Source organism: Macaca fascicularis, chromosome 10 (assembly GCF_037993035.2).
Source record: "Macaca fascicularis isolate 582-1 chromosome 10, T2T-MFA8v1.1".
Classification (NCBI taxonomy): Eukaryota; Metazoa; Chordata; class Mammalia; order Primates; family Cercopithecidae; genus Macaca; species Macaca fascicularis.
In genome coordinates, this window is record NC_088384.1 from 64,031,424 (window position 1) to 64,175,602 (window position 144,179).

The 144,179-nt window shown below is 45.3% G+C and overlaps 1 protein-coding gene and 1 long non-coding RNA gene across 2 annotated transcripts; both read left to right on the forward strand.

Moving 5' to 3' along the window:
- The first annotated feature begins 287 nt into the window (after positions 1–287).
- LOC123567101 (uncharacterized) lies at positions 288–104,045 on the forward strand. The gene is made up of 3 exons (XR_010578546.2): positions 288–500; positions 2,454–2,655; positions 102,362–104,045. It is a non-coding gene; the product is annotated as an uncharacterized lncRNA (long non-coding RNA).
- LOC102123228 (peptidyl-prolyl cis-trans isomerase A) lies at positions 49,960–51,261 on the forward strand. The gene has a single exon (XM_045362398.3). The coding sequence runs from the start codon at positions 50,004–50,006 to the stop codon at positions 50,499–50,501; it is 498 nt and encodes a 165-aa protein (XP_045218333.2). The 5' UTR covers positions 49,960–50,003; the 3' UTR covers positions 50,502–51,261.
- Positions 104,046–144,179: the final 40,134 nt, after the last annotated feature.

A 144,179-nucleotide genomic window follows, 5' to 3' on the forward strand; every position in this document is an offset into this window, starting at 1 on the left:
TTATTTGCATAGTACAATGCTGCCTCCATAATTAAAGCCCTTGTTTTTACAAAATTCAACTCTGTTCTCTGGATATAAAAAGCATAAACACTAAGAATATCTAAATCTTAGAGAATTCGCTGATTTTTAAATTTATTTTTTTCCAATATGAATCCTCAGTGATAAAGTCCAAAGAGAGGAGTCAAATGCTTTTCCCTTCCCTTCCCTTCCCTCCCCTCCCCTCCCCTCCCCTCACCTCCCCTCCCCTTCCCTTCCCTTCCCTTCCCTTCCCTTCCCTCCCCTCCCTTGTTCCCTTCCTCCCTTCTTCCCTTCCTCCCTTCTTCTCTTTCTCCCTTCTTCCCTTCCTCCCTTTCTCCCTTCCTCCCTTCCTTCCCTGCCTCCCTCCCTCCTTCCTTCCTTTTCTTTCTTTCTGGTTATGGAGCTGTTTTCTAATGCTTTCTTCAGATCAATTTCAGTTTAGAATTGGTGGACGCAGCTGTATTTCTCTGGGCTCTAAGGAGGTGGGTGAGTCAGTTTCTTTCCCTAAATCCCTTGTGAACCCGTAACTCCTGAATTTTTTTGTTTTTGTTCGTTTGTTTGTTTGTTTTGAGACAGGGCTTTATTCTTGTTGTCCAGGCTGGGAAGCCTCGAACTCCCAGGCTCAAGCAATCTTTTCACTTGAACCTTCCAAAGCACTGGGACTAGAGATATGAGCCACCATGCCCAGACACTCCTGTGTGTTTTTTTGTTTTGTTTTGTTTTGTTTCTAAATAAAAAACTTCATGTTGTGGGCCATCCTTTTAAAAGGGCCACACTGGTGCAAACTCATTTTCTGACTAAACAAAGGTCTCACAACCAGTGCAAATGAAAGGAGCCATTTTCCTTTGTTAAGAAACTGAAGAATTTCATTTGGGAAATTGCCTTTTATTTCCATTTTAAGCATATACTTATTTGAACATTCCTTGTATTTCCCTAGGGGTTAGACCTGACTTGGAACTGTGGGAAACATTGAGGATTTTGTGAAATTTTGAAAGATTCCCTTTTAGCTCAATGGCTAATTAATGTAAGAGACAGTGACATCAGAATGAGAGGCATTCGTAAAGCTGCATTTGAATTGTCACAGCTCAATTTTTGTTTGAAATTTAATTTTTAAAAAATTAATTAATTTTACCCAGGAGGCAGAGATTGCAGTGAGCTGAAGTTGCCGCCACTGCACTCCAGCCTGGGCGACAGAGCAAAACTCCATCTCGAAATAATAATAATAATAAAAATAATTTATTTATATTTATTTTTTTGAGTCAAGGTCTCACTCTGTCACTCAGGCTGGAGGGTGACCATAGCTCACTGCAGCCTTGACCTCCTGTGCTCAAGTGATCCTCCTGCCTCAGCCTCCCGAATAGTTAAGACTGCAGGTGTGTGCCACTATGTCTGGCTAATTAAAAAATTCTTTTTTAGAGATGAGTTTTCTCTCTGTTGTCCAGGCTGGCCTCAAACTCCTGGTCTCAAGTGATCCTCTTCCTCAGCCTACCAAGGTGTTAAGATTAATGACATGAGCCACTGTGCCCAGCCTTTAAACTTAATTTTATCTCTTAGGTATATTTTGCTTGTGGAGTTTTTCCACTTGTTCTGATAAAACAAAGCAAAAAAAGTAAAACAAAATTTGACCCAGCCATCCCATTACTGGGCATATACCCAAAGGATTATAAATCATTCTTAAAGCATCAGCATTTGGGGAAACGTTTTACCCAACTGGACAATGGTGTTTGTTTTATGAGTGGTTTTATATATTTGCCCAGAGGCCCCTACAGAATAGATGACCTTAAAAGCCATTGATTACTGCTCTGGTACAGGCAGTGGTTTAGGTACTAAGGATGTAGCAGGGAGCAAAACAGATATGGTTGTGTGTCGCTTAGTGATGGGGTTACATTCTGAGAAATGCATCCATAGGTGATTTCATTCTTGTGCAGACATCATAGAGTATACTTCACAAACCTAGGTGACAGCTTGCTACACTCCTAGGCTGTATGGTATGGCCTTTTGCTCCTAGCTACAAACCTATACAGCAAATTATGGTGCTGAATGTGCACACAATAGTAACACAGTGGCATTTGTGTATCTTAACATAGAAAAGGTATAGTAAAAATATAGTATTATAATCTTACGGGACTACCATCATATATGTGATCTGTCGTTGACCAAAATGTTACATGGTGCATGACTGCATATTCTCTACCCTCCTGTGATGGTTACTTTTAGATGTGAGCTTGACTGGATTAAATATTACCCAGAGAACTGGTAAATAGGTGTGTGTCTGGGAGGGTCTTCTGGGTGTGTCTGGGAGGGTGTTTCTAGAGGGGATTGGCTTGAGAGTCAGTGGACTGAGTGGGGAAGACCCACCCGCAATGGACTAGAAAGGCAATGTCCTGTCTCCGAGAGCTGAGACACTCTCTTCTTCTCTTGTCTTTGGACATCAGAACTCCAAACTCTCAGGCTTTGGGATTCCAGGACTTACACACACAGGCTGCCTCAGTTTCCGAGGCCTTCAGCCTTGGACTGAGAGTTACACCATCACCTGGCTCTGGGACCTGTGGGCTTGAACTAAGCCATGTTACTGGCATCCCATGGTCTCCAGTTTGCGAACAGCCTGTCATGGGACTGCTTGACTTCCATAACTGGGTAAGCCAATTCCTCCAAATAAATCCCCTCTTATATATAAATATATACATGCACATATAAAGTCATACCTCAGTGATGTTGTGCATTTGGTTCCATACCACCCCAATAAAGTGACTATTGCAATAAAACGAGTCACACAAACTTTTTTGTTTCCCAGTGCATGTAACAGTTATGTTTACACTATACTGTAGTCTATTAAGAGTGCACTAGCATTATATCTAAAAAAAATGTTCATAGCTAAATTAAAAAATACTTTATTGCTAAAAATTGCTAATGATCATTTGAGCCTTCAGTGACTCATAATCTTTTTGCTGGTGGATGATCTGCCTCAGTATTGGTGGCTGCTGACTGGCCAGGATGGTGGTTGCTGAAGATTGGGGTGGCCGTTGCAATTTCTTAAAATACGACAGCAATAAAGTTTGCTGCAGCAATTGGCTCTCCCTTTCACAAAATATTTTTCTGTAGCATGTGATGTTGTTTGATAGCATTTTACCCACAATAGAACTTCTCTCAAAATTGGAGTCATCACTGCTACGCAACATATGCATGTAAGAAACCTGCACTAAATATATACATTAAAACATCCAGGGAAATAACTAGAAGACTAAACGGGAATACTAACAGCCTCTGAGTGGACTGTTACACATGATCTCATTTTCTCCTTTATACATATTTTAATTTTTATTTTCATATAGTGGTGTAATATCATGATAAAACCTAAACAGATAAATAGTTGCTTCTTATGAATGAGCAAAAAGATTGGTTTGTTGAGATGGAAACTATTCCTGATGAACATGCTGTGTATGACAGTTAAATTAAAAAAAAGGGACATATTTAGGAGCAAAGAGCTATAATGTTTACAACTTCGTCTCAAATGGTTACAAAATAATATGTGTGTGGCGTATGTATAAATGTGTATATACATATATATAGAGAGAGAGACAAAGAGAAAAAGAACGCATGCACACCCATAAATGATTAAGCAAATGAGGTAAAATGTTAACGATAGTGAATTTGCACAAAAGAAAATGAATGTTGTTTGTACTATTTTTGCAGTTTACTCTAAGTTTAATATTATTTCCAAAATTTAAAAAAAAGCACTATGATACAAGATTAAAACACAAAAATAAAAGGTCAAAAGTGGAGTCAGTCCTTCCAAACCCTGTCACTGGTTTATCAAGTAAGTTCATGTAATATTCTAAATCCTTTACTGTCATTTCAACAATCTTTAGTGGCATCTTCACCAGGAATAGAGTTCGTCTCAAGAAACGATTTTTTTTTTGGTCATTCATAAGAAGCAACTCTGTAGCTGTTTAGATTTTGTCACGAGATTGCAGCAATTCAGTTACATCTTCAGGCTCGACTTCAAATTCTAGTTTGTTGTTGTTGCTGTTGTTGTTGTTATTTCCACCACATCTGCAGTTACTTCCTCCACTGAAGCCCTGCATCCCTCAAAGTCATACATGAGGCTTAGAATCAACTTTCAACCTCCTGTGAATGTTGATATTCTGACCTTCTCTCATGAATCTCCCTTAATAACTTGCTGCATGAATGTTCTTAATGGCATCTAGAATAATGAATCCTTTACAGGTTTTCAATTTACTTTGCCCAGTTCCATAAGACCAATGCTATCTATGGCAGATATAGCCTTGTAAAATGTAGTTCCTAAATAATAAGACATGAAAATTGAAATTACTCCTTGATCTGTGGGCTGGAGAACAGATATTGTGCTAGCAGGTGTGAAAACAACATTAATCTCGAACATCTCTATCAGAGCATTTGTATGACCAGCTGCATTGTCAATGAGCAGTAATATTTTGAAATAAATCTTTTGTGTGTGTGTGTGTGTGTGTGTGTGCAGTATTTCTCAACAGTGGGCTTCAAATATTCAGGAAACCATGCTGTAAACAGATGAACTGTAACCTAGGCTTTGTTCCAATTATAGAGCACAGGCAGAGTAGATTTAGCATACTTCTTAAGGGCCCTAGGACTTTGAGAATGGAAGATAGGCATTGACTTTAATTTAAGAAAGTCACCAGCTGCATTAGTCCCTAAAAAAAGTCAGCTTGTCCTTTGAAGTTTTGAAGCCAGGCACTGACTTTTCCTCTCTAGCTATGAAAGTTCTAGCTGGCATCTTCTTGCGATAGAAGGCTGTTTTGTCTATGAAAATCTGTTTAGTTTAACGACTTTCATTAATTATCTTAGCTAGATCTTGATAACTTGCTGCAGTTTCTTGTGCTTTTACATTATGGCTTTTACAAATGGCTTCTTTCCTTAAACTTCATAAAGCAATCTCTGCTAGCTTCAAACTTTTCTTCTTCAGCTGCCTCACCTCTCTCAGCCTTCACTGAATTAAAGAGCAGAGGGCCTTGCTCTGGATTAGGCTTTGGCTTAAGAGAATGTTGTGGCTGGTTGGATCTTCTAACCCTACCACTGAAACTTTCTCAAATTCAGAAATAAGAATGTTTCACTTTCTTATTAGTCATGTGTTCACTGAAGTAGCACTTTTAATTTTCTTCAAGAACTTTTCCTTTGCATTCACAACTCGAATAACTGTTTGGCACAAGAAGCCTATCTTCTAAGCTTAATGATTTCTAGCTTTTGGTTTAAAGTGAGAAATGTGTGACTCTTCCTTTCACTTGAACACTTAGAGGTCCACCGTAGAGTTATTAGTTGTCTTAATTTCAATAGTGTTGTGCTTCAGGGAATAGAGAGGCCCAAGGTGAGACAGAGAGATGCGGGAACAGCTGGATAGTGGAATAGAATATATACAATACAGTGTTTATTGATTAAATTTACTGTATTATATGGGTGCAGTTTGTGGTGCCCCAAAACAATTACAATAGTAATATCAAAGATCACTGATCACAGACAACTGTAACAGATATAATAATGACAAAAAAACTTTAAATATTACAAGAATTACCAAATGTAACATCAAGACGTGAAGTGAACACATGCTGTTGGAAAAATGGCACCCATAGACTTGCCCAAGACAGGGTTTCCATAAAACTTCAATTTGTACAGAATGCAACGTCTGCAAAGCATAATAAAGCAAAAGCAATAAAATGAGATGTGCCTGTATATCCTACAGGTTCTGTCTCTCTGGAGACGCTGACTAATCCACTTTCTAAGACTCATTGGATGGTTGGATGGAATACATAACCAGCCGAGCACTACTTTAAACTTGTGAAACCTTATATAAGCACCTAAATAAATCAGCAGGTATTACTGATGTTTCCAGTGGGAACCTGAGAAAATCAGGACAACAGCAGAATTGGCCTGGCGAGTTTTCTCTCTCTCAACTTCCCAAGTCCTCTCATTGAGCAAGTTGTTCTTTGTCCCACGGACACACCCCAGCTATGTCTACTCATTCTCCTCCTTGAGATATTTCTCTGTGTTCTAAGATTTTTGTTCCTCATGTTTCTAGTATTTTTCCTTTCCCTTTAAAACCTCCTCTTTCCCATTCATCAGGAATTTGTTTAGAAAATGAAGTACTGTCATGAATTAAGTTATCCAAAGGCACAGTGGGCCATGTGGAAAGAGCTGCAGAGACCTGCATTCTCACTTCAGCTATTCCATTCACGATTATGTGACCCTGGTAAGAAATTAAACCTGTTAAGCCTCAGCCTCCTAGTCTGAAAAGACGGGATGATAGTGGTTAATTCTGTGTATGTGTAGACTAAGTACCTGGTCTGTGGCTGGAACGCAGAGTGAATTCCATTCTCCCCTCCTCTCCTTTGCTGTCTTTGCCTTTTTGTCAAAGGTGGTGATCTATGTTTCTGACGGAAGAGACCCCAGTGGTGGAAATAACTGGTGGACTGAGAGGTAAATGGGAGGGCATGGGGGTATCAGGGCAGCTGGAGGCCCTGAGCTCACAGCCCACAGGCAACATCACAGGGCCAGCTTCTGATGCCAAAACATGGGGAATGTGTCACAGGCAAAATCCACTTCATAAGCCCTTAAGCTTCATAAGCACCCCATCCACTTCACCATGGCGCAGACCCGGCACCTCAGGTTAGGCAGGCGTGGAGCCTGCTGAGCTGAGGCTGCTCTGCAGCAAATCTGCAGGGAGAGTGGGTTGGAGTTTCTGGCACACCCTGGGGCTCATGGGGCAGCGTTTTTCAAATTTGGAATTGTGCAAATTCCTTTCAAATGGCAAAAGAATTTTTGTTCTTTTTTGGTGTTGACTTATTTTATTGTAATTTATCTAAATCTGTACAGACCTCAAAGTAGATGTAAATCCTTGGTGCTTACGGGCCTTAGACCACTATGAAACCAACCCACATTTATAAATTAAATATAAATAAACCCGAAACAATTTAAATTCAGCGTTGACAGTTTCTTGCAGTGGGCGTGTTTTGCTGAAACAACTTTGCCTCTGACAACATGGAGGTTGCGTCACCACTGCTTTCAGAGTTAATGTGAGCATTTCCACTGCTGTTTGGTGGAGTCATATGATGAGGGTCAAAGTTCTGACACCAAGGGGTTATACTTAGAAACCCATCCTCAGACTCAGTCCTGAGACACTCCAGGCCATGAGGAGTGGATGTGCCCACAGGGTTTCAAAACTGTATAATGGAAACACTGCAGGCATAGCACTATGAGAATCCAAGGACTTCTTGACATTGAAGACAAAGCTTTTTATATTGTGAGTTACCTTCTAGGGTAAGAGATCCCATTGCTTTCATTGGAGTCTGTGCCCCAGTAACTTCTAAGAACCATAGGGCTATGCAGAACTTTGAAACTTTATGTCAAGATACACAAAGAAAAATATATTTATGGGACAAATATTTGTGATGACCTGGGGTAATCAATGGCTGTTGCTCTGGCCCCCTGAGGCTGGCTGCCCCGATGCCCCAAGGACCAATGGGGTCCATGCTTGGGCTCACTGTGCCCCATGCCTCACAGGCAGTTTTGGAAGAGGTGCTCCACATCCTTGCGGCTCAGAGTGGGGTCCCTGGACCAGTATGATTGACAGTACCTGGGAGCGTGTTGTCCACACATGGCCTGGCCTCATTTTCCCAGGGTTTGACAGGTCAGCAATGCAAAACCTCCACCCCACCAGACCCTCTGAATCAGAATTTGCATTTAGAATATCTCTGGGTAATCCCTGAGTTCATTATAGGGGGAGACTACTGGGGCATCGGATTGGCCTGTACAGACAGTTCCCAAAAATGTGGTGCAAAGTCTTATTACAATAGTTAAGTGGGTTCTATTTGCACTTGGAGCTATGGGGCACTATGAACATTTAATTATAATCTGTAGGATTTTAGACACTTTATGGTTGTGTTTTTCAAACTCATGTCATGGTAAGAATCACTCAAGGACATTCATTAAAAATCCAAGATGTCTGAGCCCTACTGAGAATTCGTGTGCAGAATTTCAAGAGAAGGTTAATTAAATCCCAGAATGGTCCAGTGACCTGCACAGGGTTATAGAGCTGGTTGGCAGATGGGTGAGTTTTAGGGGGCATGCATTTTCTCTTCTCTACTCTTCTTCTTGCTCACTCTTCTCTTTTTCTCTCTCTTTAGAGGATGTCCTTCATGGCACACAGAGGGGTCTCACACACACTGGACCCAGAAAGAGCTAGCTTTCATCCCAGCAACCTTACCATTTACCATGTGACTTTGGGCAAGTTAGGCTGAGCCTAGGTTTCAACACTTTTCAGTGAGATTTAGTGCCTCACACCTCACAGGTAGTTATAAAGCTCAGAGGTACCCTGATGGCCAGTACCTGGAGACTGTGCCATCCTCTGCCGTGTCCCTCATGAGGTGTGAGGGCACCTCCATGCCTTACAGCTTCTGGGCCAGATTTCTTGGATGAGGGCGGATGTGCTTCAGCCACCAGATCTGGTGTCCGAATCCAGCGCACCTAACTTCTGAGTGACAGCGCCTATTTATCATAGTCCTTCAACACTACCGACTGTGAATCTAGAAGAGTTACGGAAATAAAAGAAAATAGGATAATTGTGTTAACCACAGGAGGGTTTGCTCCCTGGTGACCTCATCTAAGGGAGGCCTTGGCGTTGGGGCTCTGGATTCTTACTTTTGTATCAGGGCCAGGGGCGGCCAATGCAGCACTTTGTAAACAGTCCACATCGCCAGGCGAAGTGAACTCCATGCTGTGCTGCAGCAGCCCACGCCCTTTGGAGAGTACTTCACACACATCCTGTCTGTCCAGTTCTCATTGCTTGTTCAGGGCAGTTCAGTGCCCTCCTTCTGCAGAGACCTGGCTGCCTTGGGATGACGGTGGGTTCATTCAGGAAACAGATGTGCCAGTCATTTTGGGCCAGTCTCAGCTTTGCTGTGTGCCCATAATCTAATCACCCATCCTTTCACCCAGCATGGCCCGGAAAGCCCTACCCACCAGGTTGGCCTGTATCAGGGGTGTCTGCAGCATGCTTTGACCTCCTGGGCAGGAGGTGTGGGAGAAGAGAGGAGACTATGACCTGCCAAGCCCTGCAGAAATGCAGCCATGCTGTGGGTTACTAGACATGCTGACCTGCACCCTGACTTTATGCACGTTTGTCGAGGTCCCTGGAGTTAAAGGCATTTGACTTTCTGCCCCAAGTTCCACTGGTCTCAAGATTGTGGATACACAGATGAGTTCACACTCTGAAATCACAGATCGCTCATGTCACCTGCCTGCTGTGGAGTCCTTCAGACACAATGGTGACAGGTGTTTTGAGTCCCTTGCTAGGTCACAATTGTGAAATCATTTACCTGAAGAAAGAATAGAGGAAACACTGCTCCCTGGCCTCACTGTTGGCTGGCAGTGTCACCTGGCCTGGGTTACAAACCATTGGTGGCTATTCTTTTGTACTGCATTATAGTACAAGAATAGGTTACAGCATCTTTTGAAAATGGGTACTTAGGAAACTTGTACCGCTCTGTGTTTTTAATTGTTAGAAATCAGTATTTGCTAAGTACCAAAATCATAAAACTCAGATAACCATTGAGGATATTCAGGAATCCACCTTTCTCTATGTTTGTGTCTCACACAATACCTACCCTTTCGAAACCTGACTTCCCCCTTTAATACTGAGAGGCTTGCTTTCCACATTGGTAATGGTCCAGGTGACATGATATTGAGATATTGAAGAATTATTTTTCCCTCCCTTTCTTGGTTCTCCAGCTGGAGTCTTGCAAATTACATTGAAAAGACACAGACTAACAAGATAAAAACAAAGAGAAGTTTATTAATATGTGCATTGCACATACATATGGGAAATTCAATGACGAATAAGGCTAAGGAGTGGTTAGAACTTGGGCTCATATAGCACCTTAACAAAAAATCAGTAATTGTACAGAAGAGGGGTAAGACAAAAGAAAAACTTTCAGGCTTCTGAGGATGACAAACTCGGGGAAGAAAAAACATTGAGGGAAACTGATGGAGTAAGGTTCGTCTGGGCAGGTCCATTTTGACACTGACTTTCCAGCTCCTTCATGGCACAAACCTGCCCCAGGATAGGGATCTATGACCATCTTCAATTCTCAGAAGTGTCTGCTTTTAGTCAGATAAGGGAAGCTCTGGGAAGGCTTCTTTCTGCATCTGCTGAATCTCAAATACCTTTAGCTCCAAATAATCTTTGTGTTCACGTGGCAAGTTTGGGGTGGCATACTCTGAACCTCTTCAGTTTGCCATTCAAAACTTCAAGAAGTTTCATGTATCAAAAGAGAGATGCACATTAGAAGTTGTGAGAGAGCTATAAAGGGGGAAACAGAGATTGGAACAAGCAGAAAAGAACAAACCTAAGCACATGGCCCTCTATTTATTGAATCAGCCTCTGAGTCTTGGGAATAAGTCAGTCCAGCTAAGCAGTTGTGTCTCATTTTGAGGGGTTACCCTGAATGCTTCATGGTACCTCCACGGAGATGCTGTATCAGGTAAAGCTGGTGGCACCGAGGGCTTGCGGCCCTAACAGCAAACATTTTCAGAGTGCATGTGTGCATCCTGAGAGCATGAACCTGGGCTGCATCCCCAGTAGGGGCTCAGGAGCAACACCTCAGCTCTTTGGAATGAAGGCATGATGTCACTCAACCATGCTGTCATTGCAGCAATGTTTTAGTACTGACGTTAAGTGTTATTCATTCTCGATACCAGAAAAGCGCATGGTGCTTCAAAGCAACCCATGAATGAACCTCTTATGTGTTCCCGCTTACCTCACCGTCCCTTCTCCAAACAGTTGTTGCAAGGCAGGACTGTTTAGGAAATGCCAGGGAAAGATAACGGGCTTTTCAGGACAGAGGCCCCAGGGCCCAGAGCTATTTATCTCTGGATGTGTGGGGCTCTGTTTTTGTACACATTTTTAGGTTGGTGAGTTTTGTTTTCCTAAATTTCTCGACTGCACTGGCACAAGGTTTGTAGGCCAGGAAATGGCTCAGAGCTGAGAAGAATAAACACTGTCCGTGTTCCTGCTCTCCCTCCACCCACCATAACCCCACAGTGGGAGACTGAGGAAATGTTTTCCCAATGCTCTCTTAGGAAGAAAATGTAAACACAGAAAGAAAATACAAAAAGCTTTTCTTCCACTCAAACACCACCTCCTAAGTGGCCTCCTAAAGCACAAGGCAGGATGTTAGCGCCACACGAGGCCTCGCTTTACCAGCCTTTGTGGGGCGCCATCCCCCCATTCCCAGACACTTCTGTCCATCCTAGACCCCTTCTGACTCCCAGAGCGACAGGCCCTTCTGCTCTCCTCAGGCTCCAACCCCTCCCTCCTAATGAATGCTTCCCTAGCTCTGAAAGGATTTCCTTTGCTGAAACAGGCTCCCCTAACTTGTTTTCACATACACTGCTTGCTTAAAAGGCTTCTGCCCCATCCTCTTATAAATACTTTGGAATGTATTTTGAGCAAAACTGATTTTAAACACAATTGCACAGTGGCCTCCTCTGGGCTGTTTTGCTTCTTGTTTATAGTGTGGCCAGCCGAGGGGGCCCACCTGAGTGGCCTGAGGGTGTGCCACAGGGGAACGTTTGCCTGGGACCCCACAGCTGTGGGCTTCCCCAGACAGTTATAGATCAGATAACCAGAATTCAGTGGGGAAAACACAGGACATCCCAGCACAGGAGAAGTTCACCTCCCAACCCTCATTCCTCACTTCCCTGCTGAGCAGAACCCCTACCTCCTGTCTGCAGACCTCCACATCTCGATTGTGTCTTTAGTTTTCATAGCAGAGCCTTGATGATGAATGTGGCTGCTCTCCGAAGGCTGTACATGAGGAAACTGAGTCTCAGAAAGGCAATGTATGCTGATCTGCCTGTGGAATAGTCATTCTTTATTCTTTTACTTTCCTAATAAATTTACTTTCACTAAAAAAAAAGAAAAACAAAGAAAGTCAGTGTAGTGCCCAGGCTAAGAGCAAGACTTCAAACTTACTAATGAGGTGTGGGTTTGGGAGTTAAATGCAGTTGTTATTGTTGTTTTAAGAAGGACCTTCCCTTTGGGAAGCCACTTTCCACTACTGCCTTGCAGTGGTTGCAGCCCCATCACCAGCCCAGTGTGAATTTCCTATGTTGTACTCTGTAGGGGATCAGTCAGGGTGGTGGGAGAAATTATAAACATAAAGTTATAGGAAATAGACACAAACCTTCTTGGAAGACTAGGAGATTTGCATAGCTTCAGTAAGAGATTTGGCTGAAGGCACCTGAATTCTCTTAAAAGCTTAGGGCATAGATACATAGGAATGTAGAGGAGCTTATCTAAATAGTTTGTTTACTCATGTGGTCGTAAGACCAACCTTTGATCATTTGTAGGACTGTTCTCTCTGGGGGAGGGTGACCAGATTAATTACCCACAGGTGTGTTGACTCAAAGCCTTTGTCCTTAAATCTGTGCTGAATAAATGCCTGCAGAGTCAGCTAGTCAGGGCGTGCAGCTGCCACACTCTTTCTGTGAGAGGCCGGCCACCCTAGCTGCTCTTTCACTGAATATCAGTGTCTGAGTATGGTATTCATCCGTCGTGCAGCCTGGGTCTGTGGGTCAGACCCCAGCAGTACTCATCACTACCTGTTGCTTTTTTTGGTTGATTTGTCTATTTGCTAGTGGTGATTGTCTCCCCTTGCAAGAGGGCAAGTTCATGGAAACAGGAGGCTTGTCCTTTCTCCCTGCTGTGTCCTGGTGCCCACAACAGTGCCCTGCACAGCGTATGTGCCTGTAGTTATATTCAAAGAAGTGGACATGTAGACAGAGCCACTGGCCTAAGGTCACTGGGCTGGTGGATGACTGGAGGTGAGGTTGCAGTGCTGTATTTTTCAGGCCAATGTCTCTGCTTTTCTGTGCAACACACCTGCCTGCTGGGTGTCCAGGGCTGTGCTGGGCCATCCTCACCTTTCTTTAAAGTAGAAAGATTTCTTTTAGTTCAGGTAGGTTTCAAGGCCAAAGTTGCTAAGAAAGCCACAGTCTAAGCTCAGTGAGTTTCTGGCAACAGACTTGCTGTGGCTGATCATGTGTAACACGTTCCCTTTGACTGAAAAGAAGCCGTCGAGGTTAGATCAATGGTCTCGGGTGACCTACCACTGGCTTATACACTGGGTCCCTCCATGGAACCACAAGTGCATGACATCAAGGGATAGGAAGCTTCCTGCTGGGCTGCTCCTGCTATCAGAATATTACAGAGAAACCAATTATAGCTAACAAACCTCTAGAAAATGTGCTTGGCTTAATATGATTGGAAGCACAGGTAATCATACACCTATTTGGAGGCCTGGCTTTGAAGTGAGCCTGCCGCTTTAAACCTCCCTAATGACAATGCAGGCCCCATCCCATCCCATCCCATCCTGTCCTATCTGCAGACCATGGGCAACTGGCAGTGATCTCCTGGGCTCACTTGCTGCCTGGGAGTTGGGGAGGCTGCTGTTGACTGTTCCCAGAGGAAGCTGCCCCGACTCAGAGACATCTCTGGACATCAAGAGGGCCAGTCTGTGTTTGAGCAGGATTCATCCCACTGTTACGGAGTGAGAGCTGCCCTGAGGAGGGCAAAGGCTGGAGTCTCTGGGTAAGAATTGCTTCCTCAAATATGAGAGACTGGACTCTAGAAGTAGGAGGATCAACAAAGAGGATGTGGGCCCTAGCCTCAGCCCCTTCCTCAGGGTATGGCCATTGGTGGGTTCAGCTGGAGCCTCACTTCACCTGTTTTCCACAGAGATGCTGAGGCGAATTCATCCAGGCACTGTGACAGCTGATCATTCCAACCCTGGCCCTCCAGGTGTTGGCCACCACGTTCCATCTGCAACACTACCTTGAAGGCTGAAAGCCAGGCCTATTGTAATCACTGTCCTGGGGTTTCAGCAGGCTGCCTGTGGCAGGAGTTCTTTCCAGAAATGATGGCCACACTAGCAACCTCAGACTGGGCAGCAATCAGCCCAGAGAGAAACCCTGTAAATGCAGGTGCATAATAAAGAAAACACACACGCAGCCAAACGCCCACCCAGGAAGCTTAGGCAGTGGGAGGTGGAGTTTCATTGTGTAAACTAAGCCCAGGGAAGATACTGCACTTTAGAAAAAAAAGCATCTGTGATTTTACCCACAGGAACAAAGGGCATCAGGGTGGGGGCCACAGGATGTCTCCAGGAAACTGATCCAAGTGTGAGGTGTGCACTAACTGGGGTCAAAGACTCAGAAAAGCAGAATTCATGTCCTGGCTTTCTCACTCCCAGGCTTGGTGCACTTGATGAATCATTTAGCATCTTAAAAGGCAGGAGTGGACTACCAGCCCTACGTCCCACCGGCCCTTCCTCCCACTGGATCTTCCTTTCACCAGTTCTTATTCCAACTTATCCTTCCACCTGCCCTGCCTCCTGCACGCTCTGCCTCCCACCTGCCCTTCCTCCTACCCATCCTACCTCCCGCCTGCTCTGTCTCCTACCTCCCAACCCCCTTCCTCCCACCCACTCTTCCTACTACCTGGCTCATAGGTAGGGATGTGACAAGAAAGAGGTGATGCCTGTGAGGCTCCTTCTAGAGCTGACATGTCATGCAGACTGTGCAGTGTTTGGCTGTTGAGCAGCCACTGTTTGCCTTCCCACGGCTCCTGACCCACTCTGGAGCAGCTGGGTGGCCCAGTTGGCCAGTTCTCTCACCCTGAGTCTAGGTTTCCTGCCCAAGACTTTCCTGTACCACAGCCTACAAGAGCACTAAGCCAACAGAGTGGTGGATGCACGCTTGGCTTGGCTTCCCATCCTTGGGGCAGACATCTACAGCCTTGTCAGCGCTCACTGGATGACACTTCTCTTTCCCTATCTCGCTTTCTTTCCCAAATGCCTCACTTGTGCCTCCCAGATTACCTCCTGGATAGATTCCTTGCAATCAAGTCCCTGTCTTGAGGTCTGCTTTTTGAGGAAACCAAATAAAAATCTTATTATAATACAGAAATTCAAACTAGCCTAAGGGCAAGTAGGCAAGTGCACAACCACTGCTCTTGAGGGCTGCAGCCAGTAGCATGGGCCTCCCATGCGAGCTGGCCCGGCACAAAAAACCTCAGACCCAGCCAGAACTACTGCATCAAAATCTGCACATTAGCAAGTTCCTCAGGCGTGGGTGTGCTTTAGAGTTTGGGGCATGCTGCTCCCCACCAAACAGCAGAGCAGGAGAAGCTTGGGGTTTGGCCTCCCTCCTTCTGGATTCAGGCCTCCTCAGGTGTGGCCTTGGGCAAATGAACTCAGTTCTTGGCATTGCAGGGGCCTAATAGTACCAGCTCCTGCATGGTTACTGTTAGAAATAAAGAAAAATAGGCTAGGCGCGGTGGGTCACTCCTGTAAGCACTTTAGGAGGCTGAGGTGGGCGGATCACGTGAGGTCAGGAGATTGAGACCAGCCTGGCTAACATGATGGAACCCTGTCTTTACCTAAAACGTACAAAAATAGCTGGGTATGATGGTGTGCACTTGTAATCCCAGCTACTCAGGAGGCTGAGGAAGGAGAATCACTTGAATCTGGGTGGCAGAGGTTGCAGTGAGCTGAGATTTCGCCACTGCCCTCCAGCCTGGGTAACCGGCTGTCTCAAAAGAAAATAAAAAAATAAATAAATTGAATACTGTCTTTCTGTGCTTTGTAAGCAGGAAAACCCTGCACACTTCTTTTTTGCCCGGTATGTGCTTAGAGTTGAAGTTTCACCATGAAGGCATCCACGGCTCTAGTCAGCCAGTTGTGCTGTTGCCCCAGTCAGGGCAAGAAAGAAACCCAAATCTTCCAGCTGCTTTCAGGGCAGCATCACCCTCTGATGTCAGCTGTATCATCAACCTGAAGGGTGTGCTGAACATAGACAGCTGCACCCCACCCCATAGTGCCTGACTCAGAGGGTCAGGAGTGGTGCTGAGAATTCATGTGTTTAACAGCTTCCTAGGGGATCTCCATGCTGCTGGTTAGCAGCCCCACTTTGAAGCTTTGCCTCCTTGGCAGAGTCCTGTGCTGTTCACACCTCACAGATGTGGATGCTCACAGGCAGGGACACTGGTGTGGACATCGCAGGCATGGGTGCTCACAGCTGTGGACACCCACAGGTGAAGATATTCTTAAGTTTAGACTTTGCAGTTGTGGACACTCACAAGGACAGGCCATTAGCAACGAGACTTCTCCAGTTCAAGGGCAAATGCTTATATCTTGGCCTCACAAGCTTGCTGCCCATTTCTTCTTGGTACTTGGAAATCTAGAGGAAATTTATAAAGTTCAACTGGCTCTTCAGTTTAGTCCTTAGCTGCCTTTTTAGATCCGAAATTGGGAACCTGGGCTAAGAGCACTGTCCTTGTGGAGGCGTGTTTACACGTGGCCAAAGCCCACAGGGAACCCGAATGATAGGACATATGTAGACAGGCACCAGAGCTGAGGAAAGGAAGGGTCAGCTTGGCAGGAGGGGGCTTCTCACTCTAGCGTGGGAAGTTGAGGCTGTGCAAGCTCTCTGGGGACGCCACGGTTCTATGACAGCCCTGATAGGCCTCAGACCTCTAACCTGGATACCTGGCTCAGCAGTCACCTGTGGGGCCACTTTCTCAGCTCCTGCTCTGTCACCCACACGGGCTGGCCAGCACCTTGTCCACTCAATGCACTTGCCAGACACCCAGTGGCAGGCCATGGGGTCCCTTGGACCTCCTGAGAGCATGTGCCCTGTTTCAGCCAGAGAAAGCCTGAATAAATGAGGCTGTGGATGGGCACTGTGGGAGCGTTAGGGGCAGGGACTGAAGACTGGGCAGCATGGGCCTCAGGATCTGTCATTCCCATCACAGCTTTTGAACCCATCTAAGTTGTCTTGTACACTGCACACATCGGAAAAATTAACTCTAGTGTTAGGGGCTGAATTAGGTCCTCCCAATTTCATATGTTGGAGCCCCAATACCTCAGAGTGTGACTGTATTTGGAGACAGGTCCTTTAAAGAGGTGATTACATTAAAATGGGATCATGCAGAAAGGTATTAATCCAATACAACAGGTGTTCTCACTTGAGGCCAGGAGTTCGAGACCAGCCTGGCCAACATGGTGAAACCCCGTCTCTACTAAAAATGCAAAAATTAGCCAGGCATGGTGGTAGGCGCCTGTAGTCTCAGCTGCTCAGGAGGCTGAGGCAGGAGAATCACTTGAACCCGGGAGGCAGAGGTTGCGGTGAGTCAAGATTATGCCACTGCACTCCAGCCTGGGTGACAACCAGACTCTGTCTCAAAAAAAAAAAAAAAAGGAGAAAGAGAAGATTAGGACACAGAGGGGAGAAAATATGCAGACACAGGGAGAAGACAGACAAGTTCAAACCAAGGACAGAGGCTTAAGGAGAAACCAACCCTGCCAGCACCTTGACCTCAGAATTTCAGGCTCCAGCACAGTGAGAGAAGAACTTCTGTTGTTTAAGCCACCCAGTACATAGTATTTTGTTATGGCGACCGGAGTTGACTAATGCACCTGTCTTTAGGCCCTCAGAAGCAGGAAACTCATTTAAAGCTCTTGTATTTCTCACAGGAAATAGCTCAGCACTGGTTTATGATTTGGCCTCAATAAGCATGTGTGGCTGACAATCGGGGTGACAGGGATTCATTCTTAGCATGTCTGATTAATGTCCTTGTATCAATGTAATACAAATAAGGCAAAGGCAGGCTAGCATAAACTAAGAGGTTTAGTCTGTGTCCTGGCTGTGTCCCAGCTATGTCCAGACCTGCTGCCTTCTGTTCACGAGGCTGCCTAAATAAGCTTATATCTGTGGGCCTAGAATGTCTCATAAAATGAAGGTAATATAGGCAGTTTTTAAATAAAGCTGTTGTGAAAATTTGCATGAGATCATTTAAATAAAGAAATTAGCACAGTGCCTGGCATAGAATAGAGATGCAATTCAAGTTGGCTGTTATATAGATTTTTTAAAATAATAATTACAATAATAATGGAAAAAGAACATTCATTTAAAACATTTGCCTTGGCACACTGCAGAATTAAATTTGGGCTTAGAAAGAAAAATCTAGTTACAAAGAGGCTTTAAAATTTGTTTGGAACATTTGCCTGCAGAAGACGTGTGTTGGCAACAACCTACCTCTATCTTTTTCTCCTCAGTCCTACAAAGAGATTTTTGCTTCTTGTTCAAAAATGAGAAATGTGTAAAACAATCACCGAAAATTAGAAGACATTAAAAAGCCACTTGAAGCTTCCTGAACCTAAAGTTGCAATATTTTTATATATTTTTTGCCTGTCTTTCAAAAAATTATAGTACAAATACTATTTATTTTTATCAACTTTACCCATGCACATTGTGTAAAAAGTCGAGTCTCTCTGCAAGATGTGCGTTTACCCCTGCCGGGGCAGCTCTCCCTTTTCTTGCCTATACCCCATTTTTTTGCTCCCCAGTAGCAGTAACCCTCTTATCTTCAACTCATTCTTCATATAAAGTTCATCTTCATATCTCAAAATCACACATTTATATTTCTACATCTTGATTTTTCAGTCTTAGACACTGTTTATTAACTTTCATTCTAAAAATGGGGATTAACTCTGCTGCCTTATCAGAACAGCAGTAGTGACAGGTGGGAGCTGACACGCAACTCAGCAGACACAACCAGCTTTAACCCTGAGCCAGGCTGGCTTCTCTCTGTCTCAGGATGCGGGATAGAGAAGACAGCATGCCCCGCATCTCCATCCATCTGGAGCCCAGCAGCCCTCACATTCATGTGGGATGTGCACGGCCATCACAGAGGACAGCCACGGTGAGTGGGGTCGCCTGGAGACAGAGAGGCCACAGACTGGTTTCCCCTCAATCTTTTACATTTTTCTGGTTACACAGGCCCAAGGCCAGTAGGCCAGTTCACAGCCTCCCCACTTCAGGACAGCCCTAGAGATCAGGGGTTCCAGAGCAAACCAAGTGGACAGCCCCTTCCTCATGGATCTACCACTGTCATCTCCAAGGAAACCACTGTGTGAAGACAGACTCTTAGGTCTTTTCTCAGGCAGACCTTGATCAGCCCAGACCCAGGCCTTGATCAGCCCAGATATTAACCTTTTATGTATACACACACACTTATTCTCCTTGTCGCCAGCATACACACACACACATGCATGCACACCCACACATACACACACAGGCATGCATGGCTGCACTTTCATCCTCTCTTCTTTTCAGCACAATCACACTGCAGGTTTTGTGAAGTCCCCTTATTCAGCATTTTTATTTTTTGGTGATGTCACCCTCATTGACAGCTGAGCCTGGCAGTGCACTATGATTGCTCTTCCTGCTTACATGACTTTTTGTTTTTCCTGGGGTTCATAATTGTGTTTTTGTACTTTTCAAATACAAATCACTAATTTATTCTCAAACTCTCCTCCAGTTACTTAAGACATCCACACCGGATACTCTTCATTTCTTTTTCTTGAAGAAGTCTCTCCTGGAGCTCCCGACTCCTCCAGTCTGGACTGAGGTCTAGATCTGGTGCATCACTGCCATCCTGGCATGTTCACCTGGAGTTCCTCCAGAGAGTCTCCTCTCCTCTCCTGTGCTGGATTTTCTGCTTCTTGGATTCTGTCTCACCACATTCTTTGATTCATTCTCTTAATTTGATGGAGTACAAACTCCAGTAGCTTCTTCAGAGAGAGAAGTGAAGGAACATTTCTGAGATCTCACATATTTGGAAATGTCTACAGTCTACTTTCCTACTTAATTGATTGGCTGGTGCTATGATCTGAATGTTGTTTGTCCCCCCAAAATTCTTATGTTGGAACCAAATCCCCAATGCAATAGTATTAACAGGTGCAGTCTTTGGGGGGTGATGAGGTCATGAGGGCTCAACCCTCATAAATGGGATTAGTACCCCAGGGAGCTTATCCGTCCCTTCCACCATGTGCATACACAGGGAAGGGTTGGCTGTCTATGAAGCAGAGACTGAGCACTCATCAGACACTGAATCTGCTGACACCTTGATCTTGGACTTTCCAGCCTCCAGAACTCTTAGAAATAAATTTCTGTTGTTTATAAATTACCCAATCTAAGGCATTATGTTATAGTAGCCTGAATGGAGTAAGACAGCCAGGTATAGAATTCTAGGTTGCAAATTACTTACTTTCACAATTGAGAAAGTTTTTGTTTGTTTGTTTTAAGATGGAGTCCCACTCTATTACCCAGGCTGGAGTGCAGTAGTGCGATCTCGGCTCACTGCACTCCAGCCTGTGCAGTGGGCTGGGGAGCCTCTGCCTCCCCAGTTCAAGCTAGTCTCATGCCTCAGCCTTCTGAGTAACTGGGATTACAGGAACCTGCCACCACGCCCAGCTAAGAGAAAGTTTTGATTTATGTCTTGTAGCTTCCAGTGTGGCTGTGGAGAAGTCAGATGGCATGCGACCCTTGGTCTTTGGTATAAGCTTTTATGGTTTTGCTCTAGAATGCATAGAGATTTTTGATCTTAGTCTATTTTCTTCCAATGTGCTGGGCTCTGGAAGGGCTCCCTCACCCTGGAAATTTTTGTCCTGCAGTCATCTTTAGCCAGATTAGCAGGATATATTCCACAACGGTGTGGCTTATGGTGCAGCTGGTTGGTTCCCCTGGTCTTGGCAGACAGAGTTTTCCCCTTCCCAGCTATGACTGCCTTGGAGCCTAGAGGAAGTTGAGTCACTTCCTGATACAAATCACAAACTGTGAAAAATGTTATGCTTGCAACTGAGTTTTCCACATATCTGAAGTAATGATGGCTTAACAGGAGCTTTCAAAACACCCAGGCTTCATTGACACTAAACTGTAGAACTTATAAAGTAATATCCAACCCACTGTCAGCTACTGAAAGATGAATGGGCCATTCAGGCTTCCGCTCTGGACTCGCCCAGGTTAATTCCCTCTTGCTCAGCCTAAGTGGCTTAGGAGTGAGCAGGGGGTTATTGGAAATAGGAGGCTGACTATAAAAAAATCCTAGCAATATTGCATTCTGGGTTTATCAGTCATCAGGCACCGAGTTTTCTCACCAACAGCATTTGCATAAGTTCAGGCCAGCCTCTAATCAATGATACAGTCCTTTCTCCTCTAAAGAAAGCCTTTTGAGTGTTTAATGGCATAATGATGGCTGCTGTTGATAAAGCTCACTCTGGGAGGTATGGCATCGGGCTTTATAAATGCTGCTTTTATGCCTCTGCACTGCGATGCCGGGCAGGGGTGATTATCCTCTCATGACTATGAATGAGCTGTGATTGGAACACTGTAGCACACTGGCACGGGGCAGCAGAGACCAGATTCACATCTAGGTATTTTTGCTTCAATTCCCCAGCTACTGGGCCACACTTCTCTTGATCCTCAGGTGGAAACATATATATGCTGAATATGAAGCATATATATATTCAGGAGAAAAGGGACAACAGCCTGTGAGGTGACCCTGTGGGGTGAGCATGAAGGCAGGGCCCTTCTGGGATGGGACCTGTGTTCCTTTCCAGACAAACCACACAGGATAAAAACCGCTTCTTAGGTAGCACAGGATTATTGAAGGCCCTGAGCCTGGAGCAGAGACTGGGATCTGACATTAGCTGTGCCTCCTTGGGAAAGAGCTCTGCACCTAACATTTTTCATCTGTAGACTGGAAATGAAAATGCTGGCCTATTTGTGGTCACAGTGCTCTGTGAGGGCTCAGATGAGTAAGGTGTCTGCTAAGCAGCTGTAGAAACCTGGAAGCCCTGAGTGATTTTTTTCACCTGCAACTCCCAACTTCTTCAGTATCCTGGATGTGGAGCTGAGGAATCGCTGCCCAAACAGACAGGTCTGAGCGCTTAAGTAGCTCAGTGGGTTTCTGCTCACATAGCACTTTTACTGTGGGAGAGAAAAGTGGCCAGCTTCTCTTTGGCCTGGCACTGGGACACTTGCCTTGAGGTGGGGGTGCATCTCTTGGAACCCGGTGTGGAAGCGGAGCCTCTTCCTCCTGGGTGGGCGTGGGGCCCCTTGGGCTCCAGCCAGGATGGAAGGCAGGATCTGGAGGAAGTGGGAGGGGCTGGGCTCATCTGCTCCCCAGGGAGTCATCTGTCTCTCTGTCTATTGTGTGTGTGCTCTCAGGGTCAGACACGCCTTCCAGGGTCTTATCAATGATGAGTGACACTGCAGGGCTGGCCACTGCTGGGGAAGGTGAGCTATTGGAAAGAACAGGTGGGAAGATGGGAATAAGCCTTCCGGGGCTGAACTGCCAAATTACGTTTCCCGAGCTGTTCTTGTTATTAAGGGCAAATGCAAAACGACGTGCATGAGAACGTGTGCTCCTGGGTGTTTTTATACATCATCCTTCCTTTTTCTAACCCTAGATAGGATGGTCAGATCCACCATGCATGCATGGAACACTTAAAATGCTCACCACTTCCTAACATCATAAATGACAGCCTCTATTTTAAGATGCAGAAACTGAGTTTTAGAGGGATTAGAGAAATTGGACACAGTTAAATAGTTACTAAGTGGCAGGACTTGGGTTGGAACCTAGGGTCTTTGTTGTTTAGTGTTGTGCTGGGGCACCTGGCCTCCTCCTGCTAAGAGCAGCCTGCTTATACATCACCTGTGATGCTTATATACGCCGTACTGGGTTGAAGAGCACCTCCCCACTCCCCACAAAAATCTGTGTGCACACAGAGCCTCGGAACGACATCCTCTTAGTGTGTTGCAGATATAATTGTTTACATTGAGATGAGGTCATGCTGGAGTAGTATGGGCACTTAATCCATTATGACTCGTGTCCTTATAAGAAGAAGAGAAGAATTACAGAGACAGAGTCACACAGGGAAGAACGTCAAGGTGGAGTCTGAGATTGGAGAGATGCAGTCACAGTCATGGAAGTCCTGGAGCCACCAGGAGCTGGAAGAGGCGGGAAGGATCCTGCCCTGGAGACTTTTAGGAGACCGTGGCCCTTCTGAAACCTTGACTTTGGACTTCTGGCCTCCAGACCTGGGAGAGAACACGTTTCTCTTGCTTTAAGCCACCCGAATATGGGGTGATTTGTTACCATAGCCCAGGAAGTGAACACACAGGCTAAGCATTGTTTGGATTCAGCCTGTGAGCCACCAGGCTTGCTGGACTCCATCAGACACAGAATTCCCTTCCTCACAGCTGAAGCCCTGCAACAGCTGCTCTGGCCCAGCCTGGAGTTTGTGTTAGGAGTTGTGGGGAATCCCTCCTGCCTTGCCTGCTTGGCTGCAGAGTTGTAGATGAGTCCCACCTAAGTGCTCCTGCCTCTCCTCCATGGAGGGAAGGGAGCCTGCTTGTCTAGGACTATCATAGGCACAGAGTCCATCCCAGGGTGCTCCTGCATGCACCAGTGAAGTGAGCAAGCCTTGCAGATGCAGGGCCCTGGAGACCCACACCAAGCAGCTCTCCCCGCAGGGCGACCCCTGGCCACACCCTCCGGGAGAGAGGGACAGGAGAGCTGCATCTGGAGGCTGTGCCTGCGACATCTGGTGGAGTCTCACACAACCCATCCCAGGCTGGGCTTGACCCAGGTCACCAGCAGCCACGATTTAAATTCTGAGGGCAACCAGCTGCAAAGAAGGGGTTACCACTGGCCTGGAAAGCCAGCTGGAGACCCCAGTTTAGTTCTGAGCAAACATTCCCTAGCACAGTCCAATCTGGCTCCTCCAATATATCTTCATGATTGTGGTTTTGGGGAGAAAAGCAGAGAAATTTAGTGCCTTCTCATCGCAGACCAGCCAGCACTGGGCATGTTCTCAGGGATCACTGGGTACGGGAGTTGGCCGCCCGCTCCTCCTTTGTAAAGATACCACTTTTCCTCTTCATACGCTGTTCTTTGGAAGCTACTCACTAAGTCTGGCTCCCCTAAAGCAGGAGATGGGAATTAAGCTCCCCCTCCTGGAGGGGGAAATGTCCACATGTGTTATTTTGTGCCCCCTGTTTTAAATTGTGCCATCCCCCACTCCCATCTTGGTTCCTAGCATTATTCTTGGTTGCTCTAGCATTATTTCTCAGAATATGAATCTTCTGAAAGAAATTGTTTCCCTCCCTCCCTCCCTCCCTTCCTTCCTTCCTTCCTTCCTTCCTCCCTCCCTTCCTCCCTCCTTCCCTCCCTTACTCCCTCCTTCCCTCCCTCCCTTCCTTCGTCTCCTTTATCCTTCCATCTCTGCCTCCCTCCTGCCTTCCAGCCACCTCCATGCTGGGGCCAGGTCAGTGAGTACATCAAAGCCCTTGCCTTTGTGCCGTCTTCATCCTGGTGACCTGCTCTATGATCCTCGCTTCTATTTTAGCTTTCTGTGCTTGCCCACATGAAATTAAAGTTACTTTCTTGCTGTTTGGTTGTTTGCAGACACTCTCCTTCTTGGGGTTCTGCAGCACCCCAGAGGTAGACCCCAAAGCCACTGAAGACTATGCAAAGAGAAAGCTGCTTCAGGAGGCAGCCTGGGTACAGGAAAGATGCCCTGCTGAGGCTGGACAGCCTCCACATGGCATGGGAGGGGGTGGCTCACTGCTTTATCCAGAGTGGCCTTCTTTCCCTTTATTGTGGAATAATGAAGCCACGGAGTCTCAAAGCTGAAAGGACTGTTAAGCTCTTCCAGCATCCAGGGTATGTGGGGCAGTGGTGTTCAGGCCCATCCAGGGGGTGCTGGAGCCCGCTCCAACCTAAGAGCCAATTGTTAAACTGTCAGGATTCTCTGTAGCCAGTTTTTACATGCAGCCCTTATGAAAAGGTGAATTATGTACACTTACAATGAAATAAATCATATTAAAACAAAGGGAATAGTTACACAAAACTCATCACTTTCTATGTTATGATTATTCATGATCTATGCCATTAAGGTTAATTTCATCTGCTGTGTCTATGTGGTGGGGATACTCTGTAATGGTGGCTTCTGCATATCCCTTCCCCAGTTCACATTTGTATGACATCATACTGGCAGCCTGAGTGGGCACGCTCTCTCTACGGGAGAATTTCTGTGTTTTCCAGAGAGTCTGTCATTCAACATTTACCAATACCACTGCATCCATCTCCAAACTATGCATCAGAATTTCTGTGACTGGGCCTGGACTTTTGTACTTTCTCAGGGGATATTGATGTAGCCAGCCAGGCAAAGTCTTCAGAGTGGGTTTGGAAAATGCTGACCACCCACTCATGCAGAGCTGGGGAGATGTTGGTCAAAAGGTACAAACCTTCAGTTACATGTTCTGGGGACCTAATGCACAGCGTGGTGACTGTGTTAATAATACTGTATTGTTGACTTGAAATTTGATAAGACAGCAGATCTTAAGTGTCTTCACTGCCTCATCCCCCCAACATGATGGTAATCATGGGTGGTGATAGATGTGTTAATTAATTTGATCATGGTAATCAGTATACTTGTATATATCTACATTAAATCATCACATCGCACCTTGAATAGATGCAATTTTTGTCAATCAAATCTTTTAAAATAAAAAAAAGGGTTCCAGCGCTGCATGAGTCGATGGGCTGGCCAGTGTCTTCCTATGGTTGCTGAGCAGTAGTGAGTTCCATGTCACTGGAGCTATCCAAACCCTCACTGGTCATCAGTTAGCAGGAATCCCAGCTGTTTGTCCTGTCTTTTCAGTTTGTTGCAAACAATATGGTACTGATTCTGTCAGCCAACTTATTACCTTTTATTCCTCGTTATAGGCCAACTGCCTCATCTAAACACCCATTCAAGTGTTTTAAGGGATGAAACCTTTAAATGGCCACCTTTCTTGAGACATTCAGAATCAGACAGAATTAGGACATTTTCAGACATGTATTTATTGTGCAAAGCAATGCTTTTCTGCCAAAAGAAGTCTCTATTTTTGCAGAGAACAAGATTTAGTGAGAATCAACCATCAAAATTCTTCCCAGCTGACTACCAATTCAGGATGAAATCTTAAATAAACAATTCCTTAATAAGATCTTTATCATCCCAGATTATGTGTTCCATTGCTCTTGCTTTTTTAAAAAACTTTTTTAGCGTTTACTTTTTTTTGTTTGAGACAGGGTCTCACCCTGTTGCCCAGGCTGGAGTACAGTGGCACAATCTCTGCTCACCGCTACCTCCATCTCCAGGGCTCAGGTGATCTTCCATCTCAGCCTCTCGAGTAGCTGGGACCACAGGCACTCGCCACCACACCTGGCTAATTTATGTGTGTGTGTGTGTATATATATATATATATATATATTTTTTTTTTTTTTTTTTGTAGGGATGAGGTTTTGCTATGTTGCCCAGGCTGGTCCTGAACTCTTGGGCTCAAGTGATCCACCTGCCTTGGCCTCCCAACCTACTAGGATTACAGGTGTGAGCCACCGCCCCCATCCTTGCTCCTGCTTTAATTCCTTTGAACACACCTTCCTGGTCTTGGCAGGACATCGCAGTTGACTCTTTGCCTCCTCATGGGTTCATCTTCACTAGGGCCTCTCATCTCATTCCCTGGTTGGGGTCATACACCCCATGATCTTGTTCTCTACAGCCACCTCCACCAATCATGCCCACACGGACCCACTCTCTGCTGGCTCCTTTTCCCCAGAGCTCTTGTGCTTTATGTCCCATCCTTAGAAATGCCCATACGAAGGGCGTGATTCCAAAACCCAAAGAAACTGCAGAATCTTTCCCTGTCAGGGCCAAGAGGATAGAACCTTTGGAACTTTACCATGTTGACTGGAAAGTCCTTGAGTTACTAGGACATGAGGTGTGGGTACAGCCACCATGGAGAGGGTAAGCCAGTGCTTGCTGTGTGGCTAGTTCCTGAGGCTGGAAGCCTGATAGAGCCAGGGCTAGGGGTTTTAGGCCAAGCCGGGAATTTGGCAGAGGCCAGAAGCAAGCTCCTAATAGTGGAAGTTTAGGCACAGTCATTTGCTCAGGGCTCATTTTAAGACAGAACAGACTTTGGCTCCATCAAAGTCAACTGCAAGGTTTTGGGACAAGTTCAGAGTAACAGCGGGCTTTGATAAGATTTCAAAGCAAACCTATTAGGCACACAGAAAGCAAGTAGCAGAGGCTGTCCTGGTTGGGTGGTGAGAAGGTCCTCTCTAAAGGTGGTGGGAGCACAGATAGATGGAACTCTTCCGGATCCCAAGTGGGGAGTATCTATGGTCATATGCAATACAGATCATCATATAGGTTGACCCAATAAATCTCCTTCTAAGAATCTATTATAAGAAATAACAGGCCAGATGTGGTGGCTCACACCTGTAATCCCAGCACTTGGGAGTCGGAGGTGGGAGATGAAAACTCAACAAATGGAAATGACTTTCAAGGAAACAGAGCACACACAATGCAATTTTAGCACATGCATAAATACTACAAGTAATAACTTAGTATATGGTGAGTGTAGCCTTTCAAATACATGGGAAATTTTGTTATGTTCAAAAATGATACTTGGATTCAATTGTGATACTTGGATATACTTTTGGGAAAAAAAATAGATCCCTCTTTTCTGTCATTAATGTTCCTGGAAGTTCTTTATAAGAAATAAATAAATATAAAAACTAAAACTGTAGTTTATATGTGTATGACATTTGTGAGACTTTTTTTTTCCTTAAAAACCTTTGTCTTCTATTTCCTCTCTGAATACAACATAATTTACTATGGAATATGTATTCCTACTGCAATGCTTTCTTCCCAAGTAAGTATCTTTTCTTTTAGAAAATCTCGTTTTTTATTTAGTCTCTGTTTATTATTTAGGTGGACACATTTTTAAGAAACTCACAAAACTTATTAAGGAAAAGTGAAGGTTCTGATTACATAAAAACATTTTAAAAATTATCTGTGATAAAGGTACTATAAACAAAATTAAAAGACATTTTAAAAAACTAGGAGGAAAAATATACAAAGATTTAGTGCAGACTATAGAAAGAAGTTCTAGAATCACTTTAGAAGACTCGTTACACAGGGGCAAGGATGTGAGGAGGTTATTCGCAGCAGTGGAGACGCTCCAGCCAATGTAGACATCACCAGTATTCAGGGAAATCCAAACTAAAACAGCCGTGAGATAATCCTTTTCACTTATTAGGCTGGCAAACATTAAAGTGTGTAATGATTTCAAATGTTAGCAGGTGTGAGAAAACAGCTGTTCCAATTTCAGGAGAACACATCAGTACAGCTATTTAGAGAACAATCTGGTGTATTTATCAAAATAAAGAGTGTGCCCAAGCTTTGACTCAGCAGTTCCACTTCCCTGTGTCTGCTCCAGAGAAAGAGGTGTGAGCTGGAGCCCTGGGAAGATGTTCACAGCAGCATTGTTCACTGGAGCAGGGAACGGCAGCATCCAGAAGGGGACGCATGAGTGTGAGGGCTGATGGGGAAGGGACTCTATTCATTTTTATTTTGTTTGAATCTTTTGCGATGTATTGGAGGATTCCAAAAAACCGATGAAAAGTTGAGAAGAATAGATTGCAAGACGAACTCATTTTTATGAAAATAATTATGTATGTACATATATAAATACATATGATGCATACTGGAAAGAAAAACATCAAAACACGAGTGGTGTAAAGTAGGATCATAGTGAAGAGGAATTATAGGTGTTTTCAATGTTTCTTAGCTTTGCTTCTCTTGATTTTCTAATTTTCCTATACAAACATAGAAAATTTCTGTAATATGTTTTAAAAGGCGTCATGATCACCCAGGGATTGTCCTAATGACTTGGGTTGACTGTAGAATACCATGACCTTGGGCGCGATGGGTTCTGGGCCCAGCCTGCTCCACAAGGGAAAGGCAAGGACTGGGCTTGAGAGATGGGAGCTTGTGGGGTCCTGCCCATAACCTGACTCAGGATCCCTGTCCCATACTTCTGGGATCTGGCCATCCCCCTCCTTCCTTCACAGGGGGTCTGTGTGGGGAGCAGGGGCCTGTGTGTGATGGGGACTCCCCTTCAGGTTCTGCCAAAGTCCATTGGAGCTTTCCACATGGCTCTAAGGAGTCTGTTAAGGACAGCAAAGGCCAAATGTGTTACCAGTGCCCCTTTCATCCTCCCTGTGAGGCAGGAAACTGAGGCTCAGGACTCAGCTCCTTGCCTAATTGGCCGAGACTGGAGGAAGCACAGGCTTCCCTGACACTAGCCTTCCTGGAGATCAGAAACCACCAATGAAGCATCAATATTCTTTTTTGGGTCTTGAACTTAAAATATGACAAGTGTTATGGCTTCAGAAAACAGCTCGAGACCTTGAGCCCTCCAGGGCTTTTACGTGGACAGGCTGCATTAGACATGTTGGTGCTAGAATAATACATCCGCTTTTGTTTCCAGGATCAAAAATTACTGGAAACCAGAACCACATCCTAAGTGTCTGAGCTGGAACAGGAACTGATATCCCTATTAAACGGGTCACCGGGCATCACTGCTGTGAGAAGTGTTGGCCATGTGTGAAAATCTCGGTGGCTTCAGCAGCTAAGAAAAGAAAACCATTAGGGATAAAAACTATAGAGGGAACATTTTTTGCATAAGCATTAGGGAAAATCAGAAGATACTGTGGCTGAATTAAAGTTGTGCCTGGGCCCTAGTGGTGTGGCTAACTGTGCTAAGTGTTGCTGATGAACATTCGGCCACTGTCAGCCAGAGGGCAGCTGCAGCATCAGCACATCCCGCTGAAAAACGCAGGGCTGGGTGGACCAAAGCCCGCTTCCGTGATCCTTTGCCAAAAGGTGGAGCCCAAAAATTCCAGACCAAATGTAATGTCTTGACCTGGGAACTAATTTGCAAACAGCAGCCAACGTTTCCTAAAAGTGGAGGTTTTGGAAAGAAAGGCAGAGGGCGAGGGTGGGGGTGGGGGAGAGCCAAAGAAGGCAGCCTGTTTAGTGTATGAGCAGTGAATAACGAGTTAAAGGATGGAGTCATTTCTGTAATCTTGATGAAGAGTCGGTCCTCGCCTCAAGTAACCATGGGGGTGGGGTTGTCCTTCCAGCTCCACTCACACTGGTTGCTTAGTCACTGGGTGAGTCCCGCCATTTCCTTCAGTTGCTCTGGATAATGGGTTGATAATTTTGTTCCACAGAGAGACTCAGCACGCCGCTCTAGCATCCCATCCTCTCTTCTGTGCATAAGCAGTGGAGACGCTGGGCACACACTTTCCTTCCCACGGAAACCTTTCAGATATTTATATCCAATTTACGCAAATATTTACATCCCCCAATTCATAGTGAGAAGTGACCCAGAAAACAGGACACATAAGAGCATGGTGGTTAGGGACATGGGCCAAACATTTGCAAGGGATCCGGGCAAGTGCCCCAGCCTCACTAGGCCTCTACCTAATCTGTAGAATGGGACTATAGCTGAGGATGGGCACACCGCTGGGGAGATCACCTATGCAAAGCTCATGGAGCTGGGCCGTTTTTACAGTAATTATTGCAGACTTTCCTCTTGATACAACTGTTGTACAAATTCCATTAGCCTTGTTTTTGTAAACTTAGGAGCAATTAGGATTCAAGTAGTAATACTAGGATTCCTTCAAGACAAGGCAGTTTCATGGCTGAACAAGGCAGTGTGATAGTAAGCTGTGTAGTCTGCTTATTTTATTTACAACCAGAGTAGTGGGTCAGGATGAAAGAGGGAATGTGGGGAGGGGACACACAAAAGCGCAGGGCAGGAGAGAGATAGCCCCAGAGAACTGGGACTTGGCCGAGTCTCCCCAGGACCCAAGACTGACCGCTGAGAGCCCAGCGGGCAAGAAGGGATGCTCACTGCCTCACAGCAGCAGTGACCAGAGGCTAATGTTCAGACAATAACCTGATAGTCCACCTCCTTCCCTCCCTCCCTCTGTGCCAGCTGCTGAGCTCGACACCAAGGTGCATGTGTACTCCCAGCATCTGAGTTCCCATCAGCGCAAAGTGGCTTATCTGAGAGGCAATGCCAGGAAGCAGCCATAAGAGAATGGGGAAGTGAGGCAGGGGAGCAGGGGCAGAGAATCAAGGTGCACGCTCCAGCAGGGGCCACTGTGGACAACTTCAGCTCAGTCCTGGGAGGAACTCTGGAGAACCACACACACACACAGACACAGACACACATGCAGATACACAGAGAGACACAGACACACATACACAGACATACAGATATATACACACACACACACACACACACACACACAGACACATACACAGACACACAGATTCACAGACACACAGACACACAGACACACACAGAGACACAGACACACACACACATCAGCACTGTTTCTCCTGGGGCGAGGGAGCGCAGGTCTGCACGCACACTGGCAGAGTCTCTGGGTGAGGGGTGCTCCCGGCCTGTTGCTTGTGTGCACCCGCGTGTACACGCAGACCTGCTCTTCTGGGGAAAGCTGCCAGGCACGGAGAAGCAGGCTCGCTGTGGAGGTGGGCAGGAGCCATCAGGAAGGGCAGGAGGAACAAGGCAGGTGCCTCATCAAGGCCTCACTCTAACGGGCAAGAGGGAGAGGCGAACGCCAGAGGGTGAGTGGAGAGGTTCTAAAGAGACTGATGACGAGTGGGGCCCAAGAGCTTTCCTGAGGGAGGTGACCAGGAGGAGACCCGGGGATGGAGAGGAGTCCGTGAGGGGTGGGGCAGCGCCCGGGGTAGGGGAACTGCAAATGCCTTGAGAAAGGATGAGGGTATTTTCATCTCTTCTGAGTTTTTAAGGAGAGGCGTTCACTGTCCCATCCATATTTTAAGATCCCTCTGGTCCCCAAGTGGAGCCCGAGATGGGAGGGGGCATGCAGGGTGTGGGCGGAATCATGGTCTGGACTGGGACGACGGCTGAGGGGAGGAGCATGGGGTGGACTTGGGATGTATTTAGGAGTGACATTGGCAGCTGCCTTGGCTGTAGGGGGTGACAACGAGGAAGGCGTGGAGGGGGACCTCGAGTCCACCCTAGTGACTGGCAGAAGGCACACACTGCCCTGAGGCCCCCGACTCTGTCCTCTTCCCTCCTGGGCCTGCTCCTCCCATCACAGACGCCCTCCCTGAACCCTCTTCCGCTTTCGGGCCCTCGGGGTGGCCCAGGGCGCCGGCGCCACTCTGTCTCTTTAAGGTGCTGGTTCTGTGCACAGGGTGACCCGGGCTCTGGGCGCCAGTCCTGGTGGGGCCACAAGTTTCTTGCTTCATCCGCAACAGGTCCATGCGCTTGTCTTATTTTCGAAAGCAGTAAACAGTGACTTAGTGTCTAAGTAGTCAACGCCAAGCTCAGAAAAATAAAGGCTCAGTAAGATCAGAATTCCAACTTCCTGGAAATGCGTCTTGGAGACAGACGACTGCCGTGGCTCCATCATTCCTTCCAGCCCTCAAGACAGAGCCTGGTGCCCTGAGTTTATGTTTGCCGCTCACGCAGATCTGCCTGGTTCTGCAGGGACAGAGCCCTCTGCCGTGGGTTCTCTGCCCCGCCTGCAGCTCCGCTGTGGGCCGGCTGTGCTTTGTTTTGTGAGCAAAGTTCCCTGAAAAACAAAATTGGGAGGAAAGAGACTTTACCCCAATGAAGAGTTTGCAAACTGGGGAGACACAGCTTTGGTGTAAAAGAAAGTTATCTTCCCGGGGCCAAAGAGAGGGTTTGGGTTTTGTAGCAAAAGTGCCATACAAGATCCCAATCAGGTTGGTTGATGCACATAAAGGATTCAAACTTGCTTAGTTCTGATTGGTCAATGCAGCTGAGTTATGCTTGGATACAGGTGAGCTGTGATTGGTCAGCTAAGCTTTCAATGCAAAGGTAGGTGAGCTCTGATTGGTTGGTTCAAGTAAGCTCTGTGCCTCCCAAAGCTAAAAAGGTGCTGGTTTTCAGAGTGCTTGTGTGAGTTACCTGTGTGACCTCGAATCAGCAAATAGCCACTCAGCTATATTTTAAATATAGGGCCAGTTACCCACATGGGATTCATCTCAAAGGATTGACTCTTCCAGATTCGCGTTTGTTCACAATTTTCACAAAGGTGTCACAGTAGGGGCAGCAGGGACTAGACCAATTGTGTCCAGATACTGATTCTGCCATGTACTATCTGAGGTCCTGGGCAAGGTCCTCATCCTGTCTGTTCTCCAGTTTCCTCCCCTGTGTCTAGCTAATCGGTTGCAGGAATGATCAAATGAGGTGCTGGGAAGCATCATTAGCTGTTGCTGCTGTGGGAATTTGACTGTTTCAGCTTCAGTTGCTGCAGCTGGTGGAGAGTGAGCTAATTAGCCTAAGCAGGGCGGAGTAGATGGTTTTTAAGGGAAAAGTAAACATTTCTGTCTGCTCTTTTTACCCCTTCTTCACAGAGCTGCTTTCACCTGAGCATATGGTTCTTGGGTGGCATCTGTGGTTTTGGCTCCAATAATTATTTGGGTATTTAGGTCAGGGCTTGGCAAATTATGACCCTTAGGACAAATTGGCTAGCCACCTGTTTTTGTATGACCTGTGGATTTTACATTTTTAGGTGGCTGGGAAGATTAATATTGCACAACACCCGAAAATTACATGAAATTCAAAGTTCAGTGTATATAATAAAGTTTTACTGGAACACAGTGACACAATTTGTTTATATATTGCCTATGGCTGCTTTGAAGCTACAACAGCAAGTTAACCAGTTGCGGCAGAGTCTGGATGGCCCCCACAGCCTGAAATGTTTGCTGTCTGCTCTTCACATAAGAAGTTTGCTCACCTGGTTCAGACTATGAACTACCCAGCAAAGAGACTAGGTCAAGCCCAAGGGTCAAGAAGGGTGCAGGCCAGCCCCTGTGTCTATTTCACTATCAGGGCCCTTCTGTGATTCCTCAGACATTTCTGTCCACAACCAGATGTAGGAGAATGTATGGACACTGGGGAGGGAGGGTGCTGAAGAGGAGAGGCTGGGGAGGGAGCACATGTGTGTGTGAGTAGGCACCACGGAATGAATGATGCCAGCAAATCCTAGGGCTGGTGGCCTGATGGGAACCAAGGCTCCTCTCTGCCCTCTCCAGCCAGGTGCAAATGTTTACCTGGTGGCTCCTAAGGAATGATGGGGACAAAACTTAAGTCATTGAGCTCTTTCTGACAAGCATAATGCCACATACATCTTGAATTCATCACGATTTTATTTTTAGATATTTTCCTCACTACTTTCACTAAAGCCTCAGAGTCAAGAAAAATTCCAGGGGTCGTTTTCTGGTTGGGGAATTGAGGAGTGTTCCTGCAGTGGCATGGTGCCCCGATGATATGAGCCAGGTGGCGAGGGCAGTGAAAGTGTGTCAGTTCTCCCCCAGCTCTGCTGAGGGCAGCGCCCCAGAACTCCCAGGCAGGGGGCCCAGGCTGCCTGGGCTCTGCCTCTCCTCCTCCTACCTCAGACCTTCTGCTTCCCTTGGATGTCCTGTCAGCCTGCGGTCCTGCCGGTCCTCTGAGCAGCCTGCTGTCCTGCCGGTCCTCATGAACCCCACTTCTATCATCCACTTCCTCCCACCAGTGGATCCATCTGGTTGATGGAAAGCACCAGTGCAGGGACTTCATGTACATGAGTGAGCAAGTGCTGCAAACCCTTCAATAATTTGTACTTCAGAAGATGCTTGTTGGCCGGACATGGTGGCTCAAGTCTGTAATTCCAGCATTTTGGGATCCCAAGGCGGGCAGATCACTTGAGCCCAGGAGTTCAAGACCAGCCTGGGAAAATGGCTGGTCTCTACAAAAAATCTCTGCAAAAAACATCTCTACAAAAAATTGTAGAATTTTAAAAAATTAGCCAGCCGTGACGGTTCATGTCTATAGTCCTAGCTACTCAGGAGGCTGTGGTGGGGGATCTCTCAAGCCCAGGAGGTGGATGTTGCAGTGAGCTGAGATAGCGCCACTGCACTCCAGCCTGAGTGACACAGGGAGACCCCCCACAAAGAAAAATATAAGATGTGTTGTTTTCCTGAAGGGTTTTTTAAAGGCAAAGTCAATGCTCATTTCTACTGATTGATTGAAGTATAGTTGATCCTTGAACAACATGGGTCCATTTTAGACATTTTAAACTGTACAGTTCAGTGGCATTAGGTACATTCACATTGCTGTGTAACTATCACCACCATCCACTTCCAGAACTTTCTTTCCAAACTGAAACTCTACACCCATCAAACAACTCTCTATTCCCCTTTCCCCAAACACCAATTGTTTTTAAGATTTATTCTTGTTGATAATACATGAATAGCATGTTGACTTTAACCAATGAGTAGCATTCCAGTATATGAATATGTCACACTTTATCTATTTTGCTGTTGGTGGACATTTAGGTCATTTCAGTTTTTACTTGTGCAAATGGTGCTTTAAAAAAAAACGCACCATGTATATTTCTTATTGTGCATATATTTCAGAGATTGATGCCTAGATTTTCTAGAATAAAGTTTGCTGAGTCATGGGACAAGCTCAATTTTTAACACTACCTGATATTACCAGCTAGCTCTTCAAAGATGTCTCATCAGCAGTGTGTACAAATTCACAATTTCCTACCACACTTTCAACACTTGTTAGGGTAGGATTTGTTAGATTTTTCTTTCCTAAGAATTGAATATATGGCAGGGTGTGGTGGCTCACACCTGCAATCCCAACCCTTTGGGAGGCCAAGGCAGGCAGATGACCTGAGATCAGGAGTTCAAGACCAGCCTGGCCAGCATGGTGAAACCCCATCTCTATAAAAATACAAAAATTAGCTGGGCATGATGGCAGGTGCCTGTAATCCCAGCTACTAGGGCAGCTGAGGCGGGAGAATCACTTGAACCTGGGAGAAGGAGGTTGCAGTGAGCCAAGATCACGCCATTGCACTCCAGCCTGGGTGACAGAGTGAGACTCTGTCTCAAAAACAACAACAACAACAACAAAAAAAGAATTGAACATATGATATTGTTACAGTGGATAGCTAGTCAAACACAAACAGGGCAGGGGAGGGCTTCCACTTCCCCACCAGGAATGCCAGGTGACCATCAAGTGATGGTCAGGCGGTTGTAACACTCCCTCTCTAAAATAATAATTGGTCGCAGGCAGCGCTAGGGAAAGGCAGTGTCCCAACAGATAAAAACACCTGTAACTGGTGATTGGCAGCTTCCTAATAAGATCTTAGGAACTGGACAAGTGGGCTCAGGCATGTGGATTAAGAGGCAAAATGAAAAAAAAAAAGCAGGAGCTGCAATCCTAGCCTCTGATAAAATAGACTTTAAACCAACAAAAATCAAAAAAGACAAAAAAGGGCATTTCATAATGGTAAAGGGAACAATTCAACAAGAAGAGCTAACTCTTCTAACTATATCTGCATCCAATACAAGAACACCCAGATTCATAAAACAAGTTCTTCGAGACCTACAAAGAGACTTAGACTCCCACACAATAATAGTGGGAGACTTTAACACCCCACTGTCAATATTAGACAGATCAATGAGACAGAAAATTAACAAGGATATTCAGGACTTAAACTCAGCACTCTGGATCAAGTGGACCTAATAGACGTCTACAGAGCTCTTCACCCCAAATCAACAGGATATACATTCTCCTCAGTGCCACATGACACTTATTCTAAAATCGGATCACATAATTGGAAATAAAACACTCCTCAACAAATGAAAAAGAACTGATATCATAACATCTCTCAGACCACAGTAAAATCAAATTAGAACTCAGGATTAAGAAAGTCACTCAAAACCACACAATTTCATGGAAATTGAACAACCTGCTCCTGAATGACTCCTGGGTAAATAATGAAATTAAGGCAGAAATCAAGAAGTTCTTTGAAACCGATGAGAACAAAGAGACAATGTACCAGAATCTCTGGGACACAGCTAAAGCAGTGTGAAGAGGGAAATTCATAGCACTAAATGCCCACATCAGAAAGCTAGAAAGATCTCGAATTGACACCCCAACACCACAATTAAAAGAGCTAGAGAGGCAAGAGGAAACTATTCCAAAATTCTCTGAGCTAACTTAGCTCAGAGAGGAATTGAAGGAGATAGAGACACAAAAAACCCTCCAAAAATCAACAAATCCAGGAGCTATTGTTTTGGAAAAAATAAAAACAAAATAGACTGTTAGCTAGGCTAATAAAGAGAGAGAAGAATCAAATAGACACAATAAAAAATGATAAAGGAAATATCACCACTAACCCCACAGAAATACAAACTACCATCAGAGATGACTATAAACACATCTACACAAATAAACTAGAAAATCTAGAAGAAATGGATACATTCCTGGACACATACATTCTACCAAAACTAAACCAGGAAGAACTCGAATCCCTGAAAAGACCAACAATGGCTCTGAAATTGAGGCAGTAATTAGTAGCCTACCAACCCAGGACCAGACAGATTCACAGCTGAATTATATCAGAAATAGGCGAGGAGCTCATACCATTCCTTCCAAAACTGTTCCAAACAATTGAAAAGGAAGGATTCCTCCCTAACTCATTTTATGAAGCCAGCATCGCCCTGATACTAGAACTGGAAAGAGACATGACAAAAAAGAAAACTTCAGGCCAATATCCCATATTGATGTGGAAATCCTCAATAAAATACTAGCAAACCAAATCCAGCAGCACATCAAAAAACTTATCCACCACGATCAAGTTGACTTCATCCCTGGGATGCAAGGCTAGTTCAACATATGCAAATCAATAAATGTAATCTATCACATAAACAGAACCAATGACAAAAACCACATGATTATCTCAATAGATGCAGAAAAGGCCTTTGATAAAATTCAACATGCCTTCATGTTAAAAACTCTCAATAAACTAAGTATTGCTGGAACATATCTCAAAATAATAAGAGCTGTTTATGACAGACCCACAGCCAATATCATATTGAATATGGAAAAGCTGGAAGCATTCCTTTTGAAAGCCGATATAAGACAAAGATGCCCTGTTTCACCACTTTTATTCAACATAGTATTGGAAGTTCTGGCCAGGGCAATAAGGCAAGAGAAAGAAATACAGTGTATTCAGATAGGAAGAGAGGAAGTCAAATTGTCTCTGTTTGCAGACAACATTATTCTTCTATATTTAGAAAATCCCATCATCATCTCAGTCCCAAAACTCCTTAAGCTGATAAGCAACTTCAGCAAAGTTTCAGGATACAAAATCAATGTGCAAAAATCACAAACATTCCTATACACCAATAATAGACAAGCAGAGAGCCAAGTCATGAATGAACTCCCATTCACAGTTTCTACAAAGGGAATAAAACACCTAGGAATACAGCTAACAAGAAATGTGAAGGACCTCTTCAAGGAGAACTACAAACCACTGCTCAAGGAAATAAGAGAGGACACAAACAAATGGAAAAACATTCCATCTTTTTGGGTAGAAAGAATCAATATTGTGAAAATGACCATATTGCCCAAAGTAATTTATAGATTCAATGCTATTCCCATCAAACTACCATTGACATTCTTCACAGAATTAGAAAAAAACTACTTTCCATTTCATATGAAATCAAAGAAGACCCTGTATAGCCAAGACAATCCTAAGCAAAAAGAACAAAGCTGGAGGCATCATGCTACCTGACTTCAAACTATACTGCAAGGCTACAGTAACCAAAACAGCATGGTACTCATACCAAAAACAAACATATAGACCAATAGAACAGAGACCTCAGAAATAACACCACACATCTACAACCATCTGATCTTTGACAAACAAGACAAAATCAAGCAATGGAGAAAGGCTCTCCTATTCAACAAATGGTGCTGGGAAAACTTGCCAGCCATATGCAGAAAACTGAAACTGGAGCCCTTCCTCACACCTTATGCAGAAATTAACTCAAGATGGATTAAAGACTTAAATGTAAAACCCCAAACCATAAAAACACTAGAAAGTGATTCAGTGCAGCTCTGAAGCTCCCTAAAGCTTAGGCCCACGGACAATACAGTTTTGTCCTAAGTCTATTTAAGTTTGACCACAGAACTCTGCACTCACTTCTCTGCTTGTCACAGTCTGTACTCTGAATTTTACATACGGTTGCTTCTTATGTTGGGATTTTAATTATAATGTCTTTGCTAGAGAACTTGCAAGAAGAAAGATGAAGATAAGATGTTGTCTTAACAACAAGGACACTGGGGCCTGGCAGTGTTTTCCATTGAATCTATATAATTCAGTCTGTGCACTTTCCACACATAACCCTTAGTGGAGACGCTTCATGCATGGAGTGTCATGGGAGAGGATATATAACCCAGTATTAGCACCATTCATAGCCAAATATAGCCTTCCCCACTTATTTTATTTTTAAATCTTTGATCAATGACTTCATATTCATAAGGCAAATAATAAGATTTTCTGTAGGTGGCAAATCTGGAGAAAACATGTTTTTTCCTAGACCCAAGAGGGAAAGACATTCTCCCATCCCCAGGCATCCTGGAAATGCAGCCTAGCCACCTCCCTCACTTCTACCTCTGTTACCTTCCCCCTGACAGTGGCAGAAAAGTGTTAGAAACTTGTTTTTGCATCAAAGCAAAGCTTAGCTATGGCATATAAGGCCAATGCTCTTGGTCTGGCTTGTCCTTGTGTCTCTCTGTACTCTGTAGTTGATATGGCCGGGTGTGTTTTTCTGAAACAGTGTCTTTTGGAAGTTTACCTGGAATCCTGCTCTGTTGCCTAGGAGACACTCAGGAGGGGACTGCAGGCTTGCAGAAATGTTTGGCCCTAAAAGGACAGTTCCACCTTTCTCTCTTGAACTTATTGCAGGTCAGTTAATTGACATTGTCACTGGAAGTCCATACCTCTTTCAATGGACTATGTACTACTTAATCGAATCTATGCTTCCCTGCACTGCTAGGTAAAAAGTTCAGATAGATTAAACTTGTTAATCAATTTCTTACAATATTCTGTCAACTGAATGTATGCGTGTAGTCGTTAAGAATTTAAAAAGATATACTGACTGAAAAAATATTACTATAAAGTACACCGTAGGGACAACTGATAAAATTTAAATAGATACCGTGTATTAGATAACAGTATTGCATTAATGTAAAATGTTCTGATTTTGGTAATAATACTATATGTATGTGTGTAAGAAATTGTCCGTGTTTTTAGAAATCACACTGAAGTAATCATCAGTAAATTAGGGAATATTTCTCCAACTTAACTCTCAAATAGCCAAGGAAAAGTCTGTCTTTTTCTCTCTTGCTTTCATTGCAAATGGAGAAATAGGTAATTAACTGGTGAATCTGGGGAAATGGTAAAACGGAAATCCTTGTACTATTTTTGCAATTTTTCTTTAAGCTTAAAATTATATTCAGATAAGAAGTTAACCAAAAAAAGATGTGTTTTGGAGAAAGCAACTGCAAGTTGTGTGTATAACCAGGATGGCCTGCTCCAAGTGGAGTGTAAACGCAATCTTGCTGTTTATTTTTCAGCCACTAAAAATTTATTGTCCTTATGCGTCTTAATGCCTTAAAGGCAGGAAGGACAACATCCCTTCCTTGAGCCACCATGGGGCTTATAAACAGAGGCGGGTCAGTCTTCACACCTAAGTGGGGAAAGATCTGCGCCTGCTGACTGTTACTACCATTCCTTCTTCCTGCCACACGGTGTCGCTGTTGGAGACGGAGCGCACAGATTCAGCCGTGCTGTGCTGGCCCAGGCCCTGGCAAATGAAGCCTTGGGTTTGCATGGAAGCTAACACGAAAGCTGTGCACTGTAGAATGGGGAGGGGGACTGAGGTCCTTGTAGGGAATAGTGGCAAGCCTTCACGATGTTGGAATAGCTTTGACCTTGATGGAGGGGTAGGTTTATTTAGGAGGAGAGGAACAGGGAGCAGCACGCAGAGGCCCCAATCTACAGAGCAGTAGATTGAAAATGAACCAAGTGTATGATGGTCAGGAGCAGAGTTCTTACAGACAGGACAAGGGGCTGCTTCTTCGAGTCTTTGGTAGTTTGGGTTCCTGGAGCTGTTTGCCTGTTTGTAAGCTGTACCCTGGCAGGTAATTGATAATGCAGCAGCTAGGTGTTTACCATAGTATATGGCAGAACTGGCTGCAATCTTTCACCACTCCCTATATCTCAACCTTTGCAATATGACTGGGCAGCTCCACTGACTTCCTCCCCACTAGAACCTGAGCTGACTTCATGACTTTCTTCAGCCAGCGGAATGAGGTAGAAGGGGTTCTGTGTCAATTCTGAGACTATACCTCAATATGCCTTGAGTGCTTTTGCCTCATTTCTTGGAACCGTGTCCAGCTTCCATGTAAACAAGCCCCTCCTAGCCTGCTGGAGGGTGAGAGGCCACAAGAGCAGAGACGAGCTGTCTGAGCTGAGGCCATCCTCGACCAGCCAGCCGTCAGCTGACCCAGCAGCTGCTGCCTATGCATGATTCAGCCAAGCTGGGATTGACAAATGCCCAAATTGTGAGAGAGATGCATGGTTTTTGTGCTTAACCTTGAACAAAATGCCAAATAACGGACCTCACCACCCTCTACAAAGAAAGATGTCCACTTCCTAATCCCCAGAATCTGTGAATATGTCACCTTCCATAGGAAAAGGGCCTTTGTGAATGTGATGAAGTTAAGGGCCTTGAAATGGGGAGAGCATCCCAGACTATCCAGGTCAGCCCAATGCAATCACTAAGGCCTTGTAAGAGGGACATAGGAAGGTCAGACAGAAGACAAGATATGGCAACAGACAGAGACTGGAATGATGCAGCCCACGAATGCCAGAGGCCTCTAGCAGCTGATGAGGCGAAGATCAGATTCTCCCTGCAGCCCCTAGAAGAAGCCAGCCCTGTAGATGCTTCAATTTTAGCCCAGGAAGGCTCACTTTGGACTTCTGGCTCACAGAACTGTAAGAGAATAAATGTGTAGCTTTTTTTTTTTTTTTTTTTTTTTTTTTGAGACGGAGTCTCGCTCTGTCGCCCAGGCTGGAGTGCAGTGGCGCGATCTCGGCTCACTGCAAGCTCCGCCTCCTGGGTTCACGCCATTCTCCTGCCTCAGCCTCCCGAGTAGCTGGGACTACAGGTGCCCACAACCGCGCCCGGCTAATTTTTTGTATTTTTAGTAGAGACGGGGTTTCACCGTGGTCTCGATCTCCTGACCTTGTGATCCGCCCGCCTCGGCCTCCCAAAGTGCTGGGATTACAGGCGTGAGCCACCGCGCCCGGCCAGCTTTTTTTTAATATTATTTTTATTTTTTGAGACAGAGTTTCTCTCTTGTCGCCCAGGCTGGAGTGCAATGGCGTGATCTCTGCTTACTGCCACCTCTGCCTCCCGGGTTTGGGTTTGAGAGATTTTCCTGCCTCAGCCTCCCAAGTAGCTGGGATTACAGGTGTACACCACCACACCCAGCTAATTTTTTGTATTTTTAGTAGAGATGGGATTTTACCATGTTGGCCAGGCTGGATTGGAACTCCTAATTTCAGGTGATCCAACTGCCTTGGCCTCCCAAAGCGCTGGGATTACAGGCATGAGACACCACACCCGGCCAAATGTGTAGCATTTTAAGTCATTAAATTTGTGGTAATTTGTTACAGGAACAATAGGAAATGAGGTGGCTTGTTAGGCAGCAAAAACTGACTGATAGACTTGTGGAAGCCTTAGGACAAGAAGGAGAAAAGGGTGGTGCTAATACAGATGAGAAGGGTATGTGCTTAGAGGCACCAACAAGTAATGTAATGCTTTAGCAGATATTTTGAGGAAAATGTTTTTCAGGATACCTGCTTTAAAAAATACATATGAGACATTCATTTACTGGTGAATCTCTTGGTTCACAAGAATCTATGTGTTAGTGCTGGATGGAGGAAGCCGACTCAAAGATAAATGAAACTTTTTCTATGCCCTCATGAAACTCATGATTGCCCCAATCAGAGCTTGTCCCTTATGAAGCTGGGCCAGATGCATGGGCTTGTCCTTAAAGGAGCCTCATGGCACTTCCTGACCAACCTGGCCTCCCCTCCTCACCCCTCACCTCTCCTCGCACACTCTGGCTCCCTTCATACCAGCCTCTCTGTCCCTCTATCCTTGATGCGTTTTTCTCTCCTTTTTTATTAGATGAACAGCAGAGGCCCACATTTTCCATCCACACTTTCCCCCAAGCTGAGCCTTCGTCTCTTGCCCTTGGCTTGGCACACGCATGACAACTCCTGGCAAAAGGACTCCTTTATTCAAACAGGTCTCCAGGACCACCCCAGTCTCTTCTGAAGATGTGTCCCCCACAAAGCCCTGCCCCAGCCCACCCTCACTTGCTACACAAAGGCCTGGACAGCAGTCCCGTGCTGGGGTTGGGCCCCAACAAGATCCACCTGGTCTGAGACACTCTCTGATGGCCTCATGAGCAAAATGCTGCAGGAATGTGGAGAGGGCGGGGATGGCTTCTTCCCAGGGCCAGGGCAAGCTTCCCCTGAGAGGGCACAGAGAGGCTCTTTTACAGCAGGTAGCTGGGACAGGGATACCTGGGACAGGGAAGGGCTTCCACCTATAAGTAAAGCAGGGCAGAGGTGCAAAGGCACAGAATGACACAGTATCAAAGGGCAATCCTCAAAAGTTAACGTGTGATACTTCCACAAATATTTTGGTATCAAATATTTACTTAGTTCATTAGTGAGAGAGCTAGAATGATAAAGCGGGTTCAAAGGACTGGAAAACCTGACAGTGCATATCAGAATGACAGCGTCCAATGATAAAGTCAGATACGACACTGATTACTGTCCTGTAGGACAATGGAACCACTATCTTTCAGGTTATTACTCTGCCAGGAGAAAGGGTTGCAATGTATCAATATTCAACAAGTTAACATCCGACTTCATAGAGTCTAGTCCTTAATCAACAAACAATTTCATTTTTTAGTGTGGTATCACCCTAAAACTTAGCAGCCTCAGCTAGCACACATTTCTTGTCTTGCACAGTTTCCGAGGGTCTCTATGAGGTTTTGGTCAGGCTGTGAGCCTGGGCTGCAGCCTTCAGAAGGTGCTTCACAATCCGCTTCCAGGCTTACTCAGGTGGCTCTGGGCAGAGGCTCCAGATCTTCGCTGCATGAAGGGGGCCTCTCTGCACAGCTGGTTACAAGACCTGGTGGTTCCTTCCCCCAGGGAGTGATGAAAAGGGACATGGGGAGGGAGGGGAAGGGGGAGGAGTCAAGATGAAAGCCACAGTCTTTTTATAACCTAATCTCAGAAGTGGCAGCTCATCACTTCCTTTGTGTTCTGTTCTCTAGGTGTGAGTCTGTAGGCACAGCCCACTCAAGGGGAGGGAAACTAAGTTCCACCCTTTGGGGAAGGATTATCAGAGTGTGTGGACATTTCTTAAAAATCACCATATTACCTCCCCTAGGAAATCTGGTCACTCTCAGGAAGGCCTGCTTGGCAGCCAGTGCTCTGGTGTGGCTGCCAGAGGGTCACATAGTAATCTTTTGACTCGTTCCCATGTTTGGGGTAATTCTTCATAACAAAGGCATATTTAGGGACACCAGGTCATCCAGCGGGGTTGGGCAGAATAGGAGAACAGACAGGCTAAAAGGACAAGCTGGCAGGGTGGGAATGGGCCTGGAATCCTGGAATATCTTGTCACATGGGGACACTCTCCTATGGCCTTAGTGTGGGCTCCGGGCACCTGACCCAGCCCTGCAGCCAGTCACTAGATGGGTATTTTAAGAGGTTCCTGACACTGTAGAGAATTGGGCTGGTTGGGGGTTGGCAAGGGAGGCCAGATGGAGACCTTGGCCTTGGAGCCTTCAGGAAGGCTGTGGGGGAAAGGGCACAGGGAGCTTTTGAAGGAAATGCTGGGGTGAGAATTGGCCAGGCCTGGGGCTGACTCACAGCCTTGCTGAGCATCACAGAGTGAGCGGAGGAGAGACAGGAGGGCAGAGGTGGAGGCGCTGTGTGGGGTAGGGAGAGGACTGGTGCATCTCAGTGCCCCCCAAGATCTCCATTTCCACATGCAGGGTAAAGGTGTGGGATTTTGAAGGGGAGCTGAGAAGAGTGTCTGACAGATGACTGAACAAATGCCAGGTGGTCCAGGCTATGAGTGGGCTGATGTCTTGGGTTTGGGAATCTTAGAGCAAGCCCAGATCCCTCCTGTCTTTGGGGAGCTGGAAGAGAATACTCTTTCAGGGATGGAGGAGTAACAGAAGCCCTAGCGACTGGAGGGCAGCTTTGCCCAGCAGCTGGTAACCAGTAACAGGCAACGCGCCTGTCCAAGACCAAAAGATATGGAATTAAAAACACGACAAGAGCTCACGGGCAGTAGGGCCAGGCGGCAGAAAATTCTGTCTCCTATATAAGGTGGAGTTGCTTCCTGTGGGGGCTAGACAAGTGCTTCCACCTGGCACATGCTGGAGCAGATGGCTCAGATGCAGGGAGCGCAGGTAGATACGCAGTGCCATGGTGCCTTGCCTCCAGCTGATGGAAGTCCCACTCCCCAGCTCTGGGACATGCCCGTCCAGAAAATACAGGGGCAATGACTGACGCCACACCTAGCACAGCATTAGTGTTTGGAAGAACAAGAAATACTTGCAGTCTGCACACACCACACCTTGTGGTACCACTGGATGGGAGGCCGTGTCCATTGGACTTGGTGGCATGTGTTTATGTGGTCACCCTGAAAGCAGACTCAAGACACGGTGTTGGGGGTGAGCAGCGCACCTGCGAGGTGATCCCAAAACGCAGGTGTGTGGGGGTGGGGAAGTGAGATGGGAGGGGAGGAACAGCTGACACGGGAGGGGATTCTTATGAGCAGGGCTGGGCAGCGCCTGCCTCAGAGCTGTCTGGCAGCAGGGACAGGGAACCAGGGCCCCTCTTTGCCATCAGTTATTTACCACTTAACTCATTCATCTCCTTGAACCACATGCCCCCCTGGGGCCAGCACTATTAGGTACACGTACGTGTTTGTTCTGCATTACTTTATTCATTAACAAAGTATTTATTCTTTTCTCACTGCCCTGATGTCTAAAAGTGTTGTTCTCTCTGAGTTAGACTGTAAATTTTTTAAGTTTCTTTTCTGGCTTTCTTTCTGCCACCCCATCATTTCATTGTTAATTTTCTGGACAATCAAAACTATCATGAAAAATACATGCACCTCAGATGTGAACTCACTTGTCCAGTGGTGTGTGGAGGCATCCTCCTGTGATGTCTACACTGGCAGGGGAGGGTGTGAGGGAGGCAGAGGTGAGAAGAGGGAGCAGGAGGCGGCTTCCTCCAGAGACACCCAGAGCAGGAATACTCCGATTTGATCATGGAAATCTCTTTTTCCCACTCAGTTAGTGACAGGCACTTGTCTGCTCTGGCTGTTGTCTGAGGATCTAACTTGGGTGTGGTTTCCACATTGGTCCTTTTGTCAAAGTACATCTTCCATATGTATTTGGGCACAGCAGGAGCAAGTGAGAAGAGGCAGGCCAGATGTCAGGTGGAAAGGAAGCTGGAGGGCAGAGGTGGGCATGACTGGGCTGCTGGGTGGGGGCTATGGACGGCGGAGAGTCTGGCATTACAGTGTGGCTCCTCAGGGCCACCAGTCAGGGGAACCATCTGGGCCACTGAGATCCCCGAAAATCTAAAACTCACCCCCAATATATGAATGCATTATGTATGTCTATGGACACACACGTGTTCTATCCTATGACACTGACAGTATATTACCTGGAAAATAAAATATACATTAAAATAAAAAAGATAAAAATAAAACAAAGATGAAATAAACAATATTTAAAATATTTTCTTGTTATGGACATGATCTTTTCTGTTTTTGAACTAAAGTGGTATTAGAAGGATTACTGACACTGTTGGACATCTCCATCGATTTCATAAACCTCGGTTTATAATTTCTGAGGCAGCTATTCAACCTTCTCAGTTTGGGCTGATTTGGGAGGACCCCTCTCAATACACCAGGTTCCCAGGGATCCAGTGAGTGCACAGAGCTGCCTAAATCACAGCACTCATGTTTTCCACTCCATTCACCAATCATGCAAAGGCTTGTGTTGAAATGTGGCTAAAACTTATTTTTTTATCTCCGTTTTTCTTACAAGGTATTTGCATTTTTATAATTTGTAGGCAAATAGCTTCAAAATCCACTAAAACACTTTGGAAGATTTTTAAACAGGTTAGAAAATCCTGTTTGCAAGTTTTTTCAATGTATGAGATACGAAGTTTTTAAAAATAAATGACATGCATATGTTATTTTTGGTAACAAAATCACATAAGGAGGGAAAAGTCCCGTGCACCATTTTTCAGTCTCTCTGTAGAGTAAGTTTTTTTGAAAAGCAGTTTCCTTAACACCTAGTGTTCCACGTCACCCTTCCCTTGAAAAGACAGCTTGAGCATGTTTATTATTTTTGGAAACACTGCTGGTTGCATGTTGATGACTAGCTCTTGTCCACCCACAGAGGACAGTTCAGCCAAAGAAGTGCCTGCCTTTTGTAAAAGAAAACCACCCACCTCGAAATCACTTGTCTGAGTACATCAGCTACACAGGGAGTTGCTAGCAGAGTGGTGTGAAGATTCTTCTCTGTAAGGAAATCTACACACTCTGGTGCATATAAACTGCGCAATATGCAGACAGGGTCTCACACCTGCCTCTCCACTGGGCAATTCCTTCTCTTCCCTCTGGATAGCTCATGGATTTTTGGCACTACAGTGCTTAGCCAAGCAGAGTTAATCTTTACACTGAGTATTAGAAAACATTATTTATTATATGCAGGTGAAATAAAAGTAGAGATCGCTCTGTGTATCCTTCCCATACCCTACTAGATTGTCATGCACTCCCTTGGGGTTCCACATCCCGTCTTGGAGACCGCTGATCCAGGCTAAGTGCTGGTAGGAGCGAGCTTCCAGCTCCACTGCCTGAGCCCCTGCTTGTACTGGTATCCTAACTCCACAGCACACTGAGTCAGGGCAGGTGTCTTAGTCTGTCTGGCTGCTCGAACACAATACCGTAGACTAGGTGATTTACACACAACAGAAATTTATTTCCCACAGTTCTAGAGGCTGGGATGTCTAAGATTAAGACACCTACAGATTTGGTGTCTGCTGTGGGCCCTCTTTCTGGTTCATAGAGACATATTCTCATGGTGTCTTCACATGGTGTTGGGGGAGTGAGGGATCTCTCTGGGGTCTCTTTTATTAGGGCACTAATCCCAATCACAGGGACTCCACCCTCTGACCTAATCACCTCCCAAAGGCCCCACCTCCAAATACCATTATGCTGGGCATTAGGCTTCAACATATAAATGTTGGGAGATGAAGCCATTCAGCCCATAGCAGCAGATGTGACCACCACTGTCACAGTAGCAAGGAATGTGCCGTCCAGGTTCTCCCAATGGATTAGTCACGGTTCTCTAGAGGGACAGAACTAATAGGATACGTGTACAGATGAAGGGGAGTTTATGAGGAGAATTGGCTCACAGCATCACAAGGTGAAGTCCCACAATAGGCCATCTGCAAAGCTGAGGAGTAAGGAAGCCAGTCCAAGTCCCCAAAACCTCAAAAGTAGGGAAGCCGACAGTGCAGCCTTCAGTCTGTGGCTAAAGGCCCGACAGTCCCTGGCAAATCACTGCTGTAAGTCCAAGAGTCCAAAAGCTGAAGAAATCTGATGTTCAAAGGCAGGAAGCATCTAGCATGGGAGAAAGGTGAAGGCCGGAAGACTCAGCCAGTCAAGTCCTTCCACATTCCTCTGTCTGCTTTATTTTATTCCACACTGGCGGCTGATTAGATGGTGCCCAACAAGAGTAAGGCTGGGTCTGCCTCTGCCAGTCCACTGACTCAAATGTTCATCTCCTTTGGAAACACCCTCACAGACATACCCAGGAACAACACTTTGCATCCTTCAATCCAATCAAGTTGACACTCAATATTAACCATAACACCCGTATTGTCTGCTAAGGGTGCCCAGTTATGGATCCCCGGGTCCTATGCGGGTATTTCAGATGTGCGTTTCTGATCCTTGTATCTTTGTAAGGTAAATGCATGATTCCCATTTTACAGACGATGAGACTGAGCCTGGCAGGCTTCAGGTATTCAGGCTAGAGAAGGGCAGAGGCAGATGGCACAGCACAGGCTGCCTCTACTTACCATGCCTTTCTGCTATCCCCACACCACTGTCTTGCCGCCTCTTCCCTGCCTTGCACACTTCCATTTGGTAGGGGAGAGGTCATCCGGCCAAGATAGAATTCTCTCACTCTTTACTTCAGTGAACCATTGCCCTGGACTTGCTAGAGCTACCCCCCAGATGTCCTCAACCCAGGGCTGAGAAGTAGACTTGGGGATTGCAGGGCAATGTCCTCATCAGGGCTTCAGGCCAACATTGACTCTCAGCAGGATTCTGGCCCATCCTTACCCTCCTAGGCACAGGCTGCTCCTCTCATGGACCTGGCCTCGGGTTGAATAAACTCACAGTTCATCAACCAGGCTCAGGTGGTCAATGCACCTTTATGAACTTGAGAAGTCCCTTCTATCTCATCGTGGATGCTGAACCCTCAACCTGTAGAAAACTTGTAAGGAGTGCACTTGGCCAACTAAGTCTTCCTGTTTTTAAGCTCTGAGAGATTCTTTAAAAGCATAAACAAATGGAGGTTGTTTTGGAGCAAATATTCCCCAAGAGCATTTAGCGTGAAACATGAGTAAGCAACATATGGGCTACATTTCCTTCAAAATACACACATTTTAGAGGAAAGGGGCTTAGAAAAGTACATCCCGAACTTTTGTTGAGTGGAAAAATATCTGGAAAAATGACTGGATCTCATTCTTGTCTTTTTTTAAAGCATTTAATTATATCATCTAAATGCAATTTCTGAGACTCGCATTCATGGGGAGCCCATTGTTTAAAAAACATTATCTACCTCTGTCCTTCTTCCCCCACAGGATTTATTTGTGTTACTGGCAAAACTTGATGTCAACCCCTAGAATCCAGTCCTGTTAAGCTGAGGTTGGGGGAGGAGAGGGCCACCTTCTGGTTTTCACAGTAAAGAAAGGGATGCCCGGAGGAGGGAGTCTGGCCTCAGTGCCCGGCTTACCTACCACCACCATAGTTTCTGCTGCATATTAGCTAGTGCCAAAGAAAGGGAGCACTTAAAAATACCAGACCTTGCGCTTTGCAGACGCTGCCGCCGAGGAAAGTCCTGTACTACTAGCCATGGTCAACTCTACCGTGTTCTTCGACATTGCCGTCGACGGCGAGCCCTTGGGCCGTGTCTCCTTCGAGCTGTTTGCAGACAAGGTTCCAAAGACAGCAGAAAATTTTCGTGCTCTGAGCACTGGAGAGAAAGGATTTGGTTATAAGGGTTCCTGCTTTCACAGAATTATTCCAGGGTTTATGTGTCAGGGTGGTGACTTCACACACCATAATGGCACTGGTGGCAAGTCCATCTATGGGGAGAAATTTGAAGATGAGAACTTCATCCTAAAGCATACAGGTCCTGGCATCTTGTCCATGGCAAATGCTGGACCCAACACAAATGGTTCCCAGTTTTTCATCTGCACTGCCAAGACTGAGTGGTTGGATGGCAAGCATGTGGTCTTTGGCAAAGTGAAAGAAGGCATGAATATTGTGGAGGCCATGGAGCGCTTTGGGTCCAGGAATGGCAAGACCAGCAAGAAGATCACCATTGCTGACTATGGACAACTCGAATAAGTTTGACTTGTGTTTTATCTTAACCACCAGACCATTCCTTCTGTAGCTCAGGAGAGCACCCCTCCACCCCATTTGCTTGCAGTATCCTAGAATCTTTGTGCTCTCGCTGCAGTTCCCTTTGGGTTCCATGTTTTCCTTGTTCTCTCCCATGCCTAGCTGGATTGCAGAGTTAAGTTTATGATTATGAAATAAAAACTAAGTAACAAAACAAAACAAAACAAAAAACCAGACCTTAAGGATCTGCATCAGGTCAGTTTCTTGTTTCCACCGGCAAAATAAACTGACTTGAGGCGGTTAGAAGGAAGAAGGGAAATTATCGAAAAGATGTTGGGGCTTCTGGAGGAATTCAAGGAAGAGTTGGATTGGACAGGTCTGGGGACTTCTCTTCTCTGCAGCCATCATCAACAGGACTTGGCCCTCAACTCCCAATGCTGTGATCCCATTCCAGATCCCAGGGGCAGGACTTTGTGTTCTAGGGTTCGGCGGGGGGAACCATCCCCAGCCCCAGGAAGAGACTTGCATTCTGCCTCGTCAACCTTGAACAATTAAGCGTGTTCACCAAATATACCTTCCCACACTCTGCGGCTGTTTAGCAGCCCCAATTTTACTGATACACTTCTAAAGTACAGCCTCCTTCCTTCCTCCCTTCATTCTTTATTTGAAGAAATATGTATCTTTTTCAATTAACAGCTAATCAACAATAGCTAATAATTTAGTATTTACTATGTGGTTTACTATGTGAAGTATACAGTAATTATTAGCTGTTGGACTTTCCATGTATTATTTAATTTGCACAAAACCCCAGGAGTTACTGTTTTCCTACTATCTGATGACCACCATTTTACAAGGAAACTGAGGACAAAGGAGTCAGTCCAGGAGTGAGGACTCTTCTCTGGCTTCCCAGTGGCCTCTGACGTGTGAGCTTCTTGAGTCTGGGGTCACAGCATAGCCTGCTTTGTACCCCACACCCCAGCACAGAGCCCTGGGCAGTGAGGGGCTGCAGATTTTTGCTGTATGACATTGACTCTCTTGGCCTGCTCCTGCGAACCTCTGGCCTGGGAGGAGAAAAGACACAGTTTGGTAAGCACTAAGCAGACTAAAACAAAACAAAACAAAACAAAAATGTTTGTGGTGCCCTAGCAGCTCCTGAATCAGGATGAATGACCTTCCTCATTAAGTCCAAGCCACCCTTGGCTGCCGTGCCCTTATTTGTGATTGCTCAGCCTGGACCTAGAAAGCAATCTGCTATCTACTGGGACTGGGCCATTGTCTTATCAGAGATGGGAGGCCTGCTGGTTCAGAGATTGTGCAATCAGGAAATCAGTCTCGAAGGAGAACTCTGAGGTTTCTTAGCCCATTCGGGTGCCATTGGGCAAGCTGCTCATTTCAACATCTTGAGAGACCAGAGACCAGAATACACTGAGTTACTCACAGGTTGGCACGGAGATTGCGGGGGAAGGATCTTTGCTATGAAATGGAATGAGTTCTGGTATCTCTTTGGGGCTCAGAATATCCTGGAGGTTTGGTCTGTTGGGAGAGGAGACACAAGGGACACCCTCATGCCCAAACAGGCATTCCGCTTTTCTGTTTCAATTCAAAATGACTGGCCTTCCATTCATTTGTGGTTGGATAGGGAATGGCAATGTTACCTAGTCAACCTATTCCTTCCTCCTTGGCCTCCCTTGGCCCCCCTCCCTCCTTGTATTCCTCCATGTTCTAAAAAGGGACTCTGAGTTGGCCTAAGTAACCTTATGAAATATATGATTTGGTTGGAAGGCATCTCGGCTTTAGGCATGACAGACAACCTGTTTTATTTTGTGAGCTGTCTCTCAAGCTCTACCCTGCAGGACAGCAGGGAAAATGCATTGCTGCCGTCACATCCTGGAAGCCCAGTCCCAGGCAGCGCTGTCTGTGGTCTCTTTAGATTGACACAGCGCTTTGGATGGCTCAGCCCTTCTCAGAAGCCCTTCCAGACCTCTCCGGGATGGTGAGGCTGTAAGGGTTGCGCTGGTCTTCTCAGGCTCTGAAACAAAGTCCAGCTGGCCCCTGGCAGCCATGGGCTCCAAGACCATGGGTTCCATATCCATGGATTCAACCAACTGCAGATCAAAAATAGATGTATTTTTAAAAAGGTAGGTTGCATCTGTACTGAACGTGTACAGATTTTTTCTTGTCATTCTTGCCTAAATTATACAATATAACTATTTAATAGCATTTACAATGTATTAGGTATGGTAAGTAACCTAGAGATGATTTAAAGTATATGGCAGGATGTGTGTACTACACCGTTTTATACAAGGGACTTCAGCATCAATGGATTTTGGTATCCACAGGAGGCGCTGGAAGCAATCCTTTCTGGGTACCAAATGATAACTGTACGAGAGACCAGGTGGCTTAAACAGAAATTTATTTCTCACAGGTCTGGAAGCTGAAGTCCGAGATTAGGGTGTTGGCAAGGTTGGTTTATCTTGAGGCCTCTCTCCTTGGCTTGCAGAGGGCTGTCTTCTCCCTGTGCCTTCACATATATGTGTCTGTGCCCTAATCTCCTCTTACAGAGACACAAGACCCATTGAATTAGGGCCTCACCCTTCTGACCTCTTTCAAGGCCCCATCTCCGCATACAGTCACATTGGGAGTAGGTGCTTCAACACACGAATCCAGGGGGCACAATTCAGTCCATAACTGGATTCATTTGACCTTGTGGCTCTGGTCTCAGGATTGCCTTGGTGTTTGCTGGCTGCTGTCCTCTGGGCCCTTTTGGTCAGGTGCCTCTCCTGGCCATGGGCAGGTCTGGTACTCATTGTTGCAGCCTGGGCTGGAGGATGTGTGCTATGCTATTCCAAGGGGTCCAAGAAAGGAGCAAAGCCAATGCCCTTCTGCTCTTGGTATCCCCTCAGCCTGGACTTTGGCCTGGAGGGAGAGGCTATGGGCAGGAAGCTCCTCTCCTGCTTCCTACCTCAGCCTTGTCTTCCCACAGTGGCCAGACAGGATGGGTAACACCCCTCCCTCTTGGTGACCCCTGGGAGCCTTCTAGGTGACACATTTTTCTTCTTCTATCTGGTATCCATTCTTTTCTTTCTTCCCTTTCCCTGGGTCTATGAAGATGGATGGAAAGAGAGGTGGTGAGAGAAACATGCTTACATATAATGAATAATGTCAAAAGTGAGTTTAAACATTGTGACATAACCATACAAAGATGTTGCTATGGTGTGAATATGGCTTGTCCCCACCAAAAGTCATGCTGGGGCTTGGTTCCCAACGTGACAGTGTTGGGAGGTGGGGCTTTTCATAAGTGATTAGCTTGTTAAGAGGAGTTACGGCCTTTCTCACAGGAGCGAGTGCTGCTCTCTGGACTGGAATTCTGTGGGGTCTCCTTGGCACGTGCACACACCTGCCTCCTTTTTCACATCTCTGCCATGTTCTGATATAGTTCTAGGCCCACCAGAGGCAGCCACCCAATCTTTGACTTCCCAGCCTCCAGAACCATGAGCCAAAATACACCTCTTCTCTTTATAAATTACCCAGTATGAGGCCTTCTATTATAGCAACTTGAAACAGACTAAGACGGATGTGCTCCACTTTCTTCCTGTAAAGGAGAGCCATGGTGAGGGCCCTCACAGAGCCTGGACAAACCCAGAAACCACAAAGGGTGGAGGGGAGGAGCTTCTTCTTCTCCCCATACTTGCTCAGAGCAGCATCTGCTCCTGTCCCCTCTCACCAGCCTATATATTCACAAGCTTCTCAGGGCCTCCCAGGCCATGGTCCATCTGGTGACTCTTACCTCTCTCCTGCCCCTTGTGGGCCCAGGCTCCCATTTTTGCAGTCTGGGTCCCCAGGGGATGGGGTGTCTGGTGACTGACTCACACTTTGAGCTTGGCCACAGAAGCCAGAGGTCCTTGCTGGTTGAGGACCAGCTATCCACCCTGTGCTCAGTCCCTTGTGGCCAAGTAGGGACAGGGCCATGGGGACCATGGTCAGCCCATGAGTGAGACAGATACTGGCAAAGGCAGTTGCTATCATTTCTGTATGTTATACAGTGAGATATGATAAAAACCAAGAACTTTCCCAAGTGCTTGAACTAAATGAAGACTGCACGGTTTGAGTTCAGAATCAAGAGGAACTTTGGAGAGTACCAAGGAAAGCCCAACCTCCTTGTTTCACAGCCAGGCAGGTTGAGGGTCACGCAGGGCATGTGATTGCCAAAGGTGACCTGGATGGGAGACTGGGCTGGGCTCAGAGTCCTAGCTGTGGAAAGCCAGGTGTCAGGTGTCAGGCTGTATTTTGTATGATGGTCAAGGCCCAACTGGGGCAAGACCTGCCTGTGTGCACAACCCTGCTCGGCCATGGGGATATATTTGTATTCCCTCATTTCCTCAACTGTAAAATGGGAATATTCACAGGGGCACCTCCTTGTCTTGGTGTAAACATATTTAAAACAGGTGCTGCACACAGTACCTGATTCATAAAGGCAGTGAGATTTGCCTGTGTTAAAGGTTGGAATAGATCATCTCAGAAAACATAACAATGTGATTTCCAGAAGAGAAGAAAGAGGCACTGGAGGTCCAGGGGCTGTCAGATGAAGCCCGCCATCTCCATGGTGAGCTGCCCACCCACTCATTTGATGAGTCCTAAATGGGCACGTGCCCTGTTAACCTTCCGGGCAAACGGCTAGACACTTAGACCCAGCACATGCGACATCCACACAGTCCGACTGAGAGAAGGCATTGTGGAGGCTCTGAGTGAGTCCTGGGGGCTTACAGGGGAGTGAGAGTGTGCAGCAGGGACATCTGGAAGTGCATTTGATGTGGGCCCAGGAAGCTTTTCACCCTTGTGCAGCGTGGAAATTCTCCAAGCAGAGGGGCCAGCCTAATAGTCCCACATGCTCAGTACTCACTTGAGAAATACGTTTTAAAGACCACCAAGTGCCAGGCAGAGTCCTAAAGTGGAGGGATAGTGAGCCCTTCTGCAGTTCATACTAATAACCGAATTAGCTTTCATGGCTAAAAAAGACACTCATTGTTTACCCCTTAGAAATTCTGGAAGTGGGTAGTCCAGGTCAGGCCGATTCCATCCTAGGGGGCCGCCATCCCCAGCCTGTAGGGTCTGTCTTCAGGCTTGCAACTCGGGGTTGCAATCCAACTGCTCCCCCACTCTGGCATTGTTTCCAGTGATGGGAGTGAAAAAAGCCTTTCCAGGAAGACTCCGCCCCACCCCCCACAGAATTCCCCTTCCCATCTCCTGGCCACCCCTAGGTGCAAAGTATGCAGAGGAGACACAGCAGGCTGTCTGGCCTCTGTGGATGCAGGTGGAGTTGGAAATGGTGGCTGCACTGTCAACTCAGAGGGTAAGCCACATAGGAAAGGCCACATTCCACCAAGTTCAGTTTGGGCAGTGGTGAGCCTGACCCAGAACAGCAACTGCAGAACCTGAATGCTGGGGTTGGTGTCAATGTAACTGGCGGTTCTGGTCATCAGGAGTGGAAGTGCCTCTGGCCTCCAGAGAGGGCCAGGCATCTGTGTGGCTCTGCTCATGCCGATGAACCATTTCCTGAGCTCCAGAACAGCACGGAGCATTTGGGGATTTCATAACAAAGGAGCACTTGCCTTCATGAACCGTCAGACCTCAGAGTGAACTCACTTCTTTGTGGCCTTGTTCTAATGAAGGAAGATCAGAGTGCTCTGCATCACAGAAGCAATTGACAAAACCCTTCTACATAAAACCAAGGTGATGACATCATCCAAATTCATGAGTAGTGCTGTCTTCCTGCTTCTTGCTACATGATGGCCTAGCTGAGATCAAAGCGTTCTTCAAAATAGATTTTAAAATTTAGAGAAAGTGTCCTTTTTCTTCAAGCTGAAGGAGCAGCAGGACAACTTTTACATTCTTTGCATTTCTCCAATGTGTATCATCTGTGCTGTTCCAGAGGCAACGAGGGTCAGGTGCTTTCAGAAATATAGTCAGCTCCCTATATTCCTAGGTTCCTCATGCACGGATCCAACCACCCAAGAAAGAAAGATAGTCCACAAAACAAGCAAAACATAATATAAACTTAGAAACACATGATAATGACTATTTCTATAGCACTTATTAGGTGTTAGAAGTAATCTAGAGATGGAAAAGAAGTGGAAAAACTGTGAGTTCTGAAAGTATGAGAGGGGAAAAGTCTGCCTCTGAACACATGTCCCCACTGGGGAACCTGAAAATCCATATCATAGTAGAAGGATTTAACCTTACCTAGAGCTGAAATGGATTTAAGGAGTTAAGCAAAATATAAAAATAGAAGAAGCTGTGGGAAGATCCCTGTAGGCACCCCTCGTCCCCAGCTTGAGCCCGGGGAAGTCATCCCTGGCTTCATCTTACAGGGGTCCTTGAGGACGGGAGCCAGTGAAATTGGGGAGGGACCACAGGGTGAAGGAAGCATCTAGCTGAACTTTGTAATAATTTTGATTAAACACAAATTTTCCTAAGCAGAATCTGAGGGTGGGAGGCAAACAGGAAGTGCAGATATGAGTACAGAAGCCATAGCTGACAGTGCAGGCAGGTAGGGAGGGGTGAGACCTGAGAGCCTTGCTTGCTTTCTCAGTGGGGAGGCTTGTAGCTTGGGGCAAGATCTCAGCCCTGCTGGCTGGTTGCCTGGATACAAACTTGGTGCTGTTGGTGGGGCAGGGCGGGAGTGAGACCGGCCTTGCTGGCTGCATGGGAGCTGGGTGAGGCCCATTACCGCCAGCTTTCCCCCCACTTTCCTGGTGACCTGTATGATGCAGCAGAGGCAGCCATAATTTCCCTGGGAACATAACTACACTGGCCTGAGAACTGCCCCTCATTGCCTACAGTGGCTGCAGCAAGCCCTGCTCAAGTAGAATCTGAGCTGAGACCTGTCTAGCCCTGCCCCGACCTGATGACTTTTCTCTACTGGCCCAGCCGAAGACGAAAGACATAAACTGTTGGGAGCTCTGTGGCCCCACCCATTGCCTAAGAAATCCAAGTACTTATAAAATACTGGCCAATTTAGGGCAAGCTTATATCCTCCCTATACTACCATAGTTGATGCTCTCTTGAAAGCACCACCTCCTGGCTGGATGCCAACTAACTCAGGCCTTTACAGCAACTTATAGCAGAACAACTCTGCTCCAAAGAAGGAGAAAACAACAGCTAATTCCACTGCCTATAACACCCTGGCTAAACAGAGATGATGAGTCTGTTCACATGAGAACTTCACTGCTAGTATAACCAGCATTCAAGAAAGCCAGGACACTAAAGAAAACCATAGCCAAGGACTGTCACAGAGCACACTTCACTCCCTTACCACCTCCACTGAAACAGGTGCTGGTGTCCACAGCTGGGAGACCTGAAGATGGATCACATCACAGGACTCTTTTCAGACATTTCCCCAGCACCAGCCTGGGGCCCTGGAGCCCTTGAGAGGCTACACCCAAAAGGGCAACAGCAATCACTGGAGTCTGGCTCTCAGGAAGCCCTGTGCTTAAGGAAAGGGGAAGAGTACCATATCAAGGGATCACCCCATGGGACAAAAGAATCTGAACTGCAGCCCTTGGGTTCCAGATCTTCCCACTGAAACAGTCTACCCAAATGAGAAGGAACCAGAAAAGTAATTCTGGTAATATACAAAACAGGGTTCTATAACACTCCCAAAAGATCACACTACCTCTCTAGTAATGGATCCAAACCAAGAATAAATCTCTAAATTGCCAAATAAAAAATTCAGAAGATTGATTATTAAGCTACTCAAGGAGATACCAGAGAAAGAAGAAAACCAACTTAAAGAAAATTTTTAAAATACAGTATATAGATGAAAAAGTCTCCAGATAAATAGATACCATAAAGAAAAGAGACCCACAACTTCTGGAAATGAAAGACGTACTTAGTGAAATGCCAAATACACTAGAAAAATTCAACAGTAGAATCGAATGAGTAGAAGAAAGAACTTCAGAACCCAAAGAGATGGCTTTTGAATTAACCCAATCCGACAAAGAAAAAAGAATTTTAAAAAATGAACAGAGCCTCCAAGAAATTTGGGATTATGTTAAACAACCAAACATAAGAATAAGTGGTGTTCCTGAGGAAGAAGAGAAATCTGAAAGTTTGGAAAACTTATTTGAGGAAGAAATCAAGAAAAATGTCCCCAGTCTTGCTAGAGATCTAGATATCCAAATACACGAAGCTGCAAGAACACCCAGGAAATTTTATCGCAAAAAGATCATTACCTAGGCACATAGTCATCAAGTTATCGAAAGTCAAGATGAAGGAAAGAATCTTAAGAGTTGTGAGGCAAAAGCATCAGATCAGCTATAAAAGAAAACCTATCAGATTAACCGCAGATTTCTCAGCAGAAACCCTACAAGCCAGAAAAGATTGGTATCCTATCTTTAGCCTCCTTAAAGAAAATGATTATCAGCCAAGAATTCTGTATCCAGCAAACTAAGCTTCATCAGTGAAGGAGAGAGAAAGCCTTTTTCAGACAAACGCTGAGAGAATTTACCACTACCAAGCTAGCATCATAAGCACTTCTAAATGGAGTTCTAAATCTTGAAAAAAAACCCTCAAATACACCAAAATAGAACCTCTTTAAAGCGTAAATCTCACACAGCCTATTAAACAATAACACAATGAAAAAAAAAACCCAAGGTATTCATATGACAACTAATAGGATGAATAGAATAGTACCTTACATCTCAATGCTAATGTTGAATGTAAATGGCCTAAATGTTCTACTTAAAAGATACAGAATGGATAAAAATCCACCAACCAAATATCTGCGGTCTTTAAGAGACTCACCTAACACGTAAGGATTCACATAAACTTAAATGGGTGAAGAAAGGTATTCCATACAAATGGAAAGAAAAGCGAGCAGGAGTAGCTACTCTTATATAGACTATATAGACAAAACATACTTTAAAGCAACAACAATGAAAAAAGACAAAGAGGGACATTATGTAGTGATAAAATGATTAGTCCAACAGGAAAATATCACAATCCTAAATATATATGCACCTAACACTGGAACTCTCAAATTTATAAAACATTTACTAGTAGACCTAAGAAATGAGATAGATGGCAACACAACAATGGGGGGGACTTCAATACTCCACCGACAGCACTAGACAAGTTGTCAAGACAGAAAGGCAACAAAGAAACAATGAATTTAAACTATACCCTAGAACAAATGGATTTAACAGATATTTGCAGATCATTCTACCCAACAAGTGTAGAATATATGTTCTTTCCATCAGCACATGAGACATTCTCCAAGATCATATGCTAGGCCACAAAGCAAGTCACAATAAATTTAAGAAAATCAAAATTATATCAAGTACTCTCTCAGACCAAAGTGAAATAAAAATTCAAAGTTAACTCCAAAAGGAACACTCAAAACTATGCAAATACATGTAAACTAAATAATCTGCTCCTGAGTGATCTTTGGGTCAACAATGAAATCAAGATGGAAATTTAAAAAATTTTCAAACTGAATGATAATAGTAATACAGCAAAATTGGTGCTAAGAGGAAAGTTCATAGCATTAAATGTCTACATAAAAAATTCTGGAAGAACACAAATAGACAATCTAAGCTCACACCTCAACGAACTAGAGAAACAAGAACAAACCAAACCCAAACCCAGCAGAAGAAAATAAATAACAAAGATCACAGCAAAACTAAATAAAATTGAAACAAACAAAATATAAAAGATAAGTGAAACAAAAAGCTGGTTCTTTGAAAAGATAAAATTGATACACCATTAGCCAGATTAACCAAGAAAAGAGAGAAAATACAAATAAGCTCAATTAGAAACAAAATGGGAGCCATTACAACTGATACCACAGAAATACAAAAGATAATTCAAGGCTATTATGAACACCTCTATGCACACAAACTAGAAAACCTAGAGGAGATGGATAAGTTCTTGGAAATATACAACCCACCTAGATTAAAACAGTAAGAAATAGAAATTCTGAACAGATCAATAACAAGTAGCGAGACTGAAACAGTAATAAAAACATTGCCAACAAAAAAAGCCCACAACCAGATGAATTCATAGCTGAATTCTTTCAGACATTCCAAGAAGAATTGGTATCAATCCTACTGAAACTATTCCAAAAGATAGAGAAAGAGGGAATGCTTCCTAAATTATTATATGAAGCCATTATTACCCTAATGCCAAAACCAGGAAAGAACATAATAAAAAAAGAAAACTACAGACCAATATCCCTGATTAACATGATGCAAAAATCCTCAACAAACTACTAGTGAAACAAATCCAACAGTATATTAAAAAGATGTATATTAAGTATATTAAAAACAGTATATTAAGGGATGCAGGATTGGCTTCATATACACAAGTCAATAAATGTAATACACCACATAAACACAATTAAAAACAAAAACCACATGATCATCTCGATAGATGCAGAAAAAGCATTTCACAAAATTCAGCATTGCTTTATGATTAAAGCCCTTAGCAAAATCGGCATAGAAAGGACATACCTTAAAGTTATAAAAGACATCTGTGACAAACCCACAGCCAACATTATACTGAATGGGGAAAAGTTGAAAGCATTCCCCCAAGAACTGGAATAAGACAAGGATGCCCGCTTTTACCACTTCTATTCAACATAGTTCTGAAAGTCCTAGCCAGAGTAATCAGACAAGAGAAAGAAAGAAAGGGCATTCAAATGAGTAAAGAGGAAGTCAAACTGTCAATCTATAAATTCAATGCAATTCCCATCATTGTTTGCTGATGACATGTTCATTTATCTAGAAAACCCTAAAGATTCATCCAAGAAGCTCCTAGGTCTGATAAATAAATTCAGTAAAGTTTCAGGATACAAAATCAAAGTACACGAATTAGTAGCACAGCTATACACCAACAGTGACCACGCTGAGAATCAAATCAAGAACACAACCCATTTTACAACGCTGCAAAAAATAAAATACTTAGGAAAATATCTAATCAAAGAGGTAAATTATCTCTACAAGGGAACTACAAAACGCCACTGAAAGAAATCATTGACGACACAAACAAATGGAAACACATCCCATGCTCATGGATGGGTAGAATCAACATTGTGAAAATGACCGTACTGCCAAAAGCAACATATAAATTCAATGCAATTCCCATCAAAATACTATCATAATTCTTCACAGAACTAGAAAAAAAATCCTAAAATTCATATGGAACCAAAAAAGAGCCACATAACCGAAGTAAGACTAAGCAAAAAGAACAAATCTGGAGGTATCACATTATTTGACTTCAGACTATAGAAGGCTATAGTTATCAAAGCAGCATGGTACTGGTATAAAAACAGGCATGTAGACCAATAGAACAGAATAGAGAACCCAGAAATAAAGCCCAGTACTTACAGCCAACTGACCTTTGACAAAGCAAACAAAAACATAAAGTGGGGAAAGGACACCCTATTCAACAAATATTTGTGGGATAATTAGCAAACCATATGCAGAAGAATGAAACTGGATTCTTATCTCTCATCTTACACAAAAATCAAATTAAAATGAATCAGAAACTTAAAACTAAGTCCTGAAACCATGAAAATTCTAGAAGATAACATTAGAAAACTTCGTCTAGACGTTAGCTTAGGCAAGACCAAGAACCCAAAAGCAAATGCAACAAAAACAAAGACAAATAGATGGAACTTAATTAAACTAAAACACTTCTACACAGCAAAGTAAATAATCAGCAGAGTAAATAGACAATCCACAGAGTGGGAGAAAATATTCCCAAACTACGCATCCAACAAAGGACTAATATCTGAATCTACAAAGAACTTAAAAAAAATCAGCAAGAAGAAAACAAATAATCCCACCAAAAAGTGGGCTAAGAACAGAATAGGCTATTCTCAAAGGAAGATATACAAATGACAACATACATGTGAAATAATGCTAAACATCACTTTTATCAGGGGAATGCAAATCAAAATTACAATGTGATACCACTGTACTCCTGCAAGAATGGCCATAATCAAAAAATCAAAAAATAATAGATATTGGCATGGATTTAGTGAAAAGGGAACACTTTTACACTGCTGGTGGGAATGTAAACCAGTACGACGGCTATGGAAAACAGTATGAAGAATCCTTAAATAACTAAGAGTAGAAATACCATTCGATCTAGTAATTCCACTACTGGGTATCTACCCTGAGGAAAATAAGTCATTATGTGTAAAAGACACTTGCACATGCATGTTTATAGCAGCACAATTTGCAATTGCAAAAATATGGAGCCAACCTGAATGCCCATCATCCAACAAGTGGATAAAGAAAATGTGGGATATATATATATACACACACACCATGGAATACTACTAAGCCATAAAAAGGAACAAAATAATGGCATTAATATCAACCTGGATGGAGGTTGGAGTCCATTTTTCTAAGTGAAGTAACTCAGGAATGGAAAACCAAACATCCTCTGTTCTCACCCTTAAGTGGGAACTAAGCGATGACGACGCAAAGGCACAAGAATGACTCTGGGGACTTGAGGGGAAGGGTAGGAGCGGAGTGAGGGATAAAAGACACACAATATGTACAGTGTACACTGCTGAGGTGTTGGGTGCACCAAGATCTCAGAAATCATCACTAAAGAACTTATCTATGTAACCAAACACCACCTGTTCCCCCAAAAATATTAAAATAATTTAAAATTTTTTTAAAAAAACACAATAATTTAGTAAACCCCAAAGCTAACTAATTATAAAATCATTTTCACATACATTCCTTCATTTGGTTTTCTCAATAATATTCTGAGGTAGGTTTCAGATTAAGAAATTGAGAGTTAGAGAAGTTAAGTCATATGTTAAAAGTTCTTACAGTTGGTAAGTCCATGCACTGATCCCATTGCTCTTCCCAACTTCCCATAGGTGATCAATCATACTACTACAATTTCCTTCATTCCAATAGGTGAATGGACAAGGGTTATCTTTCAAAAATCAGAAAAACAGGTGAAAAATTTTGTCTTGAATTGTTGTCCATCCTATGGCACACTGTAACAGTGAAACTTTGGTGTATGATTTAGGTGATGATGCATTTGAACATGGGAGGGAGGGTAAGGACTGGGTCCTTGATCGTACTTCTCAAATGCTTATGCATAGATGGATCCCCTGGGCGCTCATTAAAGTGCAAACTTGGATTCCATATTTTGAGGTGGGACCTGGGCTTCTGCATTTCTGTAGCTCCCTGCTGATGCTGATGCTGCCGGTTTGTGGACCACACTTTGAGCAAGGGAGTAGCTATATTTGTAGAGACATGATCATGTGCTATCTGTTTGCCTCCTCTGAACTTACTGAGTTCATTTTTGATTAAACAATAGGAGCAAAAAGGCAAGAACAGTGTATCTAGCGTAAAGGAATACATGAACAGTTATGCCAAAAAAAGAAGTAACCTAGAGATAATTTAAAGTGTATGGGAAGATGTGCATAAGTTATGTGTAAATATGATGTCAATTTATATCAGGGCCCTGAGCTTCCGAGAATTTCGGTATCCATGGGGGTCATGGAATTAATTACTCCCAACCCCTGCACCAAGGGCCGACTGTATTTGAAATTTTCTCTAGTAAAAAGATCCTGTCATTCCCTCCCATCGTGTCAGGTTGCTGGCTGTATAAGGGGACACAATTTAAAATATACCAGCATCCCCCTCCAACCAAACCTTTGGGGCAGTGTGTTGTGAGGACAGCACAGGAGGAGGCTGGGTTCTGAGACCCCGTCCTAGACCCAGGTGGACGTCTCTTTTCATGTCACGAAGACAGGGTCTTTCATGGAGTCATATATGCTCTTTAAACCTGTTTTAAAATAGAAAATAATGATCTTGACCTTTTCTTCTTGCAGGCTGTGGCCTCACTCCAGAGGAGTCCAGGGCTCAGGTGGCCCCAGTACCTGTGGTTGGGGTTTGTCCTCAAATTTCTGTTCTTTGTTATCTCTTCCTCCTCTGTTGGTTTCACCCTCAGACCAGCTCCCCTTCAACCACCAGCCATAAATGGGACACAGTGTTTCCTTTTTCATAGCCCCTAGGAGAGAGGCTTTGTCTCCCAGTCATGCAATAACAGGCTGTCCTTCCAGCTGGATTGGGCCAGTTTATGTCATGGCTACTCACATCAATAGCATGGAGGAAAGCCAAGCACTGATTGGCCAAAGCCCAGATTCATGAGTCAATCAGAGGCAAGAGGAGGTGGGATTCTCAAGGAGGGCCAGGTCTTAGGAGAAGGAGGCCTGGAGCTGGGGCAGAGCTGTCTTCCCCAGACACAGGTGAGGGCAGAGCCTGGGCATACTAGAATTTTACATAGTATAGAAATATGGTATATTTTATATAGTTGAGTAATTACTATACTAGCAATTGGAGAATGATCTAGTAATTGTAAATAACTACTCTAGTAATGGAGATAACTGATCATCCTATAAATGACTGATCAGCCTGCAAACAGTCATGAAGCCCGAACTACTTTCAGGTGCAGTGCAGGATAGGAAGGTATGGGAGGGAGAAATTCAGAAGCCCTGCCCTCCAAGAGCTTGCAGTGTTGATGAGAACACGCAACACAGGCAAAATCAGTGAGTGGGGAGTGGGTAGTCCTGAGTGCTGGATGGATCCACGCAGCCCAGGCCTCTCAGATGGACTCACGGGTGCATCCAACACATCGCAGGGACACTCAAGCTAAACTTAAAAACTGTTCATCAGTGCTGGGATAACTCATGTGTTTGTTTTTTTAAAGTCTTGCAGTTGAAATACTTGTGGCGTTCTTGACATGTAATGTGGTTTAAATTTGAAATGTGAAATTGGTTTTAGACTCGTGAGTTTAAGTTGATAAGTATATGGGAATGTTATGAAGTTTACAAATCAGCATTGCAATGCCTAAGAGAACATTGATTCTCTACAGTTCTGACTTTGGTTTATTAGATTTAAAGGGGCTGTTTAAGTACTGTGTTAGTGTTTCATTGCTGCTGCTACAAATTACCACTAACATAGTGGCTTAAAACAACAGAAATGCATGATCTTCCAATTCTGTAGTTCGGAAGTCTGGCCTAAGAATCACTGGGCTGAAGTTGAGGTGCTGGGAGGACTGTGTTCCTTCCCGGGGCTCCAGGAGATACTGCCTCCTTGCCTCCTCCAGTGTCCAGAGGCCGCTCCAGTCGGGCTGTCCAGTGGTCCCCTCCTGCCATCTGCAGCCCCACCTGGATAACAGTCATCTGCCTATGTTATGGTCAGTTGTTTAGCCGACTTAGTTCCCTCTGCCACATAAATTCCCCACTTCCATATAAACTAACGTATTCACAGGTTCTGGGGATTAAGGTGTAGTCTTTTTTGGGGAGGTCACTATTCTTCCTATCACGAGTGCTCAGAACATTTTTCCTCTGGGGTTTATAAGATGCCTTCACGGAAAGTCATGTGAATTGGGGTTGATTTCCTAGTGTGGCCATGCTTGCATCTTCAGGATAGACCGTCCTTGATGGGCTATGGCTTCTTTAATGTATTCCTGGGTTGTATTTGCTACTATTTTACTTATGATGTTTCCACCAATAATTATAAAGAAGATAAGTTTATTGTTTTGTGTATGCTTTCTCAGAATAGGGTATCTTATTTGCTGAATAAAAATAAATATGAAGCTTTGTCTGTTTTACTGACCTAGAATACTTAAAATGGCATTGGAATTACCTGTTACTTGAACTGAAGGTTTTATCAGATTTCATAGCAATCATCTGGACTTTAGTGGGGAGGGTTCAGACCTTTAGTAACAGTCCCAGTTGCTTCACATAACTTCTCTGTTTAGATGTTTTATTTCCTCTGAGGTCAGGGGTGTATTTTTCTAGATAAAGAAAAATGAAAATACCGTATATATTTCCAGAATAACATCCATTTTATTTTATTTGCATTCAGTTAAACAAAATATTCTCTTAAAATTATTTTTCTCTATTCCTATTTTTTATTCTCATTTTTAATTTTGAATTTTATGATTGCCCTTTTATTCCCTATTATGAAAATAGTTTTATAGTATGTAAAAATATAAGCAACACAAAAAATAAGTAAAAATTACACTATATCACATCATTCTGAGATAAAATCATTAATAATTACTGTTCTTTTCTTCCTTCGTAGTCCTTTAGTACATATATATGTATGTATATATATGTACACACATGTACTAATGTTAACCATCCATGAATTCCTGGAATATAATAATTTGACATGGTCTTTTATGTTTTTATGTGCGTTGACTGAATTCAGTTTGCCAATATTTTGCTTAGTTTTTTTTTGCATCTGTGTTCATGAGTGATTGATCTCAAATTTGCTATAAGCTTTGATAACTATAGTTTTTATTTCAAACCTTTTTAATATTGAAAATGTTGTTTATTTTTCTATTATCTATAACTGTGCTGGCCAGTATAGTAAGTAGCTACTAGCCATAGGTGGCTATTAAACACTTGGATTGTAGCTAGTAAGTATTGAGACATGCTGTGTGTGATACACACTGGATTTTGAAGACTTAACATACAATATAAGAATGTAAAACCTCTCAATAATTTACATGTTGAAATCATCTATATATAATATATGTATACATATATATGTATAATACATACATATATCTTATATATAGACTGAAAATTTCCAACTATAATTCAGAACATATACATACTCAATTAAAAAGAACTTTTCAAAGTTGGGCATTTAAAAGCCTCCACTGGAGCCAGGAAAGGAATGAAGGTATGAAGTGGGTGTATGGGAAGGACTTAGGGCTCTGAAGTCAGCTGGAAGCTTTTGGAGCCCATTTCTGTTCCCTCCATAAACTGAGTCATGTTACTACCATGGTTGTACTCTGGGTCTGATCACAGTTCTTAGGAACAAAAAGATCGTGGGTGGTGTCTCCACCCTCACAGAAAACCCCTTACCATGAGCCCTATCTTGGGCTCTCAAAGCAGCCTGTGATGGACTGCAGGTCGCTAACTGGAATAAAAACAGGAGACATCAATGCAATACATAGCAAACAATTCAGCTCCCCGCCATCCCACCCCAAGCATTTGTTCCCCAGGGGCGTGTGCACTGCTTTGGTTCTGCAGGGCTCTCCTGGTGTGGAAGGAGTCAGGCTGGTAATTTTATGACTGTGTTAAACCAATTAATCATATTGCACTGAGAAGAACAAGCGTAAGGGTGAGGAAAGCAAACAGAGTTCCTACAGATTCTAGAATAAACAGATCATTTTATTAGACATTTTATGGATAGCCATTAATTTCTTGCTAGATAATCAAATAGTGAAGGGTTTTCTATTTATCCTGACAGCACGAATTTCAAACCGATATCATCCTCTCAGTACAAATGTCATTATTCTAGTCCTCGTGGAATGTCCTAGGCCAGTAAGTAAATAAAGACACAAAAAGGAAAAATAAGATGAAAACCCAGCTCCTAGGGTGGGTGCTGCTTTGATGTCTGAACTTCTTGTGAGATGTCAATGGCAATGATCATTATCTCCCATCAGCTTAACAATCTTTGCAGCAAAGCTTGCTATTTCCTCACTCTGTAATTAAAAGCACCAGGCATCAGTGTCTGGCTCTCACAGGCCACATGATGGAAGGGGAGAGAGAATCTTAAGCAACTTTCAGGGCAAGTAGCAGGGCAAAGAGAGAACCTGGACCCAGGCTGTCAGCTCAGAGCTGGGTCTCAAGCTGCGGATTTGTCTCTGGTCAGTTTTGTGATCTCTGATAGCTATAGAGTAGGGATCATTTGTGAAACTATGTTGAGAATCGCTGAAACCCTCTGTCCAAGACTCCCAATATCAGAGAATGGGAAAGTTCCTGAAGTACCCACTCTAAGGCATGCTTTTGAACCAGGATCTTGAAGACCGTCAGGACACTCCAATGTTGTCTGGAAGGGATAACCAACCACCAACAACCCACCTGCTGACACCTGAGCTTCAATCACTTTGTAACTCTGAGCACAGGACTGGGTCCCGGGAAAGGCTGGAAGCTTTGAGTCTAGGCTGGAATCAGGGAGAGTCAGTGTTGGGTACTCAGATGTGAAGTCCTGGTGTGGGGGTGCATCAGAGACCCCCTTGCCTACCCCAGGCTCTTGCCTCAGATCCTGCTCTGCCTCAGGGAGGGAACGCTCCCGTCCAAGCGCAGCCTCCATGAGGCCTGAGTGCACGTGTAGTGCTGGCACAGAGGGAGATGATGTGGAGGAAGGAGAGGGATCGTGGGCCGTATGCTCAGGCTCAAGCTCCCTCTCCTTTCTAGGCCTTTTCTTTTCTTTTCTTTTCTTTTCTTTGAGATGGAGTCTCGCTCTGTCGCCCAGGCTGGAGTGCAGTGACATGCTCTCAGCTCACTGCAAGCTCCACCTCCTGGGTTCACGCCATTCTCCTGCCTCAGCCTCCCGAGTAGCTGGGACTACAGGCGACCACCACCACACCTGGCTAATTTTTTTGTATTTTTAGTAGAGACGGGGTTTCACCGTGCTAGCCGGGATGGTCTCCATCTCCTGACCTCGTGATCTGCCCGCCTTGGCCCCCCAAAGTGCTGGGATTGCAGGCGTGAGTCACTGTGCCCGGGCCTTTCTAGGCCTTTTCTAAAGAGGAGGCTCTTGGACAGGCAAGGAGTGCACCGTGTGAAAGTAATGAGGGCAATTTTCTGAGAGCCAGTGCAAGGGCCAGGGCCAGAACAAGCTCAGTGAGTTGAATGACACAGAAGGGAGTGGAGGAGAGGAAGGAGGGGAGGGGGACAGGGGTCAGATCACATCTGCAGCTTTGGAGGCCATGGAGAAGAGTCTGATCCAATAAGAAGAATGCATTAGAGGGTTTTAGGTGGAAGGAACAGTATTATTTAACTTGTGCTCATAAAATAGTAGTATTCAACTTGTTCTCATAAAATAGTATTATTTAACTTGTGCTCATTCTGGATAATGGAGAGATAGAGGCATAGACTATAAGAGGGAAGATGGGAAGCAGAAAGACAGACCACTGAGAAGTGAATGAAGTAGCCCTGAGGATGGAGGAGAGGGCAGCAGCGGTCTAGGCAGGGGCAGTAGGGATAGATTTCCTTGTACTGATTCAGGTGTGTCCTCCTTCCTGGCTTGGCATTGTCTCTGTTGCCAAGAACTCCTGCTCCTTCAAAGCTCTGAGGTTGTGGCCCTGCATTCCCCTTCCCTCTCCCAGCTCGGCACTTTATTAATACTTGTAATTGTTTCTATTAATCAGACACTTGCAGCATTCAAACCTCACTCACATGCTGTCTTAGTCAGCTTGGGCTGCTGTAACAAATCGTCGTAGACTGAGTGGTTTAAGCAACAGACATTTATTTCTCACAGTTCTGGAACTTGGAAGTCTAAGATCAAGGTGCTGGCTCTTTCAGTGTCTGGTGAGGATCCACCTCCTCTCTCAGATAGCCTTCTTCTTGCTGTGTCCTCACCATGATGAAAGGACAGGAGAGCTCTCCAGGGTCTCTTTTAGCACAGCAGTAATCCCATTCTCAAGGGCTCTACCCTTGTGAACTAATTACTTTCCAAAGTCTACACTTCCTAATCCATCATATTGAGGGTCAGGATTTCAACATATGAATTTGGAGAGACACAAACATTCAGTCCATAACGTTCCAGCCCTGCCCCACCCCCCCAACCAATTTATATTCTTGTATACAAAATATATTCATTCCATCCCAGCAGCCCCCAAAGTCTTCACTCATTCCAGCATCCACTCTGAAGTCTTGTCTAAATATCATCTAAATCAGATATGGGTGAGACACAAGGTATGGTTTATCTTGAGGCAAAATTTCTCTCCAGTTGTGAATCTGTCAAACTCAGCAAGTTATAGTGATGGAAAAAGTATAGGATAGACATTCCCACTTCAAAAGGAGAAAATTTAAAAAGAAGAAAGGGTGACAGCCTCCAGAAAAATGTCCAAAACCTAGCAATGCAAATCTCATGAGATCTTAAGGCTAGAGAATGATCTCTCTAGCTTGGTACTTTGCCTTCTATACCCCTACTAGCAGGGGTCAAGCTCACCTCCCTGCTTGAAACTGAAAACGCAGCCCCAGTGATTCTCTGAATCTTCTTGAGGGTCATTCTTCCTTGTCTTGAAGAACAGAGCACTTTTAAATAGCTCTCCGGTCCTGTCCTATAAAATTCAGAAAGCCAGGTAACCTTCCTTCACCCCTTCCTATATTCTTGCTCACATTCACTTTTCCTGCTGGGGTACCTAATTAACTCTGTGGTTCACAGCCATGCTAATCTCTTTACCAAAATGTCATTTGGCCACAAACTTAGTGGTCTCTTCCAAATATACTTTCTCATCTTTTTCCATATGAATAGCCTGAGCATTTTCCAAAACTTTAAGTTCGAATTCCTTTTTTGCTTCTAATTCTGTCTTCAAGTTATTTCTTCCTTCTTGCGTTTGCTATAAGCTGTTAGGAGGAATCAAGCCACTCCTTCAACACTTTGTTCAGATATGTCCTCCCCTAAATATCCAGTTGCATTATTCACAAATTCTACCTTCCATAAAACACTGTAACATGAACACAGTTTAGCCAAGTTCTTTGCCACTTTGTAACAAGAATGCCTTTCCTCTAGTTTCCAAAAACATGCTCCGCATTTCTGTCAGAGACTTCATCAGAATGGCCTTTATCACCCATATTTATATCAACATTCTGTTCAGAATCATTCAGGTGTTTTCTAAGGAAACTGAAGCTTTTCCTGCAGCTCTCTTCTTTTCTTTCTGAACTATTTCCAGAATCTCCTTTAAAACACCCTTCACTTCCTTAAACCTTGGCTTCCAGCACGTACCTCAAAGCTCTTCCAGCCTCTGCTACCCACTTCCAAAGCTATTTCTATATTTTCAGTGTTTTTTACAGCACCATTCCCACTTCTTGCTACTAATTCCTGTCATAGTTTAGGCTTTTGTAACAATCTGCCATAGACTGGGTGGTTTAAACAATAGACTTTTTTTTTTTTTTTTTTTTTTCCCCTCATAGTTTGGAAGGCTAGGGAGTTCAAGATCAAAGCACTGGCAGAATCACTGGTGAGGTCTGCTTCCTAGTTTGCAGATGGCTGTCTTCTTGCTATCCCCTCACATTGTGGAAAAAGAGAGTGAGAGCTCTCTGAGGTCTCTTTTATAAGGACACCAATTCCATATATGAGAGCTCTGCCTTCATGACTTAATCACCTCCCAAAAGTTCCACCTCCTGACGCCATCACACTGGAGATTAAGTTTCAGCATGTGAATTTCGTTGGGACATGAACACTCAGTCTGTACACATCCTATGAATGATGAACCCTTGTGGTTCTCCCATAGGTGAGAACACTATGGTTAGAGCAGTTCATTTACTTGTGCAATGTCACACAGCTACGTCATTGTGGTAGAGGTGACAATAGAATGCAGATCCATCTGGTCCCAGAAACCTGTTGTCTTCCTACAAGTTGAGTTGAGCCTGGTGGAGGACTGGGAGGGCCACTTCTGAATAGAGCTGAAATGAGCATGTCGTTTTTTCTCCTTCCTTGGCCCCCACCCCATTTTTAACTCAACCCACACATATACTTAGAGTAACCAACTTCCTGGTGCCAAATAAGAAACTTATTTGTCCTGATAGTTTTAAAACATCACTGTCCAACCCAAGTGGACATCAGCGATACTCTATAGCTCTGGGGGCACTGGGCCCTGGAAAAATCTACCTTTGAGGAGGTCTGCTATGGTCAACTTCTTCTTCATGTTTGTCCCTTGGGAGTAGACCCTCCCAGGAGAGATAGTCATGCACTTCATGGCATGACAGGAACCCAGGGTCATTCAGAGGGCAGAGATGTGTCACTATAGAAATGCATCCATCAGCTGCATCGCTGTGAATGAGCAGGTGACTCCAAGACACTGTGGCAGTTTTTCTAAAACTATCCATCAGGTTGGAATTCCCTTTTTTTTTTGTGGAAAATTCCCACCTGCATAGTACCCTTTGGAAGCCCTAAGCCCTGGAAGATAGCCAGTGACCCCAAGGGAATTGTTTCCATGTGTGCATAAGACTCAGACACATTCCAGCCAGTGTGTGCAGTGCAGGGCAGTGGGCATGAGAGCTGGACCTGAGGGCCACGGTCAGGGCTTCCCATGCCAGGGCCAAGGCATGTAGGTCAATGGGGTCCATTCCTTTTGCCTCTTCCACTGGGTCACTGCCTGGCTGAAAGCTGTTTCCTGTTAATTTTTATGGAAGCATAAATCTGGATGCATTTTTCTTTGAATGCGATTTTCAGATTTTTATCAATGAGATATAAACTTAGTGTATCATTGACCTCCTCTAATGAGAATCAACATGAGAAAATCTCACATATGAAAATGCAGACTAATAACAATAACAAACATAAATAAGCACCACCAGTTTGCCAGGCAGCATGCTATGCAATGTTCGTGCCTTCTCTCATTTAGTTCTCTCAAATACCCATGGGGTACATTTGATTATTGCCTCAAACCACCTATTTAGTCAACACGTTGAGCGCCTACAATGTGTCCAACATCATTCAGAGCCGGAGATTTGATACTAAGTAGAACAGCAGGACACCTGTCCCCATGCTGGTGGTGGGGGTGGGGACAGAAAAGGACATTGAGGCTTAGTGAGATCAGGTCAACTTCCAAGGTCATATAGTGAGAATTTTAACCCAGGGCTGCAGGTGGGGCACAGGAGTCCTTGTCCCCACCTTGGTCTCATCCTGGAGGCCCCTGGGGAGCCTTACAAAGTGCACATGCCCCTGTTAGAACTCTCGGCCATGGGTAGGGTGGTTTTGGTTTTTGTTAATAAATAACGTCAAACTGATGGTGAAACCTTCTCCAGGCAACAACTTCTGACCCCTGTGGATAACCTTGGCTTAGTGCACTGGGGAGACAAGAAACTGCCCACGGCCTCTCAGTCCTCAGTGGCCCCCACCCAACAGCCTCCTCTTCATCCACACAATGGGGCTTCAGGTCAGACGAGTCGGAGTCCTTTGGTCCCTACGGGGGTAATTCTGAGGACAGTAGGTTCTGGAAACCTTTTTCCTGCTGTGTTCTAAGGTGATTAATTAAACACATTCCAGGCTTTCACACTGTCTGAGGAAGGGAGTCCGGGGCAGCTGTCATTTGGGGTCAGAGTTCACACTGAGTATTCCTAGCAGAGGATTTGGGACAAAGAAAAATAGCTGTTCCTTTAAGTCAGTGATTCTCCAACACTAGCTGAATTAGAAGCATCATAAGGGTGTTTTAGGACATAGATGCTTGCATTCTCATCCCAGAGTTTCTGGATCAGGGCACCTGGAATGGGGCTGAGAGCTTGCATTCCTGCCAAGTTCCAAGGGGATATGGGTGCTTCTGGGCAGGATCTCATTCTGGAGACCCTCTGCTCGAGCTGAAATGGGACACATGATTATCAAGTTTTCCTTTTTTTGTTTTTTTGAGACAGAGTCTCGCTCTCACCCAGGCTGGAGTGCAGTGGCGCCATCTCGGCTCACTGCAAGCTCCACCTCCCGGGTTCACGCCATTCTCCTGTCAGCTTCCCGAGTAGCTGGGACTACAGGTGCCCACCACCACACCCAGATACTTTTTTTTTGTATTTTTAGTAGAGACGGGGTTTCACCGTGTTAGCCAGGATGGTCTCAATCTCCTGACTTCGTGATCCGCTATCCTTGGCCTCCCAAAGTGCTGGGATTACAGGTGTGAGCCACCGTGCCCGGCCTATCAGATTTTCAAAGAGTGAAATTCCGATATGCCCTTTTGCCCTGTGTGTGCTGTCAGCCCTGGCAAGGCAGGAGGCACTCTGCTGCAAAATCACAGCATCCCGGCATGTGAGAGCTACGTGGGATCTTAGAAACATCCACCCAGTGCCTCTCAACCCTAGTGCCATATAGAGTTACCTGGCAGAGCTTTTGAAAAATGGAAACTTGCTTAAGTAAGAATCTCAGGGGAGGCCTAGGGAAAAAGTCTGTCTCAGGAGCTCTACAGAACAGACTGGCTGAGAAAGTGAATTTACTGCAGAGCTTCCCAAAGTGAGGTCCCTGGGCCATCAGCATCACCAGAAGCCTTGTTGGAAATGCACATTCTCAGGCTTCATCCCAAACTATGGAATCAGAAACTCTGGGCATGGGGCCCTGTCACGTGCACTGTCCGCATGTTCTTTTGGGGAGGCTGATGGATGCTCAGGTTTTGAGCCACTTCTCTAGAATATTTCCCCATTTTACAGGCGTGACAACTGAAGGCCAGAGGTTAGAGGCTCTGATGGCATCCTGCAATCTGCCCATGGCAGAGGTGGATTCGGAATCAGGCTCCTGCATCTGGTCAGGGCTCTCCCACTGCCTCCCTGCTTCCCTTTATCACACTTCTGCTTAGGGCCCAGGCCCTGGGCCACCCCTGGAGGTGTTGGGACAGTCAGGGTGGCCATTTCCTCTACAGCTTCTCCACGTAGTCAGGCACGAATCCTCTTGCTCAGTGAGCTGGCGAACACAGAACGGAAAGCAAACAGGCAGCTCAGCCAAGCGAATAAAATGAGGCCCAGGGACTGGGGATTGTTCATTTACAGGATGACAAGTCTGGGCTGCCAGAGCCTGGGCGTCACTCTCAGCTGCAAGAGCAATGCCCAGAGCCAGAGCTCAATGTTGCCAAATCCCATGGTCGCAACTTCAATGTGAGGAGCAGCTGGGCCATGCATTTTGAATGCTTTGGAAATCCAAGTTTCTCCTGCAAGGAGGAAAGGAAGTTACAGAGAATAAGTAAAGTTGTCTAAGAATGGCATAGTGACCATCTTTCATAAAAAGAAAATGAGAATTTGCCTGCAAAGGGCTAGCTGTTTAATCTAGGAGGTTTATTAGCATATAAAAGGGGGTTTATGCGATGTTTGTATTCAGATTTAGCTCTGCCTCTCTAAGCACCCAGGAGGCCAGAGAACAGCAGCTGGCAGACACTAGCTGTGCTGGAAAAGCCTTCCATTTGAGACAAACTGCTCTTGGATACAGAGCCCCAGGAGAGCAGGGATTTAGGGCGGCCTGTGCCAGTGCGCTCTGCAGCAGTGCTTCTCATGCCTGAATGTGCACATGCATCGCCCTGAGGTCTTGTTAAAATGCAGATTCTGATTCTGGGAGTCTGGGGTGGGCATGAGATTCTGAATTCTAACTAACTGACGAGTGTCCTTGATGTTTTGCTCCATGAACCACATTTTGGGGAAGAAGACTCTATAGAAAGCCACTTAGGACACTTCTCAGGCACATGGCTAGTAGCTTGAGTGTTTGAGTGTCGAGTAGTCCTGGGTCTGGGTTCCTAGGAGGGGTAGGGAGGAGAGGAAGAGCAGGTGCCATGAAAGCACTGGGTTGGGTCCTTTCTCTTTGCAGTGTCAGAATAGGGTCAGATCAGAACAAATCAGGACTTAGATATAGAGACTTTATTGGAAAAGATCACTGCTGCACCAGAAGACCATTTCAACATGGGAAAGACAGAGACAACAAGATCTGCATGTGTCTCCCAAATCAGGCAGGCAGAAAAGAGTTTTCTTTGAAAGAGAAGAGTAAAGCAAGCCTGGAAAGAACTGGTGTGGTGAAGTGGGACTGGCAGGTGGCCTAGCAGGACAATTGATCAGGAAACTGACAGCCAGTTCTCTTCATGTTGGGAGGGAACATCAAGGAGGGGCTGTCCACATTCTGATGCTGGCTTAGGCTGAGAGTGGGTCTTGGGGAAGGAGAGAAACTTAACCAAAGTTTGGTTAATTCAAATGAGCAGGTATCTTGTCCAGATTGGTCACTGTGGCAGGCAATTCAGCTAATCATTTATGAGGCAAAGAATGGAAATGGTGGTGAGTCTGTGACTGTGTGTGTTATGGGTGAATGAGGAGGCATCCATGCATCTTATCCGATGCATGGGGCAGGGTGGGTTTCTGCAGTAAGCCATTTCCAGGAACAGGAGGGTGGGGGGTTTCTTATGTGTCCCTGTTTTCCCGGGTCTTGGGCTTAGCTAAAGTTGAACATTGCTGCTGCCTGTCGTATGCCACCGCTTTTGTTTTTTGTCATTCCTGTCAATGTACAGTTTTCAACAAGTTAAAAAAGACTCATACAAATATAGAATGAACACAAGTCAGATATTTCACTCAGCTCATCAGTGAAGAAATAAGATGATAAAGTTGATTCAAAAGAAATAGAACAGGTTTTAGTCTACCAGACAAGACATCTTGAAATGTTTGCTGACTTACAGGCAACACTGGTTGGTTAATGTCCTGCAGGGCAATAAAACTGTAACCTTTGGCATTGTTTTCCTATAGGACAGAAGTGATATGCATTTCTCCTAGACAAGTTCTCTAAAATATCATGTGATCTCAGTATGTAGCCCCAAATAATAGTAACTGGCAGGTCAAACACAGGTGCATTTCCCTAGATAATTAAATAATCCTTGTGTGACCTTAGTAAATATGGCCCCAGTATTGTAATAAAACATCACACCATCCACTTTGGAGCCTTATTTCCATATTTTAAATACTTTTTCTTAACATCCCTAAGAATTTACATAGGGCCTGATTATGAGCTGGCCTGTTCAAGGCATATTCAGGTCATAACCTTATTCCAGACAAGCATTCCAATCAGGAGAACAGAACTTAGGGGATGGTGTTTTTATAACCATTGGCAGGAGGGTGGTGATAATGTTTTGTGTTTTGGTATCCCAGGATTTTCCATTATTTTGGGAAACTTTAAAAGATTAAGGGGGAGGAAAAGAACCTGTTTCTATTAACATCACCCCACAGACCAAAAACAGTTTAGTAAGTTTCAAAACAAAAATATTTTCCTGAGGGATGAACAATGCAAGCTACCAGCAACCTAGTGTGTCAAGGCTCTGCCGCAAACTGTTGCCAAACAGCTATTATTAGTTCTTCCAGACCCAGAGCCCTTGTTTGCACACTCAGATGAGGCCACGTTTCCTAAAACCATCAAAACCCACTTTAATTAGTCTGTTAATAGAAATTGTTGTGAGCTCAGTTACCCCTTGCATCCAATCTTTGCCTCCAATCTCTGTTAATTCAGTTGAACATCACGTAGCAGGAGGAACCCAGTGATTCTGTGAATAAAAATAAGCTGACTTATCAAGGTTTTAACAATCAGAGTGAAAAACAGGAATCATTTAGTAATCCTTCCAGCTCAAATGTGAACAATATGATGTTTGTTCTCTGCAAACCCTTGGTGCTTTAAACAATTTAATTGCCCATGTTATTTATAGAGAAGGTGTTTTTTGGAAATGGATGCCAGATAAGGATGCTACTCTGAGTAGCTGAGTTCAGCACTCCTCTAGGGATGGAGGATGTACACGCAGGGTCCCATTACCAAGGGAAGACCAGTGCAGCAAAGGTGAACCAAGAATGCAGGCTTTGCATGGTAACGGGCAGAGGAAGATGAGGTGGCTGGGGAGGGAGGAAGAGGGTGTTTATAGCTGCATCTTTTGCTTGTTAATCCTCACCAGTGCATTATTTTTTCTTCATGGCACTGATCATTATCTGACCTTCAATATATTTTGCTTTCTGTTTATTTGCTGTCTGTCTCTCCTTACCCCATCCTCCACCCCCAACTAGAATGTCACCTCCATCAGGACATTTTTTATTGTTTTATTGTTACTGTCGGAACCATGCCTGACACATAGCAGGCACTGTTAAAGGTAGAATAAAACTGTAGAGACAGATGTCTTAAATGTAACATTTTATTTGGGACGTGAGAATTGCAATGCAAGGCATACAGGTAGATGGGGTAGTCTTCAGTATGATGTCCAAAGACAAAAAGGAGGTAGGAGGCTTTATACAAAGGTAAAATGTTAGATTTTTTTTCTAGAATGTTCTTTGACATGAGTAAAGTTTTAGGGAGCTGGCAGGCTCTGCTTGGTGAGTGATGGTGGTGGGTAAAACTAGTCTTAGAGTCATGTCAGGGTGTTTTAGTAGCCATGAGATAAAACTGGTTTCAAGTTATAGGTAGTTTCTGCAGCCAGGCTTGCAGACAATTACATTTTTGGAGCGATGTTTTGTGCCCTGAGTGCATTACCCTAGGCCTCTTGAGTCCGTTTAAGTCAGGTGCGACAAGAATAATCCAATTTTTATGATCAACTCCCACAGCCTCAATACATACTGGCTGAATAATAATGATGAATGAGAAGAATGGATGAGTGAGGCCAAGTGCTCAGGAGAGGAGCTCAGAGTGGGAGTCACCGTGAAATCATGGATGTCAGGGGATGGACAGAAATCCTTGGGGTTTGAGTTGATATCTTGGCTACACATTTAGCGAGCTGCTTTATTGAAAAGGGAAACTATTTATATGCCTGAGACTAGCACCCCCCAGCTCTTCCCACATGCAGCCAGAGGCCTGTCCTGTCTTCTGTGTTCCACTCTGTGGTTAGAAGCCCACCCCTCACCACGTGGTCTCCAGCGTCGGAGAGCTGGGAGCTCTCTGAAGTTCCACGCTGCTGTTACTTAGCCTTCACGCCTTCCCCTGCCTGCAGCAACCTTCCCCTCCTCATCTGCTTTAGAGGAACTCCTCAAGTTCAGCTAAGGCTGAACTCATTAAGCCTTCAAAGCCCGACTGGGAGTCAGCCTTTGACCCCTCCCGAGCAGCTAGCACATCCCCTTTATGCTGACCTGCGATTTGAGTCTTTGTCTCTTGTCACTACTCTGAGCTGGAACGGTTCCACTACAGCTACTCGAGAAAACCCTGGATGCCACTTATTGAGCACCTGATCTGTTCCAAGTCCTTGAAATTGGGTCTCATTTAATTCTCAGAACAGCCCCAAGAGACAGTAGCTTGTCACTCAACAGATGGAGAAAATGGAGTTCAAGGGAGATTGAATTATTTACCTATGACAGTAACACAGCTCACACGTAGCACAGTGGGGTCAGAGGATGTGTCTGACCCCAAAGACCATGCCATTTAACAACACAACAGCACTAAGTTACACTTCCGTCCATCTCCCCAGCTGCTGGGATCATTGCCATAAAGAACAGCCCCGATTCCATGATTCCATGGCTTTTTCCCCCACCTATTCTTGTCGGATGTTGGCTCCGTAAAATTCCCTCCAGAATTTCTGGCAGGTTTAGGAGGGAAGCTCACATGTGCTCATGGACTTGTCAAATCCCGTGGGCTGTCACTGCTTCCTGCCACACACCCACTGGGTAGACAGGGTCCCTGACGCTGCTCCCAGCTCCCTGTGCATGTCCGGGTTGGGTCCTGGCTGTCGGGTCCTTGCTGTCCACCAGGTGTCATGCTTCTCCTTCTAGGAGCTGCTCTGATACCCGGCCTGCAGTCTCTGGAGGAAGCCCAACACTCCTCAGCCTCCCTGGCAGGCCAGATCTCAAACCGTGATTGCTACACCCTAATGATTTATAGTAAAGCAGCCTTTTCTGTTTTATCACCTTGCTGCAGACGTCCATAGGGCTTAGACATGAGTCGCTGGGGGCTGTACTGGACCATCCCAGTGTTGATGCTGTGTTGAACTGGAAGCTCCTTTCCCTACGATGGCTGAGGTTTGGTCCCTGAGTATGTTCATGGAGCCCAGATGCCCTGCCCTTGAGAACGGCCCCCACTGTGCTGCTCGGACTTACATCACTGTGGCTTCAGTGCACGGCAGAAGGGGCTTTACACTGTGCACATCGGTATCAGGTGGATTCCTATCATGGGGTGGCTGGCCTGGCCTCCAAATTGCACACCCTCAAGCTGGCCACCACTGCGCACTTACTCCACCCAGTCGCCCTGCACGCGGCTGTGGGCCAGTCCTCCCATCATCCTAGTACATTGCACAGCACCATCCTCACCACACGTTTGTGGAGCAGAAGTGTGAATGAAGGCACAGATGTCTAAATTGCACGCCTGGTAGTTTTTTAGTGGGTCTAACATTGAGGCTTATTTTACTTCCAATGTGTTCTGTATTTAAAAAAAGATTCTGCTCAATTTTTCTGTGAAGCCAAAACTCCTCTAAAATAACAATGTAGAGATTGTGTGTAGATGATGAATTAAAAACAAACAAACAAACAGGTGCCTTGTTGAGCTGCTTTGCAGTCTAAGCAGAGGTCATAACATGGCTACAGGTTTCACTCCAGCAAATACAAACGAACAAGCAAAAGCATCAATTTGTTAGTCAATCAATAACCATTCAATCAGGGGTTCACCCAGAACCTTTGGGGTTGAGTCCTGGGACTGTACAAACCTCATGTGGTCACACAACCGTCTATACCAAAAGGAACATACATTTATTTTCAACTGATTTCTAACTTAATTGCAGAGTGATCAGAGAGCTTGGGAAACCTGTTCTCTGGCATCTGTGAAGCTCTGCTCTGGGGCCTCACAGGTGGTCCATTTGTATTAGACTTCCGGGCTGGCTTTGAGGAAGCAGACAAGGTATTCCAATGCTCTCAGGGTTGTTGTTTGGAAACTCAGACCTTCCTCTGGGACTCCCCCGCCCACAGAGATGCCCAGCATCTTCCCCTCTCATGTTCTCTTTCCCCTTGTAAGCACAGCCTTGGGAAGGACTCAGCTTGCAAGTCGTCCACAGCTTCCTTGAAGTCATACGGTAGACAGAGTTATCCCCAGATCAAACTGCTGTAAAGAAAACCATTGTCAAGACAAAATTTAAAATGTCCTGATGGGGCTGTTGGTGTCCTGTGCCATGCTGGACTGAAAAGTAGACTGCTCGGAATTGTCATCCCAGTCGGGTGGCAGTGGTAGGGTAGGTAAGAATAGTTGTTGTAAATTCCTGGGGTTTGTGCCGCTTCTTACTCTTCAAAGCATTCTGCATTCATCTGCTTCTTGATTCCTCATGACAAATCTGTGAAATCCGCATTATCTTGCCTTAGGAATGAGGGATTTTTGCCCCTGGGGCCTATGTTCCACTTAGCAGCACCCTTCTGTGAGCCAGATGTGAAAGTATCACACGGGCACAGGAGATCGCGGCTCTGATCACAGGCCGCGTGGTAAACTTCCTGCCTGACCCTAGGTAAGTCTTCTACAGATTTTTCTTCTTTATCTGAAAATTGCAGCGGTTGGATCAAATCAGTGATTTTTCAGATGAAATCTTCTTCATATATAAAATAAGTGGCTTTGACTGAAGGAGGAATGGGCCTGGAGTCCTCTCCATCTTCCTGCTGGCCTCCCTGTCTTCTGTAAAATCCTCTCAGGCACTGCTGTAACCCCTAGGGCTCCCTGGAAATGTTGACCTCATGAGATACAGGTGTTTGTTTACCTTAGCATTATGTGACATTTTATTTCTCTGGAAAAGCAAAAAGATTGGATTCAGTTGTTTCCAAGGATGAGCTGTGATTTAACCCCAGGCTTGCAAAGATGAATGAATGATCTGCCACCTCTTGCCGATTAAAGGCTTTAACTTCTCCATCCAGTGGAAGCAGTTTCCTCCATGGGAACTAAGAAAGGTCATATATGGAGGGTGAGCTTTTTTGAACATTGGGGCTGCCTCCTCTGGTTCTTGGGGAGATTCTGCTTCCTGCAGCATCAACTTAGAGATAGCTTTGCTTTCATGCCACAGATCCTCTCCTTGGGTACCAAGCACAGATAGAGTTCCCCATCAGGAGATCCCATTACATGCTTGGCTACACATTTCTTTTGAAATGTCGCTGGGGAAGAAAAGCTCTCACCAAAATTACTTCCTTTCCTTAGGAAAGATTGTTTTTAATCATAATTTAAAGATTCATGGACAGAACTCTGTTTCTGTGCAAGATGGAGTAACAGGGACTGGATTTACATTCCCACCTGAAAACAAAACAAAACAAAACAAAACAAAACAAAAAAGCTAGACCAAATATATAAAACGACAGTTTCAAGACAGGAAACATCAGACAATGGGGAACGGTAAGCCCTGAGAGACAGGGAAGAAATGAGGCAACTCATATGATTGCCCCAGCTACTGCTTTGAGAGTTTCCAGGCAAGGGTAAGGACAGTCTTTTTAACAAATGACACTGGAAAGGTAGGTGTTTGTTTACCTCAGCATTATGTAACATTTTATTCCTCTGTAAAAGCAAGAAGAACACCTACAAGGAAGAAGAACCCAGCCAGAGTCTGGTGGACTCTGGGTTGAAGAGATAGAGTGGAGAGTCAAGGGAGAACCAGCTGACTAGAACTGATAGGATGAGTACCAAAGAGGAGACACATGCGTGGAGAGAGCCGGCAAGAGAGCTCTGAAGATGTGCAGAGGGTCCCCCTCAAATATTCAGCAAATTATTAATGAGTCATGCAGGAGAAAAATCTGTTGAAGGCTGGAGAAGGAACCATCTGAAAGATTTGATTGAGCAATGTCCCAGGCTTACTCAGAGCAGTGAATAGTGCCTGTTCTTACCGAGATGCAAAAATCCCATAAAGTTCATTTGTATATATATTTTGGAGAAATGTCTGCTCAAGTCCTTTCCTAATTTCTTAATCAGGTTGTTTTTGTTTTCATTTTTTCAGTTATGAAATCTCTTTAGATATTCTGGCTATTAATCTCTTATTGGACATATGGATTTGCAAATATTTTCTTCCATTTTGTGGATAGCTTTTACTCTGTTGACAGTGTCCTTCCTTTGATGCACAAAATTTTTAAATTTTGATGTATTCCAATTTATCTATTTTTTCTTTTGTTGCCTGTGCTTTTATTGTTTTATCCAATAAATCATTGCCAAATTCAATGATGTGAAGGTTTCCTCTATGTTTTCTTCTAAGAGTTTTATAGTTTTAGTAATTACATTTAGTTTTTAGTAATTACATTTAGTAATTACATTTAATTACAAAATTACATTTTGAGTTAATTTTTGTATATAGTTAAGGTAGGTGTTCAACTTCGTTCTTTTCCATGTGAATATTGTGTTTTTCCAGTGGCATTTGTTAAAAAGACTGTCCTTACCCTTGTTGAATGGTTTTGGCACTCTCATTCAAAATTATTTGACAATATATGTGAGAATTTAAACCTGAGCTCTGTAGTCTATCCCATTATTCTATATGTCTGTCTTTATGTAAGTACAATGTTTTGATTACTGTAGTTTGTTTTTTCAACTTTTATTTTAGATTCAGGAGTACATGTACAGCTTTTTTACCTGGGTCTATTGTGTGATGCTGAGGTTTGGTGTATGGTAAATGATCCCATTACCCAGGTACTGAACATAGCACCCAAGAGTTACTTTCTTAAACCATACCCACCTCTCTCCTTCCTCGAGTAGTCCCCAGTGTTTATTGTTGCCATCTTTATATCCATGAGGTCCTGATGTTTACTTCCCACTTACGAATGAAAACATCCAGTATCTGGTTTTCTGCGTCTGTGTTACTTTACTTAGGATAATGGCTCCAGCTTCATCATATTGATGCAAAGGACATGATTTCATTCTTTTTATTGGCTGTGTAGTGTTCTATGATGTATATGTACCATATTTTCTTTATCCCATTGATGGGAACCTAGGTTGGTTCTACATCTTTGCTATTGTGAATAGTGCTCCAATGAACAAGTGTGTGTGTGTGTGTGTGTGTGTCTTTTTGGTGGAACAATTAGCTTTCTTTGGGGTATACACCTAGGAATGGGATTGCTGGGTCCAATGGTAGTTCTATTTTAAGTTCTTTGAGAAATCTCCAGACTTCTTTCCACAGTGGCTGAACTAATTGACATCCCCATCAACAGTGCTCCCTGTAGCCTCACCAGTATCTGATATTTTTTTGACTTTTTTTTTTTTTCAGAGTTTTGCTCTGTCGCCCAGGCTGGCATGCAGTGGCACAATCTTGGCTCACTGCAGCCTCTGCCTCCTGGGTTCAGATGATTCTCATGCCTCAGCCTCTCTAGTAGCTGAGAGATTACAGATGCCTGCCACCATGCCCGGCTAATTTTTGTATTTTTAGTAGAGACAGGGTTTCACCATGTCGGCCAGGCTGGTCTTTAACTCCTGGCTTCAGGTGATCCACCCGTCTTGGCATCCCAAAGTATTGGGATTACAGGTGTGAGCCACCTTGTCCAGTGTTTTTTGATTTTTTAACAACAGTCATTCTGACTGGTGTGATATAGTGTCTCATTATGGTTTCAATTTCCATTTCTCTGATGATTAGTGGTGATGACCATCTTTTTCGTATGTTTATTGGCTGCTTATATGTCTTTGTTTAAGATGTGCCTGTTCATGTCTTTTGCCCACCTTTTAATGGGGTCATTTTTTGCTTGTTCAATTGTTTAAATTCCTTATAGATTCTAGATACTAGACCTTTGTCAGATGCATAGTTTGTGAATATAGTCTCCCATTGTGGAGGTTGTCTGTTGCTAGTTTCTTTTGCTTTAGTTTAATTAGGTTTAATTAGGTCCCATTTGTCATTTTTTGTTTTTGTTGCAATTGCTTTTGAGGACTTAGTCACAAATTCTTTCCCAAGGCCAATGTCCAAAATGGTGTTTCCTAGGTTTTCTTCTAGGATTCTTCTAGTCTGAGGTCTTACATGTACATCTTCTCTCCATCTTGAGTTAATTATTATACATGGTGAAAAGGAGGGGTCCTGATTACTGTCGTTTTGTAGTAAGTTTTGAAATCAGGAAGTGAAAGACTTTCAGTTTTGTTCCTCTTTTTAAATATTGCTCTGGCTGTTTGAGGTTCTTTGAGATTCATATAATTTTAGAATAGATTTTTGCATTTCTGCACAAAAAGTCACTAGGATCTTTACAGGGATTGTATTGAATTGGTAGATCATTTTGGGTAGTACTGACTGGTTAACAATATTAAGTTTTCCAATTCAAGAATACAGAGCTTCTTTTCATTTACTTAAGCTTTAAATATCTTTCAGCAATTTGTTTTAGCTTTCAGTGTACAAATCTTTTACCTCCTTATGTTTGTGTCTAAGTATTTTATTCTTAGAATAAAATATTTATTCTGATGCTATCATCAGTGGGATTGTTTTCTTAATTTCCTTTTCAGATTATTCATTGTTAATGTATAGAAATGCAACTAATTTTTGTATGTTAATTTTGAATCCTGAAACTTTCTGAATTTTCTCTCCTGCTGAATTCATTTTTTTTATTTTTAACTTAAAAACATCTATAGCTATAAACACATTAAAACAGAAGATCTGACATCAACAACCTAACTTTATTTAAAGGAACTAGAAACACTTCAAGGTACTAAAGTGTGAGAGTGTGTGTGCGTGTGTGTATGTGATCTAAATGGTTTTCTACTTAAAAGAAGATGTCATCTGTGAGCAGAGATAATTTTACTTCTACTTTACCATTCGGATGTCTTTTTATTTATTTTTCTTGATTCATTGCTCTGTCTTAGTCTTCCCTCACAATATTGAGAAAAAGTGGTGAAAATGGGCACCCTTTTCTTCTGCCTGATCTTAGAGAAAAATATTTCAATCTTTCACCATTGAGTATGATGTTAACTGTGGGTTTTTTATATATAGCCTTTATTACATTGAGCTAGTTTTCTGTAACATGACTATAACAATAATCCCTACAATACCAATATAATATGTATTATACTGCATATCATTTTTCCAATGTGCTTGCATAGGTCTCACACATATGGGAATCAAATATTTTTAGGAGCTGCCTCTGCCTCTTTAAAAGACGTTCCCCTGGTGTTTTGAAAGTTCCCAGGTTCTGTCTGTCCTCTAAATTGTGTGGGTCTAGAATATAATCTTGTCTTCAATGATGTTATTTGGAGCCTTAAATGAGATGAATTATGTAAGGTGCTTAAAAGAAAGCTGGATATAGCCTAAGCCTTTGATCCATTGTAGCTTTGAGTTTATCTTTATTATTATTATCATCGCATTGATGGCAGTCTCCACAAACTCCACAGCAATGGCCCAGTGTTGGTGGGGGTGTCCCAGCTTCATGGAAGGCACCTCTCTCAGGTTCCAACTTTCTCTTAGTGAAGATCCCAGTCATGCCTGATTACATGATCTGGAGTGCATGGACCTGGGCTTGCCTCCAAAGTTGGGCCCCAGGAAAAGGAGCCAAAGGAATTGACCAGAAAACAGGAAAAACAAACCAAATCAAAACATAAGATAACAGTACCTTCGGTCTGGTCTGAATGTTTACCCTCCACAGTCTTCTGGGTAAGAATGACTTTTGGAGAAAGCCACTTCTCTATTTTCTCCTAAGAGGACGTTAAAATCTTCATTTTGGGAATAGGTGGGGAGATAGTTTCAAAGTCTTGGGTAGTGAGCTTGTAAATACAGGTCTACATCTGATGATGTCACCTGATGTGGCCCAGGAGATAAGTGGCTTAAGGGTTATGCATGAAGAGGTTTGAAGGGATTCTGCTGGCTCCTGCCAGGAGCTAGTGAATGACAAGTGTTCCCGGTGTAATGTTCACACTCTTCAGTGTTTATCACCCAGAAGCAGGGGTTCAGCAGCTGGCAATGAGATGTGCTGATTGTATGGGCTACTCTGCCCACAGCCCAGGGAGGGACAAGATTTTAGCTTATCCCATAAGCATTGCTTAATGCCTGAACATAAATTAACACCAAATTAACACCGCTGAGTACATCCAGCTCAGATCATTGATGAGTGGAGGTTGGGAGTGGTAAGGGTTTTGTGAACAAATCGAGACTGAGTTTGGGAGCTAATTATCACTGCATGAGGTCAGAAGTGTGTGAGCTGCCTACATATCCACGACAACTTCTCTGGGCCCAGTCTTGGGATCTAGAGCCCTTCACACTCAGTCTACTGAGTGAGCTCAACAATTATAGAAATGCTTTTACAGTTCAGCCTGACCCCAGGCTGGGCTATGCCAAAGCCTGTTTTGAAAACTGTTTTTTTTTCCCCCACCACAAATAACAAACAATAAATCCCCCCAAACCCCAAATTCCATGTTCCATCAATGACCAATGATCAATTTTAACAAAGAAGAGAAAGGGCCATCTCCATTTGCTAGGCCTTTGGCTTTTTTCTTTATCCATAAAATGATTTATTTTTATTGCCAAGTCTTGCTTGAGCTCTTGTGAATTAAGTGTTCAGTGTTTTCACCATGTCAGAGCCTTTACACTCAAGAAAATGGGTCTTGATTCACCAAATGATAAACCAGTGGTGTTTTGTAAACCTGCATGCTTGAAGAGAGCTGCTAAATACTGATAGTATTAATTATGAATAACTGACAAAGCTGTTGATTTCTATCATTCAGGGTTTGTTTCCCCATCAATTAAAAAAATATACACTTTTTTTCTTATTCTAGACAAGCAGATTTTTATAGTCAAGGATTTGAAAATGCACACAAGTGCTGAGATGTGAATAAAAATCGCCTATAATCCACCTCAGAGCATGTTGATGTTAATAGCATTGTATGCATACAGACTTACACAATTAAACTGAATCTTACAGAAAATGTCATACAGCCTTAAAAGATCTTTATCATACAGTATTTTCTCGCAGCACACAATTTTTTCCAAATGCAGATTTTATGGCTGCCTAGCATTCAACTGCATGTGGCATCAAAGTTATTTATTCCATCCCCTACTATCGTCCATGGTAGCTGTTTCCAAATTTTCATGATTCTATATAAAACAGTGATAAACATTTTTGGATATTCATGTTTGCAATTAACTCACTATCTCCTTAGGATAGACTCCTGGAATTGGAGTGGCAGGGAGGCAGTACGTGCACATGTTAAAGGTTGGCAAACCTTGTTGATGTTTGCCCTCCAGAAAGATTGCAGGAGTTCATTTTCCCACAGCAGCACTGAGCATGTCCATTCTCATCAGCTTTAAAGATCAGAAACAGAAACAGTAATGTTTTGTGTCTCTTTATGAGATAATCAGTCAGATGCCGCCGCCGAGGAGACATGAGAAAGACAAAGTTGATTACATGTGCAGTTCAGAGAGGAGGCCAACGCATACCACTCAGGGCCACACTGGAAGCATCAAGCTTTGGTCAAGTGGCAGAAGACAGGAGCTGGGGACAGCTGGGACCTCAGTCCTTATTTTGGTTACAGCAGTAAAGGCAAAACAGGGCAGAGTGAACAATTTAGGATTGGCCAATTGGAATAAGTTTGGGGGGCTTTTGGTGGTCTCTAGTTGTCTGGTAGCTGACCCTGGGCTTGTCAAAGTATAGGAATATTACCTTTTGAGATGTACAGGCCAGATAGAAGGGAATGGCTCTGGATGGGTTACTTGGTGCATCATAAGCATGCTCCCAGCTGAGTCCTTTGCTGTCTCTAAGAACTGGCTAACCCCAGAAGCCATTCTCAGCTAGAAAGATTTTTTTTTATATCAAACATCATACTCAACAGAAAATAAAAATATACGCAAAACAGGTAAGTAAACAAGTGAGACCTTTTTTTATATCTGAACTGCAAATTGAAGAGCCTACCTGGACAGGGGGCAAATCTCCATTCTCTGATGATTTCACATGCAAGTTTGACTATTCTTAAAACCATAAAGCTGGATTTTGTAGCCTTTGAGTGGTTTTGGCTGTCAGTCAACATCCTCGGAGTAGATGATAAAAGAGGAAAGCACTTTTCCCCCCAAATTCGTCCCAGGTCCTAGGTCTGGAACTGAAATATCCTCACTGGTCACGGGTTATGTTGTTTCTCTGGTTTGTCTCTGCTACTTTGAAGAGGGCACCTGCAGAAGGGGACCCAGGACAGGGCGGGTATGTGAGGGGTGGTGGTGGTCACTGAGGTATGTTTTAATGCTTGTTCTTCTTTCTCCATGCTTGGCTCTTTATATCTGCACATCAACAATCACAGACATGCTTTTTAATCAAAAGTGACAGCATATTTCCTTGTGTTCTTGGTGAGGCTGTAGAGCAACAAGAGTTATTGGTCACACTTGGTTGGAGTTTAGATAACCTGAACCCCTACCCTGAACAGAAGTGCCTGCAGGCTGAAGAACTTCCTTCCTGAGGTGTCCATAGAGGGTCCCTTTTGGTCAATGGTAGGTAAAGCTTATGTGCAGTGGCACCAAATATTCTTAAGCTAGAGGTCAAAATCAGCCTCATCTCTTGGCTTCTAATAGCTCTCTCATTTTAATAACATTCACAGAGTCTCTACCATGTAGGAGTTTTATTTTGGAGAAGTGACAAAGTTTGTGGTTGAGATTTATAAATAAAGAGCCATATCTAACAGCTCCATCTATCCACCCACCTATCCACTGATCCATCCATCCATCCATCCATCCATCCATCCATCCATCCATCCATCTATTTATTATTTTATTCATCTGTTTATTGGATTTTTACTATTGGTCAGCTAAAAAACAAGCTCATCTTCTATCAATTAAGATAAGTATAGTTGTGCTATGTAATTCACACTTACTGAATTTAAAAAACAACAGTTGATTTCATCTGCACATTACATGTTCACTACAGCTTATCTGGGGGGCTCCGCTCCATGTCATTCTTACTCTGGGATTCAAGGTGATGGAAGGAGTGCTACCTGGAACTTTATTGGTCACTGTTGCAGAGGGAAGGAGAGCTCTGGAGGCAATTAAACTCTTTGGCCTGCAGGAGCAGATGCCATTTCCATCGTGACCACTGTCCAGAGCCAGCGCATGGCCCCATCTTCCTAGGGGACCAGGTGGCCAATCCCTCCCTGAGCCTGGAGGTCTGGAATGGCAAGTATTTGCTGAACAGCATCACTGACCACAGGTCTCCTCTCTGCTCTCGAGACAGATGGTTTCTAGTCACTTGGTGTTAAGACAGTTATTCACTTCGGTCAAGACAAGAGCTGCTCTTTGGTCTGGGGCTGCTGTTAGCGTGGGGAATTTGGCACGGTTTTTTAGAATGTGAATATAGATCTCAGGCCACAGTTTGGTAAACTTCACTGTTTGGAAAAAGCTTTCCTCTTACAGTTTAAATTTTTCTATGCTTCATATTTCAGATGAGGGAGATATAAAAGGGAAAAACACGACGTGCACACATGTAATCCCAAAGCAAATACATCCAGAACCTCCCTCTCTGTTCTGTTTTTATTCTTTGTCTTCCTCCTTCCGTCTCAGCCCATGAGTCACTCGTTTCATTTTGGTTATTTTAATACTTGACTATTTCCTACATTTAAAAAAAATGAGACTATCAATAACAGAGACATTTTAAAACTACTTTTATTTTGAAAAATTTTTTGGCTCCTTGCCTTTTGAAAGCCTTGGCTTTGTTCTCTGTGCCTGCTACTTTACTTCTTCAGACCTGGCCAAAGGAAATTCCCCTGCGCCACAAGGTATCTGCAAAACCTGCTGTCTTACGTGCTTGCAAAGGGCAGGGGAGATCCGCGGCCCACTTGCCATGTGGTCTCACGTCGAGGGACGCCGTGTGATGAGGCTTGGAGACACGCACTTGATGCCAGTGACAACCGCTCTCAGCCATGTCTGGCAGCCACTTACTTTCCCCAAGCATGTCATATTATCACCTGGCAACAGCTGCTCTCCTCCTTGGGAACACAGATTTGAGGTCTCATGGCTTCCCAGGGATAGGGGGAAAATGCAGCAAAAGGGTTTGGGGCCAAAACCCATTTCTTTTCCCCAGAAGGACCACCTGGGGTCTCTCATGGTCTTCGGCTCATCTTTGCAGCAGCACTAACCAGCGTGGGCATACCCTGCCAGGAGGACTTCTGCCTAAGGGAGAGAAGGGGTCTCTTAGGACCTTGGTCAAACCCTTGCCTTGAGCAGACGGGCACTAGGCTTCAGAAGGGAGACAAACCCTTCTGTAATTAGGCTGTAATTAGGGGTTTTTCTTAAGTCCCTGTCACACATGATCAAGTGTGCCAGGACTCAGGATCACACTTCCTCCCAGTACTTCCAAGCACTTGTGTGTGACCTTATCTGACTAAGTCTGGGGGCTGAGGAAAAGCCAGCCCACCCCTCCCACCAACCCCCACCCAGTGCACCTCCACTCACAGCTCTCTCTCCCAGCCAGGTCTGGACCAGAGATGCCCCGAGATGGGCAACATTGGTGACATCAGGGGGACCCCAGAGGGTCTTCATTTCACTCCCAGAAGCAGGCAGAATTCTGCAAATCACCCTCATGGGCCTGCCTCTGCTCCACAGGACAACGGATGGTCCGAGGAGCTCAGGTTCACCTCGCCCGCCAGGGTTCTCTGTTCCTTTAAAATCCTACCTTTCTTGGCCTTCTGACTCAGAGGAAGTTCTCAGGACTGCGTCCCCTCCTCCACAGCCCTGATAGCTTTGCCTGTAGAGCTCCTTCTCCTCCATCTGTGAGCAAACCTCCTCCCATAGGCAGAAACCACAGGCACACACACACACCCACACAACACACCAACATCACACAGACACCATGCACACACACAAACCCACACAACACACCAACATCACACAGACACCATCACACTCATAAACCCACACACAACACACCAACATCACACAGACATATATAAACTCACACACAACATACTGACATTACACACACTGACATCACACACACATAAACCCACACATAAAACAGTGACATCACACATACATAAACCCACACAACACACCGACTTCACACACACAGACACCACACACACATAAAACCACACACAACACACCAACATCACACACACACATAAAACCACACACAACACACCAACATCACACAACACATAAACCCACACACAACACACTGACCACGCACAGACACCACACACACATAAACCCACACACTCACTGACATCACACACACCACACACACATAAACCCACATACAGCACACCAACATCACACATACACATATAAACTCACACACAACATACTGACATTACACACACTTACATCACACACACACAAACCCACACATAAACCAGTGACACCACACACACATAAACCCACACACTCACTGACATCACACACACCACACACACATAAACCCACACACAGCACACCAACATCACACATACACATATAAACTCACACACAACACACCAACATCACACAAACATATATAAACTCACACACAACATACTGACATTACATACACTGACATCACACACACATAAACCCACACAACACACTGACATCACACACACAGACACCACACACACATAAAACCACACACAACACACCAACATCACACACACACGTAAACTCACACACAACACACTGACCATGCACACACACCACACACACATAAACCCACACACGCACTGACATCACACACACCACACACACAAAGCCACGCACAACACACCAACATCACACATACACATATAAACCCACACACAACACACCAACATCACACACAAACATAAACTCACACACAGCACACTGACATCACAGACACCACATACACACAAACCCACACAAAACACACCAACATCACGCACACACAAACCCACACACAACACACCGACATCACACACACACATATAAGCCCACACACAACACACTGACATCACACACACAGACACCACATGCACACACATAAACCCACACTCAACACACCAATATCACACACACCAACATCACACAGAAACATAAACCCACACACAAAACACCAACCTCACACACACTGACATCACACACACATAAAACCACACACAACACACCAATATCACACACACCAACATCACACAGAAACATAAACCCACACACAACACACCAACATCACACACACTGACACCACACACACACATAAATCCTCACACAACACACTGACATCATACACACAGACGCTACATACACACACAAACCCACCCAACACACAGACATCACACACAGACACCACATGCACACATCACACACAGTCAAACCTCTCTCTTACACACACTCTTCCATCACACCCTCACAGAGTCATGACACATGAACATAACTACACACATATCACACAAATATTCACCAACAGGACACACAGACACCCCCCCCACACACAGAATGCACACACCACACAACCGTCTCCCTGGGCCCACACCCTGTCCATGCACAGACCACGGGGAGCAAAAGGGGCTGAAGTTGCTCTTGCCCCCACCTCCTGCGGGATGAGGGTGCACCTGAGACCAGACCCAGCAGGAGACGGGAGCCCCGGGAGCAGCCCAGCTCCAGGTCCTCTGTAAGAGTGTCCCGGTCACCACCAGGCTGCCCTGCACGGCTCAGCAGGTTCCAGTGGTGCAGGGGGCACGGCCAGGCTGCAGGGAGGTGTGTCAGTGGTGCAGGGGGCACAGCCAGGCTGCAGGGAGGTGTGTGGGGCTGGAAAGCGAAGGCAGCGGAGACTCCCTGCTCACTCTGATGTCAGAGGAGGTAGGGAGCCGTGAGGAGTGTGGCAACTGTGGTTCTGTCCGCGTCCCAGATCTCTCGCTGACCCTCTGCCTGCCTGCACCCACAGGACCTGCTGAGCTGGGCAGGGCAGCCTGGTAGCAGCCAGGTCACTCCTGCAGAAGACCTGGAGTGGGGCTGCTCCCGGGGCTCCCACCTCTTTCTGGGTCTGGTCTCGGGTGCACCCTCCTCCCACAGAAGGTGCCAGCAAGACCAGCCTCTCCTGCTTCTGAGGGTCATCCTCTCTCTAGAGCCCTGTCCTGGGCTTCCCTCCTTCCCTACCTGGTTCTCTCCTCCTTCTGTGGATCCTCTCTAATAAACACGTACTCCCCAGTCCTCATGTCAGGGTCTGCTTCAGGGGACACAGGCTGCTCGGCGGAGGCTTCCACGGTGGGGACTCCCATGGCTTCTTTCTGGTTGCCCTGCCCTCAGGCTCTGCCAGTGGTGGCTTCCATTTCCCTCTCTCCCCTAAAGAAGAGCCTCCACCAGGTCCTGTTCTGGGCCTGTCATCCCAGGGTCTTTGGCTCTGTCCTTGGTGGTGCAGGTTAAATGATGTCTCCCTCAAAATACAAATGTCAAGGTCCTCACACCCAGTACCTCAGCATGTGACCTGATTTGGAGTTAGGGTCTGTGAGAGGTACTCAAGTAAACGTGAAGTCACACGGGTGGGCCCTGATCCAGTAGGACTGGTGTCTTTGCAGAAAAGGGAGATCTGGAGAGAGACAGGCACAGGGGGAAGGTGATGTGGAGAGCCAGGGAGCAGATGGCTGTCCCCCAGCGAAGGTGAGAGGCCTGCACTGGACACGCCAGCCACTCTCAGGGGGATCCAGGCTATCTAGCACCTTGATCTCAGACTTCTGACCTCCAGCACTGTGCAAGAATAAACGTCTGTGGTTTAAGCTGCCTGGGGTGTGTTCCTTGGTGATGGCAGCACCAGCAGACACCCGGTGAGCAAGGCTCTGCTTTGACTGGGCCCTCGTGGTGTCCCATCAGTGGCCTGTACCTGACAGAGCCACGTGCACCTGGGTGGGGTCACCTGGTGCTCACCAGTCTCTTCACATGGAACATCAGGCCTGGTGGAAGGGACTACCCCAGCATAGGCTCCACCTGCCAACCTAACTTGCTGTGGGTGCTAAGAGAAGTCTTTTGGGCAGTTTACTTTTTTATTTTTCTTGCAAACCTGGAGATGGAATCAGCCTGCAGTACGTGCCTGAGGCCCTGGGAGACTCTGTGGGGCTGAGTCCCACCCCTTCTCAGCCTAGGGGCAAGTGTGACTGCTGAGGAGGCCCATCCAGGCTGATGGGATGGCGGGGCCTCAGGCAAGGAGGTGACCCTGGCTGTTCCCTAGTGAAATGTAATTTCTACCTCCCTCACAGGACCCAGGACAGCTCGGAAAACCCCTCTGAGGAGCTAAACTGTATCCAAGGAAGTAATGCTGTGTTCTTGCCCTCTTCCCGGGTACCCACAGGGCAGTTCTCAACATTTCAGAGCCCTTGGAGCCTCCAGTGGCCTCCTGCTGTGGTGGGAAGAGCCAGCCAGCCAGAGCTCCAATTCCAGACCCACTTTAAACTAACCTCACCTCAGTTTCCCCACCTGAGTGATGGGGATAAGACTATTCCCTTCAGAGTTCAGTACAATGTGGGCACTCTGTCAATGTGCTTGCCAATGTTCTAGAAAACAACAGTGGCTCTGGATGATTCGAGGAGAAAGCAAGGGTAGTGATAAGGACAAAAAAGTAAAACTGGCTGTGCCACAGAAGGAGAAGGGGAAATTTAGGTAAGAACTCAGAAAAGCATCAGAGTTAGCCAGAGAAAGTTTTTTGGGAGGTGGGCTCTGTTCCAAGATGGCCAAATAGGAACAGCTCCGGTCTGCAGCTCCCAGTGTGATTGACACATAAGATGGGTGATTTCTGCATTTCCAACTGAGGTACCTGGTTCATCCCACTGGGACTGGTTGGACAGTGGTTGCAGTCCACAGAGGGTGAGCCGAAGCAGTGTAGGGTGTTGTCTCAACTGAGAAACACAAGGGGTGGAGGGATTTCCTTTTCCTAACCAAGGGAAGGCATGACAGACTGTACCTGGAAAAATAGGACAATTCTGCCCAAATACTGCACTTTCCCCAAGGTCTTAGCAACCGGCAGACAAGGAGATTCTCTCCCATGCCTGGCTTGGTGGGTCCCATACCCACGAAGCCTTGCTCTCTGCTAGTGCAGCAGTCTGAGATTGAACTGTGAGGCAGCAGCTTGGCTGGGGGAGGGTCGTCCGCAATTGCTGGGGCTTGAGTAAGTAAACAAAGCAGCCAGGAAGCTTGAACTGGCCAGAGCCTATCAGAGTTCAGGAAGGCCTACTGCCTGTACCTCTACTCCACCTCTGTGGGCAAGGCATAACTGAACAAAAGACAGCAGAAACTTCTGCAGACTTAAACACCCCTGTCTGACAGCTCTGAAGAGAGCAGTGGTTCTCCCAGCATGGCGTTTGAGCTCTGAGAATGAGCAGACTGCCTCCTCAAGAGGTTCCCTGACCCCCATGTTGTCTAACTGGGAGACATCTCCCAGTAAGGGCTGAGAGACACCTCCCAGTAAGGGCTGAGAGACACCTCATATAGGCAGGTGCCCCTCTGGGACAAAGCTTCCAGAGGAAAGACCAGGCAGCAATATTGGCTGTTCTGCAATATTTGCTGTTCTGCAGCCTCCACTGGTGATACCCAGGCAAACAGGGTATGGAGTGGACCTCCAGAAAACTCCAACAGACCTGCAACTGAGGGACCTCACTGTTAGAAGGAAAACTAACAAACAAAAAGGAATAACATCAACATCAACAAAAAGGACATCTACACCAAAATCCCATCTGTAGGTCACCAACATCAAAGACCAAAGGTAGATAAAACCACAAAGATGGGGAGAAAACAGAGCAGAAAAGCTGAAAATTCTAAAAATCAGAGCACCTCTTCTCCTCCAAAGGATCACAGCTCTTCGCCAGCAACAGAACAAAGCTGGACAGAGAAGGACTTTGACAAGTTGACAGAAGTAGGCTTCAGAAGGTCGGTAATAATAAACTTCTCCAAGCGAAAGGAGTATGTTCAAACCCATTGCAATGAAGCTAAAAATCTTGAAAAAATGTTAGAAGAATGGCTAACTGGAATAAACCGTGTAGAGAAGATCTTAAATGACCTGATGGAGCTGAAAACCATGGCATGAGAACCTCGTGACACAAGCACAAGCTTCAGTAGCTGATTTGATCAAGTGGAAGAAAGGGTATCAGTGATTGAAGATCAAACTAATGAAATAAAGTGAGAATACAAGGTTAGAGAAAAAAGAGTAAAAAGAAATGAATAAAGCCTCCAAGAAATATGAGACTATGTGAAAAGACCAAATCTACGTTTGACTGGTGTACCTGAAAGTGATGGGGAGAATGGAACTAAGTTGGAAAACACTCTTCAGGATATTATCCAGGAGAACTCCCCCAGCCTAGCAAGGCAGGCCAACATTCAAATTCAGGAAATACAGAGAGCACCACAAAGAGACTCCTCGAGGTGAGCAACCCCAAGACACATAATTGTCAGATTCACCAAGGTTGAAATGAAGGAAAAAATGTTAAAGGCAGCCAGAGAGAAAGGTTGAGTTATCCATAAAGGGAAGCCCATCAGACTAACAGTGAATCTCTCGGCAGAAACCCTACAAGCCAGAAGAGTGGGGGCCAATATTCAACATTGTTAAAGAAAAGAATTTTCAACCCAGACTTTCATATCCAGCCAAACTACGCTTCATAAGTGGAGAAGAAATAAAATCCTTTACAGGCAAGCAAATGCTTAGAGATTTTGTCACCACCAGGCCTGCTTTACAAGAGCTCCTGAAGAAGCCACTAAACATGGAAAGAAACAACTGGTACCAGTCACTGCAAAAACATGCCAAACTGTAAAGACCATTGATGCTAGGAAAAAACTGCATCAATTAATGGGCAAAATAACCAGTCAACATCATAATGACAGGATCAAATTTACATATAACAATATTAACCTGAAATGTAAATGGGCTAAATGCCCCAATTAAAAGACACAGACTGGAAAATTGGATAGAGTCAAGACCCATCAGTGTGCTGTATTCAGGAGACCCATCTCATGTGCAAAGACACACATAGAATCAAAATAAAGGGATGGAGAAAGATCTACCAAGCAAATAGAAAGCAAAAGAAAAGCAGAGTCTGCAATTCTAGTCTCTGATAAAACAGACTTTAAACCAACAAGGATCAAAAGAGACAAAGAAGGTCATTACATAATGATAAAGGGATCAATTCAACAAGAAGAGTTAACTCTCTTAAATGTATATGCACCCAATGCAGGAGCACCCAGATTCATAAAGCAAGTCCTTAGAGACCTACAAAGAGACTTAGACTCCCACACAATAATAATGGGAGCCTTTAACACCCTACTGTCAATATTAGACAGATCAATGAGACAGAAAGTTAACAAGGATATCCAGGACTTGAACTCAGCTCTGCACCAAGCAGACCTAATAGACATCTATAGAACTCTCCACCCCAAATTAACAAAATATACATTCTTCTCAGCACCACATCACCCTTATTATAAAATTGGCCACATAATTGGAAGTAAAGCACTTCTTAACAAATTGAAAAGAACAGAAATCACAACAAACTCTCTCAGACCACAGTGCAATCAAATTAGAACTCAGGATTAAGAAACTCACTCAAACCACACAACTACATGGAAAGTGAACAACCTACTCCTGAATGAGTACTGGGTAAATAACAAAATGAAGCAACTTCAGCAAAGTCTCAGGATACAAAATCAATGTGCATAAGTCACAAGCATTCCTATACACCGATAACAGACAAACAGAGAGCCAAATCATGAGTGAACTCCTATTCACAATTGCTACAAAGAGAATAAAATACCTAGGAATCCAACTTACAAGGGATTTGAAGGACCTCTTCAAGGAGAACTACAAACCACTGCTCAATGAAATAAAAGAGGACACAAACCGATGGAAGAACATTCCACACTCATGGATAGGAAGAATCAATATCGTGAAAATGGCCATACTGCCCAAGGTAATTTATAGATTCAATGCCATCCCCACCAAGCTACCAATGACTTTCTTCACAGAATTGGAAAAAACTACTTTAAAGTTCATATGGAACCAAAAAAGAGCCCGCATAGCCAAGACAATCCTAAGCAAAAAGAACAAAGCTGGAGGCATCACGTTACATGACTTCAAACTATACTACAAGGCTACAATAATGAAAACAGCATGGTACTGGTACCAAAACAGATAGATAGACCAATGGAATAGAACAGAGGCCTCAGAAATAACCCCACACATCTACAACCATCTGAGTTTTGACAAACCTGACAAAAACAAGAAAGGGGAAAGGATTTCCTATTTAATAAGTGGTGCTGGGATAACTGGCTAGCCATATATAGAAAACTGAAACTGGATCCTTTCCTTACACCTTATACAAAAATTAATTCACAATAGAGTAAAGACTTAAATGGTAGACCTAAAACCATCAAAACCCTGGAAGAAAACCTAGGCAATACCATTCAGGACACGGCATGTGCAAGGACTTCATGACTAAAACACCAAAAGCAATGGCAACAAAAGCCAAAGTAGACAAATGGGATCTAATTGAAGTAAAGAGCTTCTGCAAGGCAAAAGAAACTACCATCAGAGTGAACAGACAACCTACAGAATGGGAGAAAATGTTTGCAATCTACTCATCTGACAAATGGCTAATATCCAGAATCTATAAATAACTCAAACAAATTTACAAGAATAAAACAAACAACCCCATCAAAAAGTGGGCAAAGGATATGAACAGAAACTTCTCAAAAGAAGACATTTATACAGTCAACAGACACATGAAAAAATGCTCATCATCACTCTCCATGAGAAAAATGCAAATGAAAACCACAATGAGATACCATCTCACACCATTTAGAACGGCAATCATTAAAAGTCAGGAAACAACTGTTGGTGGGAGTGTAAATTAGTTCAACCATTGTGGAAGATACTGTGGCAATTCCTCAAGGATCTAGAGCAAGAAATACTATTTGACCCAGCAATCCCATTACTGGGTATATACCCGAAGGATTATGAATCATGCTACTTAAAGACACATGCACATTTATGGTTATTGTGGCACTATTCACAATAGCAAAGACCTGGAACCAACCCAAATGTTCCTCAATGATAAACTGGATTAAGAAAATGTGGCACATATATGCAATGGAATACTATGCAGCCATAAAAAAGCATGAGTTCATGTCCTTTGTAGGTACATGGATGAAGCTGAAAACCATCATTCTCAGCAAACTATCACAAGGACAGAAAACCAAACACCACATGTTCTCATTTATAGGTGAGAATTTAACAATGAGATCACTTGGACACAGGGTGGGGAACATCACACACTGGGGCCTGTCAGGGGATGGGGGACTGGGGGAAGGATAGCATTAGGAGAAATACCGAATGTAAATGATGAGTTGATGGGTGCAGCAAACCAACATGGCACATGTATACCTATGTGTCAAACCTGTATGTTGTGCACATGTACCCTAGAATTTAAAGTGTAATAATAATTAAAAAAGAAAGTCTTTCGGGATGAAAATAAGTCTAGACCCTCAACCAATGCATCTTCCCACCTTCTGGCAAGGAGGGGAAAGAAGGGCTCATACCCAGTGTCTCTTTGCTGCAGTGGGGCCAGGGTCACAGTGAGGAGACTGGAGCTCAGAAGCAGGAGGGCAGGTGCGTGGCCTCCACCTTGCAGAGGAGATCGCATGTGGGTTTGGTTCTTGTAGAGAGGCCCAAGGCTTCTAGCAATCTTCCCAGTGCTGAGTTGAGCCCTGCCTGTCTGACCTCAGGTACAATCCTGATTTCCTTTTCTTTCTTTATTTCTGTAAAAACACGTGGTGAATGCTCACCTGCCTGTAGGGTTTGGGAAAGGATGCTCCCTCCCATCATCTGTCCACAGCTGCTGCAACTGTCCCCAGCCATGGGGAGGGCCTGCTCCTCTGGAACAGTGAAGGTGTCCTCAGGCACCCTCAGGGAGGGGCAGGGGCTGATCCGGGCCCCAGTGTCCCATCAGCTCCCTGGAGTTCTTCAGGTTCCAGGGAGAGGCCTGGGCTGGGTCTCCTGGGTGGGCCTCCTGGGTGGCTCTCAGCTGGACAGTTCTCCACCCCTCACCCAGCACAGTGATGGAGCCATAGCACGCAGTGTGTGGTCCAGGATTTGGAGCAAGAGACTGAGGAAGGGGGCTGGCGGGGAGAGAACGTCACTTTCTGAGTCCCACGCACCATCCACCCAGCAGCTGCTGAGGCCCGTGGCTCACCTTTGAACCTCACTGTGACCTGGCTGATCTTTCGGAAAGGTTGGTCCAGTTAGCTGGCAATATCCAGGAGGAGGACTCTGGGGACACCAACTCCAGAGATGCTCACATGCTGTTTTATCTAGAAAGCAAAGAATAGCGTTAGAAAAACAAAGTAGATTTCTTGCTCTTAGCTGATTACAACTCCTGTTACTGTGCTTTCAGCAGGGCCACCCTCAGACTCAGGCCCTGCTCATCTCCAGCAAGAGTTCCCTCTGTCCCAGCAGGGAGGCCGCATAGCTTACAAGTGCCCTGTCTCTCTCCTTGGGGTTGTTTTCCCAGACCCTCTGCTCTTCCTGCTCTGGGAGGGTTGACTCAACAAGGACAGCTTTTGGTATTTGCAGTGGCAGACTGAACCCCAGCTACCATTCTTGAGCTCTTGTTCGTGCCATGAAGCGTGTTTCACATGCTCTCAGAGTGGTCTGGGCTTACAGCAACTGTCCAACAGCAGCCCAGGTCAAAGCATAGATGTGGTGCAAAACCCACCCACAGGTGAGGATGGTGCTGGGAGAGCCTTCCTGGAAGACTTGATGGCAGAGCTGGGGTTTTGAGGGATGAATAAGAGTTTACTGGCATGGAGGTGAGCATAGGAGGGGAGAAGGAAGACATTCCAGGCAGGCCATAGAACATGTGCAATGACACAAGACAGGCCACTGTGTTGAGGAAATGGAGCCGTAGGAGGGTGTTTCATAAAACAGTAGATGGATCTGAGCAGAATACACTCAAGACCACGTCTTCCCTTTTTCTAGGAGTGCCCTCCTCAGCCCACCATTCAGATAACAGGTTCTTAGAGGCCTCCTCTTTTCACAGCCACTGTATTGTTGGTCAGTTTGAGCTCCTCTACCTGTCCTGATCAGGTAAATTTACTCATCAGCATAACCAAATCCTTCTTACATTTTACACCGTGGACTTCGATTCAGCCAGTGCTTCCTGGGGTTGTCAAGACCTCTTATATGAGTTATTTCACCAGATTCTCAAGTTTATCTATCCATGAGAAATGATTTGTGAGAAAATGGAGGCTCAAAGATTTGACTTGTTTAAAGCTAGATAGCCAGGAAGTAGAGAAGCTTGGTCTTGCAACCTGACTCTTGGATAAAGTCTAACATTTCCTCACCATGCATACCCACAGCTATTTTAGTGTCAACAGAAGGGCACAGTAAATGGGGAGAAATTTGCCACAGTCCCTGCAAGTGAGGTCAGTCCTGCAAGTCCAAGTTCAAAGAGCTGAGACAGCGGTGGCCACAGCTGATCTTTTTTTGAATGCCATCACTGTGTGCATGCCTTCTGTAATTTACTCCTCATAATCCAATGATGTGATGTGTCTTTATTTCCCCTCTCCAGGTGGAAACACAAGGTTATCTGAGGGAAGCAACTCCATGGGCCTTGCCATGCCTGCCCCAGCACAGGAGGGCAGTGCTGAGCTAAGGGCTGTCACTGACTGCCCCTGCAGGATCCAGACACCCCACCCGGCAGCTTGCTAGATAAGCAGGCAGATAAGCAACTGGATCCTGCCATTGTTTGCCTGAGCAGAGGAAGAGGAAGACGGACAGCCCACAGCCCTTCTGCCTGCCAAGGGTACTGCCTTCTTCAACATTCAGCCCAAAGCAAGTGGTCTACATTTGCTGTGGCTGGGAGAAAAAATAAACACAGAAACTGTGAACTGATATGTTAGGTTGCTAAGGAAAGAGCTGCTTACAGCTTGGGGAACTAAAAGGACAGTCACATTTTGTCTTGTCTTTTAACTCTTTCTTCTTCAGTATCATTAGGGGTGCTCCTGGGATCACTACTGGAAAGGGATGAGAAAGACACAGAGCAATGCAGAGAGAGCGTGCTGACTGCTGAGACCCCTGCCCACTCTATGGGGACTTTGAAGGCTGAGATAACCCTTCAGAGTTGTCTTGGAGGGACAAGGGGCCCAGGCTCTCATGGCCCCCATTGAGCAGTCTGGGGATGCCATCCCGGAAGAAGGCGTAACTTTGGGTGGGGGGCTCTCTCCAGGCCAGACAATCCTGGAGGAATTGACCATGCAGCTGGGGGCTCTGGAGCTGGGGCTATGCTTGTCATTCCTGAAACCAGTTTGAGGGATGCATCAGTTGCAGGGTCCTCTGCACACCTTCCCTGATATCTCGGCATCTCTTAAGGTTTAAGTTATGTCTATTAGGAACTAGAAGCCCTCTGCTTCTCTGCAGATGCCCTGGTTGCCTCCCTAGACATCATTCTTTGTTAGCATCACCAACTTTGTCCACCCAGAGTCACAAAATTTTGCATAGAAGCTCCATTGTCTGAAATTCTCAAGAATAACTGTGTCCTGATCCCACTGGGGAAGCTGAGGTGGATGGGTCAGGCAGCAGCAGCCAGTCGAGGTAGGAGGAGTTGCTTCTGGTCTGGTCCAATTAGTAGAACTGGACAGTGCCCTTTGCAGTGTCCAGACAGAAGACTCTAAGGTTCTGCTCGGACCCAGGCAGGGATGGGAGCATGATATGCCACATGGCATATGGTTCCATGGGCAGCTCTCAGACATGAACACTGGTTACCACCAAGTTGAAGCTTTCCTGGCATCTGTCTTTGGTCCTAGAACCATCCTGTGGGGGTAAAGGGAAGTCTGGTCCATTTTCTGGGCCAGACTTTTTTAAGACTACCGTAATAGTCTTCAGATACACAAATACTGAATCTCTGATTCCATCTTGTTTTGTCATCAGACTCTGTAAAGTGGGAGCATGCTATAGTGAGGGAGAGGAGAAGGGAGTTGGAAAGATAACTAAGAGCTTATTGGATAAGATTTAGATACTTTTCTCTCAAAATGTGATGAAAAGTGCTTTTTGTTTTCTTTCTTTTCTCTTTTTGCCTTTGTTATTCATGTAAAATGTACATACATAAAGTGTGCAAATTAATAGATCTATAGATCACTTTGTGTGTATTGCCATCTCAACAATATTAAGTCTTCCAATCCATGAACATAGGACGTCTTTCATTTGTTTAGGTATTCTTCAATTTATTTCAGTAAAGTTTTCTAGTTTTCAGTGTACAAGTGTTGCTCCTCCTTGGTTAAATTTATTACTAAGCATACTATTTTTTGATACTATAGTAAATAGCATTGTTTTTAAATTTTCATTTCAGGTTATTTATTAATAATGTATAGAAATACAACTTTTTGTTGATTTGGTATTCTGCAACTTTACTGAATGCTTTTATTAGCTTTAATAGTTTTTAATGGATTCTTTGGCATTTTTCTATTTATCAGATTATTTCACCCATGAATAGAAATGATTTACTTCTTGTTCTTTAATCTGAATGCTGTTGTGAGCTGAATTGTATTCCTCCAAATTCATATTCCTCCAGCACTTCAGAATGTGATTGTATTTGAAAACAGATCCTTTAAAGAGGTAAAATGATGCTATATGGGTGTATCCTAATCTAATCTGACTGGTGTCCTTGCAAGAAGAGAAAATTTGAACACACAAGGAGACACCAGGGGTGCACACGCACAGAAGGTGACCATGTGAAAAGGCAGAAATAAGGTAGTCATCTGCAAGCCAAGGAGAGAGGCCTCAACCTCAAGAGAAACCAACCCTGATGACACATTGATCTTGTACTTCTGGCCTCCAGAACTATGAGAAAATAAATGTCTGCTATTTAAGCCACTGAGTCTTTGCAACTTTGTTGCTGAACAAACTAGTTAACTAATACAGATACCCTTGTTTTATTATTGAATAATAACATCGATGCCCCAGGAAATTGTGCATTGTCTATTTTGTCCCCCAGGTACCCAAGCCAAGTAAAAGAGGATTTCGAAAATATTGTGATAAAATGGAATTAAAGATAAAAATTTATTTCTCAACATAAGCAAGATGAAGAAACTTTTGAAACCAGTGATACAAGCTGTTCAGTCCATCCCTAAAAAAACTGAGGGTCCTGGGAATTTAACTATGTTAATCAGGTTTTTAAAACATAATTAACTGAAAAAATGGGTGCCCTTTAAAGATTTGTTAATATTAGAAAAAAAAGAAGTAAGAGGAGCCAAACCAGGCCTGTGAAGTGAGTGCCTAATGATTTCCCACTGAAGCTGTGGCAAAATTGCCCTTGTTTACTGAGAGAAATGAGCAGGACCATTGTCATGGTGGATAAGGGCTCTCTCATGAAGTTTTCTTAGGCATTTTTCTGCTAAAGCTTTGGCTAACTTTCTCAAAATACTCTTATAATAAGTAAAATGTTATAATTCTCTGGCCCTCCAGAAAGTCAAAAAGCGAAATGCCTTGAGCATCTCAAAAACTGTTGCCATGACTTTTGCTCTACATTGGTCCACTTTTGCTTTGACTGGATCCCCTCCATCTTTTGGTAGCCGTTTTGGTAGATTGTGATTCATCTTCAAGATTGTACTGGTAGAGCCATATTTCATGTCCTGTAATAACCCTTTGAAGAAATGCTTCAGGATGGAGATCCCATTTGATTAGAATTTCCGTGAAAACCTCTGTTCTTGTCTGCTGCTGATCTGGGTGCAAGAGTTTTGGCACCCACTGAGTAGAAAATTTACTCAACTTTAATTTTTCAGACAGAATTTTGTAAACTAAACTAATTGAGGTGTCTACTGTGTTGACTATTTTTTGTGTAGTTAATCATTGGTCCTCTTCAGTTAGGACGTGAACAAGATGAATATTTCTCTCACAAATTAATGTTGGATGCTTTACTATCACGGGCTTCATTTTCAGCATTGTCTTGTCTGTTCTTAAATGAGTTATCCATTTGCAAACTGCTGATTTCTTTGGGTCATTGTCCCTATGAAATTTTCATAAAGCATCAATTTTTCACCATTCTTCCACTCAAGCTTCACTACAAATTTGATGTGTTTTGGGTCTTTTCTGCTCAGAGACCTTTCTCTCCATATAGAGAGAGCTGTTCCTTTTTCTCTTCTCTTCTGCCTATTAAGCCTCTGCTCCTAAACTCTTCATGTGTGTCTGTTTCCTAAATTTTCCTGGTGCATATGAACCCCAGGGTATATAGCCCAGACAATGTAACCATGTCATATTGGGGACCTCATCTGGAATATCAAGGTACAACATTCATCAAAATGTGATAAAAGTTACAGGTATCAATGTCTGGATACATCATACTCCAATCAAAGCCTAGAAAGCTGATGGAGCAACCCTTGACAGCCCAGATAAACATCCTGGATACCAATTTGAAGAAATAGGAGATCTTAGGTGACAATCATAAAGGACAAATAAATGAGCAAGGGCTACTCATCCCACTCAGTCCCACCTTTACTTTCCGTCATTTCTACTTTTCCCCTCGAGATGTGCTGTCAGATATTAAAACTTATTTTTGATGCATATTTGCAGGGAGGTTTTAATTATCCATGGGATTGCATTTGTAACTTCATAGACCCCCAAAAGGGAAATGTTGTGTCTCGGCAATTTAGATGAAAATTATCTACTACACCACACTTGCAGGAATTGCGATACTGACTCTATTTGCAGTGAGACTATATGCTGTGACACCTTCTAACTGGAATATCAGACAGAGAGTTTCCATTGCTATAGTATTTTGCTTAATTATTATCCTTATAGCAGGAATAATAGTTACCAACAAAAAGGAAGCATGAAAATTTTACTGTCACTGAGTCCACAAGGACTTTTTATTGGGTTTGGTAATATGTCACACCCTGGCTATGAAAAGAAGGTTATAAAGGAAAGAGATTTTATATAACAAAGGATCCTGGATAGTAAATACTTGTCTTAAAGAAAATAGTTGGTTGTTGAAAAGAGATGTTTAGAACAAGTCAGAAGGTTTAAGCATGTTGTTGATGGTTGTGGAAATCAAGAAAAGATTATAAGGATGGATGGTAAATACTTGTCCTAAAAAGAATGGTTGGTTGTTAAAAAGAAGAATATTCAGGACAAGTCAGAAAGTTTAAGCATGTCATAGAAGGTTTGTGGAAGCCATGAAGGAATTAGTTGCAGTAAAGATTTAGCTAAGATTTACACTAAAATTACACTTGCCACTCAATAACATACTTCTCCCAATCATATTGCAAGTTATAAAAGATGACCTAGACCTGAAATTATTCCCTAATGGCAAATCAAGGGGGGAATATATGTTTTTCTCAAAGAAAAAAATGTTGAAAAGATAAATAAAAGTGATAGACCATCAGCAAGGTTAACCAAGAAGAGAGAAAATTCAAATAACCTCAATAAGAAGCAAAATAAGAGATATTACAACTGACACCACAGAAATACAAAAGATCATTCAAGGTTACTATAAACACTTTTACATACATAAGCTAGAAAACCTAGAAGAGATGTATAAATTCCTGGAAAAATACAACCCTCCTAGCTTAAATCAGGAAGAATTAGATACCCTTAACAGACCAATAACAAGCAGTGAGATTGAAATGGTAATTTAAAAATTATCAACAATAAAAATCCAGGACCAGATGGATTCACAGCAGAAATCTACCAGATGTTCAAAGAAGAATTGATACCAATCCTTTTGACACTATTCCACAAGATAAACAGGGAACTCCCTACTTCCTTCTATGAAGCCAGCATCACCCTAATAACGAAACCAAGAAAAGACATAACCAAAAAAGAAAACTACAGACTGATATCCTTGATGAGCATAGATGCTAAAATCTTTAACAAAATACTAGCTAACCAAATCCAACAACATGTCAAAAAGATAATCCACAGTCATCAAATGACTTTCATACCAGGGATGCAGATATGGTTTAACATATGCAAGTCAATAAATGTAATACACCACATAAACAAAATTTTTAAAAAATCATATGATTATCTCAATAGATGCAGGAAAAACATTTGACAAAATCCAGCATCGCTTTATGATTAAAACTCTCAGCACAATTGGCATACAAGGGATATACCTCAATATAATAAAAGCCATCTATGACAAACCTAAAGGCAACATAATACTGAATGGGCAAGAGTTGAAAGCATTCCCTCCGAGAACTGGAACAAGACAAGGATGCCACTTTCACCACTCCTCTTCAGCATAGTACTGGAAGTCCTAACCAGAGCAATCAGACAAGAGAAAGAAGTAAAGGGCATACAAATCAGTAAAGAAGAAGTCAAATTGTCACTGTTTGCTGACGATATGATCATTTACCTTGAAAACCCTAAAGACTCCTCCAGAAAACCCCTAGAACTGATAAAAGAATTCATTGAAGTTTCTGGATACAAGATTAATGTACACAAATCAGTAGATCTTATATCCACCAACAGTGACAAAGCAGAGAATCAAATCAGGAAATCAACCCCTTTTACAATAGCCATAAAAAACAAAAAACTTAGGAATATACCTAACCAAGGAGGTGAAAGACCTCTACAAGGAAAACTACAAAACACTGCTGAAAAAAATCATAGATGATACAAACAAATGGAAACACATTCCATGCTCATGGATGGGTAGAATCAATATTTTGAAAATGTCCATACTGCCAAAAACAATCTACAAATTCGGTGCAATCCCCATCCAAATACCACTATCATTCTTCACAGAATTAGAAAAAAACAATTCTAAAATTCATATAGAACCAAAAAAGAGCCCACATAGCCAAAGCAAGACTAAGAAAAAAGAACAAATCTTGAGGCATCACACTACCTGATTTCAAACTATACTATAAGGCCATAGTCACCAAAACAGTGTGGTACTGGTATAAAAATAGGCACATGGACCAATGGAACAGAATTGAAAACCCAGAAATAAACCCAAATTCTTACGGATCTTGGACAAAGCAAACAAAAAAATAAAGTGGGGAAAGGACACAGTTTTCAACAAATGGTGTGCTAGGGTAATTGGCTAGCCACATGTAAGATAATAAAACTAGATCTTCATCTCTCACCTTATACAAAAATCAACTGACAAGAGATATGTGATATGGTCCCAATCTTCACAAACTCCTGTTGATCACTAAACTGGGCTGACTGTCAATAACATTTTGTTAAGGGAAGAAATCAGTAAATGGATGGGTTTTGTTAAAGGAAGACTAAGTAAGTGGATGGGTTTTGTTAAAGGAAGACTAAGTAAATGGATGGGTTTTGTTAAAGGAAGACTAAGTAAATGGATGGGTTTTGTTAAAGGAAGACTAAGTAAATGGATGGGTTTGTGTCCCCTTTCCTATCCACTTTCTGTGGAGGAGCTGGCAAGTTGTTTTTGCAAAACAACTCACTCCTTTCATCACTTGCTTGGATGTGGCTTGTCACCATACTGGCGCGTCAGCAGCACCAGCAAGGGATGCTGTGATGTGGCCTCTGCGTGGCTCTCTGCAGACATCTCCCATGGCACTCCTGGCATTGCCCCTCTTGGCCACCCACCTTCTCTCTTTTGTTTGCACACTCAGCTTCTCCAGTCTCTAAGGATCTTTCGACTCCCTGCCCTCCTCACCCACACCCATAGGGCCCTGCTTGAGGTCTTTGCAGCTGGTTCCATGGTAAGGACAGGTCCTAGCACAGAGGTGACTCTCTTTTTTGCCCTGCCTAAGGAACCTGCCTACCCCCAGATGCTGTGACCTTCCCCATGTGCTGCTGCACTGGAGCTAAGCTCCTTCCTTGCTGAGGCTTGCGCATTATTTGAATCCCACACTAGAGCGCATGCCCCTGAGCACAGGGACTTTATCTTAATTTGTTTCTCCATCCCTAGTGTCGACCACAGTGCGTGCCTGGCACATGGAGAGCCCATGAATGCCTGAGTGAACGTTTCCAATTCCCAAAGCGTCTGTGTACCCAGAGGTGAAACAGAGTCAGGTGGGCGTGCACGCTGAACTCAGTTCCCTATCTGGCATCCTTAGGTTATAAGGGAAAATTTCCACATGGTTGAAGCTGAGAAATTTAAGTACATTTGAAAGAGTAATGTTCCCAGACGTTGTTCTGAAATGTATTAAACACAGACATCTCGGTTCTCAGGGGACACATGTGCCACCAATGTCACCTGTTCCTAATGATGGATTCCAAGCACACAGCTCACCCTGAACCTGGTACAGGAAGCCCCAGAGGCTGGGCGGGTCAGAGTCACATTTGCCTCTTGCCTATGACTGCAGGGGCTGTGCTTTCAGGATTCTGAGATGCATTCTCTTGGTTCTCTTCTTATTTTCATCCATAACCTGGAAAGGTTCTCCGAGGAGCCTGCAGTGACCTGACTTATCGCTGAAATCCACCTACAAGCTGAGTGGCCCCTGCATCATCTGTGCGCTGCTCCCCTCCCTCTCCTGTGGCTTTGTCATTGCATGTTGTGGACTGGAAAAGGTCGAGGCCACCTTGTCCTGATCCACTCCAGTTTCAGCACTAAGGAGCCCGCCACTGGAGCCATGAGGCCCTGCTGCATCTCCTGGGCCACAGCACCACCCGGGGTGAGGAAGGAAAGCAGCTCTGGAGTGTGGGAGGGTAGGAGCACGTTCCCCAAACAAATATGGTGTTTGCTGGCCTCTGCCCAAGAGTGGGTCCCACAGCCCCGCTCCCCACGTGAGATGAGCCCAGCCTCCCCCAGGAGGCGATTTCTCCTCTCTGGGAAAGGCTGCCCCACAATTTGATCTGATGAGAAACTTCACAGTTCTTTCCCCTCAAAGACTCAGAGGGCTATAAAGGCAGTTACAAGTAATTTTTAAAAGCTTTTTGGCTGGGCACAGTGGCTCAAGCCTGTAATCCCAGCAATTTGGGAGGCCAAGATGGGTGGATCACCTGAGGTCAGGAGTTCGAGACCAGCCTGGCCAACATGGCGAAACCCCATCTCTACTAAAAATACAAAAAGTAGCTAGGCATGGTGGCATGTGCCTATAATCCCAGCTACTCTGGAGGCTGAGGCTGGAGAATCTCTTGAACTGGGAGGCAGAGGCAGCAGTGAGCCGAGATCGTGCCATTGCACTCTACCCTGGGCAACAAGAGTGGAACGCCTCTTAAAAAAAAAAAAAAAAAATCCGCTTATTTTTGAGGCTGAAAATTACACTGAGGAAAGAGGAAAGATGAAGAGAGAAGGAAAGGCCTGGAGACAGAAGTGGAAAATGGAGTGGGACAAGGAGGGGACAGGGCCACATGGCAGGGAGTATGGGAGGAGGGAGAGCAGCTGGGGTGGCTACAGGTGCGCATTTTGGCCAGAGGGGTGGATAAAGGAATCATCTTTGTTTATCAGATATTTCAGGATTGTGTGTTCTCTTTCTCACAGCTGATAGAGGCCTTTTCCCTGGACACATCCCAAATAGATAGAACTGACAGAAAACCCTCGGAGCAGCCAGTGTCCAAGGTCCCCCAAGGTCGCCAGGCAGCCCTGCCCTCTGTCTGGGAGAGGAGGGGACTGGCCAGTTCTCAGCGCTGCGGGAGCGCAAATAACCCTGGCAAGGGACACACTTCTGGAATGTGAAGCGCCCACTAGAGGCCCCCGGCCGCGGTGGCGCACGCCGGGCAGCTTACTGTGCAGTCCCAGTCAGCTGCAGCTCAGCACAGCCCTCGAGCCCAATCTGCCTATGGTTGCACTGTCTCTCCAGGAGGGACTTTGGAATCAACCGGGTTTATGTTTCCTTTCCCTCTCCTTCTTACTGTTCTGCCACCAGACAGTCCCAGAAAGCTGGAGGCAGAACCCAGAAAGCTACAAATACTGCGGAATCTACAGGTGGGTGGGTGCGGCCCTCAGAGGTCCAAAAACCTAACTGAGCTCCTGCTCCCACAGCTTGCCTGTCATCAGCTGCAACTGCTCTGCCTACAGGTGCAACTGAGCTAAAGTTAGAGAAAATTTTAGGATTCTCCAAGCCAGGGATCTCCAACACTGTCACACATTAATGAATCACTTGCATTAAATGAAGATGTCCAGGCTGCACTCCAGGCCCAAGACACAAGAATCTCTCTGCTTGGAGTTTGGGCATCAACATTTTGCAAAGCTTGCCAGGTGATTCTGGCATGTGGACAAGGCTGGGGCACACGGCTTTGCAGAGAAGAACTAAAATTGCCATCAAGGTGCAATTTTCAGGACATCAGTTCATCTGGCAGGTCCTGCTCACATCACCTTTCATGTGCCTCTTTGGTCCACCATTCTGCCTCCGTCCTTGTCCAGGGCCAGGTGCTCTCCCCCAGGCTGCAGCAGGGGCTTCCTCTTTGGTTTTGTGCTCTGCTCTGCCGACCTTCTGTGACCGCCCCATCTCATCCTCACATCTGTCTTCCCAAAGGTAGATGGCAATATCTGACCATGTGGCCACTATGTGTTGAATGAATGAAGAGATTTTTGTACCTGCTCTGGTCGAAAGATACTCCCTGAGATGCTCCCACCCTGGCCACCCCTGCCAGTCTGTCTGGTCTCATTTCCAGATATCTCCTTTTGAGCCCAATCCGATGCCCACAGGGCTCTGTTTAGCAGTTGTAGGTTTAGCTCCCAGGGTTCTCTTTATGTTCCCTCCCTGGGGCTGCTGGCCTGGGATTGTAGGAAGTGTCACTGTTGCCTCCTTCACAGCTGTCAACCAGGGGGTCAGTGGGGACTATAACCCTTTTCCAGAGAGGATACTGCCCTCACCATGATTCCAAAGGTGAAAGCCCAGCGTGTTCATCCACATGCTGTTTGTAGCTCACAGGCTTGGCTGCAGATGAAGCAAAAACTCTACTTGGCAAGTGCGGCCACTGAGTGCTGGCCTGTGCAGGTTGCTTGCTATCTGTGTGCACTGCCCCTCTCTGTCCCCAGTACATGAGGACACCTGCCCAAGGCCAGCTGGACCTGCCTCCCGCTCTCCTCAGACAGCTCCTTCCTCCTTGGGAGAGAGGAGGAGAGAGGAGGTTGGCCAGTCAGGTCTTGGGCAGAGACCCTGCAGAGCGCTCCAGATCCCTATGGCCCATTTCCAGGATGTGTGGGGCCTGGACAGTGGAAGGCACGGGACTTACATCTTGGAGTCAGAATGGGACCTTGCTGCTAGAATCTTCCCTTTTTGGGAGTAGGGAGCCAAAGAGAATGAGGGGCCTGATGGGAGCCCCTCCAACCCAGGGAAGCAGAAGCTGGGGTATCCCGGAGGGAATTTTATAGCATTGGCTTCCTCCAGGAGAGGGGGTGCCCCCAAGAAGAACTCTCTGAACTGGGTGCCCAGATCACCTCTCTGCTGTTTTTCTACCATCAGTCCTGGTGCAACCCCCGGTCCCTCTGTCCGGTGTCAACCAGGGTCCATTTGGATGACACATCTATCCCTGCATCCTGGAAGCCAGGAGCACTCTTAGGCCTAGAGAGGAGCCCTCTCATCAGAGCCCATGTCTGCAGTGAGCGTAAGGGTGGTGGAGCAGCTGCCCCGGCGGTTTTATGTCTGTGTTGACGCAGTCACTGAGTACCTTACAACATACTGGGCACAGCGCCAGGTACTCAGCGAACCCAAGTGTTAAGGTCCAGCCCTTGTGCAGTGTGCTGTCTCATGGGGAGACAGATATTTAATACGTCATTGCATGACTTACTCTGAATTATATCACAAATGTAATGAGCACAGTGAAAAAAAAGGTGCCATGAGAGACAATACTTGGGGGTCCCACCTGCTCTGGGCGGTTGGGGGCTGCTCCAAGGAGAACCTGCTCCTTTGAATGTGAGATGCCAGGGCTTGGCCTTCCCTGGCTTCAACTACACTCATCCCAAAGTTAACACCTCTGTGTGCCAACTATCCCTGTGGCTAGGGGCCTCTGACCTCACTTCTCCCTGCTGGGAAATCATGTCCACATCCCAGGGCCTAGGTTGAGACCCTTTTCTGCTGTGGAGCTGCCCTTGCTGTTCCATTCCACACACCTGCAGCCATTTCAATGCCAGAAGGCTACTCTCAACCCAATTTTTACATTTCCTGTGCTATTTTCTATAATGTCATGTATGTTACTCTGCTTTCTGCAAATGTGAGCTGAACTCCCTGAGGAAGGGGTTCCCTGTTGGTGGGTGTCAGTGCCTGGGGTTTGTCCAGTCACTCAACACTCATGTATTGGGTTCCTGCTATGCACCAGCCCAGCAGTGAGTGTCCGGGACTGCAGTGGTGAGCCTGTATGGGAGGAAATGGGGAGGCAGCCAGGAAGGCCATCGTCTCAGCCTGGGGCCACAGCGACTGCGCCCCACCCCCAACAGCCAGGAAGGCTAGGGAGCCATCGTCTCAGCCCGGGGCCACAGCAGCTGCGCCCCTCCACAGCGGAGGATCTGCTCCAGGGCCCTGCACTCGCACAGCAGTTTCCTGTGCTCGCATGCTAGTGTGGCTCAAGAACTTTCAGGTTGCACAATTGTACTTTACTCAGCTCCGTCAGGATCCCTGCACGGAATGTCAGTCCTGACTTGCGAAAAGCAGGCTAGGGGGTTGGAGCCTCAGCATGCCTAAGCCAGCCTCCTGGGGGAGCTGGGACTGGCTCCTGGGCTCAGGTTGCTGCCTCGTCTCGCCTCAGCCCATCCCTTTGCCCACACCTCGAGGTGCCAGCCCAGGTTACTAGAGGCAGGAGTGGCACAGAGGCAGTCCGAAACCCCATGGACACTTACTTGGTGGCACAGCCTCCTCTGAGAGTTTCTACAAGCAAGGGCCCTGTGAGTTCCACCACCAACCCCGAGGCTTGTGAGGAAACCTGGGGCTGGATTCCAGACTGTGCAGTGTGGGAGAGTCTCAGAGAACTCCAGAGGGTGACACTCATGCCCGAGAAGGAGACGTTGCCGTGTGTGTGTGTGTTGGGGATGGGGGGGAGTTGGGCTGTCAGCGGAGACACCCTTGGGTGGCCCCTCCATATGGGCTTTTCTTTTCAGAAGTCTGCAGAGCTGGGCCTGGGAGCCAGGGCAGCAAAATGATTTAGCGACACAGAAAATAAGATTTCTGCCAAGAGCCACACCACCCTGATCTCAGCAGGTCTCAGAAGCTCAGCGGGGTCTGGCCAGGTTGGTACTTGGATGGGAGACTGAGACTATCAGGGTTAAAAAAAAATCCAGTTTCTCCCTGCTCTAAACCCCTGCTCTTCATTGCCTGGCCATTGCCTCAGGACCCATTCAGAGGACTAGAAACCTCTGAATGAGTCTCAGCCTCTCCCTTGCTTGCTCCTAAGGAGGGCTGGGTGTTAGCCAGCCAGGTCTGGGGTGCAGGACAGACAGGCAGGGTGGGCGGAGACAGGAAGGGAAGGAGGTTCCTGCTTCTTGGATCAGCTTCTGAGCTGTCTTTTGTTTTGAATAATTCAGGTAATGGGTAAACAGGGAGAAAACTTTTCAGTCCATGTAAAATGCTGATAAAGCACAGACAGAGGATGAAAATAGGAAAGATTCAAAAGTTGGAAGTGATGTGAATGTTTCCCATTTCAAGTGAAAGGCTACCGAGTTTTGGAAGAAGAAGAAAATAAATGAAAGATAATTTTAAGAAGTGTTGTTCTGGTTTTTAAATGGAATTCCCTTTAGCATTCTTTCAGACACTTGAGTGAAAACTGAAATTAACCACTGATGCCTTTTGTTTCAGGCTTGTGCTGCTTTGACAGTGACTCCGTGTATAGCCTGGACCACATGAAGCCCAGTTTCTATTTGGATTACACATACACAGGTGCATGCACACACACTATAGAAGTGCATCTCAGAAATGTACTCTTAAGGGGACAACGGAAATGATTCATTGCACCATGGAAATGTATTCATTCATCTGTTAAGCAGCCGTGTCTATCTCACTGATGGATTAAGGTCCAGTCTTATTCTGTATGCTGACTCCTTCATTCCCCACTCCTTGGCAAAGCATTTTACTTCAGCTAGCTTCAAAGGGTGTCACACCCAGGCTGCAGAAATAAGTCTCCTCTCTGCTTTAAATTTCACAATGAACCCTGCTATAGAAATCATAAAACGAGATGCTTTTCTCATCTGCTGCAGCCAGCCCCAAAGTGCATCCAGCCATATCAAATTAAAGCTGCTTACCGTGTCAGCTCTGGCTGAAACCAGTGCAGAAGCATTGCTGAACTTCCTGGAACTTGTGGACAGAACATCTGCCAAGGCAGCTGGAAGCTGAAGTACCAAGAAAATTAAAACCCAGTGACAAGATGGATGAGGATCCCTTGCTCCCATGTTGTGCCTAATTACCCAGAGGAAAAGCCAACAATGGGTACTGTAAATTGTCCTTGGAAAATAATCCTGGGAGTGGTTCTGCCCTTCTCTGTCCCCAGCCAAGCCTCCCCACCTACCCCATCCCCAGGCTGGCTCCACCAGCCTCCTTCTAAGGAACCCTTCAAGTGGGCTCCATCCTGCTCCACATCCCCAGGCGCCACTTCCTCTGCATTTCCTCTCCCTAAAGGAGGCCTCACCCCCTTCCTGTTTTCCAGGTCACTAGTGACTTCAACTCAGGGAAGGGAAATGTTATCTTGAGCCCTTTCCTTTGTCTTCACCTTCACTATTTGGCTTAGCTGTAGATCTAATGACACATGAGGGGAAGAACTGCTTTGGGTGCTTGCAAATGGGGTACAAGGAACCAGTGACTGACTCTGGTGCTTATTGTTGGGCGGTTCCACCAGGTGCTGGGACCCTTGTCTTCAAGTCCAGCTTTTACAGGTGGCAAGGGGCAGAAATGATGCCCTAGGGCAAAGTAGCAGAATAAAAATCACTTGCAAACACAGGCTTCGGTCACTTGTAAGGAGACAGAAGCTTAATAGCTTCCAGCCTTCAATATAAAAATAAAGCTCTGTGAAATATATAATACATAAAGTGTGATTCCTATTTTTAGGTTACAATTCTTTAAACACAAATATGGCCAAAGGCAAATGTTGGACACCCATGCAATGTGCTTGTCTTAAATTCTTGGATGCCATGTTTATGTACTTATCCCAAAATGTCGGCACCAGCGCAATGTATGTTTTCTAAAATTCCTTCTGTGTCTTTTAGAGGATTATAATACCTGATTTCTTACCCCATGAAACACAGCTGCGGGGTAGCGATCAGAGGAGGACTCTGGCCCAGTGGCTTGATGTCCTCTGTTGAAGAGGGGATGGAGATGGACCCTCCATCGTTGTGATGCATGAAAGCAAAGTGAATCCCTGCATGGCTGGGTCAGAGGTATTCAAAAGGCCCATAGGGGCATTTGATCTTTTCTCTACTGCTGTCTTGACCTGAGCTTCCTCCTCAGCATGGAGAAATGGACTGGAAGAAGCTTCTAAGGGCAAGATGAGGCCATACAGGACTCCTCCTTCCTGAATCTCTTTGGATCAGCACAAGTGCCTTTCCCCCAGAGCAAATATTTTGGCATCTTCTTAGAAGATGCTCCGGCTCAGTGGAGGTGCAAGTTAGCAGGGTGGAAGGCACTTTTCTGGGCATCAGCTGTTATTTTTTGACTATTAATAACAAAAGACACACAATGCAAAGCACTTTGCTTTCTCTGAATCTCATTTAATCTGCTCGGATACTATGAGGAAGCCGGGAGTTAATCTCCTCACTTTTTTTAGACCGAGGCTCAGAGAAGTGAAATGACTTGCCCAAATTAACACTCATTTAGCAAATATTTACAGATCATCTACTGAGTACCAAGCACTGGTTTCAGCCATGGGTTTATGGAGAGGAAAAGCAGAGAGGTCCCTTGTCCTCCTGGCACCTATGGCCTGCACCCAGGGCTGCCTGAGAATGGGAAGATGTGAGCAGCTAACCACGGAGTGGAACTGGGAGCAAAAATAGCATTTCTCTGGGCATCAGGTTTGAGATGAACTGAGTTGCCCTTCAGGGACCTGCTGCCTCATCTGGATGCATATTGGAGTGAAAGATCAGCTCTCCCTTCCCTGGAAGGGCTTGGTGCTGTGAGTCACGGCTGGCCCAGCTCACCGTGTTGAACAGAATTGCGCTACGTGAGTAGCAGTATTTAGAGAATCAGAGCGCAGTGAAATCGACTCAGCTCAATGACCGGAGGGAAAATTGCCCAACCCTTGGAAGATTCAGAAGACACTAGGGGAGTTTACAGGGCTTTGGGGAAAATTAAATAATGTATATGAAACAGTTTTTGAAGAGAGGATTAAAACATTCTTCCAATGCAATTTATATTCTCCTATTTTCTAAAAAGACTCAAGGCAAATTATAATAAAATAAGTAGAAAAATTAGGATACGTAAAGATAAAGATTGAAAGTACACAACATGCCCTGAAGGAGAAGAAAGACAAGTCATAAGATAAAATCTACTTTAATGAAAGTTGCTGACTCAAGAATGTAGTTAACATCTGAGCCCCGGGCAGCCATGGGAAAAGGTGAAGCGCCGCCATGAGTTACATGACTTTTATTCAAGGTTGTAAAGACATGTACTTCCCTCAGCCCCAGATGCCAGGCGGTGTCCTCCCCTGCAAAGAATCTCTGTATAAATGAAATGAAAACAGACACGGTCCTCAATAGCTTTTGATTTAACTAGAAATAATGTGATGTGATCATGTATCCCAGCCAAGTATTATTTTTTAAGAGCCTTGAATTCCAGTGATTTCTGGGCTTGAGGCCCTCTAAAATTTTGGCTGATAGGCCCTGCAGAGATGCGGAGAGACTGTTTTTGGGGACTGTGGTCAGATGACGTGGCTGTGGCCCTGTGTGCCCTATGTGCCACAGCCAGATCACCCTGACCACAGTCCCCAAAAACAGTTGGGGGATTCCACTGTGGCCAAAGTTCTGAAATGTGGTCTCCATACACCTTTCAGGGCCACTGTCAAAGCTCCTCAACCTCCCCTGTGCCTCAATGTCATTGGCTGTCCTCTCTTTCTGGGATGATTCTGCTGCCCTGCCATGCTGTGCACCCTCATGTCACCCTCAGCATCTCCCTGCTGCCCAAGCACTCGCCAGCTCCAGGCATTCCTAACGTCATAGCTGAGATCCTGGCCTATGTACCCCCCGACCCCCAGCCGGGTGACCTGGGACAAATGCTAAGAAAGGGAAAAAGGAAGAGGTCATATGGTCATATTAAATAACTGTCAAAGTTTCCTTCCAGCTCTCATGCCCCTGTTAGGATCAGTGACTCCTGACAGGTAGAGAACCACCTCTTTGAAAGGTTTTCATTTCGACAAGGATACATGGTCAGGCTTCTGTCATGGTCCAGTGATAGGACTGAGACTTTCATATTTTCATCCAACCCTGGCTAATTTGGTGATGGCCTTGCTGATGACAGAAGGACCCTGTCTGACTGCTCCCAACAGCTGGAAAACCACATAGTGTGAGTCATCTCCACCCCACTATGACTTCTGCCAGGCTCAGCCTGAGTCAAATGACATGCAATCAGGGGGCAAGGGCTGGGGGACAGGGAAATGGCCCAGATGACACTACTGTCACCCTCACCCCTCAGCCCAGATTGCCCAACTGAACACTTTCCCTGCCATCTGATGAAATCTTTATGGTACTGATGGCAGAGTAGACACTCTCAGGAGCAATCCTGGGTCCTTAAAGAGGAGAGCTCCTTGGAGAAACCCTCCCTCGAGTGGGGGCTTTGCAGGCAGGTTCTTGGTCATGCAGTGCCTGATGGGAAAGCGTAAATTAAAGAGTTCTGTCTCCCTAAGGCTGCAAAGTCCAAAGTCTAGTGAAGAGCACAAAAATTATCAATGTGTTAAGACCTTCCTTCCTTCCTTCCTTCCTTCCTTCCTTCCTTTCTTCCTTCCTTCCTTCCTTTTCTTCCTTTCTTCTTTTTCCTTCCTTCTTTCTCTCTCCCTCCTTCATTTCTCTTTCTTTCCTCTCTTTCTCTCTCTTTCTTGCTTTCTTGCTTTCTTTCCTTCTTTCTCTCTCCTTCCTTCCTCTTTCTTTCTTTTTCTTTCTTTCTCTTCTTTCTTTCTTTCCTTCTTTCTCTTTCCTTCCTTCCTTCCTTTCTTTTCCTTTCCTTCTTTCTTTCCTTCTCTCTCCTTCTTTCTCTCTCTCCTTCTTTCCTTCCTTCCTTCCTTCCTTCCTTCTTTCCTTCCTCTCTCTCTTTCTCTCTCTCTCTTTCTCTCATACTCTCTCTTCTTCTCTCTCCCCTCCCCTCCCCTCCCCTCCCTTCCCTTCCCTTGTTTTCCTTCCTGTCTTGTGCCGCAAGGCAAATTTACTTCTGCAGAAAGGTGCTGCCTGCAACAATCATGACTGCAAAAGCACACAGAACAAAGGAGAGTAGGGGCTTTTATTCCTAATGGAGATTCTACCTCTGTGTCTTTCCCCCATTGACCGGGGTTGGACCACACAATCTGAAATAGTCCTTATTGGCTAAACATTCAAACTTTCTTAGATAAGGTAGGCATGTGATAGAAGAGCCAGGAAGAGGAGGAAAGGGTCATCTGAGGGGGGACTAGAAAGCTAACCTATTCCCACGAAAGGGAAAGAATGTGAACTGGGACTTATTATGTCTAAGCATGTTTAGACAGGTCACTGCACAGTGAAAGCCAGGGGGCGGGGTGGTGGTTACTCAGAATTTAGAGGATAAAGAACAGGGGAACTGGACAAACTGTTTGAAGAAGAACCTAGCTGTATCTAACACTTTCTTTTTCTCCTTTTCTTTCCTTCTTTTCTTTTCTTCTTTTCTTTTTCTTTTCTTTTCTTTCCTTCCTTCCTTCCTTCCTTCCTTCCTTCCTTCCTTCCTTCCTTCCTTCCTTCCTTTCTTTCTTTCTTTCTTTCTTTCTTTCTTTCTTTCTTTCTTTCTTTCTTTCTTTCTTTCTTTCTTTCTTTCTTTCTTTCTTTCTTTCTCTCTCTCTCTCTCTCTCTCTCTTTCTTTCTCTTTCTGTCTCTCTCTCTTTCAGAAACAGGCTGGAGTGCAGTGGCGCAATCATAGCTTGCTGTAACCTGGAACTCCCGGGCTCAAGCAACCCTTCCGCCTCACCTCCTAAAGTACAGGGTTACAAACATGAGCCACTGTGGCTGGCTATGACCTTCTTCCACAGAAACACATTCCCAACTATTGTTGTGAAATGGGCAAGGACCACAGAAGGAAAGGGCTGCCTTCTGTCCTCCCTGCTGGGTGTGAAAAGCGTAGAGGACCAGGCATCTGATTGGAAACCCTGATCTAGATGCCACCAATGGACTTGTTTTTAAACTTCATTGTCTTGCAGCATCTGGGAGTTTGTCCTTCCAAACCTTGTTGGAGCTGAGTCCAGAGGGAACAGGACTGGCACAATGGACAGATTTCTGTTTTTCATTTCAATTCAGCAAGCCTGTCCTGATACAACAGTCGCTCCTCCTTGGGTCTCTTAATTCCTATCCTTACCTGCAGCAGTTCAGATGAGGAGTACACTTCCAAGTCCAAGGGTTTAAATGGGACAACCTCTGTTAGAGACTAAATTCTGTCTCCCCTAAAATTCCTACGTTGAAGCTTGGACTCCTGGTACCTCAGAATGGGACTGTATTGTAGATATGGCCTTTAGAGTAGTGATTAAGGTAAAATGAGGTCATTGGGCTGGGTCCTAATCCAATCTGAGTGTTATCTTTAATAATAAGAGGAAATTAGGATCCAGACACACAGGAAGGGCTCTGTGAGGACACAGAGAGAAGATGGACATTGGCAAGCCGAGGAGGGAGGCCTCAGAAGAAACCCACCCTGCTGGCACCTGGATCTCAGGCTTCTGGCCTCCAGGACTATGAGGAAATCAAGGCCTGTAGTTGAAGCCACACAGTCTACCCAGCAGCCCCAGCAGACACGCACAACCTCTAACCTGAGGAGTGGATGTGGGTGCATGGCCTCACTGGGGTTCCGGCCTCTTAGGGCATGGGCTGAGCGCGGGGAAACTGTCCATTGACAGTGAAATTGTTTCTCAGTAAGAGGCCCTTTTGTCCTCTGGGAAGGGGAGAACGTCAGCCTGCTGTTTCTGAAGACCTCTCCCCTGATCTTGCGGTGCCAGGCTCTGTCTGACTTGCTTTGAGGGGATTTGCTCACCTGTCCTCTGTCAGACCTGGGTGGAAGAAGGGAAGTTCAGAGCTGATGTCAACCCTGATTCACCTGAAGCACTGAGGACCTTCACAGTTTTCTGTCTGATGCCTACTGGGAGTGGACAGAATGCAGGCTTGGGGTGGGGGCTCTGCTTCTTTCTCCTAATACGGTGATAGAATAAGGAAGGCATTCTGCTAATGTCTAAACTGTTCCTAAAAGACCATTTTAACCCCCTTAACACTGAAAATGCTTTGCACCATTCACGTTGAAGGCTAATGGTGAACAGAGTAGCAACAGGTAATATTTTTTCACTTTAAAGGAAGAAACAAACACAATTTCTAGGAGGTAGTTACGTTCATCATTGCAATTTTTTTTAGGTTATCCATGAAAATTTTAATAGCATTCTAATTCTAGCATAGCCTTCAAGATGAACACAATAGACATTTTTTCATCTATGGAGAAATGAAAATTATAACACAATCTAGAAAACCAGTGCAGCCCATGGTCCCCGATTCTTCTCCTGTCACTCTGAGGTTGGGATGCCACCTTTGAAGATGTCTTGAGAGGGACTGTGGCAGTGCGGTGGGCCTGGGGAAGTCTCCTCCCATCCCTCAGAGTCAATAAGCTCTGAGGCACATCCTCTTTCCAACCCAAATTCCAAAGAGAAATCCCAGACACTGCCCAAGGCTATGAGCTTAGTTCTAAGTACATGTCCATTTTACTTTTTTTCCCCCAAAATAATAATTTGCCATTCACTGAAGATTGCTTATAGATGAACCAAATGCTTAAATTTTATTCTTCATTGAAAACAGTAATTGGCCCAACCATTACTTAAGTGAGATATGATTAATGCTTATTAGCTAAGTATTAATGTCCCCCAAAGCTCGATGCTGAAGCTGTTAGTCAGCTCACAGCTCACAAGGTCCTGTGCTTGCAGAGGGCGGCCGGCGCTGGCTCAGTCGGCTCTTCCTCCATCGCGCGGCCCTGTCCCTGGGGAGGCATAGGCGTCAGGGTGAATCCATGATGTGGAGCCGGTGTTTCTGAGCAACGGTTGCTATTTTTAGCTGGTCTTAGCTAAGTGACCTCGCAGCACGTCAGGCTGGAGAGTGACCCTGCGCCCTTCAGATAGGAGAATGACATCAGTGAGTGACACAGTGCAGCTGCAGGCGAGAAATACAGGGTGTTCCTAATGCCAGTGCTTCCTGTAGGAGGAGGCACTTGCTTCCTGTAGGAGGAGGCACTTGCTTCCTGTAGGAGGAGGCACTTGCAACAGATACTGTTTGGTGGCACTTGGCACATAAACAGATATTTCCCAAAGATAAAACCCTGGCCGGGATCTTTAAGACTATAATAAAACTGTAGTAAGATTGTTAAGTAGTCAAGATGAAAAATGGTCTTTTCCTAGTATTTTTATGGTCCCTCAGAACGAGTGGGCCCCTGATAACACCGCTGTCTCGTGCTGCCTGGGCTGGGTCTTCATTGCCTCCTTGCTGGAAACTCGGGCATTGCTGTGGAATTGAGATGCTATAAACACAGAATCCAGTGATGGCTTTCGGTGTTCATGCTGCCCTGTTGTCCTCCACTGCGTGAGTCAGAGCGGGCCTGTGACCCACACACTGTGGTGGAAGGGACCTGGGCCTGTGCCTATGGAAGGCCTGGCCACCTCCTACAAATAGCTCCTACAAACAGAGCTCCTATTTGTGCTCTGGGAGTGCTGAGCTGCCATATAATTAAAAAGTCCACATGGAGAGGCCACGAAGAGAGGCAGAGACCCTGAGATGACGCCGAAAGTCCTGGCTGAGCATAGTCTCCTGGTCGTTTCCCAAAGCACTGGGCCTGAGTGAGCCGTGCTTGGTGTCACACCCCAGGTGAGCCCCTCCGTGACGATGCCACACAGTCACATCAAGCACAGCAGAAGGACCACACACTCAACCCATGGTAGTGAGAAAGAATAAACTGCTGTTTTAAGCCACTAAGTTTTGAGGTGGCTTACTCTACAGCAAGAGATAATGGAGACTATTACAGATGAAACAAAGTCAAGCCTTGGGCCAAGTCGAGCATCATGGCTAGTGCAATCACAATCAGCCCAACTATTCTGCCTGTTCATGCTGGCTTAGGACACGTGATAATTCCAACCCCCAACAAGGGCAGGGTAAGTTCCTGGGTCAAACAAAAGGTGAGATCAGGTCAGCAGGGGTCTGGGCAGGTAGCTCTCATGCTGGTAACTGATTTCCCCCACCCATCAGGATTCCGGCAGGCACAAAGGCCCAGGGCATGATCCCGCTGGGTAAGGAGTTTCAGGGGAGACCTCCATAGGCCCAGCTTCCCTGGTCTTGGGAGGCCCCCACAGCAAGGGAGGGCCCTCTCTCATGCCCAGTGCCTAAGAAGCGAGGGTCAATTCCTAAGAGTTCTCAGTGGCCACTGCAGAGAGCAAGGCAGATGCAGGGTGCCTGGAGTGTGTGTGCGATTCCTTCATGGTCAGCACCATCCTTTTTCTCGAACTGAGCAGCCTTTAAGGGTTGAGCCACAGGAAGCTTCAGGGCTGCCTTTGTCCTCCATGAGCCAAGGTGGGAGTAGGGAAGACTCTGGCCTGATGGGGAGGAAAGGGCAGCATCTTCTCTCTACCCCGTGAAGAATGTCTCTTGTGCTGTGCAGAAAATATAGTGGCTTCACTGTGCTCTACTCACAGGAATGGGCCTCTCTTCCTCCTGGCGCAGCCTGTGGGAAGTGGGGCAGGCACCTGCCACCCATTGGCTGTCAGGGCACCAGGAGGTCACACTCCAGCGGCAGGAAAGCGATGTGCACTGCCCCATCCCTCTGTCAGCTTCAAGGCCTGCCCTGAGTGTGAGGGGCAGCACCCTGCTGATGGTGCCGGCCCAGTGGCATTGTGCACCTCAGGCAGCCCAGCCCTGGCATACAAGCCTGGCATGCAGGCACCAGAACTGGCTGCTTCTCCAGTCACCTGCTTGCCTGCTGGGGGCCTCAGGGCACACTCTGCCCTCACCCATTTTGGAGTTGCCTTTTCCTCAAAGCTTTCTGAGTCTTCACCTTCCCTCATGGGTGAGCCCCTCCGTGCCCCTGAGATCTCTGGGAGCACCTGTGAGACTTCTCCCCGAGGTGCCCTGTACAAGCCCTGGACTAGTAGATTCAGAGGTGCTTTCTCAGATACACTAAAAGGCTTGTGCATTCTCTCGGGAGCCAGCCCTGGTGGCCTGGCAGGAGGAGCTTGGAGGTCTGGGTGCTGAGGAGTCTGGAACTCGCCCAGGCTCAGGTGCAGGGTTCCATGACAGGCTAACCATGCCTGCTGGGGAGCAGGTGGCGCAGCAGAGGGTCAGGCTTTGGGAATCCCTGCCCCAGGCCGTCTTCACAGCTACACAGCTTTCTTCTTTCCACTTCTCCCTCAAATTTTCTAGCCTTTAAATAAGGTTCCTACAGATGAAGAGAAATGTCCCAGAGAGAAACCTCCCTGCTGAAAGTGATTCCCTCCCTCTGGGAAATAGAATCTCTGAAGAGGATCTTAGGCAGGATGGCACGCTGTGAGTTCAATCAGCTTTCTCAAGTGTGGATCTCAGGTGAAAATCAGGCCAATCCTCGCCACACATAGGGTCTAGGCTCCGTTTCCTGGCAGTGAGTAGGAGGGGTGATCCGAGGCTAGAGGCAGGCTAGCACCTGCTCTAAAAATGGCCGTGATTAATCCTCAAGGTAGCACTGACGCCACTTTTTGAAGAGTCAGGCCAGGGTAAATAAATAAACTCCTGAAATGTAAACGTTTAGTCTTCTTTATTTCTGCCCATCTTGTGCAAAGCTGGGTCCTAAGCTCTGAGCAGGTTTAAATTCGCACAGGTGATAGGTTCCGCCTGGAGAGCCTGCATCCCAAGTGCACTCAGCCCTGGCCTACAGTACTCCTATAAAGGGCTTGTTCCTAGAGGACATTGACACATCAGAGGGAGAGTTAAGTGGAGTCATTTATTTGACTCTTCACTCACCACTCACTTAGCAAACTTTGATTGAGAGAAGAACCTGAGTTTGTTTGGGAGATGGTCCCAGGGAGCAGAAGGAAGAGGAAGAGTCAGACAGGAAGGAAGGAGGCAAAGAGGGTATGTTTTGGGGCCTTTGAAAGCACACAGATTGCCTCTCAGAATTGTTCCTCTGAAGGACGAGGCCATATGCACTAGCTCCTACCTTGGGGGCACTGGTGCCTTCCCCCAAATACTCTCCAGGTGGTGCCTGCACTCAGGCTGAGGAGGAGGATGTCATGATGTAGGTGCAGGGAAGGGTGCTGTCAGGAAACAGCTGTGTCCACCACAGCTGGGAGCCGCAGGCCCGCACCTCCACACAGGTGCTGGCTGCTGCAGCCTGGGATGGTCCTCTCTCTCCAGGCCCAGGTCCCTGTGTCTGGGCCATAGGAGTCACTCAGAAGACTTCATCCCAAACTCACAACTACCATCCTCATCTGAACCTTTGGAAGTCATGAAAATGTGGACACACTGGCTGGAAGTTAGAAAGCAGGTTATTATCAAGGCAATGGCTTATGCCGCCTTCCTGGGACCTCCATGTGGAGAAAGCCGGGGCTGCGGCAAGACCTCTGTCTTGACCCTCGCTGTGGGTCTTGGATCTCACTAGAGCAGGAATCCTTTCAGACCATGGTTTCCTGGCTCATTTGTTTTGTAAAAAATCTGATAAAGAGGGACTAAGAAGATGTGAAAGCCACATCCACATATTATAAAAGTTGCACATAGAACAGGGAGGAACTTGTCCTGTGTATCCCAGAGAATAAAGCTAGGGACAAGGGTGCTCTGTGTGTGTGTGTGAGTGTGTGTGTTGTTTTGTTTGTGGTTCTCTGTGCCATCCCCATAGGACTTGAGAATGAGGTGAACTAAAGGAAAACAAAGGGACACTTTAGATTGTCCTCTTGAAAACTCATGGATTTCCAAGCACTGTGCTAGAAGCTGCCACATCAGCATCTTCTGGAAACTAATTAGAGAGGGAAATTCTTGGACCCACCTCAAACCCACTGATTCTCATACATGCTCAGGTATGAGAATCAGTCTTCTAAATACAGGAAAAGATCTTTCTAACAGATATCATTGACCAAAGTCACAGTGCCTTTCCTCACGAGGTGGTAAGTGTCACACCTCTGGAAGTATTCAAGAGAAGGGGTAACCGTTAGTCATGCATGTTGCAAATGAAGTGAACACAGCAGGCAGAGAGTTCAACTGAAGTCACTTTCTTGGTTTCTCAGTGGTTTCGTAAACATTTACTGACCAGCAGTACTGTTCACAGTGACAGGCGACAGGAATAGAAATTCACAGAAGCTCCCTGTTCTCACCTGCTCTGAAGACTGAAATCCAGCAGTGTCTCATGCTGTGAGTCCAGACACTGTTCTTTGTCTTGACTGCCAAACCCTGACTGGCCAAGTGACGATTCACCATCCTTACAACATACTCTAGTCACTGAAGATTCCCCACGGAACCACTGCCTTCCTGCTCAGGCCTGCTTCATCTATCCAAAGGGAGGAGGGGAAAGAGACCATTGACCCAGGACTGCCCTGGCGTGCGTGAAGCCCTGAGTGAGGACTGTGGCAACTTCCCGGCCTCCACACACTGCTGCTGCTTTCTTGGTGCCTATAAGTCATGCCTTGTCACCCGTGTGACATTAATCACACAGTGGGGCTCAGAAATCCAGCCGGTGAAATCTGAAACGGAGTTGGGGAGGAGGCCGAATGTGTCATGGTGAGATGAGTCCCGGGGTACAGTCTCAGACAGATGAATATTCTAGATTACCAAGGCTTAGCACTTTAACCAGAGAATAAATACAGACTGTGGTTGTTTCCATGTATTTAAAAAAAAAGTAAATTGTGACACAAGTGATGCACTTGTGGGGGGAAAGTTACCGTACAGATGGGCAAAACCAAAGAAAAAAGGGCATCAATTCCCCCAAACTCCACCACCCAGAGACAATTGCTATTAACATGAGGACATGGTTTTCTTCCAGGGCTTTTCTGGGCGCATATGTAAGTATGTGTATGGCAGTGCAACAGTGGAATCTCATTGTAAGACTTGACCCTAGCACAGCTGTCCATTTAAAATATATTGTGAATACGTTTCTATGCCAATACATTTACATGATCAATTTTAAAGCTATCTAGCCCTCTACTGGCATGAATGCAAATTTTCCTGAGACTGCATCACGTTTAAAAAGTCTTTCTAAAATACACCACACACTCTCTTGCCTTCCCCATCTGTTTTCTAATCCAAGTACAGAAACACGACATCTCTTGCTTCTAGGTGCCTTGGGGTTGCTGATATTCAGTGAAACTCTTAGGATGTAAAGTTTCAATAAAGAAGCAGTTTGGTAGAGACAGAAGAGCTCCAGATTAGAAATCGGGATAGCTCTGGGCCCCTTTGCACTCAGGCTCCGCACGGTTATGCACAGAATCTTCAAAACCGTCAGATTCATCACTAGCAGGATGGGTCCAGGGCGTGGGTCTTTGCTATGAGATCACCTTAAATACCTCTGGAGGACCTGGTCACACCAGCAATAACCCTTTGGAGAGGAGAAAGTCAATGGAGGCAGAGAAGGCACGCCTCAGGATCACACCCCAGTTGTTGCTTGAAGTGTAGTTAAGGAGCTGCTTATCTCCACCCACACCTCCTCCTGGGTACACAAAGGGTACACATTCCTGGGCCCAGTTCAGCTCTTCCAAATTGGAACCTTTGTGGGTGAAACACCAATAATATGCTTTTAAACAAGTACCCCTGAAGTGCTGACGAGTTGATGGGTGCAGCACACCAACATGGCACAAGTATACATATGTAACAAACCTGCACATTATGCACATGTACCTTAGAACTTAAAGTATAATAATAATAATAATAAAAAAGAAAATTAAACAAGTACCCCTGAAGTTGGTCACAGAAAGTTGAACTCATTGCTTCACTCCTAAAATGTCATTTCTCTTAAACACCTGAAATGGTTCTGCTCAGAAAGGCCACCTGTTGACCACTTGCTGGCTGCTTGGCCTCATAGGGCAGGGGGCAAGCAGGAGGCAGAAGAAAGATCGGGATTGACATTTTTCTTCAGTGTTCCACAAGAAAATCATTCCTTTGTGTTTCTCTTTGGCATTTGCAAGTACACACCAAAGATTTGCCTCCTGTGGGTTTTTTTGGGGGGTGGGGTGGGGTGGAATGTCCTCCCCCAGCCCCTTCCTCACTGATTCTTAACCCTCCCCTCTCCCCGCATCCATAGTGCCCTCAGATACTGACCCTCTGAGACTGCCCTGCCCCGAGACCCGCCACATCCTGGCAACGAAAAGATGAGAAACGTGACTGTGAAGCATGGTACCCTTGAATCAACTGCTTCATTCATTTCAGCAGATGTCACCAGGATCCTGAGGGAAGATTGTGCAGATCTGTGTGGTCTAAACAGACAACTTCATGTAGATTGCACTGGATTTATCTTGGCTCTGCCCAGAGGTGATTTGGCTCTGATAGGGAGTCTTCTCATGGAGTGATTTTGGCCTCTGAGAAGTGGCAGAATAGTTGAGTTCAGCCTGATTCTCCAGGAAGGGCCACATCTTGTACAATTCTAATATTTCCTCAAGATCTTGGAATAGCACTGCTATTCACCAAATAATGTTTACTTATTAATTAAACATCCGTTAAACTCTCAATAGATGCCAGACAATGTAGTAGGTGGCCATATATCAGAATGAATAAACAGTTGACTCATTGCAGATGAACTTTGTTGCTCTTCAGGGAATTAAAATATAATTCAAACTTGTTTAGGAAAATATAATCAATTTCATATGTCGTTTAAATACATAATTAAATAGATAAGATAATAGCTATTCACTACTCACTAAAGATCTGTTTTTCATAAGCATATTTCTCATTTAAATCAAACCTCCTCATCTCTGTGAGAGCTGTTTTGATGAAAAACTTTCACAAACAAGTGGCACATTTCTCGCATCTGCTTTCTTAAGCAAAGTGTTCTTTCTTGGACTTTGATTTGACTTTCTCTGTCGTGCATTGTGCTGTGTTGGGCAAATGAGTCATACAATTGCCCACCCCACCTGGGTGCTCCCAGTCACCCTGCCTGTCAGGCTTCAGGGCACTGTTTTGGCGCTTTCTCTGACTCACTGTTTCCGTCGGTGCCCGTCTGGGAGCGGTTGCCATCCTGGATGACACATACAGCACGTGTGCTCTCTCTGTGAGTTCTCGTCTTCCGTGCCAAGTCTGCAGACTAGCTCCAGCTCAACTCTGACCTTCACACCTCACGCCGTCACCCCGGCTTGTCCTGCCGCAAAGCCTCCTAAGCACCCTACTTGCATCTGGCATTCTCCTCCTTCAGTCCCTCCCTGCAGGCAGCCAGCAAGCTCTTTCTTTGCAAACCACCATTCAGATGATTTCATGTTCCTGATTCAGACCCAGTAGCCTTGCTCCACGACACCGATGGAAGTCCTGACCTCCCTTTCCTGGCCTCTCACTGCCTGATGTGGCTGCTCTAATTCCCTCTGCCATGGCTCACAAGACTGCAGCCTCGTCATCCTCCTTCTCTTTATTTGGACAAACCAAGCTTTCGCACAGGCTGCTTTCCTCACCGGGCTGACTTCTTCTTGCCGTGTGACTCTTTGCAGAAATGGGCCTTCCTGGGCCTTACCCCAGTCCGCTCGGTCGTGCTCTGTTTTCATTCTCCATGTAACACTGGCTTGGTCTCCTGACCCATCAGTGCCCACAGCCTGCCGTCTGGCATCCTTGGCCCCTGAGTATGGGGAGCTTGTTGACTTGAGCAGCCCCACAAGTTGGGGAGAATTGGGTTATCTGAAGGACTTGATTCTGTCCTAAAGGTTTAACTCTTTCCACCAGCCAGCAGGGCTTCCCCAGCAGTCCACTGAGAGAGCTGCCTACACTTGTCCGGAAGGAGTCTGGGCCTCCTGCCTCCTGCTGACCTGTACAGCTCCTGCTGAGAGAACATCTGGGAGCTATGAGAGCTGCATTTTTCATGGAGTGCCAGGGAAGAGAGCGACATGGCAGAGGTTCCCAGGCAAGATCGGGCTTTCCTTGGAGCCATAGCCATGCTAGGGTGGGTGCCAGACCTCCAAGCCCAGAGAGTGTATTTTCTGAAACCCTCCATACATCCCTCAGAGCATCTCAATGGATATCTGTTCTGTGGAGCCAGCAGTGGTCAGCACTGTTTTGAGGGAAGAGAACTGACATGGTAGCTGGGTCACTGTGCTTCCCAGCACATCTCCAGGGAGGTGGAGGCGGATGAGTGACCCACACTACATCGACTAGAGCTGGTGTTGGCTGACTTAGGGAACCCAGGCAGGTGACTCTCACTGGAAAAGGCATAGCTCACCTCACTTCTTGCCTGCAGCCCTGCAGAGAAGGTCTGTTCTCAGATCAAGTTCACCAGACCTTGGAGGCCATGAAATCTGACGGATAGTAGGGACAACAGTTCTGTTGAGTTAGCCTGTGAGAGGCAGAGCAACCCGTCCAGGTGCTGAAACTTGTTGAAGGGCTGAGTTGTGTGGTAAGTTCCTGCAAAACCTGCTCTGGGACAGGCAGGACTTCCACAGGGTGAGGAGGCTGGAAATACAGTGGGCATCATATGAACAAGAAGGAGAGATGACTTTGTCAATGTCTGACATGAACCTGACAAATCAAATCTCTCTCCATTCTTCAGCCAGCCCTGCAACTAGGGCCAGCTTCTCACCTGGGAAGGAGGGCAAGTGTGTGTGGTTCAGACTGGAGCAGCAGCAGACTCCAGGACAGCATCACAAAGATGCATGCATGCATACACACACACACACACACAAATACACATACACAAATACAAGCACACATAAATACCTACACACACAAATAAATACATGCGCACACACATATTATATCGATCTAGACATTTGTATTCCTGCTTTCCTTCTTTCCCTCCCTCCTCACCTCGCTCTCCCCCTCCTTTTCTTCCTTCTTTCCTTGGAAATAGAAATTTCTCCAGCATCACTAGCTGCTAAGAAACCCAAAGCTTCTAAATTTTTATTGCCTACCTGTCCTTTGGTTTGGATGGAATTATCCTAGCCCCATGAATAATATGCTTTCTATACAAATTTACAACTTTGCACAAAAGCTAAACTTGGTTCTACAACTCATGAAATAAAAGATGTTAGGAGATTTTTTTTTGTTCTTTTACCAGATAAAAAATCCCAAATAGTTTTATTGCAAGCTTATTATTTTAAGGAATCTCCAAAATGTGATGAATTTCCAGAATTCTCTCCCTTCTGAATGTCTCTTTTATCTGGCTTCCTGTGTCCTTCACAAAAAATAACTACACCATCCCTAACACTAGCGGACAGACCCATGGCACTACTTGCTGGGTTTGGTCAGCGCAGTCTCCTTTAACATGGCAGGAAGTGGCTTGCTTTCCATGGGGACGAGTCATCTGAGGTTTCCCGAGTGCTCAGCACAGCGATGACTGCTTTTCCTGCTTTGGGATTATGAACATCATAATTATGAAAATCAGGACTGTTAGCATTTGGGAAAAGAGCTTCCCTTTTAAACAATACATGCTTAGATATAAAATTCAAATAATGTGGAAACATACAGGCAAGAAAGAATATTAGACAGCCCACCACCCAGGAGGGGCTGATCAATTAACAGGTGACAGAAATGTGGGGCTCATAACCCTTAGAGCCTTGAATAAGGCTCTAAAGACCCTGATTACCTTCTTACCTTCATGGTGGTCACATTTTATTGGCTCAATTTGCTACCAGAAATTATCAAAAATCACCGCCGCACAGAATGCTTAGCTCACTTGGACTTGGCCACCTACTGAAGTGTAAGCTATAGTACAGGAAATACATGTTATGAGAAGAAAAGAGAATGCCCTGGTGCCCTGTTGTCTAGCAAACATATCTAGGGCCCTTCTGCACTGAGTTGGGCTGGTGGCAGGAGTGGTCATTCACGGCAACACTAGGCCTCACTCCGCGCACCTGATCTGGATCGAGCCAGCATTTCCAGGAAAGCCGTCTGCTGTACATCCTTTAGCCCGGGACTGGCAGCTGCCCTGGCCAGGTCGCACCACAGCCCATGCCGGACCAGAGCCTATCCAGGGCCACTGCTCTGGTATGTTTCCTGGACTGCTGTCTGCTGGCCTAAGACCTCTCCTCAAGGATCCATGCAGGCCTGGCCCACTCACTCTCTCTGTGACCAGATATTACACAGGCTGTGATTTGACAAACTTAGTTCCTCTTGCAATGTTTGCTACTTCCTCTAAGTTCTATCAGAGGCCTTCTTTTGTGGTTGATCAGTCAAACCTGCCCCATTACCCTTGACATGTTGGCCACACCTAGTACTCAAATGTAAACTCCTGAGGCCTTCCCAAACCACTGTACCCAAAACATCAGCCTCTGTCCTTGAGCCTCTGGCTTTTTGCATTTTTGTTCATAGCATTTACCTACCCGATACTATTCTTGTGTTTAATTTCATGTTTGCTGCCACCCCACTGGAAGGTAAACCCCGTGCAGGGGAGGACTTGGTCTGGTTGGTTCATCCCTATATTTCCAGCACATCAATGTGGCCCTTGATAAATGCACTTGGAATGAATGCGTGCATGAATGAATACACTACTCCAGATGGGATTCTCCCACTTTGTTTCCAGCTCTCAGGAGCTGCTGCATGCAGAATCCATTGGCTTTGATGAAAGGAGAATCCAAGACTTGCCAGATGTCTGAGCTGACCAAGGCCGTGCAAATGCTTTCATCTTGTGTCCCGTCTCAAAGGGTTTTAGCAGGAGGTACCGGGAAGTGGGAAAAACTGGAGTTGTGAGGTGGTGGGCAGGAGGCTGGAGGAATGGCTCCGCCCCAACACTGCGTCATCTCTGCTTGCTCAGCCCTCCACCTCCCCTCAGATCCCAGCCCCTCTCTTCAGTGTCCCTTGAAAGCAGAGTCACTGTCTCTGTGTCAGGGTCCCCTGCCTGCACCTGTTGCCGCTCTTTGGGGCTTTGACTTTTTGTCACTTATATAGGTGTCTGCTCTCAAAACCCTGTGAGGCCCAAGAGGTCAGAGGCACCTGTCATTTGTTTTTCTAAGCCTAATGCCCAGGACACAGATGCCCAGGAGACAGATGCTGGACATTAGGCTTACAAAGTGAACATCTACAGATACACGCTGTCCCCAGAGACCTGATGGCACTGATGCCCAGGAGGCTAGACAGAGGACAGAGAGGGTCTCTTGAGGACCTCTCCTCCTGGTGAACACTTCACAGCCTGTGCCTTACTTATGGAAGCACAGCCCTGGCAAAGAGCTGGGCCTTGGTTTACTGTAGTGTTCCTGGATTCCTTCTTTCAGAGGCTCTGAGGGCCATGGGGACCGCTCCATGACCAAGCTGTAGTCAAAGCCACCAGGACTAAGTGTCAAGTGGTCAGCAGAGGGACATGCCCAGGACTGCTGGCTGCAGCTGTGTCCCCAATGTGTGACACTCAGCTTAGGCTGACCCAGAGTGGGGTGTGGCTGACAGCCCCCAAAGTCACTGTGGTGCGGGGAGGAAAGCTGGGCTAGCACTGCGTCCTGGAAAACCTGATCCCAAGGACCTCTCCCTTGCTTAGCTAAGAACATGAGGTCACTCTGCTTACACCATAATGTCTCATGCTTCCCAGTGTAACAATTTTTTAAAATACATTTTTGAATGTTTTCCTTTTAAGTAATCATGAAAGCCCCCGGTTATAAGCCGAACGCCTCAGACATGCCACACTTGCTCCTGGGGTCCAAAAGGAATCAATTCAAATGGATAAAATCAATTAATACTTAAAGAACAGATGTAAACACCAGAAGGATTTTTAAAAATAACATAACTAAAATCAGGTGATGGAGGGAAGTAGAAAAAGTGCAGTACTTCTAAAATTCTGTCTAAATCATGGGTACATTATCTCATAGAAGAATAGAGTTACAGGAGTAACAACAGGATGAGCTAGAAATGGAGCTCACAATGTCCAAATAATCAGGAGGAACACACACATCCAAATCAACACGCAGAGTATAAACCAGACACAAACAGAGAGCTCGTGCAAAACATGAAGACAAAGCTGAGATTGAGGAGCTCCAGGCTTTCTCCAGGAAGGACCTAGCATTTAAATATAAATGATAAGCTCCCTAAAGGTGAAATGATAAATTTATTGGAAGAAAATGTAGTAGAAATAGAAAAATAACTAATTTTGGGATAAAGAAGAGAAGTATGAATAAGGTACAAGAAGCCAAAACCCCAAAAATTAATGCATTAACTGCATACAAAATAGAAATAATCTACATATTAATAAAACAAAAAAATTTAAATTTAAAAAGCGATAGTGTGAAATATATTTGCATCATATATCAAATTCAAAGGGGATAGTTTCTTTATTTCATGTTATTATTATTAATCCGTGATTAAAAAAATCAATAACTCCACAGCAAATGGACAAGGGATAGAGGCAGAAACAGAAAAATAACTGCATCTAATACACAGGGAAAGATGAGAAAAATGCACTCAAAACTGCAGTGAGATGGTCCTGCTTCACCCGGCAGGTTGGGACCCACCAAGCAATGTGCCCACACCATGAAGTGAGAATGAGCAGTGTGAACCAGCACCACCTTCACAGAGGGCGATTGGCAGCATCTCACGAAGTAAAAAATGCCAACACCACGTGCCTGACACGTCCCCATGTAGGGACGTTTCCTGTACGTGTCCACACATGCATGTAGGCTCAGATGTTTATCATAGCACACCCTTTATCCAATGACTGGGGCCAGAGCTGAATAAATCCTGCGCACACACAAAGCTAACCTCACTCCACAGCATTAACAGAACAAGGCAACCCTCTACTCTTGTTCAGAGAGAGAAACTAAGTGTAGAGCTGTGTATATAATATACTGTGGTCTGTGCCAAAGCCACAGAGAAAACACCAGTCTGTGCCTCTTCGTGATTAGGTAAGAAACTAGCAATCATCCTTATAGCTGAGAAGTGCTTTTTACATTCTAAAATGCCACTTAATCAATCCCTTGTTAAAGCAATTTTTCAGCAGGTAAGGTCTAACATGATCACACACTCAGAAGTCTTATTTTCTAGCTCACTCTCAATTTCAAATATCTTGTCTGATGTTAATGTTCGTATACTCATTGTTGACTAAACATGTGTCTTAGTTTCTGTGTTTAAGGCCAACAGAAAGAGAATGGGTCCATAAGAGTCAAGGGCTGGCATTTCTTTCCTTGAGAAGCTGCCCTTGCTGGCTTATGCCAGAGCATATTTGTTGGCCTCCCTCGTAGGCCTCAGGGTTCTATGCTTTTCCTCTGCTTATCTTGACTTACATTCCCATATTGTTGCCCTGAACAAGGGCAGGTACCTTTGACTTCATGCATCTGAAAGTCCTTATTCAGACAGCTTTTGGAGAATGAACAATATTTCAGCAGTCAGGCCTTTTTCCCATGCCTTGTCATTCTAGCAACCCGGCTTCCCTCCTTACCCAGGGGACAACACAGGATGACACAATGCTTCTGTTTCAGCTGGGTGGTCCCAAAGAGCTTGAGAAGCCCAGCAAATGGATAGGTAAATTGTAGACCCAAGGTAAGCCAGGTGAGGCTGGTGTGTCTGCAGCAGCCGGGTACCTTCAGTTGATAGGTGGGGCTGCATGCAATGTTTGTTATGTGAGTTTTGCAAGCCTGTTCTGACATTTTTAACATTTATTTTGCAAACCTGCCTCTCTGGATTTCTAAAGACTCTTTGGGAACTATTATTATTTGGTCAGATCATTAAAAATGCACGGGGAGGGTGCAGTGCTCTAACCAGTCCAACTCAGTGGCAGATGATTTTTTTGGCTACTATGGAAAGAAATATTAATCTGAGATACCAAACTCAATATCAGATGCAGGCAATACAAAAGGGATAAATAATGAAAAGGACAGAAAGCCTGCCCCCTCCTCCAGCACCTGTCCTGCCAGGAGCTGCCCCTGGGGATAAAGGGCTCACCACGAATTGCCTCTGCCCTCTTATTAGACCATTGTACAGCCTCATGAAGCAAGTGCTATCCAAAGGACCACCAGGATGGCTAGGTAGTAGAAGAGAGGGTTTTAATGTAGTTTGCAAACCAAACTGATGGAGAGAGTTTCCAGCATGAATCAGAAGTGCTCTCTCTGAGGAACAAAAAGAGAAGCTCAGAGGTTTTACAAAAAGGAAAAGTGCTATGCGTTACTCTTTGAGAAATTTCACTAGCACTAGTGAGGTTCTGAGTAGCTGGCAAGCTCTGACTGGGAAGTAACAGCTGTGGGCAAAGCTAGTCTGAGAGTTGCAGCAGGTCATTTCAGGAGTCCTAGATAAAACTGGTTTCAGGCTACTGCAGGCCTATAGAGAATTATATTTTTGGAACAATGTATTGTGCCCTGAGTGCTATCCCCACTGGATTCTTGACTGTGTTTTAGTTGGATATGACAAGAATGGCCCAATCTGTATGATCAGTTTTGACAAAAGGAAAACTTTTCTTGCAAAAGACAAAGCGAAGATAGACTCAGCAGAGCCTGTTCTCAGCCTTCCTGTAGGACCAAGCGCAGTTGGAAAGAATTTACAGGATCTGGGATCTGAATACTTCTGCCTGGCCTTCAAGGTTCTCCCTGGGCTTCAGCCCTTAAACCACCTTCCCCCTTAGGCTTCTTGCCTTCCTTCATTTATCCTGTCTTCACCCCCTGCCCCATTACCCTCCTTCTCTCGGAGACCCTGGGTGGAGTCTTTCCCATTCCCAAAGTTTACCCGGGTGTTTCTTGGGCTCTTTGACAGGCTGAGGCCCAGGCACGTCCCCAACACCTTCATGGTCCTTGGTTTTGCCCTGGAGTACCCACCTGGGTACTGAGGCCACTGGAGGTTTTCATGTCAAGTGCCCATGAAGCTGGCTCTGCTGTCCCCAGGACAGGGCAACCTTCCTGCTTGAAACCCATTGTGATAAAAGAAACGATGGGCTCAGCGGGCAGGTGGGGTTTGCATGCTGCCTTGACCTTGGAGGGGCCACTTCACTGCCTCCTGGCTCTCTTCAGCAGAACAAATGGAGAAAGTAATGGGACAAAGACCGGGCTGAGTAGAAGTGCAGCCACTCCCTTCACTGACTCGTAAACCAGGCAGGGTAAGCAACGGTGCCTGTGGGTGGGGCCCTGGGTGCAGCTTCCCTGTTCCCACAGCCCCAGCCACAGGCCCCTCTGCTGCCGCAGTGGGCTGGTGGTTTCTGCTGTGAGCTCTGGTGTTCAAGGTAACATTTCGAAAGAGGGTTGGAGAGCCACACCCCGGGAGTTCACGCCCTGGTGCGGCCCCTCCCGGGTGGAATCTGGGCCGGGCACTGACTCACCCCTAACCAGCAGAATAAGTACCAGTAAACGGTGCCTGTTTCCCGCCGGCCCGCAAGAGGGCACAGCTGCTGCTGCTTCTCACTGGAACACTCATTCCCGGGAGCCCTGAGCTACCCTTCTGGAGAGGCCACAAAAGAGGACAAGAAAGGCCCTTCCACCTGGTCTAACCTCCGGATGACCCCAGGCCCCTGTACCGTCGAACTTAAACTACAGGAGAGACCCCAAGAAAGACAGCGGGAGAAGCGTCCAGCTAAGCCCCCATCCTACCCAATCCAGAGAGGTGACAAAATGGGTGTTAAGTCACTGAGATTTAGGGCAGTCTGTTAAATAGCAAGAAACAACCCAAACAGAACCCCAAGGCCTGGCTCTGTCCACCTCTGCGGCTCGCTGGTTGTGGGACCTCTGGCTGGTTTCTTAACCTCTTGAAGTCTCCGCTTTCCAGCCTGTACAATAGGCGTAGTCCTGCTCAGAGCGGAACTCTGCACATCAGAATCAGTGCATAATGGCTCTTGCTGTAATTCATGTCCACAGAATTAAGAGACCCTGAACAGGAAGTTAGGAGCATTTCTGCCCCTACAAATGGCTTTTCCTTAGATGAACCAGACCTGGGAAGCTACAAGTCCAGGGGCCCCCTATAAGGCGAATGTGTTACGTGCATGAGCAACGTGCTTTCCCTTCTCTTGGGAGCAGGGACGCACTCTCAGCCCCACAGTGGGCAGTGGGCCTGCAGCCCAGAGCCTGTCCACTCCCCTCTTCCTCCTCCTCACACTGACACCCTCCGCAGTGATGGGCCACAAAGGGCACAATCCACCCAGGTTTGGGAGCAGCAGCCCACGTCTGACTCACTGACATTACAGGGTATTTCCTTCAAAAATATGGTTTCTGTGCAGACATTTTGTGTGTATTTATATTTTTTGAATTAAACTGTGGTAAAATACACATAACAAAATTCATCATCATGACCATTTTTAAATGTACAGTTCAGTAGTGTTATATTGTTGTACAATATATATATTAAGTGTACATTGTTGTACAACCCATCTCTAGAACTCATTTCATCTTGCAAAACAGAAACCCCGTGCCCGTTAAACAGTAACTTCCACCCCTTCCCACAGGCCCTGCCAGCCGCCCGTCTGCTTTCTGTCTCTATGGAGTTGGTAACTCTAGCGCCTCATTTAAGAGGAATCCCACAGTATTTACCTTTTTATGACTGGCTTATTTCACTCAGTATAATGTGTTCAAGGTTCGCCCTTGTAGCTTGCATCAGAATTTCTTCCCTTACAAAGGCTGAATAATATTCCACGGCATGTTTGTGCCTCATTGTGTTTACCAGTCACATGCTGATGGGCATCTGGGTTGCCTCCACCTTTGGCTATGGTGTGTAGTGCTGCTATGAACATGGGGTTACCAATGTTTCTTTGAGACACTAATTTCAATTCTTTTGGGTATACACCCAGAAGTGGAATTGCTGGATTAAATGGAAATTCTACTTTTACTTTTATTCTAATTTATTTTTATTTTTTTAAGAACCACTATATTATTTCCCATAGTGATTTCACCATTTTACATTTCTACCAACAGTGCTCAAGGGTTCCAATTTCCATACATGCTCATTAACATTTATGACTCCTGGTTTTTGTTTGTTTGTCTAATAGTAGCCATCCTAACGGGTATGAGGTGGTATCTCAGTGTGGCTGTGGTTTGCATTTCCCTAATGACTGGTGACACTGAACATCTTTTCATGTGCTTATTGGCCCTTTGTAAATGTCTATTCGTGTCCTTTGACATTTTTAAAATTATTTTGTTGTTGTTTGTTGTTGTTCAGTTGCAGGAGTTCTTTATATAATCTGGACATTAACACCTTAGTAGATACATGATTTGTAATATTTTCTCCCATTCAGTGGGTTGCCTTTTCACTCTGTTTATTATCATTCATTGTCCTTTGATGCACAAAACATTTCCATTTTGATATAGTCCAATTTATCTGTTAGTATATTTACTCTTGCAGTGCCTGGTTTTGGCGTTATATCATTGCCAAATCTAATGTTATGAAGATTTTCTTCTATTTTTTTTCTAAGAGCTTTATAGTTTTAGGTCTTATGTTTAGGCATCTGATCAATTTGAATTAATTTTTATATGATATGAGGTAAGGTCTAACTTCCTGCTTTTGCATATGTATTTCCAATTTTCCCAAACCATCTGTTGAAAAATTTACCCTTTCTTCATTAAATGGTCTTGACATTCTTGCTGAAAATCAAGGGTCTATTTCTGGGCCCCCTATTTCATTCCATTGGTCTATATATCTATCTTTATTCCAGTACCACAGTGTTTTGCCTACTGTAGCTTTGTAATATGATTTGAAATCAGGAAGTTTGAGTCCTTCAACTTTGTTCTTTTTTTCTCAAGATTGTTTGACTCTCCAGGTCCCCTTAAAATTCCATATGAATTTTAGGATGTATCTTGCTACTTCTGCAGCAAATCCCTTTGGGATTTTGATAGAGATTGCATTGCATCTGTAGATCGCTCTGGTTAGTTTTGACACATTAACAATATTAAGTCTTCCAATTCATGAACAAAGGCAATCTTTTAATTTCTTCGTTTCTTCTTTAATTTATTTCTTTTTTTTTTTAATGTTTTGGTGTACAAGTCTTTTTCCTCGCCTGTGAAGTTTATTTCTATATGTTTATTCTTTTTGATGCTATTGTAAATAGAACTGTTTTCTTAATCTCCTCTTGGAATTGTTCACTGTTAGTGTGTTCTGTTTGCCCTGACTGGCGTGGGGAGCATGACCTAGCTATGTCTGTAAGATCTGAGAACCCTCCCTCTGAGCAGCTGGAAGAGCCCGGGACAGCCCCCCGGGATAGCCTTGGTTAGGCCGCAGTTTTCCAGAGCAGACTCACGGCGAGGGAGGTCAGTTGCTCACAGCACCCATCTGATAACTGGCTGATAACCGGCACCACAGGAGCTGGCTGCTGGCTCTGCTTTCCTCCCTCCCTAACCAGTGTCTGTGCCTTCCAGTGGAGGGCACTAACCTTACCATCTCCACCTGCTGATGCCTGTGGGCGTTTAAAGTGAGTTTGCATCATATCAATGATGCCTGCATAATACAAACACAATAAACTGATACGGATGCTCCCTAAATCCCAGTTAATCTCTTTCTGGCCTTAGCCTGAATAAGTTGAATTGATAGATGAACAAAATTAACAAAGAAAAAAATGTGCTGAAATCCTAATGCAGCTCCTTAGAAAACAGTCCTAAATACCCCCACCCTGCATCCGCTGGGATGATGAAGTTCAGGGAGAAGCCGGTGGGCCTCCCCTTCTGCTCTGGAGGATGAAGATTTTACTGCCAATGAACGTGTCTGGGCCCCCCCTAGGGCAAAGGCAGCTATTGGAGTGGGAGGTGTAGAGGAGACCCACCCTCCATTGTCAGTTTCATCATTTGGTCTCTCTTGTAAACTTTGCAGCCCCAAAGGGAAGCCGTTTGGGCGTTGGAGGCTGGAGAGCCCTGGCCCAAGGCATCTTATCTGTCGGCACACTTCTGGAGCTAGGCCCGTGACCTCACTCCACCCATGACCTTCCCCACTGACTTCACAGTTCCTGGAATTGTTAGAAAAATCCTTTATAAAATTCGAGGAAGCCCCAGTCCCCTCAGTGCTGCTGCTCATACATTGAGAAAGAGAGAGGTGGAGCCAGGCTGGGGGGCTCTGTGATCCTGGAACCGCCACCCCTGGGACCTGGGGCTGGGGTTAGTCTCTATCTTTCTCTGCTGGCCCTTGGTTCCAGAATGTGGAAGCAAGACCAGGCCCTGCCGATAGAGAAGGTTCTCGTGTTCTTGGCCCCCAGCCCTCCAAAGGAAAACCTTTAGCTTAAGGGACTGTCTACCTCCTTAGAAACACATCCCCCTCCACACTTTTCAATATGAAACCCAGAAATTCAGAAAACAGAAAGGAAGAAGAGGAATATTAAAAGCCAACACCTTCCCAGCTCTCATGGTGGGCCTGACACTGTGCATAGGGCGCTACCTACAATTACCTTATTCGATTCTGACAGTAGTAACCCGTAAGACAGACGTTGCTGTTACCTCATTTTACAGATGACACGCTAAGGTGCGAAGCGGCTGCACATCTACGGCCAGCCTCATCGTCTTCAGGGATTTATTCAAAGGTCATTCCGAATTGTAAGGTAGCCACTGCAGAACACGAGCCTTTCCTGGGTATGTGTGGTAAGTGCTTCATAAATGCTGTTCTGAGGCCAGGTGCTAACGGGGACAGGGCAGACGAGTGGTAGAGTGAGGCCCGGTCCCAGGCCTAGTTCTGCAGCTGCTGGAGGAGCAATCCATCAGCCTGCTCCAGGTCCCGGCCCTCTCCTGGGAAACAAGTCCTTCTGCCATATGAGCTCCCTGAGGACTAAATGGGACTGCGTTGCAGACTTAGTTGCTGGACACACATGATTTTGTCACCTCTGTACTAGTGTGACTGGGACCCACCTTCCAGGCAGAATAAATCCATGCTGAAATTGACTTGATGTCTGTGCTGTTATTCTTGGAGAAAAAGATAAAAATCAGGAAATAAATAGTGCATAAACCACATAACCGGAAAACACCCAGAATAATCGTGCTGATGACATAACGATAAGAAGCGGGGCTTTAACAAATAAGGAAAAGGGCCGCGGTAGAATGAGCTGCTGCTCGTCTAAGAGGGCAGCTGCTTGTTTGGGCTGAAGTCTTTGGGATTCTTGGAAGACCTGGCCAGTCATTTCACGTGCTGAAAGGATTGTGAACCCCGTTCTAATCATGGCCAGATTATCAGGAGATTCTTGAGGTTTGAGGTCAATTTAAGCTCCTGGACACCATGTAAGCCTCACAAATACGGTCACTGCCTATGGCAGCTGACCCGGGTGATGCTTGTATGGCTGAATTCTTCAGTTATCACAGAAATAAATACCAATTGGTGGAAAAAGAATATCGTGCTATTCTCTAGTGGACTTTAGGAACGGCTGGCAGAGGTCAAGAACCCTTCAATAGCACAGGCTACACCATGCCCTTTTTTATTATTTTATTTTTATTTTTTAATATAATAATTTTTTTTTTTTTAGATAGGGTCTTCCTCTGTCACCCAGGCTGGAGTGCAGTGGTGCAAGCATGGCTCATTGCAGCCTCAACCTCCTAGGATCCAACAATCCTCCCATCTCAGCCTCCTGCGTAGCTGGGACCACAGGCACATGCCACCATGCCAGGCTGATTTTTTTGATATTTTGTAGCGATGGGGTCTCAGGGTGTTGCCCAGGCTGGTCTAAAACTCCTAGGCTCAAGTCATTCTCCTGCCTCGGCTTCCCACAGTGCTGGGATTACAGGCATGAACCTCCGCACCCGACCTCCGTGCCTCTTGAGATGTCAAACATCTGGACCAAGATACAGAAAATTAGAGTGTTCAAACATAGCTTAAATCCTACAGAGTGAGCTCTCTACTGATTACACAGGGCACTCAATCCATAGCATGTGCCGTGTTTTCCAATGGACAACATTGCTTTTAAGTAAACCAGGTTTCTTTATTTAAAGTGCCTTTAATATGCTAATAAATGTTTTAATTGCCAAGCCAGGGTAAGTATACAGCTATGCTCAAGCATAATTTGACAAAACATTCAAACTCATTTTGCTTATTTTTTTTAATAGAATATCTACTGACTTATTGTGGAAAATACATGATCCAAAAACAGCGGCTTGCCAAATACTGCTTGAAGAAACCTAAAGATAACTGAATCTTTTCCACTTAGTTGTGCTGTTAGGAGGTCCGGTTTATTTAGTTCCACTGAAATCCTTGGCAGGGAAGTGGAAAAAAAGAAAATCTTGCTGTGACTTAGACGTTCTGAGTTTGCTAACACCTTTGAGTCGTGTTTAGAAGACTACATGCTTTTAACCCTGTGAACTGTGAAGCCTGGGATGTTGGGTGACTTGGAGAGTGGCCGTCTTTGGGTTTTGTCCTCAGCTCTTATGCAGTTTTGGCGCTTCAGGAACAGCGTGTCACAGGCAGC

Bases quoted from the DNA above. Each gene is read 5' to 3' on its own strand.
- LOC102123228 (XM_045362398.3), top strand. From the start codon at position 50,004: ATGGTCAACTCTACCGTGTTCTTCGACATTGCCGTCGACGGCGAGCCC.